Source organism: Thunnus albacares, chromosome 2 (genome assembly GCF_914725855.1).
Source record: "Thunnus albacares chromosome 2, fThuAlb1.1, whole genome shotgun sequence".
Taxonomy (NCBI): Eukaryota; Metazoa; Chordata; class Actinopteri; order Scombriformes; family Scombridae; genus Thunnus; species Thunnus albacares.
In genome coordinates, this window is record NC_058107.1 from 3,541,642 (window position 1) to 3,666,341 (window position 124,700).

Genomic DNA, 124,700 nt, shown 5'->3' on the forward strand with positions numbered 1-124,700 from the left:
ATTCTCTCCTCTTTTCTATTTCCTTCCCTGCTTCTCACAATACCAAAATGTCTGTAAATGTCTTCCTCTTGTCTCCCGATTCCAGTGCTGCTTCCACTCTTTATTCATTTATTTCCATACAATACCCTTTCCTTCTTATTTTGACAAAGATTTGTGTCTAGTTTTCTTTTTAACAGCTTTTTTGGCTAGTTTGTCCACTCTTTCATTCCCTAAAATGCCTGTATGCGCAGGAACCCAAATGACCATGACCTCACCTCCTTGTTTCCTTATTCTTGTGTATTTTAACATTATTTCATAAAGTGAGAATGTACAGGGCAGAGACTGAATCACTACATACTAGGACTTTTTTTTTCAACCCATTGTAAAGCCATCAAGATGGTGTATAATTCAACAGTATATATATTTAGGCAATTTAAGGTCCGTCTGCATATCTCACCTTTATTACAAGGAACTATAAGTGCAGCACCTCTGTTTCCTGTTATTGGATCCTTTGATCCATGCGTAAAAAGCTGCACATAGTCTTTATAGTTTAGTTAGTCCGTATAGTTTCAGGTTATTACCTTCCCTGAGTTTCTTTCTTGTGTAGATCATAACTTTTGTCTTTTCCGCTGAAACTTTAAACCCTCATTTCATCCCCCCACATTTCAACCTGATGAAGCCCTTCTTGAATTTTCTTAATATATCATTTATCATCAGTGAAAATAAAGTGGGACTTACAACACTCCCCTGAGGTGTTCCATTCTCTACAAAATGTTTGCTTGATAGTTCTGACCCTATTTTCACCTGGATGGATCGTTCAGAAAGTTTGAAACTCTCCCTCTGACTCCCAAAACATGTAATTTGATCGACAGCCCCTCTCTCCATAACATGTCATATGCTTTTTTCATGTCAAAAAACACTGCCGCCACTGCCTCTTTATTTACTTGAGCTTTTCTTACTTCATCCTCCAACACTGGATCCGTAGTGCCCCTTCCTCCCCTAAATCCATTTGGTATGTAGCCACCATATCTCTTTTCTCCAGGAAATACATTAACCTCTCATTGATCATCTGCTTCATCAATTTACAGACATGCAATGTCAAGACAATAGGCCTGTAGTTTGTTGGCATCCTTCCCAGGTTTCCTTATCAGAATAATTATCACCTCCTTCCAGCTCTCTGGGACTCTTCCTACTTCCCACACTTTATTAAATAACATTAACAACTTTTTCAGTGTTGAAGAATGTTTAAATGTTTCAACATGGTGTAGCATATTTCATCTTTCCCTGGTGCAATCTTCCCAATTTTAGCCAGTGCCCTACTTAATTCTCCCATGATAAATAGTACATTTCGTTCATCCTCAGTATTTTCCTTCTCCTTAGTGTCCCCAAATTTTCAGATTTGGTTTTCTTTCTGCCTCTCCTTCCCTCCAGTTTTAGATTTAATCTCAGCTGTTGCATTTATCACTCCTGCAATTTCTTCTTCTCTATGCATGCATTCTTCTCATCTTGTTCTTTTGCTGCCACTTGTGCTTTGCTGCATTGTCTCTACCCACTCTCTTTTTTCTGTCCTGCCATCTTGACTGCTGTAACACCTCCAACTCATCTCAATGCTTCACATCCCCAGTAAGCAACACTATGATTAACTCCGCATTTGCAGCACTTTGGTCCCACTCCCTCTCCCCATTTACCATACTCATGCTCCCCACCACACCTAGCGCATCTTCTCTTTCCTTCACACACTTTGGCCACATTTCTAAACTCTTGGCAATTGAAACTCTGGATAGGTTTAGGTATGTATTCTCTTACACTGTATTTTAAAAATCCAAAATATAGCTCCTTCAGAGGCACCTTTTCCTCAAACTCTACCAGGATTGTTTCAGTCTCCTTTTTCTCTACTCCCCTTGTCATTCTTCTTACTCTCTTAACCGAGCTGTTCCTCACTCTCAGGTTTTCCATTAATTCACTCATGTTAACACTGAGGGGAATTCAAAAAAATCACCCCCTTGCACCCACTGAACCTTCATTTTCCAACTCTATTAACCCTGGACACTTTAATGTTTCCAACATTTATCACTTTCTTAGTCTTCTCCACCTGCACTTCAGTACTACATCCTATTAGCAAACTTCCATCTTCTAACACCTTCACATGTTTCCTCAACTTGCCCTCTAATGATTTTCGTTAACTTAAGTGGATCAATTTTCTATACATCCCCTTCAGCCTTCAGGTCCCTCTCCTCACCTTCACTTCCTTCATTTTCCAATCTACCTAAGCTAGCTGCATCTTTTTTCTTTCTCTTACAACCACTTTTCCTCCCTGTGACCAGCTCTTCCTACTCTTTATCTCTCCTCTTATCACTGTAACTCCCTCGCTAAACTCCATGCTGTTGCTACCCTCATTTGTCTCATTCCTGGCCATCCTGCCAGAGTTTTTAAGGAACCCTGCAAGAATATTGTTCTGGACCTATACAGGCCATTGGTCGATAAACTTGCACAATATTCCTCTCAAGATTCAAACCTACAATAACCAAGTACAAGTGTCCGCAAATCCAAAGTCAAAAATGTAATGTAACAAGTCAAAACCCGATGTAAATTCTCACAACCGTCCCTGAATTCAAACCTCCCTCCACCTGCTGCTCCAATGCCACTCCACACCTCCACTACACGATCTGAGTGTCTACTGTGGATTTTATGCACATTTTTCAAAGCATATGAGTTATTACATAAAAAATTTTGGTTCATGCTCAAATTCTCTGGCATACTGCAAAACTGTACTCATTCAGTAATGTACCTGAATATGTTTGTCTGAGTTCTGTCTCTGTCTTTGGCCCTGAAAAAATATAAAAGTAGTGTTAACATTTGCTTATAAAACAGCTTCTGTATTCATTTGAAGGTTTTATAGAGAGGTACAGTGTTCCTGTCTCCCAAAGTGAGCACAGTACTGTAATTAATGCACTATCAACTGGCAATATATGTTTATCATGTTGCAGCTCAAATACATATGACATTGTTACTTTAGCCAGTTAAAACATTATTGTTGATGGCATTTCCATCGTTGACAAAAATTCAACAACACCTACATCAGAAACTCATTTATTCCAAGAGCAATAATGTCTGTTAAACATAAATGGACAGACTGAGCTCTTGATGGTAGAATATGGAACACTGTATTTACTCTCCCCTACAAATATATGTGTTGCCCAACAAAATCAAAGAACTTTTATTTAAAATCATACATAAATATTACCCTATAAATTCCATCATTTGTAAATATGTCCCTAATATAGAAGACAAATGTTCTTTTTGTAATTATGTGGTGGAAATGCTGGAACATCTGTTTATTCAGTGTGTGCATGTGACAATATTTTTGACTGATTTTCAGTTGGATCTTAAAATCTTTTGGTAGGGATATTTTACTTAAAGAACATGATTTCAACAATCCTAATTGTTGAATGAAGAATATACAATGAACAGTATGTCAGCAATGAGCAATATGTAATTAATTTGCTCATTATTTTAGCAAAATTTTACATTCATAAAATGAAATTCTTGAAGAAGTTACCATTGTATATTATATTTAAACAAAGAGATCTAAGCATATATCTTCAAAAACTGTGACATTTAAAAACCTGTAACAAAAAAAAAATTAACCAGAATGATTAATTTATGCAAACTCTTCAGTATTATGCGTGATCAGATAATTCTTTTGAATGTGTGTGTGTGTGTGTGTGTGTGTGTGTGTGTGTGTGTGCATATGTATGTTTTTTTCCTGTTTTTTTAAAAAAAAATTTTAATTTTTCTTCCTATTTTGCATCCAGCTCTTATAATACAGACCTGTACAACACACCCACTTTACTACACTGTTATAGTGTTGTAACTGTAACAGCATGCTCCAAGACACATCCCCCTGACTCCTAACCCTAACCCTAACCCTAACCCTAACCCTGCTCTTGCCTAAACCTAACCAAGTAGGTGTGTCGAGTACATATAATTTGAACTTTCTACACTGGAAAACTCTCACAAACTATTTGTCAACATTTCTTTTGATGTAAAAAACAATTTAAGTACAACAATTTAAATTTAAGTTAGGACTTTTGGAAAACATAAAAAGGCTTGTTCAATGCTAAGTCAATAGATGAATGGGGATGAATACATTTATAGTTATTGCTTGCAGAACTGTTTATTAGAATGTATTACATGTAAAGAGGGTTTAAGTTGGTTTATAACAGTGTTTATTATTAATACACATACTACTGACATGACTTTGGTATGAACATTTGCAGGTTGGTCTCTACATCAGTAAACTGTTAATAACAAACAGCTCTTTATGGATGAAATCATAATCATCAAAAAAAAAAAAAGAAAAAAACAACTTCACTTTTGTCTTTCTATTGCCTGTCAAATGTGTAAACAGAGGTGGACCAAACATAAAGGTAGCAATATAAAACATATAAATGTTTGGAGTTGGGGGTGTGCGGACCACAGAGACCTGCTCCTCGGTTTGCCTCAAAGTTTAATGATGATTTTCATGATCCTCAGAGGACAAACCTGTTTCATTCAATACTCAATGAACTGTCCTTTGGCACAACCCTCGTTCCAAAATGTCTACTTTGCAAACAATTCTTCCTCCGAAAGGAATAAACTATTTTGATTATAATGACCTCATTTCCTCTGGTGCAATATATATATTTTTTTACATCTTTAATAATGAATTTTAATAATTAATAGGAATTTAACAATAGCAAAAGTCCAAAAGTTATTTATTTTCTCCATACATGGTTTCATGAAAAAAACGGCAATACTTCATTTTTTGGCCACTTGGGGGCAGCAGGACAAGCAGGAAACACCTTCCACATCACACATAGCCATTCTCCCTATTGGTAATATCAAAATATTGATGAGTGCACCTTTATGTTTTACAATTACTTACAACCGTCATGCCAAATTCTCACCAAACAACAAGACAATTTTGTCTTTATATTATTATTATTACATTAGGGCACAATTATGGTCATGCCAAGTAAAGCAAATTTGAATTGAGAATTTGTGTGCTGTCTTCTCATCATTACTGAATGAGGTAACCAAGGGTCACAATTCCCGAAAGTCACTCTATTTCTGTCTTATTGCGTAATGCTGAGAATGTAGCAGCTTGTGCTTTAGTAAGGTATTTACAAGAGGTTTTTATCAAACTGATACGAGCTCTGCTGGCCTTTAAAAACATGGAGCAGAAGACGGAGAGATGACAAACAAGGCATCAAGACTAAAGGTAAGACTTGCACACTGGAGTTTTTCCATTTTAACCTTCTCATTGTTTAGGTCATTGCTGGTGTCAACGATCCCCCTTTAAGTTATCTGTCATCACTTATTCAGACAATATTTACCTACTGTTGCTACAATGTTACACATTGTTATGTGTATTGTTACAACTACTGCATTAATACTAATGCTGCCGCTCTATTACTACAACTAGAAGTACTTTGACTGCTGCTGCATCATTCATACTATTACTTTGGTTGATAAAGTGGTGTTAAAAATGTATTCCAGGCTGCAGTACAAGGTCTTAAAATTTTGAAAAGTATTATTAACTAATTGATATTTATCTGGGCAGTAAAAAGAGAGATTTAAGACTTCACATATTGATAAACAAATCCACTAATAAAAAGGTTCAGGCACTTGAAAGCAATTCTTGATAAAACTTGATATGTACACCTAATTTGAATGATATTTACATGTAACTGAACAATATATAAAGAGATTAGTAGGTGTTTTTTTTTTTTTTTTTTAGGTTTTTTTGTACCTCTCTTCAGTGTGTTGTGTTTCTTTTCTTTTCTTCTTTTTATTTTTATTTTTTTACTTTTTTGCTTTTTTGAGAGAAAAAGAAAGCAAACAATCACATTGCTAAAATAAAATGCTCTGGGAGGGCATCTCTGGTTGGGGACCAAGGACAAGGAGGTGGATGCTGGGGTGGATCGAGAGTGGTTCAGGTCAGGACAGCTGGGTCAGGGCAGAATGTGGGCAGAATTTTCTTTTAATTTTGTTTGCCTGTTTTGTCCCTTTTTTTAGATTCTTAATTTTTAGCTCTTTTCCCCTTCTCCCCTTCCTTGTTTTCTTTGCTCTCACCTGCTTCAGGCTATCACCAGGCCTGTAGGAGGTGGTTGGTCTGTTGGAGGTCAGATCCCCTTTAGAACAGCCCCCACTCCTATAGGAGGTGTCTGTTCAACTGGGTCCTGAGGAGCATCTTTCTATTTGGAGAGGGACTTAGCTGGGATCAGGTCCTCTGACTCCAAGCTGTCCCAGACCACTCCAGCTCCTCAAGCCCCCCAAACCAAACATACATACACTCTAAAGAGTGTATGTATGTTTGCAAGATTGTGTGTGCACATGATCCTATATGTAAATGTATATGGATGTTGTTTGTTTGAGGTCATTGTGGCATTGGCACACCGGCAACTCAAGAGATTTAAGAAGTTTTGAATACTTTTCACTGAATTGGTCAGATTGCTTTTGTTGTAGGGTAGAGTTTTGTTCCAGAGTTACCTGTTTTGTTAGAAGATTTAACCACTGTGAGATAAAAAACAGATTTCAAAATTACTAAATAAAACAATCAATGAATCTATTGCTTAAAATATGTTCATACCTCAACAAATAAACTAATGGGTAAGCTGTTTAAAAGTACAGTTTGTGCAGATTTTTGGGCCGATAATGGAGTTGTGATAGTGTTTGAATATAAAGTTAATGACTGTTGGAAAATCAAACTACACTTGAAAAAATATCCCCTTTTTACAGTAATGCACCATGTACTGCAAAATGTGTTTCTGAATTTAGCTATTTCTCTTAAGAAACTTTATAAGTGTATCAAATGTCTGTGAGATATCATAGGTTAAGTAGAACAGAACTGTGAAAGGAAAACAAATGCAGCTGTTATCAAGCTAAATTTTCACACTGGCCTTCAATGAGGGTGATGTAACATCTCCTCAAAGTCTCACTCAACAGATGGTGTGTGTAAAGATGACTGATATAAGGTCACTAAGGTCACTATGAAGGTTTGTGTTATCTTTAAGGAGACGAGCTGTTCATTTTTTTAAGTGACAGTGGGAGGTGCAACATTTACTTTCCACAGTAGCCCTCCTATTTGTAATGTTTTTCTAATTTAAACTTCATGGTTTCAATATCGGCACACCTGAAATTGCACAACCAATTCTGTTTCATAGGGTTTTAGTTACATGTTAAATACTGGCCTTTATTTAAATTTAGTAATTACATTTAGTATTGCACTTTCATAAAGTTGGGGGACACACAGGAGACAGATTAAAAATGAATGGTTAAAGCAGCAGGAAGCAGCAGAGGCTGATATATTCTGACTATTAGCGGTTAGTACGAGTAGTCAAGCTCCAATAACACTGGATCCTTCCCATAATGCACCTTGATCACAACTTTCATTAGATAGGTTTATAACAATTATTGGTATAAAAATGATCTTTTCCTTCTTTAACTGAAGCTAAACCTAAAAAAACCAGAGAATAATTATAATTTTAATTCCCCAGTAATAGTGAAGAAAAGAAAAGCAAGTCTCCATCAAAGTACATTAAAATATTATCAAATATAGCTTCCATCAGTTTATCACCACCCCTCAGTTTTTCCAATCTATGGCCAGTTGTCACTGGTTTATGCTATTAATATTTCCAATGTGCAATGATAAGGTTTAAATCATTTCATTTTTTGTTTGTGTTAAAAATAAATATTTTGTTAGTAGTAACATTTTTGTAAATCAACACTAAAACAACTTCACAAGCCTGGGTTTCACTGGGGAGTTTTATTGTTGCACAATGGTATAAATAGTGACCTCCATCTGTAAATTCACCAGCCAAACAGTATAGCAGTACAGCCTCAGAGATGGATCTTGGAGAAGTGTCAAATGTAATGAGATATAAGTGTAAAACATTATTCCTATAAAGATAGCAAGGTTAAAGGACAAAGGATGGTAAAACATGCTTTCCTGTGAAGAATAATATAACATTTTGAACATGACTTGATTCCCAATTAGATGGAAAAAGGAACTTTTTAGAGGTTTTATTTTTATTTCCTCTGCTACAGTGGTTTTAAATTCCATTGCCCACTAATCACAATACAACACTATCTATTAGTCTTTTTGTCTGAATGTATGTAATGGAATTGTTGTGTGTGTGTGTGTGTGTGTTTGTGTGTGTGTGTGTGTGTGTCTATTAATGTATCTATCTATGTTCTGAAGGTGCCTATAACGCATAATGCACTGTGGAAACAAATTTCCCCTATTGGGACAATAAATATATCCATCTCCCACATACACCGTCCTGCTGCCAGAAATACTCATTGAAGCACTAAATGTAGATTAATCCACCACTGAAAATAGTTTCCTTCTGTCTGAGTAATGTTTGTTAAAAACTACAGAGACCTGCTGTTTTAGGAAATTACTGAGACTTTTTTTTTAAACTATAACTATTTTAAACAACAAACAGGGGCTGACAGGACTGACTGACTGGGAGTGAGAGATGCTTTGCTAAAACGGTGCAAAACACAACGTTAAAGATCCTTTATGTTATTATGAGAAGTGTAAGTGAGGAAAAAGACATCACCTGCAATAGTCTTACGCTGCTGCTCACTAGCACTGACTGAGTACGAGCACGCACGTGAGCAACAGGATACTGACTGCTGCTCACTTTACGGCCACTGTTGTCACTAATTAGAAGGAATTTCTGATTCTTACATATAGAATCTTTAATGGGATTTGTTGACAGTAAGAAAATTAAGAACAACAGCAGCCTTATCCTTTAACAGTTTTACTGATATTAGCACTGTTCCTCATGGTGACCACTGGAGGGCAGTGCAAACACCGATGTCAACAGTCATCTAGCGTCAAGGCCGACACAATACTGACGTAAAACTTTCTATTAAATAATCTATTAAAATAATCAAAAGAGACAGTTGTGGATCTGTTTGGTAATATCGGACTGCTCCAGTTTGGTCACTTTATTTTGAAAGTAGGCACAGACAGTGAGAAGTGTAGAGTAACAGCAGGCTTATCCTTATGAAAACAATGTAAGTTTTCTCTTTCTTAAGATAGCGACAACATCTCTTTATAAAGATAAAGAGAAAGGAACAGAATTTTTGTCAGGATGACCAAGTGGTAGATTGGCTAAAAGGAATGATGCCCCTTCCCACTTGTGGTTTGTCTGCAAAATGTCTGTTAGATAAGGGTCAGGTAGTTTAAAAAACACTAGTAATTAGCACTAATGTGACATTAAATTTAAATCCGATCTGCCTACAATATAATGTATTGTTATTTGTTGTTTCCCCTCCATAGCCTGCTGTGAAACATGGCCTCCAGTCTTTCCCTCCTCCTGCTGGTCCTGTGTGGTTTAACTGTGGCTGAAGCTCAGCTGAAGGTGTTTAACCTGCGGGCCAGTGGTCTTCCCTCTGACATATTTGGAGTCACAGATGGCTACGTCAAGGTGTTTTGTGGCTCAGCCACTCTGGGCATGACATCCATCCGTCACAACACTGCCAACCCCTGGTGGGATGAAGAGTTTTCCAACTTCGAGGCCCAGCAGAATGACGTGCTCAGGCTCGAGGTTTATGACCACGACATGGTCTTTGATGACCTGCTGGGAGTCTGCCAGAGGCTGATCAAGCAGGGAACCCATGAGCACGATTGCGTCCTGAAGGAAGGCGGCACCCTCCATTATGCCTATACCCTTGCTTGAATACAGCCAATAAGCACTTATAGATGTATCTGACATTTGGCCTTTAACATGCAGCCTGAATCTCCCTCAGACTGGTTCTGAAGAATCTTGTATGATTTCTAAGAGACTATCTGTGAGTGTTTATTTTTTGTGTGTCCCCAATGATTCACCATTTAAGATTTGTGTACACAAATAATCACTCAAACTCACCAAGATCAAAACTGTCTGTTTTAATCAATGAACCTTATTCTGGTGCCTTTGTCCCATGGCTATTTGTCCCTGTTTCCAAAAGAAATAAACTGTGCTGCAGCAACCAAAATCTATATTGACTGCTATTGTTATTAACAATATATTAAATGATCACATTGTGGGAGTGAAACCCAGACGCTATTGTATTTGAGTTTACTACCTATCTGCTTGAGACAGCTTAATTCCTTATAAACATCTCACAAGCTTTTGCAAACAAATAGAAAAAATAAGAACAGGGTACAACAATGGGAGAATTCCAGTAAAATTAAATGTTTTGCCCTTTTGCCACACATTTCCCAATCCTTGAATGTTGGTTGTTTATACATGACATGCACACATCACTGTTAAAACTCTCAGGATAATTTTTCCCCATATAATTAAGTAAATATCAGAGAAGACTCTACACATTTTATGATTTATGCCCATATTGGACAATTCTGTACCTCATGAAGGAAGCAGTGTGCTGTTTATGTAGCAACACAGAACATATGACCCTGCAAAGGATAAGCAGGTATAGGTAATACATGGATGGATGAGTATAGAACATAAGAACTATTGTCATCAAATTGAGCACTTTGCAGAATTGTCAAATATCATTATTATGTCTGGCGACAGGTTTGGGTAAAGCTAACTGTGGACATGAGTTCTAGGTTTGCATCATTAAAGTGATACTTTCATATTTTTGACTCCATCCCAAAGCCCTGCTGCCAAAAACACTCACTAGAACACCAAATGTAGATTGAGTAATGTTTAATTTCCTAAAACAGCTGGTCATTATAGTTTTAAACAGAGTCTTATTTTTTAAAAAAAAAAAAAAAAAAGCAAATTAACATGCTGTATGCCGCTCTGTTCAGATGAACACTCGTCTACATGAGTCTACCACAGACACAGTCATCACTTTCCCCTGCTTATGTGGTCCTTACCACAGCTCCTGACAGTTTTCTGGACATTTGTCCTTGCTTCCTTGAGGGGTTGCCATATTGCTTTCTTGCTTAATGTAAGTCCTTCCCAGTAATGTGAAGCTCTTGAGAATGCACCAGTGATTAGGGGCTATACAAGTACCATCCTCAAATCAGATATTGGATCAGGTATATGGAACAAACACGGTCAAGCCAGAAGATCTCACCTTGTCACATTATGTAATGCTGAGAGTGTAGCAGGTTGTTTTGTCAGTGTGTTGTGGGAGGGTGTGATGAAGTTGATATGAGCTCTGCTGGCCTTTAAATACATATGGAACAGTGAGCAGCGTGATGAGAGACAAAGCATCACGACTACAGGTATGACTTTCATATCTTCTAATTTTGCTCAGTCTAGTTTTTGTGCTTTTATTTCTTCAAATTGACATATGTTCTTTGTCCCTGACAAAATGTATTCCCCCTTTGTAAAAAAAACAAAAACAAAAGGCTCCTCATGACCACTGATCAAGCAACTCTCTCCTTCATAAACTGCCATAATTTGCCTGCTTTGTTGCTGATATTTTGATGTTTTGTTACTGTATTGTGGTAGCAGCATGTTACACATGGTAGACACAATCATAACTTCATTAATTGCATGACAAAGACCTGTAATTATCCTTATGCAATGTTTTTTCCCCTTTTCCCTTTGAGAAGACTGTCTTGTTTTAGTTGAATTCAGAAGAAGTTGGACTGTGCACACAAACAGGCAGGGAAAAGTTTTTAATGCATTTGATCCTCATGGACATTCTATTAGAGTTATGTTAAAACGGCTTAACAAGGAACAGTGATGTAGCACAAAAATCTGACCCTTGTAGAGTTCACTTTCCCCTTTCAATACATCCACTGTCACACCTGTACACATAACCGAATCAACAAGTAAACACATGCATCTGGAGTGGTTATCGGGATAATCATTTACTATAAGAAAGTCTGCACAGTCCGAGCTCTCTGCATAAGTATTGCATGAATCTTTCATCGTAAAGTTTCACACATTTATAGAACATTTCTTTCAGTTCTTTAGGTCTTCATTTTAAGACTAACTGTCTGACTGCATTTCATCATTAAAAACTTCACTGGAATCATATTTTATTTGCAGAATTAAGATGAATTGTAGTACTCACCCAGTCTGTTGCAACATAGAAGCAGAATAATAAAACTTCAGAGATTTAGACGAGTGAAAGCGGGTTCTAGTCCTGTGTTTTTTACTGTAATACAGGAAGTTACCAAGCTTTTCTGATGCTGCCAGAGGTTTATCTGCATCAGTAATGTTGGTAAAAGATAATGTAAAACTGATCCAAACATTATAGTAAACTGATCATTTCAGAAGTTAAACATTGTACTATATTACAGTACAGTGCATTACATTACATCAACTTAAAATCCTGTCATATTGTATAGTACTAAGAACATACAATGAAACAGATTACTTCATGCTAGTGTTGCAAATCTCTTTTTAGTGCAAACTGCTGCAAATGACAGCTTGAAATGACTTTTGGCAACATGAGAGGATAGTGATGATGGACCTGTTTTTTTTAAACTGAGGCCTTTGCTGTTTAATTTATCAGCAAGATAATTGTCATATTAGCCAGTCACATGACATGCTTGTATTAATCCATTCTGAATCACTGTGTTCACAAGAATGTTGTCCACAGCTGATTTCCCTATGATTGTTTTCTTTCTTTTCTCTTTTGGCAGCCTGATGTGACTTTTTTTTAAATTACATGATATCTTCAAGTTCACCTGATGTTCTCAGCATCAGCATTACATGTTTGGAGACTAGTTTTATCCGCTCTACTGCAGGAGGGGCCCTCAGAGCCCTCAGAACAGTCTGCCGGAGTTATTGTTCAGCCAACAGTAATGGCTTAATTTTAAATTTCAAAATCTTCTTTGTCTTATTTCCTTAGTCTTTTTGTGGGCCCTCCCTGTGTTTGGGCACTGTCAAGGAAGGAATAAAAAGAATGAGAACGTTTAATAATAAATAATAAAGTATAAGTAATTCCATGTGAAGGGCACTTGAAAAAAAAAAATTATGAATAAAGATATTTTTGCCATAATTTTATCTTTCTTATGTTTGTATAGGTTTGAAAAATATTTATTGTTCTTATTCTAATCAAAACTTACAGCACTCAACATCTCCCAATAATGGAAGTAAATTTCAATTTCGATGTAAGAAAAGGTCATTAAGCAACACTTAATCTCTGTTTGTTTTACACTATTTTCCATTTCTGTCCTTAAAAATGTTATAACAAATCTCATCCTGACTGTAAATGTGCTGTATGTGTTTGTGCCTTTCATGTCCATTTTTCTCCTCAGCCTCAGTCACAGAAAAATTCAAAATTAAGGCTTTAAGAGTAATACCTATCATTGAGCATTGATGGGTAACACGTGGAAAATATTGGACATAGTAGCTTAATAAATGATATGACAGTGGACCGTGACACTCTAACAGTACTAGAAACAAATGAGTTAAAACTTAAAGGCAGTGTCCACACTGTAAACATGTCTTTGGAAAGATTCAAGATAACAACAAAGTGAACAAATACAGCTGTTATCAGGCTGAAGTTTCACACTCACTTCCACTGTGGATGATGCAACTTCTGAGAACTCAGTGAGTGTTAACATGTGTGTGAACACTGACAACAGTCCTATTTTTAATGTTTCTGTATTTGGTCTTGATAACTTTGTTCTACTGTTGTTGTTAGCATTTGTGATTTTAATATGCATCCAAATTTATACCGTCCCATGTGAGGGGTGCAATTAGATGTTGAACTGGACTATTTTTTTGTGCATTTCCTTAATTTAACATATTAAAATAATTTTATAGGACTAGTGACTCCCAGAGGTTTCCAACTATTGAATAGTAGTTGTGGATCAGTGTGTCATGTATTCAGTCAAGGAAAAACAATAAACCTCCATCTTAAACTGCATATTTCATAAACAGGCCTGTTTTAAAACATTCCTACAATAATGAGATAAAGGTCTCTTAACTTTCTCTGGGAATTTTTATAGTTCTCTTTGTTTATATCACAAACAAACAAAAAAGGTTAAGGACACAGGCTTTAGTGGTGGTTTTATCACAAGCCATCCAACCTTTCATATGATTGACCAGACCAGTATCCCTCCCAGTTGCTTAATGGATGATTCCACACCTTACAATTTCAACCAGCGTTTAGTGTGGATACAAAAGTAGTGTGTCCTTTATGTAGTAAGATAGAAAGTAATGGTTTGTCAGTCAGGACGTGCAGCACATCTGAAATGAGATTAGAGTTCACATCCCACTAAAACTGCAATTCATATTCTTTTTTATCACCTAACCATACTGCAGTTGCTATGTGCAGTTATTGTAGAAATGAAGAATTTTAAAAAACGTAATTCAGGGTTTTGCAGAACTGTCCAATATTGATTTTCAGTGGTTGCCCCAAAACAGTCTCAAAGTGTGTTTTAATCACACTGATGGTTTAGTTACAAAGGGAGACAATTGAGTGTCATGAAAATATAATTTTGAATGATTTGACCAAGAGGAAGCAAGTATCATGGAAGACTGATCCTTGAGAACCCCACAGGGGATACTGCCTAACTAGCTTGCTAGCTTAAGACACACAAACTGTCTAATTCATTGCTGGGTAATTTAAAAGTAAAACACAAAGTGTATGGATTTGTTGTCCTCTCTCATAGCCATGGCCTGCAGTCTTTCCTGCCTCCTGCTGGTGCTGTGCAGTCTGACAGTGGCTGAGGCTCAGCTGAAGCTGTTTAACCTGCGGGCCAGTGATCTTCCCTCTAACATCCTGGGAACCACTGATGGCTACGTCAAGGTGTTTTGTGGCTCAGCCAATCTAGGTGAGACGTCCGTCCGCAATGACGACTCAAACCCCTGGTGGGAGGAGGAGTTCGTCCACTTCAAGGCCAAGGAGAATGATGTGCTGAGGCTTGAGGTTCATGACAGCGACTTGCTCTTCGATGACTTGCTGGGAGTCTGCCAGAGACAGATAAAGGTGGGAACCCACAAGCACAGCTGCTTCCTGAAGGAAGGCGGCATCCTCCATTACGCCTACACACTTGGCGGGAAAAGTCATTAGGCTTATATAGATGTAGCTGACATCCTGCATTCAATACAGTATGACAGTGAAAAGACTAAATAAAAAACACTTGTTTGAAAAGACTAGTGTCTTGCTATTCATTATTCAGGTTTCTGATCAGACATCAAAGATTCAAACTGCTTTATTCAATAAACCATACGAACATTCATTTCAGTGTCTTATTATTGACTCTTCATCCTGCTGCTTTGTGTGTCAGGTAGAAATGAACAAAAATCAAATCCTCTTCTTTACAAATGTCACTTAATAGTATGATATACTTCATGTACTGTTGATTTTAAACCCATATACTCCCAGTTGAACCCTTTAGTATTCGTGGAAGAGACAGATCTTACTGAAACATAGCCTACTTCACATTAGTATCACTAGCATCTCAGTATTACAGTGAGAAATTATGAGCACATTTCAATTGCCATATGAAAAAAAAGACCTATGTTTGCATTCACATGTAAGTTTTTACATTCTCTCATCAAAGTTTTGTGTTTAACCACAAATCAGAGATCAATGTACCTCTTGGTCACTGGATCAAGGAATTTGTCTTAAACCAGTTTCCATACACTAATCAACAAGAGAAGAACACGGCATCTGTCTTACAGCACATGTTGATTGTAGGGATTCGTTTGGGAAAGGCCATGGAGTTAAATGCATTCTGCCAGCATCAATGAGGATGCTTCTCATATCTTCAGAGGACATTATTACCAATTATTACTTCATTTTGTGTCTCCACTGTTCATTTTGATGCTTTCAGATCAGTATAAGGAGTACATGCTGCTCTACATATTGAGTTCTCTCACAAAACCTCTATTCTAGCACTGTAATCAAACTAAGACTGTTACTAAAAAAAAAAGTTCACATTTTATGTAAGAATTTTACTGGACAACAGTAATATGTCGAGGTTGGCCGAATTTTTCTGCTATTCAAATAATAGTAATGAAGTGAAAAAGAAATGACAGTTCAATCTGATTATGGGGTGAGGTTAACATGCTGAATACAGAAACTCAATCATGTAAATAGTAACTGGATCCACTGGTTGAATAAAAAGTACAGTACTCTCTGGGGTGCTCTGTACCTTGAATAAAAGCACTTCACTACAGCATCTGGGTGAACTGCATTACTTCCTACCTTTGCATGTGATATAGCTCATACTAAGGTATATTTGGTCACATTCATCAAGCAGTCATAATACAGGTTTCTGTCAGCAAGGAGGGAAGAAAATGTTTTTTTTTTCACAAATCCACTTCTTTGATAGTTCATAGCTGCTGTTTGTCCATTTTCCTTGTTGATTACAGAACACGTCATAGTGATGGAAAAATGTATTTTGTGGCCAGCCTCATGCCCAGAACCTGCAGGACAAATATCACAGGGCTTATTTTCATTTTGAAATAATCAAGCGAATCTAAAAAACAACGCAAAAGTATTAAGATTAGTCAAAAACAGTATTGTCTTATGTCTCATGAGTGATCCATCCACCTATTTCCATGTCTTCATCCATTTCTCTGTCACTGCAGACAGACCAGTCTAGCAATGTCCAGCGCCATTCAGCTCACTGACAATTCCTGATAAAAAAAAAAACCATGTTACGTCCTGCCTGGACTTTGTCTGTTATTTTTGGACTCTGTGTATTTTGTTCTCTTGAGTTTACAGTGTTTATGCATTTATGTTGCCTGGTTTTGTTTTCTCCTTGTGTGTTCCTCCTGTGTTTATGTGCACCTCCTCTCACCTGCCCTGCATCACCCTGGTTAGCCCAGTCCTGCTCCTAGTGTCTCCCCCAGTTTATCTGCCCCCCTCTGCCAGTGTGTTGTGTCACCTGTTGTCTGTTTACTTTAGTTCCTGTTTTATTTTGAAATATTTTCTCCTTGTGTCTTGTCACCTTTACTTCCTGTGTTTGATTGCCTCACGTGTTTCACCTGTGTCTTGTTTCCCTCACCTGTGTCTAGTTTGCAATCCCACCCTGTGTATTTATAGTCCAGTTTTCAGTTTGGTCTTTGTCAAGTCGTCTGCTTTCGTACTGAGTTTATTCTGCATCGTTCTGTATTTGTTCCTGTGGTCATAGTCAGTGTTCCTGGTTCTTGTGTCTCTGAGTCTTTTGTGACTTTTGAAGTATTTCATTAAAAATTTCTGCATCTGAGCCTGCCTGCCTGCCGTCATCTGCATCTGCATTTCCACCTGCTCCACTCACCTTTACGACACTGCAGCTGGTTGTAATGTTTGCTCAGGGGTGTCATATCTTATTTGTTGCTGGTTATTGTCGTCACTCAGGGCTTCGTATTTTATTCATTCTTCTGTCAGATTGTGGTAAGTGGTCTGCAGCACCTGATTCTGTCAACAAGCAGGTATACAAAGAGGAAGTTTTATGGACAAGAACTGTCTGCAGCTCTTTCAGTCAGTGATGTTATTTAAAAGCTGTTAAAATACGAAGCAGGTATACCATCCACTGTTTCACCAACTATTTACCTGATGAAATAACATCATTTGAACCGTCATTCTGAAATGCCCCTTGTTATTCTGTCTAAAAAAAAATTCTTAAAAAAATTAATAAAAATCATGTAGATACATGTAACAAATATGTTTTATAAACATATAGTAGTCATGCTAATATGCTACAAAAGTAGGAAAATGCTCACATTTTAAATCTCATTATATCTTGATTGTTATGTAATTATAGCATCTATCAGATGATTCTGATGACATAAGTTTTTAGTTTGTTGATAAATGAGTGTCTGTTGCTTTAAGCTCCTTCATCTCAGTGTCAGTGGATCAGATGAAGATGAGCAGGAGGAAGAGCAGAGCACCGGCATGCCTTTCTGTCTGCCATGGTGCGATTTCTAATACTAACACAAGATGGCACCATCTTATGTTAATAAAGACAGGCTCAAGTTACATGACAGGTTAGTGAATATGACTTTATAGCTTTGGTGCATTTCAGAGAAAGTCGAGTCAACTGGATTAGAAAAAACAACCACTGACATGAAAAAGTAATGAAACATAATTATTAACAAACAGTAGAAATACAGTGAATACAGTGATGATCATATCTTAGACCAGATTGTGAAATTACTAAATCTATGAAATAAAAGGAGTGTGTGGACAGAACATTATCCCACCTACAAGCAGAAGACACAGCAGTGCTAGACTCAGTGTAGCAGTCCTGAAGGGCCTTCTTTAGATGGCTGCAAGATGCATTTAAGTCTGAGGTCTTAAAGACATAAAGCACACATACAGCACATTTCATCAAGCATCAATGCAATTTGATGCATTTAGTTGAGACAGAATAACAGCACCTGACGATGACAACGCTGATCTCTATTTGACCCTTTAAAATGAGAAAACATGTTGGCTGTTCAGGAAAGATTGTCAGATTTCTGAGATCAGTTTCTGAATAACTATATATGATAGGCTGCATTTCATATTCATATCACCCAGTTTAAAGGTTGTTGATGAGTTGATTCATCTATTGAGCTCATCTCTACACAGGACATATTCACATGTAGGAAAAGCACTGGTATTAATAATGAATTTAGACCAGGTTAAACCTAGTATATGTCTGGACCATGTATGAAACACTAAAGGGCTTTTAATTTAAAACGACATGTGGCAACCAAACCTCCAGGAAGTGCACTGGGCTGTGACTGAAGCTGATTATAGGGCCTTTCACAGTACCATGTATGCCAGGTTCAGACTTGTGTCCTTGCTAGTTCGGACCATGAATGTATTATAACAGATTTCATCTGTTAGATCACAGATCACAGATCTGATCATTTGATCATCACTTTAATATTTCCGCCATTGCTGCTGGTTGGTGTGAAATGTATTCTGGGATACTGTCCCAAGCTTCAGCCGACCAATGGTGTAACTTCCTCACTTAGTCACTCAGTCAGTCAGTCCTGGACATGCATGTTTATAGGGTTGGCCCCGCTGTTGCAGTCCAGCCAAAAAAAGGCCAAGTATTTATCTGTGTACATTTTCAAAGTATTTATCCCTCAAGATTTCATTTGAAGAAAAGAATCACTATCTCCATTCTCCTCTTGGCCTCCTCTGTTATTTTAATCAGCATTATTATCATAAAACATAAAACATTCTCAAATTTCCATGTTTTTCTATCTTCAATTGAAGGATTACATAGTTGAATTACTGGATTCATGAAAAAATGGTTTTGCTGTGAGGCTGGTGGTAAAACTTCTTAGTTCCTGAGAAGGTGGCATGAATGGCCACTGTAAAGAAGCACACAGACACACAAACAGGACAGAGCAGCTATTTTCACATTTCCAACACAGAAGATGTTTTGTTAAGGACTTCACAGTTGCTTTCTCGCACTGACAATGAAGTTGACATGCGAGCAATAAAACCTTACCTTTACAATCATTAGTTTCAAGTTGCACTTAGTTTGACAGTAACTGCTGAGTATGTAAAACTGTCATAATCTGAAGTAATGTATGTTGTATTCAAACTGCAGCTGAAAGTGTCCAGTTCAATCTTTGTATATTTGGATGAAACAAATATTCGTATAAACCCCACTATTTGTGCTTTGTATTCGGGCACACCTCTCACCATTTCTGTTTCTGCTGTATGTGCTCCTGTGTCAGTTAATGTGCCATGCAGCTACTCTCACACTACGCTGATGAACACCATCTCTACAACTTATTCCCGAGCAGAGGTACGGGGTGGGGTGGGGGTGGGGGGGGCAGCTGAGCTAATTGTCCTGTCCATTATAAAGGCAGACTGAGGTTGGTTTCTCTGTGGCTGCAGGCAACGTCTCCACAGGGGTCACTTGCCCTGCCTTCCTGAATTACAAGACAATAGGACCCGAAGATGTCAGTGGCCCCTGCTGGCCTCAGCCTTGGTCCAAGCCAGGATAGCCTTCAGTGTCCCTGCAGTGTTTTCCCATGGTGTCACCCGGAGAATGTGCTGCTGGCATTATCTGCTGTGAAGGCTGCACAAAGGAATGCATTCCTCAGGCTGAAGGATAGGCTGCAGACAGCTGCTGATTCTCCTCCAGTCTCATTTATGACTTGTGCTTAATAATGTAATAACCATCTGAATATTAGAATAGGAATGTCACATTACCATGCAGTGGTGTTTGAAGTATTGAGATCATTTAAGTGAAAGTTGTAATATCACACTATAATAATACTCCATTACAAGTATTCAGAATTATACTGATGTGAGAGTACAGAAATAAATACAACACAATGTACTTAAAGTATCAAAATCAAAAGTGCTCATTATCTCATTATGGCCATTATCAGTGTTATATTATCGTAGTCTTTACTATAGATGGCACTCAAATGTTGTAGCTGGTTGAGATGGAACTCATTTGAACTGATTCATGTAGTGTTGGGCAGTCAAATGATCACATTTCATAAACTGTTCTTATGATTTCTATGTAAAATCTTTAATTGTAAAGTAATAACTACAACTGATATCAGATAACTGTAGTAAAGTAAAAGTAAAAATGGAAATAAACAAGCACAACAACTTCAAAATTGTATTTGTAAATCCACCACTGGTACCATGGCTTTATCAGTTACTTTGAGAATGTATGTAGAGTACATAGAGTACACATGTAGAGCATATATTATCTCCAACACTATCAGTGATTCTGTAATCCATTGATTAATCCTGGTTTGGAGTCTTTTACAGTTGGGATTTGCCTTGAATTCCTGCTGCCGATGCTGCAGTGTGTGGCTGGTACGTGAGCATCTTTTGCTCCTGTTTTTACACTAGTCTGGAGGAGACGACAGGTTTGTTTGTGAAATCTACTGTTTCTCTGCATGTGGTCACAATTCAATACCACTGACAGTGAAGAATGGACTGTATCATCGCTGGCCTTGAACTCAAAGCTACTGATGACATGACTGCATGTAATGATGGATAGGCTATTTCATGCCAGTGCATCTGTATCATAAAGACCTTTAAATTTGAGGCAGTGTTGGCGTTTTTAATGTGTCTCATTGCACAATTTTCACAACTGCGAAAGACTGACTGATTCATTTACATTTTAGGGACTAATTATTATTTATTTATGCATGGTTTATGTGATAGGGACATATACAGTGTACATACAAACTGAGAACAGCCATCCTATGCAAGTATCATAGTGTTTATAGCAGATGCTAATTTGCAACACCTGTCCCTAGAAGGGCTTTTGTGAAAATAGGAAATTAAAACAGTGAGGTAAAAAGAAGTTAAAGTGAGTACAACAAGATACAATAAAACACACATTTAGTAGTAACATAGATACAGAAAACTACACATAATAGTGACCCAGTCTAACCCCAACTTCACAGTGTGTGTATTCAGGTCTATCTCTGTCTTAAAGACATTAACTTTCATTTGCTTTGCCAAATAGATTTTGTAGGAAACATACTTGCTGCCTGGATTATGATCAGTGGTGACGTTTTCTCCAGTCAAGAAAGTGCTGCATTTATGTACCACATGCATGTTGTAAGGAGGAGGTTGAGGTGTATGATAGGTGTACAAGAGGCAGCACTGTGACACTTGAGTCCCAGTGTTTGCATTCTTATACATAGTTTATTCACAGTTAAAGGACGGGTTCACAGTTTTTTGAGTAGAAGATTCCTGATAATGCACTTACAATGGAAGTGATGGGAGACAAAATCCACAGTCCTCCTTCTGTGCAAAAATGTATTTAAAAGTTAAAAGAAAGTTAAAATTAAGCAGAAATCTTTCAACGTTACAGTCTTTTTAGTGCCAAAGTTCCTATTTTTGTTACTATACTTCCACCGCAGCTCAACAGGGAAACACTGTCCAAAGAAACACAACTGTAAATGTGGCAGATATCCACTTGACAAAATCCAAAACTTGAATTGTTGACTTTTTGAGTGTGGTGGTGTTGGACATTGTGGTCCCACATGGCAACACAAAACAGAAAAGGAAGAACAGCTGGAAAACAGTGAAATAACTAGACAGCAGTGCTGTGAGAGCTCTGAAACCCTTTGGAAAACACTTGTACTTCCTATTTATGAACATTTCGAATTTTCATCATTTGTTATGTTTTCTTGATATGTTTATTTGATATTATCTCATGTACAAAATAGTAATTTACTGTACATCAACTTATATACGGAATACCAAAACAGTCATGTTATTAGTACATACTTTAAATTGTATTAGTATGTGGCTTGGAATTTGGACACAGTGTTATAAGACTAATATGAAACTGTTCAGCTTTGCGCTGGTGTATCATGGAGTTAAATCCATGACTGTCATGGGTAAATGTGTTATTTTAACCTACAACTTGCAAGCCCAAAGCAGTGTGGGCTTACAGGCGGGGTGTGGGGCATCTGGAGAGGGGACTCCCATGGAGGTACTAGTCTCCTTTTCAAACCTTTTAGTATGAGTGTGGGTCAGTGTGACCCCCACTCAGGGATCAGAATCCCCAAGGACCTCTAGCACTCTCTGGAATAGGAAGGTGCTGACCTTTGGTGCTGTGTGGGAATCAGGGGGGCACGGTCACTGCAGCACTTTACACAACTGAGAGATCACAAAGCACTAAGCTGCTGAGTGGCCGTGGGAGAAGAGGGAGAGGAGAGAGGAATTCTGTGGTCAGATGGTGTTAAGAAACATGTTCACACAGAAACTGCTCCCACATTTTCCTGCTCACAGACTGCACATTAGGTTGGACAAATGTCTCTGTGTTTACAGCAGTACTATTCATATTTATTACTATTTATACATTATTATCTCACAATCAGAAATTATATTCCTTTAAATTATAATATCCCTATGTCAGAAACTATATAACTATCATATATATTCTCAGAAACTATAAAGTATACTACATTTTTCTAAATCAGAATGGGTCTTTGAATCCTCACTTGGCATTGAAATGAAAAAACAAGACTTATTTTATTTCAAATCTCAGGCTCATGTATTCTAGTCTTATTGGCAGAGAATGACATATTATTCACAGACAATATTTGCAATGTGACTGTTTGAGGTCGAGGTGTGCTACAGGCTGATAAGATGTGGTGACAGCAGAGAGAAGCAGAGGTTCCCTCTGGGCTGACCACTGGCCCTGTGACTAGATGATAAACTGCATCTCTCCTGCCATGACGTGATAATCTGGAACACAACACAATCAGACTGCATGGATTTTGTACAAACTGGTGCATGTCTAGTTCATAATTTGTTGCACCTTAAAGCGTCTACAATCAATATTTTTATAATAACAATGTGTCAAATGACAGTGTGTAATGTATTGGTGGTGGCTCGTAGTGATGAACCTACAGAGAATTAATCAGTGACTCTGCAGCATTACGGAGCGTTATAGTGAGTTTCAGCACATTTATCTTTATCACGTTTATCTGTCCGGCTGCAACTTTACTGTTTTGGTTGACTCTCAGCGCTCTCATAGCGTTGTTTTGGGTCACTGCAGGCAGCTGTTTCAGAAAAAAAGCTCTAAAAAGTCACTGTACACTACCTGCTCAGCACCAAACGGCAAACAGACACAGTTAGCTGTAGACTAGCTGGTGAACATAGTGGAGCATTTAGCAGCTAAAGAGCCAGATATTTCCCTCAGGAGTTGGTAGAGAGCAAAAACAGAGCTAAAAGAGAGTGAATATTGGACTTACATTCAGCAGGTGGACAGACACACGACTCCACATGAATGATAATGTTGCTCCGTGACTGCTGGATGTGAAATAAGCAACACGTTTAACCTATTAACTTAAAAGGTGATGATATGTCAGGGTTGGGTTCATAACTTGTTTCCACCGTCGTCTAGGTTTAAGGATTTGTTTCATAGTACACACTCTGATGAAGCAATTTCTCTCTTTTTACCTTACTTGAGCTTAAGAGCCTAGTGAAAGAAGTAAAGAAGCATTTATGACATGTGATATTGATATTTCACCTCCAATTCCATCCATGCATAAGTCATTTCACACAGTGCTTTTGTATGATGCTCCTGCAACAAAGGTTCTTCCTGGAATCAAACCAGGGACGTTGCATTTATATGTTATACTCCTAAACCACTAAGCCAACAGCATTATGCTAAACTCTGTTAAACCTTTACAAGCAAGAATGCCAGTATAAATCAACTAAATGTCGAATATCACATCAAGTAAGTCTGTGGCTAACTTATTTTAAGGGATTGTTTGGTGATCTTAAACTCCCTTTAAACCAATGTCATCTCACTATTAAATTCTTTTTGGAGCAAGGAAATTCATCTTGACCTGAGGAACAGTAATAACAGAAAGGCAAGAACGGATTCTCAAGGGTCCATTTATGAGCTTTTGCTGTAGCTTTCAGCTGCATCTTGCTCTATCAGTGAATGGATGGATCAGGTGTCATCGTGTTGACCAGGAGTCAGTGGACAGCCAGGGGTTACCAAATACAGCCACCTGTTACTCGATGACACCTGAGCCATCCATTTGCTTATGAAGACAGTGAGGCATGGCTGAAAGCTCTGGAAAATGCTAGTTGGTGGACCTTGAGTTAAGATTATTCTACAGTGGAGCTTAATATGTCTGCCTGAAATTTGGGTGTCATGACTGATGACCAACTAACCTTTAAGGTTCATGTGCCGTCAATCGCTCGGTCATGTCAATCTGCCCAGTACAACATCAGGAAGATCAGACCCTATCTGTCTGAGCTTGCAGCACAACTCCTGGTACAGCCTCTCGTAATATCACAAATTGACTCCTGCAACTCCTTACTGGCACGCCTCCCTGCAGGAACTTTTGCAGAAGATCTAGAATGCGGCGGCACGGCTGGTCTTCAACAGCCCAAAACAGCACGTCACACTACTGTTCATATCCCTCCACTGGCTCCAAGTTGCTTCCCACATCAAATTCAAAACCCTGACACTCACTTACAAAACAGCAACTGAAATGGCTCCCACCTACCTGAACTCTGCTCTGCCAATGAAAGGCGCCTGGTACCACCACCACAACAGGGCCTGTAGTTCTGTAGTTCCCTGGTGGTGGAGTCCCTCTCAATCTTTAAGAAAAGACTAAAGACCCAGCTCTTTCACAAACACCTCTGCACTTGATGGACTGAAGGAAGAAAAAAAAACTTGATTAGGGATCTACTGCACCTGCCAAGAGCCATTCAAGCTGTGATAAGGACTCGGTCCTCCCGGTGTAGATTGTTTTGTAATTTTGTATATTTGTAGAAAACAAAACAAAATTTCTCTTTCTTTCTCAGACATTCACTCATTTCTATTTTGCAGGATTCTTCTGTCTACAAACTTCTACAACAGAACATGACCCGTCATTACAATGCACACAGTCATGAGGATGACTTACATGTATGTGAAAAAACAAATAAAACAAAACTGAATAGACTGAACATATTTTTTCATGCTAACACACATTTCTCAGTACTGAGTTCACACAGTCAGCAGTAGATCACTTTTCTTTGCTTTGACACAAAATGCATTCAATGACCTCATCCTTCAAAGTTCATCAACTGTTTTCTACTCTAACTTAACCACCAAACCTCTTTATATGTATACTGCATTTTGCACATGCTTACATATTATTGTAAAAACTGTAAAAAAAAATCATTCAAAACCTAAAGTAACACAACATTACCTTAAAAGAGACATTTATTACATTCTGCTACATCTACATCTAAAAAGAAATAAAAAGAATAATGCATAACTGCCTCATTGTGTCGGAATCCAGGACATTGTGTCATTGTGTGAGACAATGTGGCACAGAGTGGTTTACAGCCCGTCACTCTCCATTCCTCAACCCCACAAAAGAACTCTTCTTTCTCCTCATGGAGGTGGAGAGTTTATGACCACCAGCCACATGATCAGATGTCCCTCTTGGATTTAATGGATGCTGAATGTGTGGACATCTCTGCAAAAAGATTCATTCCCAGGTGTGATATCAATGAGAACTTGTGGCCAAATACAGAAGTCTAGCACAATTGACAAGCACTATTTTATTTCTATATTGGTAGCTGTCCTATACATATATAGTATGGGATACACACATATGCATAGTGAATATGTAAAGTTTTGTACTGTATTACTGGAATGACTGTTTCATTCTGTGCACTTAGAATTACTCAATGCAAAAATGGCAAAACAAAGAAAGAAAGAAGCCTTATTTAAGCATTTCTGATTGATTTCTGACATCAGGTAGCACACAATAAAAAGAGTCATTATTTTTGTTGTAATGAAATCTTGGTTCATGCGGAATAAATTCACTTCAAAGACAACTGTGATGCATATTGTAATGCTAACTGTTGTGTTTTTACAGGTCAGTGTGTAATGAGTGACAGTTTCCTTGTGGTGAGACAGATGTGAGTTATGGATGAAGTGTTTTAGTTGCATTAGTGCATTTTGGATGTGAGATGAACTGTTGTGCTGAGCTGCACTTTAGTAAAGAGAACAGTTGTGAAAACATGAACTCAGTATGGAGGAATGTGTGTTAACAGTTGTAAATTAAATTTATAATTTGAGTTTTACTTTCTCTGTACCAGCATCATGGAGGAGCCTCTGTCATATGACATGCTGATCATGAGGATGATATTTTAGAAAAGGTTGACACTGGCAAATCAAATAATGCAGGATTAGGAAGGTTGTAGGTCTTTAGTAGCTTCTATCTATTCTTAGCTTCAAGTAAAAAGTTCCAGATAGCTGTGGATTCTCAGACATCAAAACATCAAAGCTTTCAACTCACAGTTTTATGCTGATTACAGCTGTTTTTGTCATTTGATAAGTATGAGAGCATGTTGTTCCTGTTGCTCTAGTCAGACAGCCAATGACATTAACAACACAGGAAAGCATGGGATGAGTGTTTAAATTTCATGAAAATGTAGTTTCAATTTAAAGTATAAATAAAAAAAACTCAGATAAGTTGCTTACAGGGGACATATTGGATTATAAAGCAGGTCTAGGTGATATATAAATACTGTGAAACCATCAGTCCATGGAGAAATGCTCACAGCCTGTATTCAGGTGGGTAAGAAGTTGACTTGAGTGAGTAAGTGAATGAATGGATGAATGAATGATGTCAGGTTTTGGACAAGAGAAAAACTCTTTAATAGCATCAAATTTCACATTGTGAAAACAACACTCACTGTACAGAATAATGACTTCCAGCAGACATAGACCACACAACATGACATGTCATTATTCCTGCTCAGTAGTTGACATAATGAGTAACCTGAGTGGGATATTTGACCAGACTGTCAAGCTCAGACCATCTAGCCTGCTCTGCTTCTGTGGTGTTAAAAGTTCCTTTATTGTGAAGTAAAATCCACATTTACAGTGCGATAGAGAAGATGAAAACATAACATACATTTACTTCATGACTTCACAAAGACATTCAGAAAGATGTCTGTCCTGTAGACATCAGCACCATCACTAAAACAACATCCTTCCATTTGAGAAAAGATTGCCAAAGTTCAGCCCTTCTTGACCTGGAATAATGCAGAAAAAAATATTCTCACCTTCATTTCAAGCGGACTTGACTACTGTAGTGAATTATTTTACACTCCACTGACAGGCCTCAGCTGCCTCAGAACTCCATAATTATCTTTATATTCATTTAAACTTTGAGCTGCATTCAGTGCATGAATGGTGCTTTATGAATAAAATGATGGTTATGATTACTATCATTATTATTCGATCCATTACACAGACATTAGAATTAATGTTTGTTTTGTTTTTGCTCTTAATAATTCCTGGCTGACAAACACCACCTCACAGCATGGTTGTAGTTCACATTAATTCTTAAAATAGTGATTTTTCATAGTGGTCAATTATTAAATAAACTACTATTTTGTAGTTTTTTTCAATAGATGTGTCAAACAATTAACAACACCATGTATCTGTGTATCCCAACCATGGCAAGAAAACTAAGCACAAAATGAGTATCTTAAAATCCAAAGTCTCAATGTCAAAATCTCAGATATTCCTTCTTGTAAACTGTGTGGGCCTTTTAGTCTGATAGAAGCCCATAGGTTAGCTTGGTGTCTTCTTCAAGAAGCCTCATGTCTCCACAGTTTCAGCCTTTGGAGAAAGAAGAGGAGTTGGAGTGTTAGCATTTTCATACAACACAAGCAAGGATCTATTTACTAGAGAACAATGCGAGTAAGTGTCATAAAGCTAAGTTCAGGTCTGATAGGATGTAGATGCTAACAGGCAGTGCACAGAGGCATTGCATAGAGTGTATAGAAGTAGACAATAGTTTTTTAATTTATAAGTCCATCAGGTGCAGAAGTGTTCATGACAGAGCTGGGTTTAGCTTTTTCTTAAAGATCGCGAGGGACTCTGTGGATGAAATGAAGTTTGGTAACTCGTTCCACCACCAGGGAACTACAGTAGACAAGAGTCTGGCTAGCCACCCAGGGCCCTGTTGTGATGACAATGCAACTAGATTGCATCTTTCATTAGACCCTTCCTTTTAAACATTATTCACAGGATTTTTCTCCACACCCAGTGTGTAACACAGGCTTTTTGTTAAGAATCTGAAGCTGAAATTGAAATCAAGCTTATTTTCTCAGACTTGTAAAATTTTCTCCAGAGCTGCAGAAGACACTATACAGCTGTTTCCATAGGCTGAGTAGAACTTCTACTACTAATGGGTAAACTGAACTTTATGTGTAAAATCAGTCTATTAGTATCTGAATGTACTATGGCAGGATGAACTAGCATGGTTCAGATAACAGGGGATAAAGAGCAGCTGCCTATAAGAGAGCTTAGAAACCACAGAGGAGAAAGTGGAGGACTGAGCTTTGTTCAAAGAAGGACACATGTGTGAAGACGTAGGAGGAGGACTGCACAGCTCTCTTGGTTGGTTGAGTAGAAATAAAAGTGATCACGGGGACCCTCAGGCCCTTTGAGACCCTTTATCAACCTTCTTAGTGGGCCAGCATTCAAAGACTGATGAGTCTACCAAGGTGGGCTACATTCCTGAGTCCAACAGAGTTGCTATGGAGACTCCGCTCATACCTGCAGGACTTCCCACACTCTCCAAAAAGACAGTGAAGTGACACAGGCATAGTAAACCATGAAACAATGTCTGGTAGGAGAATCACTATTAGATAGCTTGTTTTAGTTCCACTTTTTCAAATTAGTTTAATTTTCTATACTCATTCAATGTTTCATTTCATTTAGACTTGTCAGCCATTAACATCAGTATTCACTTTATGTTTTTCTTAGATCTTTTTTGGTTCAGTTTAGCAGCATTTTATGATTACTTTGACTCAGTTTCAATGTGCAAAATGTGTTAAAATAACTTTTACTTTATGCATCAAGTTTTTCAGAGCAGCACAATATTGTCCATGTACATGTTGCATTATAAAATAAAAAGGTCATTAAAAAAACATGCTGTCAAACACTAACTTATTCTCAGGTAAAAAATTTCAAGTTGTCTGGTGTAGACTAACAAGTTGACCAACAGGCTGCTGGAGATCCTCAAGCTGGTTGGACATGAACAGCAGTGTCCAAGCACAGACACTTCTCAGCTCAGCTCTCCACAGCTCTGACCACTTCATCTCACACTCCCACTGAGCCCCTGTGGGACTGTGGCCACCCAGGCCTTTCAAGAACAACCTCCGGACTCTGCTTCAATAGACAAAAGGGAAGGCACCTTCAATCTCCTCTTTCTTCTACCTTTGGGAACTGTGCACATGAGGCAGCCAGCATTCATCACTGTCATACTCTACATCACCCACTTCCAGGCCTGCAGCATGTCTGTTTGCTCTGATAACACAGTCTGTCAAGTCACCAGTAGTCGTCCTCCATTACATCATGATAACACCTGAACTTTCCTTATAATATGCAACATTTATCAGCCAGAAACAAGCAATCCTATTGGCCTAAATAACACCCCCAGCTATGAGAAACCATACATTCATCCTCAAAATATCAACATTATTTTCACATTAGGTGTTGAACTGAAACATAACAGTGAATTCTGAATTCTGTGTCCTAAACAGGACAGCTGTGAGGACAACTCTGTCCAAGAAAAACTGGACTTTGAAGTGTTGGTATAAAACATTACACCTTGAATTTAATTGACAACAAGTGCATTATGAGGGTTGTTAAATTATGCAATGTCACAGTATTTGAAGGAATCAAATTAACCACTGAAATGTAGAGAACATATCTAACAAAGCTTTAAAGGATCAGGGCTGGCACTTATTTAAAATCTGAATGTCAAAACTACCTGAAATTTGATCTGTTACAGTCTGTTCCAATCCAAAACTCTGGGTGTATAAGCGCAACAGGCTGTGTCATGCCTGACTTAAACGCAATGGAGAAATCAAGCAAATAAATATGGCCCCAAAACAACAGAGAAGTAATGTGAGGAAGTTTGTTGGATTTGACACCATAGATGGAAAAAATGGTTGGTAAGGCTGTTTGCTGACTTACAGTGATGTGAGCCTGTTACTCGAGTGAAGTGGTGGAGGCACAATGTGAATGCTACATGCAGTGTACTATTAGTTTAGGCAGAGCATTGAGGTCATGCTCTGCATTGTCTGATTGACATCAGCTGTTTCATTCACCATCTTGGTGGCTACCAGCCTACTTGTATTCATATTCATGCAGAGCACCGTGCAGCCAGCATAACCTGACACTTCTCACTTCTATCCTGTTCATAACACTGTGATGTTCTGTGCTATTTTTGCAGTATGTTGCCTGTTCAAGATGTTAGTGCTTATATAGGCCTAGTTTAATACTGAACCTGTTTATGAGGTTATCTCAGCAGCCACCTACTTGTAACAGTGTTACTACATTGTTATTATTTATGTGACTTTTGCGATGTTTGACAAAGCTTTTAACTGGCAGTAACGCTCTGTGTATTGTGACTACCTCCATCTCCTACTTATATGCTTTATTTCTGATATTCTTGAACTACAGTAAATATTATTTAATGTGTTTGTCTGTATTTATTAAGGGGAATTAGTTAACTATTTCCTATATATTCCTTGAGTGCCTCTGACTGAACATAGGTTAGGTTACAGGGTTGCATTCCAATTAAGTCACACAAATTACGTGTTGAATTCACGGTTCATGGTTCAAATTCATTCATTCAAATTTATTTTTAAGTGATTTTTAAGAGTAACTCTACAATTGGGTTTTCTTATTTTTGTAGTTTGGCCACTGTTTCTACTTATCAATAACATCATACTCAACAAAGTAGTTGCTGAGATCACACCAACATCACTATAATAAAGTCTGACAGGGCAAGACACATGAGCAGTTTCATTAGTATTGATAGAAATAATGGCCAAAGCTACGAAAAGAAGACCCCACTTGTAATAAACCAGAATCATCCTGCAAGTGTCAGTATTCTGCTCACCCTGACTGTGAATCCTCAGGCAGGAAGATGTTTCCAGGTGCTGACGAAGGCTGTGGGGATGAGAGAGTAAGGCACAGTGGTGATGCTGCTCCATGCATCCAATGTTGGGTCATAGCAGTCCAGAGTCTTACACTTCTGAGTGCCAAAGTAGCCTCCCACAACATACAGTTTGTTCCCAGAGGCTACAGCCTGGCAGCTCATGCGCTTGGCTGTCACATCCCCCACTTTAGTCCACTGGTAGCTATCAGTGCTGAATTTATAGGCTGTACATGCAGAAAACTCTGTGTCTCCACCCATGACAAAAATGTGGTTACTGAGAACAGCAGCAGCACTGTAGCGCCAAGGTTGTGGACATGAGGCTGGCACTGTCCACTGGTTCTCCTGAGGGTCATAGCACTGCACTTTAGGCAGTTTATCATGAGTGACACTGGTGCCACCAAATGCAAAGAGTTTGAGTTTGACACTAACCACTGCTGCGTTGCTAACCCCTTCCCTCAAAGGAGACACCATGCTCCATTTGTTGGTGAGTGGATCGTACTTTTCAACTTGTTTCAGTGACACAGTGGGGGAGGCAGGGAGGCAGCCGCTAACAGCTGTGTGTCCACCTACAACATAAAGACACTGCTTGAGCTCGGATGAGCCGTGGCCAAATCTGGCGATGAGCATAGGTGCTGCCTTAGACCACTTCTCATGAGAGGTATCATAGACCCAGACATCTTTGGAGACTCCATTCTCTGACCCTCTTCCACCTGTTATGTACACCTTACATCCAACGGCACAGGCACTGAACTCTTTCCTTGGACTTGGGATGTCAGTTTTGGGGATGATCTCCTTCGCCTTCTGGTCTATCAGGTAGAGTTTGTCGCACATGAAAGTCTGGCCACCTAGAAGAAACAAGGCGTGACTCGTCTTTCTGGGTTTAGCCAGCTGGCTGTTGACCACGCCGTCGTTCTGGAGGATCTTTAACTTGCAGCGTATAGCTTCATCCACAAGTGCTTTACTTTTGGTCTGTGTGTTGATTAACTCCTCCATGGAGACGTTCTCCATTAGGAAGGCGGCTGGTAGAAGGGCCAGACGAACTGCACCCAGCAGCTCTGGCAGGAAGCAATGCCTCTTCTCCAGCTCACAGTTAACCCAGTTCAGCACAGCTTCATACACCAGCCTTTCATCCTCTGTCTCCAGCTCGTCATGAGAAAGCAACTGCACTGCTATGTCTTTTGGTAATTGCAAAAAGTCCTCCGTTTTGCAGATGGCAGGAAAATTTCGGAGGCACATATTCCAGGAGAGCGTGTGAAGCCTGGTGCACTGATGAGCATCTGAGAGCAGGAGCATCCTAAGACAGTTAGAAGAATGGAGGTTTTTCTCTAAAAACTCTGCACAGGCATCGCGAATGTCCTGGAACTCCAACATGTCCCCGACCTCTAACAAAGACTCCGCATTCTCCTCATTGATGATCACACGGGATGAGTAAGCATAGTCCAGTAGAAATTCAAGCACCTCCGGATGGACACTATCTTTAAAGTCCACCTCCCTGGCTTGGCTTTCTCTCATGCCTCCACTGAACATGGCCTCAAAGTAGCGACTACAAGCAGCAAGGACAGCTCGGTGGCAGGGAAAGGAGCGATCTCCAGCATGGAGGAGGACGTCAGTAAATAGCCTCTGCTGCCGGAGGACGTTGAGGTGCATGAGGACACCGTCAGCGTAGGAAGATTTGTGAAACAGGTAGATGTTCATGTGGGCAGAGATGCCCCGGGACTTCCGCTTCTCGTGTTTGCAAAAAGACATTTTCATTTGTTCCTGTAAGGGAAAACTGCATATATATCATACTGAAATACATCATGAACTCATTTTAATCATTGTTGTGATTTCTTTTAGACAGTTGGCTGGAAATGCATCACATCAGGTTTATCTATGGGGTTGTCTGTACATCATATCTTGACTGTCTTTCTGTCCAGTTTATATGCTACCAGATCTTTTTTTTGCTACATTATAGCCTCTGTGTAGGTCTCTGAGCAATGCTTTCCATTTAAATCCATTCCATCTTTTCTACTTTGCTGGTTACTTTTTTATAATGCGAATTCCATGGTACATCCTCTATGTTAGTTTTATTGTCTGTTATTCTCATGTCACTACGTTTCAATCATAAACAGAAAATAGCAAATTAAGGAAGGACACATAATATGTAATAATATACAGTATGTGTTGTATTATCTGTTGATCCAGTACTGAAATCAGCCTAAATTGGAGTTTTGAGAAGGTCAAAGTGAAGTACAGAAACAAATCACTGGCATCAATACATATAGCCTGCTATCTCTACAGATACTATTTTCATACTAGTTTGTTCCATTGTGATATAAAGCATCTCCATGTTATAACAGTGTGGAACATGTTACTTTCCTTTGATGCTTTGTGTCACTATAAATCTCATTCCTTGTCATTTCAGATCAGTTATTGTTCATCACAGGAACGACGCAGTAATGCAGTTTATTTTGAAGTGGCCTGTTATGCAATTATGCCAATCAACTTTTTTAACCTTAATTTCGTCTTTTTAAAGACAAAAGTTATTAGAAGTAAAAATCTACAAGACGCACCAGTGAACAGCCAGTCTGAGACAAAAGAAAAAGAAAAAGTCACCAGAATTCCAAAAATACACAAATAATAGAAATTAGACCGGAATAAAGATTTGTTTATGACATGACATGAAGACAGATGTCATGACGTACAACATATGAAATTACCCTGTGTGCATCTCTCATTATAATAGATGATCACACTAACAGTAGCCTACATGCCTACCACGTGTGTGTGTGTGTGTATTACCTGTCGGAGTCTCGGTATGTGTGTGTGTCATAGGAGCGGCTGAAGCAGAGTGGAGGCTGACTGTGGGTTAGACTGTAGAGAAACGCTGTGCTGCAGACAGACAGCTGCTCAGCAAAGCATACAGCCCGAGCCTACGGAAGCCGAGAGGCGAGTACGCAGGAGATTGCGAGAACGTCTCTCGCTGCATATAACCTTTCCATTATTACTACAATCACAATATATCAGTTCTAGTTAAATGGAGTTACTATGACTTTATGTATTTATATATTTATTTATTTGTAATATTATATTTGTAATATTTTTAAAACCTTTTTAGGCAAACATTAGGTTGCATTGTCTCATTTTGGTTACCTTTACTTAAAAAGGATGAGATGACAATTTAAATTTTAACATATTAACACATGACCATTGATTTGATATATTTTCTTAATAATTTGTTGATTCACCCACCGGTTGAGGAATTTAACTTCATCACATCAAATGTTGTAGTCTGAGAGTCAGACAACACTGCCCCTGCTGCTCACACTGCATCACTACACTTTTGGGTAAAGCAAATTCTTTAAGGACAGGTTCACAATGATTCAAGTGTGTCACAAAACAACAGTCAGGTGTCCATATGAAAGAGTGTGAGTGAAAGAGAGTGAATCATCCCTCCTGTTCATACTGGATATTAAAAGATCTCCTTCAAATGTGCTTTCAGTGTAAGTGATGGAGGCCAAAATCCACAGTGTGTCTATCCAGTCATTTAAAAGTTGATGTGAAGCTTATATGAGGCTTCAGCAGTCTGAGTTAGTCACATCAAGTGGATATCTGACACATTTACAGTCTTTTTAGCATCAAATTCCCTCTTTGTGTTTCCTCAGACAGTGTTTCCCTGTTGAACTGCAGTGGATGTATAGTAACAAAAAGAAGGACTTTGGCACTAAAAAGACTGTAACGCTGAAAGATATCTACTTGACTTGGTTCATTTGGACAACTGAAGCTTCATATTAGCTTCAGATAAACTTTTAAATACATTTTTATACAGAAGGAGGACTTGTACATACATTGTAAGTGTATTATGAAGGGATCTTCTAATGGTCAGTATGAACAAGTGGAATGATTACAGCGAGAAAAACAGGTTTCAGTGTTGATTTAAACTCCTCCTGAACTTTCTTGAAGGGAATATTTTTAGAAACAATTGGTTACTTATCCTTATTGCTTGGATAAATTCTTTCTTCTTTACTGCTGATTTGGTAATTTTCAAACATAAAACCATGCATGCACCAACCTCCTTCTAATGTTCCTTCAACTACATTAATAAATTACATCTTAATATGAACTATGAATAGTGAAGAAATAATTGTCATGCATACACCAAAGTAGGTGTTTTGTGGCTTTGTTATCCAGACAGTTTACTGGAGAGGTTTGGTTTCATCAGCTGAAGTAGAAGAGAGACAATTAAACAGCAGAAACACCATCTTCAGAAAACTTTATTTGCCACACAAAAATAACAATTTCAGTTCATGGAAAAATAACTTTACATAGAAAGGTTAGTCCACATAAAACATTATTAAAAGAGAATAAATGTTGTTAACGAGCTTGACTGCCTGCTGATGTCCTCTGACATTCCTGGCAACTGCTTAAGCCAAAACAAAATGTGAAAGATCACAGTTTTACATCACACAGCTAGAGTAATGTCAGGTTCTAATGTTAAATGCTGACTAAATTATATCACATTATTAAAAAAACAACATAAAAAGGAGTGAGGACATCGGCTACATAATGGCTTGAGAAATCGCCCTTTCTACAGGGTACGATGCTGAAGTTCACGAGTTAAAAGTGTAATACATATGAGGTGTATACATGTTACACGCACATTAAATCCCACAAGCCTCTATGTCAAAAATCTCTACTTGTAAAATGTAGGCTAGAAGAGAACATCTCAATATTAAGACCTGAGTTCTGCTGATAATTGCAAAGCAAGAACATGTTTTGGTAATTCATGAGTCATTTCATCAACATACACACATTCTAACAAAAAAATAACCTATACAAATTTACTGGTCCTCTAAAAATCTATTTGTGTTTTACACATTTAAAAGAGACCGATTCATTTTATTTAGCATAGTTTTAACTGGGTCCTGTTTGCATTTTGCAGAGTGAACAAATGATCAAAACCCTTAGATGGGAGATCTGTTGCCAGAATATGATATCAAACAAAAGGGGCTGAAAACATGATCTTCAGCCACTACATTACAAAATGCTAACAAGACAGTCACAATTTTTAAAAAATGAAATATAAGAAAAATATTTACAATACAAAAATATCAGTTCACCGCTGGTAATAATTCCTATTAAAATGCTAATTATGGCTTTGTAAGAAACAGTCAAAAGAAATCCAAGCTGGTCCCATTCTATTTTGTTTTGTGTGTGTATTTGTGTGAGGACTTCAATGTCAATATTAAAAAGCAACAAACTGATGTCAGTCAATCTCTGATCAAACTTAGGCTTGGTGTTTAAAATCAAATTACAATTGATGTTCACAGACACACAGGGAAAAGGCAAAAACACTTGTTAAAAGTATCGACTTGCACAAACAAAAAGACCTTAAATGTGGAGCCTTCAAATATTTTCAGGTTCAGTTGATTGTATGGATCTGTGGCGCGCTGCTGCCCTCCACAGCTCAAAAACATAACTAATAGCTTCACCTCTGTAGCCTTGAGTGAAGCGTGCAGAGGAAGTCAAGGGGTCTTTCACAGTTTGCATTTGTGTCTGCCAATACTGTTAATGTTTAAGTACAGTTTTAAAGAAGGTGAGTATTTTGGGGGCTATTTGGGTGCACAGTGTGTTAAAGGAGAAACTGACGAAGCTCTTATGAGATACTGTATCATACTGGACCATTAAATGGTGGGAAAACTGTGAGATTTAGCTTCTGTGTATCATATACCTGATGAGATGTCTGCTCCCTATCTCAGCTCTTTTAAAGCCACAATGGGTGACTTTGACATGATTATAGAATCTTTCAAATGATCATAATGGCAGAGATTTGTGTTTGTAGTCTTCAGGTCAGATCCTTGATGAAGAAGATGATATATGTTTTATAGCGAGACTCTAACTTTCACTCAACGGCAACTGTGCCTCAAGTAATGATTATGGGATAGGTACTGGGAAATGAAATGGAGTGTAACAGTAGCACACGAAGAGAGGAGTCATTACGTCATTTAACTGACTGAGTAATGTAGGTTACACAGCGATATCTATCTAAAATTGCATTAGCCAATGTTAGCCACCATAAGCTACTGATCATACCAGACCAGGTAAGGCTGTAGCAGCAAATCCCCCTGAGTGTACTGATCTAAGAAAGGGTGTGTTTTAGTCTATTAATTCAAAAGTTATTCTCGCTTTAGGTCAGGATGAAAGATCTAGCTTGTTAGGTTAGATTGTGAGCCTGCACACCACAGAAGGCCTGCTTGCATTAAAACATTAAGTATGCAAACATATTTTTGCATTTTCCCAGTTTTGTGATCACAGACGACTTCATGTATTTTGGTGTCAGTGTGAATCAAAAATATCGATATAACATCCTAGACTCTGCTGTGACGCTTAGATTTGCGAGCTGGAGTTACTTCAGAAGCTTTCCTCTTGCGGAGACTTCTCTGAGCTGACTGAGGGCTCTTTTCAGACTCTTCATCAGAAAAAGACTCTGCTCTTTGAACTTTAGCACTGCTGTGCTTGGAGTTAGAGCGAGGTGTGATTGTAACTGAAGGAACTGACCTCCCTCTTAAAACTCTCTTTCCAATCACTATTGGTTCCGCCTCTGTCTCTGACATATTCTGCTCATCTTCCTCATCCTCCTGACTCATACCTGCTGTCTCTACCTCTTCATCTGTATCTAATACTAAATTTAGGACATCCCCCTTTTCACTGGTACTCTCATTAGCTCCCATGTTGTTCTCTTCTTGATTGTTCTCCTTCCCTATCTGTTCATCAGCGGGACATTCAGCTTCCTTGATGTCTTTGGGCTCATTGGATTCCACCTTGTCCTCTTCCTCCTCGTTGATGGCTACTTTCATATCATCTTCCTCTTCCTCCTCGTTTTCCCTGTAATCCACCCTTGGTCTTTTTCGTATGGATCTTCGTTTGGGGGGTTGGATTTCTTCTGCTCTGTCATCCTCTTTGTCTCCAACAGTTCTTGCTCCGCTTCTGAGACTTCTGCTTGCTGAGGAGTCCATAGTTTTATTTTCCTTACTTTCTGATAGCTCTTCCTCAGGTGATTCCATTTCCTCTGTCACTGGTTCTTCATCAATTGGCTCTATGACTCTGTCATCTACCAAATCAGCTGTTTCCTCGGCCTTGTCCTCTGCAGCATCTCCAGCTGGAAGCTCTGCCTCCTTTCCAGTAGGTGATGTTTCCTCAGTTTCTGCTTGTTCCTCAGCATTTGGCTCCTCTCCATTTTCAAGTGACTCATCGGTCAATTGAATCACTTCTTGTATTTCCTCTTCCTCAGGGTTTTCCTCTTCCTGCTGCTGAATCTCAGCTACTGCTTGGTCTTTGTGTCTTCCAGATCTTCTCAATGCATGTGAAGTTTTTGTTCTGCTCCTGAGTGTTCTTGTAGTTACAGCTGGAGCTTCTTGCTCTACCTCCACGGGGGCATCTTCAACTAGTGCCTCTTCTCCAGCAATGGCGGTGTCAGACTCGTCTTCAAGAGTAGTAGCAGATTTCTCTGTGACTGGCGTTTCCTCTTCCTCAGCTGAGTTCATCTCTTCTACTTCAGGTGTAGGATTCTCAACAGTATCAGTCTCTTCCACAGCTTCCTTGTTGCTGTCCCACTTTTCCTGCTCTGCCTCTGCTGCAGCAGATTCTTCACCTGTCACATTCTCAACTTCTTCCTCCTCCACATCTTTCTCCACCTCTGTTTCCATACTCTTTGCTTCTCCCTCATCCTTCTTCCCTTTCTCCCCATGTGATTCCTGCCCTGCCTCTTCTTCATCCCCTTCAGTCTCCACAGCTGGCTCAGACTCTTCTCCCTCTTCCTCTGTCTGAAGTTGTGTGCGGGCTCTTTTAGATTTACGTCTAGGTGTAGCAGGAGCAGACTTCCTTCCCCTCCTCAGAACTCTTGCTTCTACTGTTGGTTCGTCTTCTTCTGTGCTTTCCTCTCCAGCTGCCTCCTCATCTTGTACTTTTGTGGTTTGCCGTCTTGTTGTGGCTGTCACTGTCTTTCCACCACTTCTCAGAACTCTTGATTCAACAACTGGCGTTTCTTCCTCGTTGGTAACCATTCTCTCATCTGTAGGTGGTGTCTCTTCAGCACTTTCACCAACAACAGTCTCTCCCTGCTCATCTGCAGATGTCTCTGCAACAGCAGACTGTTCCTCTTCCACAGTCTCTTGCTCTGTGAGGGATACCTCTGCCACAGGTTCGACTTTTTCCATCTCAACTTCTGGCTCCGTATTTTCTTCTTTCTGCTCCTCGTCCTTTTCTTCTATCATCAGATCTTGGTTGTCTTCTTTTTCCTCTGCTTTGGTTTCCTCTGCTTGTATCTCTTCAGCCGGAGCAGTTTCTTGTTCTCCCTCTTCCTCTGTCTGAAGTTGTGTGCGGGCTCTTTTAGATTTACGTCTAGGTGTGGCAGGAGCAGACTTCCGTCCCCTCCTCAGAACTCTTGCTTCTACTGTTGGTTCGTCTTCTTCTGTGCTTTTCTCTCCAGCTGCCTCCTCATCTTGTATTCTTGCTGTGGCTGTCACTGTCTTTCCACCACTTCTCAGAACTCTTGCTGGAACAACTGGTGCTTCTTCCTCCTCAGAAACACTTTTTGTCTCATCGTCCTTTGCTGTCAACAGTGTCTCTTGTGCACTTTCTCCAGCTGCAGTGTCATCCACTTCAGATGTGGAGGTTGACTGTTCTGCCTCCACTGTATCTTGTGTCATGATTGCTTCCTCTGCAACATCATCTAAGGTCTCTCCCTCATCAGCACTTTCTCCAGCTGGAGCCTCTGCCTCCTCGTTGATCTCAGTGCTGCTGGCCTGTCCGTCCTCTGGAACATCTTGTTGTGTGACTGCTTCCTCTGCCACAGTGTCCTCTTTCTCCACACTCATTTCTGGTTCAATATTTTCTACTTGTGGAGTCGTATCCTCCTCCTCTAGTCCTTCTCCCTTCTCCTGCTCAATGATTTGCTGCTGTTCCTCAGCTTGTTCCTCTTGTTCCTTCGCTTCTCTCTCCTCAACTGCTGTAGATTCCTCTCCTTCCTCTTCCTCCTGGAGTTTCTTGTGGCTTCTTTTTGTTGCACGTCTTTGTGTGACAGGGAAAGACTTCCTCCCCCCCCGCAGAACTCGAACTGCTGCTTTCTCCTCACTATTTTCTGAGGCTACCTCCTCCACCTCTTGTTGAACATCGTCCTTTCTATTTCTTGCTGACTTGCGTCTTGGTGTGGCTTTGACTGCCTCTTTGCCACTTCTTTGTTTTCTGGCTTTGGTGCCTGCAGGTTCCTCCTCTTCATCAACACTTTTATTCTCATCTACTTCAGCTGTCTCCTTAGCACTCGCCTCCTCTGTATTGTGTACTGTGACTGTATCTTCCACATTCTCCCCCAACCCTTCCTCTTGCACTACCGCCTCCTCCTGCTCAGTTTGTCCTGCTCCCACAGGGGAACCAGGAACATGCTCCTCTGCCGTTGTTTCCTCCTCCATCAGCTTCCTCTGCTCAACTTCTTCCATGGCAGCAGTCTCTTCTTGAGGGCCCTCCTCAGCGGTTACTGTTTCATCCTGGACTTCTTGGTAGGTTTTTTTCAGGTCCACTAAAACCACAGTCACTCTTTGGAGATCAGAAAGCTGGGATTCTTCACTCTGTTGCTCCTCTTCTGAAGGTGCTTCCTCTTCACAGGGTGTGAGTATAGCTGAGTCAGCTGCAGGCTCGGCTAGTGGTGGGTCAGTTTCTCCTTCTTCATCTGCAGCAGCTGCCTCTCCAGCTGTGTTCTCCTCCTCTTCAGTCGTTGTCATTGTTCCTTCTTCTGACACTCCTTTTTCTACCTCCACAGCTACAGATTCCTCCTCCTCCACCTCTGCTTTACTCTCCTCTGTGGCTTCGCCCTCAACACCTTCTGTCGATGGCTTTTCAGCTGATCCCAGCCCTGCCTCCTCATCTTGTATTTTTGTGATTTGCCGTCTTGTTGTGGTTGTCACTGTCTTTCCACCACTTCTCAGAACTCTTGTTTCAACCACTGGTGCTTCTTCCTCCTCTTCAGTCTCCACAGCTGGCTCAGACTCTTCTCCCTCATCCTCTGTCTGAAGCTGTGTGCGGGCTCTTTTGGATTTGCGTCTAGGTGTGGCAGGTGCAGACTTCCTTCCCCTCCTCAGAACTCCTGTTTCTGCTGCTGGCTTGTCTGTATCAGCACTCTTTTCTACAGATGTCCTCTCTTGTTCATTTTCTTCCTGTTGGTCTTTTGTGGTTTTGGATTTTGGTGTGGCTGTCTTTCCACCACTTCTCAGAACTCTTGATTCAACAACTGGTGTTTCTTCCTCGTTGGTAACCATTCTCTCATCTGTAGGTGGTGTCTCTTCAGCACTTTCACCAACAACAGTCTCTCCCTGCTCATCTGCAGATGTCTCTGCAACAGCAGACTGTTCCTCTTCCACAGTCTCTTGCTCTGTGAGGGATACCTCTGCCACAGGTTCGACTTTTTCCATCTCAACTTCTGGCTCCGTATTTTCTTCTTTCTGCTCCTCGTCCTTTTCTTCTATCCTCAGATCTTGGTTGTCTTCTTTTTCCTCTGCTTTGGTTTCCTCTGCTTGTGTCTCTTCAGACGGAGCAGTTTCTTGTTCTCCCTCTTCCTCTGTCTGAAGTTGCGTGCGGGCTCTTTTAGATTTACGTCTAGGTGTGGCAGGAGCAGACTTCCGTCCCCTCCTCAGAACTCTTGCTTCTACTGTTGGTTCGTCTTCTTCTGTGCTTTTTTCTCCAGCTGCCTCCTCATCTTGTATTTTTGTGGTTTTTCTTCTTGCTGTGGCTGTCACTGTCTTTCCACCACTTCTCAGAACTCTTGCTGGAACAACTGGTGCTTCTTCCTCCTCAGAAACACTTTTTGTCTCATCGTCCTTTGCTGTCAACAGTGTCTCTTGTGCACTTTCTCCAGCTGCAGTGTCATCCACTTCCGATGTGGAGGTTGACTGTTCTGCCTCCACTGTATCTTGTGTCATGATTGCTTCCTCTGCAACACCATCTAAGGTCTCTCCCTCATCAGCACTTTCTCCAGCTGGAGCCTCTGCCTCCTCGTTGATCTCAGTGCTGCTGGCCTGTCCGTCCTCTGGAACATCTTGTTGTGTGACTGCTTCCTCTGCCACAGTGTCCTCTTTCTCCACACTCATTTCTGGTTCAATATTTTCTACTTGTGGAGTCGTATCCTCCTCCTCTAGTCCTTCTCCCTTCTCCTGCTCAATGATTTGCTGCTGTTCCTCAGCTTGTTCCTCTTGTTCCTTCGCTTCTCTCTCCTCAACTGCTGTAGATTCCTCTCCTTCCTCTTCCTCCTGGAGTTTCTTGTGGCTTCTTTTTGTTGTACGTCTTTGTGTGACAGGGAAAGACTTCCTCCCCCTCCGCAGAACTCGAACTGCTGCTTTCTCCTCACTATTTTCTGAGGCTACCTCCTCCACCTCTTGTTGAACATCGTCCTTTCTATTTCTTGCTGACTTGCGTCTTGGTGTGGCTTTGACTGCCTCTTTGCCACTTCTTTGTTTTCTGGCTTTGGTGCCTGCAGGTTCCTCCTCTTCATCAACACTTTTATTCTCATCTACTTCAGCTGTCTCCTTAGCACTCGCCTCCTCTGTATTGTGTACTGTGACTGCATCTTCCACGTTCTCCCCCAACCCTTCCTCTTGCACTACCGCCTCCTCCTGCTCAGTTTGTCCTGCTCCCACAGGGGAACCAGGAACATGCTCCTCTGCCATTGTTTCCTCCTCCATCAGCTTCCTCTGCTCAACTTCTTCCATGGCAGCAGTCTCTTCTTGAGGGCCCTCCTCAGCGGTTACTGTTTCATCCTGGACTTCTTGGTAGGTTTTTTTCAGGTCCACTAAAACCACAGTCACTCTTTGGAGATCAGAAAGCTGGGATTCTTCACTCTGTTGCTCCTCTTCTGAAGGTGCTTCCTCTTCACAGGGTGTGAGTATAGCTGCAGGCTCGGCTAGTGGTGGGTCAGTTTCTCCTTCTTCATCTGCAGCAGCTGCCTCTCCAGCTGTGTTCTCCTCCTCTTCAGTCGTTGTCATTGTTCCTTCTTCTGACACTCCTTTTTCTACCTCTACAGCTACAGATTCCTCCTCCTCCACCTCTACCTTACTCTCCTCTGTAGCTTCGTCCTCGTCGCCTTCTGTCGATGGTTTTTCAGCTGATCCCAGCCCTGCCTCTACTTCTCCCTCTACCTCTGCCTCCTCAGCTGTCAGTTCCTTTGGTGCCTCATCCTCTTTCCGCAGCTGTTTTCTGCTTCTACTAACAGATTTCCTCCCCCTTCTCAGGATCTTTGTTTCTACTGGCGGTTCATCTTCATCCATTCTCTTTTCGACAGATGCCCCTGTCTCCTCTTCTTCATCATCTTGCTGTTTGCTTCTTTTGGATCTGGTTGTTTGTGGTGCTTTGATCGTCTTCCCTCCACTTCTCAGAGCTCTAGTTTCAGCAACTGGTGGTGGTTGAACTTCCTCACCCTCCTCAACTGGCTTCCCTTCATCATTGCGTTCTTCAACCTGTACCTCCTCATCTGCCAATGTCTCAGACATGACTTCTGATTGCTCCTCCACTTCATCTTGTTCTGAGACAGTTTCCTCTGCCACAGCTTTCCCTTCCTCCACCTCCTTCTCTGCTTCTGGCTCTAAACTTTCTTCTTTTTCAGACACAGCATTCTCCTTAATTTCTTCTCCTATCTCATCCTCACTTTTTTCCTCCATTTCTTGATCTGTTTTTTCTATAGCTGCCTGCGGACATGCCTCTTCATCCTCTGCTTCCTGGATTTGTTTACGGGTTCTTCTGGGTTTACTTTTAGGTGTGGCAAAAGCAGACATCCTCCCCCGTCTCAGTGATCTTGTTGTCACTGCTGGTTCCTCTTTTTCACTGTTTTCTGCAAGTGCCTCATCTTGCTCCTCCTCTTGCTTTCTGCTTCTTGCAGTCTTGCTACTTGGTGTAGATGTGACTGTCTTTGTTCCACTTCTCAAAGCTCTGGTTTCAACAACTGATGCTTCTTCCTCATCTAAAGTCACTGCCTCATCCACCTCAGCAGGCTGGAGATTCTGTTCAGCATCATCTCCTACTGGAATGTCTACCTCTGTATCTGCATCTGTCTCTGAAGTAGCAGGTGGTTTCTCCTCCACAGCCTCCATCTCTCCTTCCACCTCAACAATGACTGTTTCTCTTTCGACTGCTTCCTCACCAGCTTTGCCTTCTTCCTGCTGCTGTTTGCTTCTGCTTGTTGACCTGTGGCTTGCTTCAACAGTCTTGCTCCTGTTCCTGAGAACTCTTGTTTCAATAACCAGTGCTTCCTCTTCTTCGGTTTCTGTATCATCCACATTGGGAATTTCTTCCTTTTCTTTTTCAGAACTGTCTTCTTTAAGCTCTTCAGTGTCTGCTTCTGGAGTTGTATTAAACGATTTTCCTGTAATGTTGTCCTGTGTCCCTCTTTCCTTCTCTTCCACTGCCAGCTTTTCTGGCTCAGGTGTTTGTTTCTCTGCAACAGAAGTGGAAACATCCCCCTCTGCTGTTTTAAGCTCCATCTGTTCATTTTCTGGAGCAGCACACTCTTCAGCAGTTAGTGTTTCTTCCGCCTCCTTCACACTAAAATGATGGCCGCTTGTTTTCAGGTCCACTAAGATGACAGTAGCTTTCTGGAGCATGGGAATCTCAGAGCCAGTGTTGTTTTCTTGAAGCTCTTCTGCAACAGTCTCATCTTGACCTTCGTCGGGCGTTACTGTTCCTGAAGCAACAGTAACTATGTCAGGCTCTTGTATCACATTGAGTGCCTCTTCCTCCTTATCTTCTTCAACCAAAGTTACAGTCTCTGCCCCTCCCTCTGTCTTTTCCTCTTCCTGTACCACCTTCCTCTCCAGGTTCACCTCAGCTGAAGACACGTCTTCCTCTTCCCCTGCTCTTAGAGCTCCACCTTCTCTTACAGCAGTCAGTTCCTCAGCTGGTATCTCGTCTTCAGGTTTGTCAATCATCTTGTCTTGTTCCACCTGCACCTGTTCATCTGCTTCTTCTTCTCGAGCAGAACCTCCTGCTCCCAGGTCAGCTTCATTTGTGTGCTTTTCCTCTTGTTGCTGTTGCCTTTTACTTTGTTTTGTGGGTTTAGGTTTAGGAGTGGCTTTACGTCTGCCTCTCAAAGCTCTCCTCTGCACAACGGGGGGCTCCTCTATCTCATCATCAGAGTTCTCCGCTTTATCCCCAATCATTGACGTCTCTGCCTCTGTTACTTTTTCATTCAGAGCATTCTCTTCTGTCTCTTGTCTATCTGGAAGCTCTGTGGCACTGTCTTTCACTACAGTGTCCTCCACTCCAGGCTGCGTATGTTTTTCTGTCTCCTCTTCATTTGTCAACTGTTGCAGCTTTTCTTCTTCTGCTATTTCTTCCACAGCAACAACATTCTTCTCTCGGGTAGCAATTTCTTCTGCTTCTTGTCCCTCAGTCACAGTTGACTCCTCCACTACTTCAGTTGTAGGAGGCTCCTTCTCTGCCACTTCATTAATCTCCTTATCCAATTCTTCACATACTTTCTGGCTGTGTCGGTGATACTTGCGTGTAAGCGCGGGGCTGTTCACAACAGTTCTTCCTCTCAAAACTTTCCTACCATCCTGGGCTGTAGTTTCCTCCTTGACCCCCTCCTCTAGCTTGCTGAGCCGCTGGGATCTCCGTCTGGGGGTTTCCCTCTGTACAGTTTTTATGGTCTTTCCAATAGTTCTCCCTGTTTTTCCAGCATCACCACCCTCTGATGCGGCATGTGTTGATAGACTTAACTCATGTTGTGCTGGTTCTTCTGAGTTTTCATCAGAGATCTTACCTTGAGTTACCTCTTCCACTTTATCCAGGGCTTCTTCTTCCTTGTGCACCTCTAAAACATCATCAGAGACTACCAGCACTGCAGTGTCTTCTTCTTGAGACTCTTCATCTGCTCCCTCAAGTTCTGGTGCCACATTTTCAACTGTTATCTGTGAGTCACAGGAGGTGTCGTTCAGATCCTGTGTGCCATCATCTTCTACTGGAGACTCTTCAGCAGTGGGTGCTGATGTAACCTCAGCTTCTTCAAGGTCTTGTGAGGTTAGGACAGTGGCTGGTACATCTGTCACTCTAGGTGCTGATTCTTCAGCTGCATCATCAACTTCATCCTCTGCTTTTTCTTCAGTAGCCACACTGAGCACACTCTGAAAGTAAACACAGAAAATTGAATCATGAACGAGTTGCTGTAATAGTCACATAGACAAAAATGCAAATAAGAATTGGCGTACACGTACCTCAGTCTGCATCATTTCAGAGACATTATGAACTTCGTTTTTCTGTTGCTCAGAAACATGCTCCTCTGTGGGGGTTTCTGCTTCAATATCCTCGATTCTAAAAGACAATGACAGCACTTGTTAATTTCAAAGCATTATACAGTGTAATGATTTAACCATGGATAAACATAGAGCATGTTGTTTATGAGATTCTGGCAAAAATCAAGCTCTCAAAATTTTATTCCTGATCAAAGAGTCAGACTTCTACAGGCCACTTTGTGTTAGTTTCCCTTTTAGGACTTAACTTTGTATGGAATCATTTTAAGTACGAGGACACATTGTTCTGTGTGATGATGTCTACTTTCATCTAGCTGCATCGCTGCGTTTTCCCTGTCTGCAGTCTGTTGTCATGCACATGCATACTTGTAAAAGACTGATTATAAACCCGATTACACATATACATGGCAGTGAAATCGGTATTCTCCAGGAGAAATCTACTCTAATCCCTTCTCTAATCCCCTACCCTGATTACAGAAACCATCTTTCTCGTTTACATGACAGTTAAGAAATCACCTTACTGGAGATAGCAGACTATAACCCGGTTACTTAAGTGCATGTAAACACACTGATAAAGTTGTTATTACAAGGCTACAAGTGTGAAACTTTGCTAACATGATAACAGGTGGTTGTATATACGGGGAGCTAAAGTCTGAAAAAGCTAGTAAATGGACCTTGTGTTAAGATTTTGTCAAAATACTGTTTCCAAGGTCAAGAAAGAACTTACATGCATAACAGATTTGCTCCACTTAGCAAGAATACATAAATATATTCTCACACACCAAGGAACGTTGTATTGACATGTGAAGCTTTTGGTAGATGTCTTCTCAACTGTGCATTGCTCATGCTGGGGACCACGGAAGGAGGACTACTGTGTTCCTTTAAAGGGGCGGGAAATGCATTCAGCATGTTTGTTAGGCCTCAGACCATTACAGTGCTGTGACAAAGAGAACCATCTTCTCATGTGGCTGCTCATTTCCCTGTCTTAATAACCATCTTCTCAGGACGTTTAACTACAGACCATGTTTGTTTTTTTTTACAGTGGAAGAAACTGAAATGACAAACTTAAACAGTGAGAATGTTTCTGAATTCAACTTGGACACACTGAACTCAAATGGTCTGAATGGAGTTGAATGATGTTAGCAAACCGTAACTCTAGATCTCCTAATAGCACCTTCACATATACTTGTTGATGTTGTGAAAAGTAAATGTGACTTATCAAACCTGGGTCTGCTTTGATTGCAAAGATAGTACTACTACTTATTTTTTCTTCAAATAAATAAATATAATACACCACAATAGATCATCCAAACCACCCGTCAGATTGAATTTTCTGTGTAAAAATCACAGCAGCAATCACCTTTAATGATAAAATAGTCATGGACCCTGATGGCACACAGTCTACATTTAACCTTCAGTCCAGATAGTAGATAGCAGATTTAATTCCTAGCGATTTGAAGAGAGGTCATATTCTTTGGTGTTGCTTATCAGTGATATGGTTTAATGCTGTCACCTGATCATTTTTTCTGGCTTGTCCTCTGTGATCTTTCCTCCAGTCTTCCTTCGTTTTGAGCCACTGCTCCTACTCCGAGCTGCAACAGGCACGTCATCGGCCTCTGAAATGGTTCAAATTGTTACAATACATGTTATTACATGAAATAAAATATATGCTAATAAACAATCTAAGGGAAAGTTTATAAAAAAATAAATGCCTACCTTTGGTGGCTCTCAGTACTGTCACTTCCTCCTACAAATCAAAATGACAGCGATTATATATATATAGAGAGAGATATATTTACTTATAGAAATAGTTTGTATTTCATATACTGTATGTGGAGAAAAAAATGAAAAAATGTTATAAATATACCACAATTTCAACTGTGCACTCCATAGATCCAGCTTCTTTTATCTGTGTGGTAATTGCCTCCATGACCACATCCTTTTCAGTCACCTCAGTGATCACAAGTGATTCCTCCATGAATGACAGATTCCTGGATACAGCTGAGACATACTTACATATTAAACTATTTGAAATATAATTAGATTGAACATTTGCCAATTCAAATATGAAATAGAGTCTTTATGGTGTCTAATATAAAGTAGGGTCCAAAACTTTGTTGACAAGCCTTATAGGTGCAACAGCAGCTACAGTTGTGTATAATGGTCATGCATGAAGATGGTAAACATGGCTGCTCTGGCCTTGCTGGAGGACCTAGCCAATGTGGCCCAAACAAAGGTATTTATATGTAAAAGGTTGAGGAAGTCTATGTCTTATGGCTAACTGTAGGGTGGGAAATCATTGACATTTATAAAAAAAGAATCAGGTGTATGTGTAGATGCAGATTTCTGCCTTTGAGAGTACATACAGTAGGGTTTTAGTTGTGAGCCTGCACAGGGTTTTATGCATCTGGTTAAAACCATTCTCCTTTAAAATGAAGCATATTACTATCAGTCTGTAAAATGGCCCAATGAAGCCTGTGTGTAGCTGTTGGTTTTTCTTACCACTCAGATCCATGGTCTGGATCTTGCTGGCTATGTTGGTCCTCTGGCTTGGCCCACCAACACTCTCCACCTCCCACAGCAGGTCTGTGCCTCCTGGATACTGGCGGAGGTACTTTTCACACACTGGAAACAAAGAGGAGTGGATAAAATGTACAGTCCTGCACGGTTTTAATCTATAAAAATACCTGCACAAAGACAAGTAACTGAGAAAGTAGATCGTTTCATACATGCCAGGTGTATAAGCTGCATGGTGGACTTGCATACCTTTGTACATTGCTTTTGTGAGGGGGTACCTCAACCCCAGATACTCTTCTTTGAAACTGAGCACAAAGTCCTCCAGCATCTGGAGGCCAAAGCCTTTACCACGGTGAAATTTCCTGACAAATATGGAGTCCATCACAGGAAGCTGATAGCTTCTGGTTGAAAAAGAATTACATAAGCTGCCTACAAGGGAAACAAAGAGAGGCATACTCATGAAGACATGTATCGATAAGTAAGCACAGTAATGAAAACATTACAGTAGCATCCAGGATCTAGTATCCAATACCACACATAAGTGATCTTCTCCCTCAGCAGTGAGAAGGCCATTTGGAATATCAACACAAAAACTTATGAGCATTTTCTCAAACTTGTCTTTCTGCATTAGGCAACATAAATTACCTGAGGGTTTGACTGAGTAGAAGCCAACAGCCTCTCCATTATTCCAGTGGATTTTTGCATAATCTTTTTCTCCATGGCAGAGGAAAGGCACCTCCCCCTCAGAGCTGCTCATCTCCTTGGCTCTGTAGATTACCCGATTAAGAATGTATAAAACTATTCTCTCTCCAAGCGTCTCCACCTGAGGGACACACACAGCATACGTAGCATCACATTAGATACATGTTTGAATTTATTGTATTAGAAAGCAAATCTTATACCCCGCAGAAGTAATCCCTTTAATCAACACCAGATGTTTAAGAGATCCTTCTTGTGGGTGATATTCATTATGGAAATTAAAGGATAGGATTGGAAGTCTATCTTACAAGCCATACGTGCCACATGTGCATTATATAAGAATTACTGGTTGCTGTAATCATTCCTGGTCCATACTGGCTGTGAAGAGATCATTTCCTAACTTGACTACACTTTAAGGTTGGGGGCAAAGATTGCCACATCTCAGTAAGAACGACACAACAAGGACATATCCTGCTCAAAAAACTTACGAAACAACAGAATACACTAGTGCCACAGGTCAAACTTGCATTGGTGGAGTATAAGTCAACAGCTGACCCTCTGAACCTGAGTCAAATGACGCTTTGGTGAACTCAGTTCCACCAGGGATGGAAATTAATTGAATGATATTGACTTTCTAACATCCTTTGAGAGAGAAAATGAGAGATATAGAAATAGAATGAGGACTATGGATCTTGTCCTCCATGTCTAACAGTGTAGTGGCATTATGAAGTGATTGTATATTTATTCTTTGAGCCCTGCACACTTAAATAAAAGTTACCCAGGTCAGTAGCATGATGATATTTTCACACAACGATAAACTCCTTGAATTCAGAGAAGAGCTGTTCCTGTAATAGTGAAGGCTCAAGAGAATCCCTCTAACATTTTAATTGCACACCAATGACTCAATGAAAAAAAAACAGAACAGAATGGCTCAATATGGTTCCCAGTGTGGTTCATTACAGTTTAGCAAAGCTAGTAAATGTAAAAGTGGGGCAGAAATGCTCAAAAATAAAAATAGAAGCATCCAAATGCTTCAAATAGTTCTGTGTTTAGCAGCAGTACCTCTCAGGAGCACAGCCCACAGGGAAAACACCAACGTTTTACAGCTGAAGCAGGACGCAGACGTTGACAGGACACTCTGGGTTTATTTAGCAGGGTAGTTATTCATGAGAAATTCTAATATGCTAACTAACCAAAGTACTCAAAGTATTTTCTGTGTGATTAGCTTAGACCGGAGGTTCTCTACTGGTCTCACCCTGGGACCCTCATTTTCCCACGATCATTGAGTCACGACCCACTTTTATAGAATTCAAACCAAGCAAATTTATTTTTCAACAATATCCTTTTTTTTAACATAAATACATATATTTACATGTACAAAGTGCATTTCAGAGCACATTATTAAGAAACTGAGGAGGACCATGACAACCGCATGTACACTAAAATAAATATCAAAACTGCAGAAAATGAAATCAGATATTTTCACTTATATACTTATATCACTCCATCAAAGCTAAAACAGCCAGAATGTGTAATAGCTTCTTTCCACAAGCCATAAGACTCATGAACAGCCAAACACCTTAAACCTGTACATAAAAAAAAAAAAAAAAAAAATCTACCTTTTAAATGGGGTTTCTGCCCCTTTTTATCCTCAATGTGCGCAAATCCACATTTTAAATACTGTGGGTCATCTTTGTGCTTCATCATCTTGCCTCCGAACATCAACACAAACTTAATGTGAACGTCAATCAAATGATGGTTACCATGGCTACGGTGTGAAACTGCTGCACATCTCTGACACATGCCTGTCAATTTTTTTTTTTCAAAATTAAAGTCCAACATCAGCTACGCATGAAATATTTTTTATTTATTTTTGACCAGCTGTCCGTGAACGGGTCCGCGACCCACCAGTTGAGAATCACTGGCTTAGACCTTACATAAGTGTGACACGGGCTGAATGTGAGTTTTGTTCATAACTTCAGATTTGGAGCACACATACTCTCTCACCTATAGAATAACATCCTCTTCCTGCTCATCATCATTGGTATTGCATGTAATGTCACATGTAATTCAGCTTACAGGGTGTGGGACAGATGGCTTTCATTTGATGTGACATCATGATGTTGCATCATTTCTGTGGATTCAGCAACCACCTAAAGTCAACAATCTCTGCCCAAGACAGGATCACCAAAAACTCTCCCCAGTGCAACGGTACTGCACGAGCAATGATCACTGTTAGAAACCTGTTTTCATACCAGTCAATGCAGACTGAAAGGTTTGTGTGCAGCTGATGTCTCAGATCAGAATGAATGACAGGGTGGATCTCCCAGCTGTCAAAACATCTGCTCATACCTCTACAACTCCATCACGAGCAGGGTCTGCTGTCTTGAGAATGTCCTCCACTGTCCACCACCGGTCCAGCAGGTACAGAGCCACAGTAGAGAACAGGTCAGTGGGAGAGAAGAGGGCCAGGATTGTCTTGTCATCATTGTGTCCGTACAGAGGAACCAAGCCTACTCTGGAGATATTTATGGTGACCTGAGGACAGACGTACAGGTTAGTACAGACAATCAATGGTGAAGTGAAGGTTTACAGTGGAGATGACTGCTAGATGTGTGATTACTGAGCCTTTGTTCAACCTTCTTCATATCGTCCTCACTCTGAACAATCAGAAAGCTCACTAATCACAACTGTTCTTTTTGAGAGTTGATTCAAAATGTTTTTAGTTGGTCTTTTAATCTGTCGCACTGCACTACAGAGTATTTAATGGTGTCTCCTGACAGAATAACAATATATTCTTCCAGAGCTTTTAAATAGCTTTGCTTAAACTACACTGACTGAACTCTTGCTAAGAGAAAGACAGACATATTATTACTTTACACACAGAAAGTTTCATTAATGAGAAAACCTGCACTAAAAACACAACCACACATATTTTATTTGCTTATAAAAAAATCTAAATTGCTGTCCATAAAATAGGTCTTATAACATAGTTCTGAGGCTACATTTTTATAGGTTTAAACAATTATAAAATACAGGCCTCACAATAATGTACATTTGTTTCTAGTATACTTCCACTGTGTTTGTAATAAGCAGCCACTACACAGGTACAAGCCATAATAGCCTATTGACTGATCATGAATAAATCTATATTTACCATCCAACATGTGAATTCTTCTTATTCCACTATATAATTATAGCAACAAATACAATGTAAGCAGATTTCTTCTCTGGTGAATCCAAGCAGTAACTTGATATACTTGATAAAAACGGGTCCTGGCCCCTAAATTTTGAGATACTATTTTAAGATACTAAATGGTGTTTTTGCTGACTTTTATGGACCTTAATGACCTGACACATATTGTTAAAAACACCACACTGGCTCAAACAGGGGTGAGCTAATGCAAACGTCCAGCATGTGTTGTGTTTTACCGTGGTGGAGTCAGACAGGGTCAGGTGCTCAGGAGAGTCGGGGTTGCTGTATAGGAGGTTGTTCATGTAGTTGCGGGCTGACTGTTCCAGCTCTGCTTGGCTAACATCAGCCAGCAGATCCACAGGGAACTTCATCCTTAAACAACACAAAACAAACAGCCGTCAGCAATTACTGTCACCATCCACCTGTAGAGTAATGAGCTACTGTTTGGGCTTAAAGAAGCTCATGATTATTGGATACAGTGATGGCAAATTAAAGCCACTATGTGTAGTGTGCATTGTTGTCTATAACAGTGCTGTTGTTTCTTTTTTTTTACCACTAGGAGGCGCCAAAGTTACACATTTTCAAAGTCAAAGTGACAACACTTAGAAACTAGAACAGTAAAATTCTTCCAAAATATGATTTTAAATTGTAGGAAACTCAAACAAATCTTTGTTTAAAATCTGGTCAACAGTTGATTGTGGTTGTTACTCAGCTGTAGCTCCACATCTGGTTGTTTTTGCTTTGTTTTGTGTCCCTGCTCTAAAAATATAATGAACGTGTTATTATAAAATACCACCACCTTAACTGCCCTAACAAGCAGTTCTTGTATGCCATGTTTGGATCTGGCTTCAGAGTGCAACTTGGCAGCATTGACATGGTCTGACTATTGGAACTTGAAAATGCCTGCTAGGTGAGTGTGCTCACATTTATCTTGTAACTAGTGTCTAAGCATCTCTGAGTAGGTGAGTGAGTTAGAAAAGCTGTTTTCTTTTAGTACTATATTGTATAAACTAATAGCATTTTACAGTTTGATTTTTAGTATAAATGGAGGAAAGCGTATACATATTTTTCATTAATAACTGAAAAATTGGGATGCCGACAGGGTCTGTATCAGGGCTAATTAAGGAATTTTGAATCACTGATCATAAAGCCCAATCTGTCGGATGTAAAATACTCCAGAGCTCTAGGATTCTAGTTCTACGTACAGCCGTCTGAGTGAAGTGAACTTCTTGGCCACATTGGGAAGGAGTCATTGAGATGAGACCCTATATTTCATATTCAGCCTACAAATGTGGACTTCAGAGGATCCAGCTCCTCTGCCCAGCTGGGACACACATAATGTGTTTGTGGCAGCTACAGAGAAATGACCAGTAGAGTTATGGGAAAGTATGATAGATACAGATAAGACTGAAAAGATGTAGTAGCACTTTAGCCCACCGCTGCGTGTTGTTTAGTGGAGTTAATAGCCATGTTAGCATGCCAGTGTGGCTTTGGTTCATAAAAAAGCAATGGTTGTGGAAATAATGCTATTGTTAATGTGCAGGCAGTTAGAATACAGATGTGTTCTCTGACCTAATGGCTTTATTAATAAATGATTTACTCCTTTACTATTTGATAGATCAGTTATAAGCCATTAATAAGAATAAATATTGAGTTTCCAGGTTAAAATCCTTCATAATGGGTGCCTTATTAGAAACTGGTACCAATAAGGGTTTGCATACTTTAACACTCTTTCTATTCCATGACATGTACTTTTATCCAATAAGAAGAACTGTTAGGCACTCCCTGGGGGCCTAATGGGGGCAACATCCAGCATGCCATACCCCTCTCTCTCTCTCTCCATGTTTCCTGACTCTCTGCACTGACTCTCAAATAAAGGCCAAAAAATAATCTTTTTTAAAAAAGAAATCCTGTGTTTGATTGCAGCACTTAGAAAGAGTTGATGAACTGACATCCTAAATCCAGCACGCCTCTCAACCCAACAGTGGTCTATTCCATGAATAGCTACTATGTAGGATAAACTTGAACTAAACTGTGGCAGTGGCAATCTGATCCAATTCACCTGCCACAACAAATCCCAGTGAATCCTCAGTGATCTCTCGTGAGACTAATAAACTGTGAAAGTTAGCGTATGAAGTAAGCTTCAGCTGGGATAAGAAAGCCTGTACTTTTTTAAATCTTTTAAATGACACTTTGAACTATGTGATATTGTAGTAAATTGTACAGACACGAGGAGAATCAATACATGACAGTAAATGACTACATGATACTAATGTGGCTAACATGTCAAACCACATGTCAAGCCTCCGGCTTCATGTCGACTGACCTTCTAACTCTGACCTTTACAAGCAACTCAAACCTGCAAGAGACTCCCAGCAGGATCACATGCTGAGACGTCTTTTTTACTAATTAACTGCACACAATGTTGATTCAGTGGGATTATATACAGGCAAACTGATAAAGAAAGCTAAGAGCCAGCTCTACATCATACAGTTTAGAAATGAACAGCATGACTAAATAACAAGTTGTCTTTATCAAATGAGCAGAGGAATGAATGAACATACAAACTAACAGTGACGCTCACATTGTCCTGACGTGAGGCCTGTCATCTCCAATCAGTTAATCTGCACAGATCCACGGTGACTTACAGCAGACCAACACAGTTACAGCTGTGTTTGTATCATGAAACTACAGAGAAGGGCGTGTTGATGCCATTATATCACCACCCCTTATTGTTTGAATATGTGTCTAATTACAAACTAGTACACAGGGTTTTTGGGGGGGGTGCTGGGCTGAGCCGCTGCCAGACAGACAAAGACTTGAAATTTATTTGCATCAACACTCATTTTAAGTCTTTTTAAAACAACACTTACATACCCATATGCACATTGAAAGAATGACTGCTTGTTGTTATCATTCCTCCTGTCTATTCCTGCCATGAAGAGATTCAAGGTAAGTGATGGAGCAGCAACAGGGATGGGTACCAAGGACTGGTCTTTCATTGGTACTGGTTTCTGATTGGTTTGGTCCGTGCAGCTATCAGTATTTGAACATCATTCACTTATTCATCCAGTAATGATTCTAATAATGATGACTGATTCCTCATTTACATTCTGTGGACTGTAAAGCAGACCGGCTGATGTGTTTAACAGACGTAACACTGGTGACCTTATTGAACAATATGCCATATCTTCATGTTGTTGTGGATTTTCTGACCAAAGCCACTGATGTCCCACCAGTACTGCAGTCAGTCTACCCCCCCCCCCCCCGCCTCGAGTTGCCGAGCAGCTCTGATGTACTGAACAGTGTGCCTAAAATCAGAGTGCTAACACTAATCAGACAAAACAACTGCATGTTTACCCCGACACTACGATAAACTTTAGCGTGGATGGCTGCGGTGCTCTGATTGGTCTTCCTGCTGTCTTAAACGTATGCCATGCCACATTTAACATGCTACCTGTTGTGCGATTATGCTGAATCACTGGAGAAGGTGAACAACAATTAATAGTATGTCATGATCTGAAGCCTCACATTAGCTTCAGATGAACTTAAGAAGCATTTTCACACAGGACAAGTTGCTCTACACTGCCGCTACACAGAGGAGAAGGATTACACTGACTCTTTTGAGTATGTGAGTATTATTTTATCCTTTCATAGTTTTGTTAAAGTCAACACTCATAATAGAGACAAATCATGGACTGTGGCATGTTTGTGTGCTGTGAAGGTATCTATATCCAAAACTTCAGTGTTGTCTGTAGTACCTCTTTATATTCAGAAGCTACAGTATGTTTTAAAAATATCACCTGGGCCCTGTTTTGCATTTGCAGATATCTAAATTAACTTGATTTGATAGTTGATCATTTTACATTGGTCTGAATACTTCTGCTTTGTATTCTTTGCTTGAGTAGATGAATTGGTCATTAAATGCAACATCGTATATATCAGATCATCAACTTTTGATTTTGGGGTCAGCCTTTGTCATTCCCTCTAACACCTCCTGAATAGAGTCCACACCTCCCACAATAAACAAATGGTAAACCAGCCCGACCCCCCACACAACCTTTGCATCCCATTACTGCAGAGTAGTGAGACATGATGTAAAACCAGCTGACTGAGTCGATTACAGGAGGTTGTAGTCAGAAGCAAACAGGATTAACGACTGTCACCGTAGCTTCGGGGGCTGCAGGGTCAAAGACACATGCGAACACACCCCCCCTCCAGTACACACATGCTCATTCACAAGCCTTCAACAGCTGTCTGCGCACACAAGCCTGACTGTAATTTATACATTAACACTTCTTCAAACCTTCCTGTTCAGACACTTGTAGCCCTCTCAGTCCAAAACTTACCTCCTTTACATTGTAGAGATCATTAAAAATGATCATCGGTTGTAAGTTGTTGCAACTTCTCATAATGTAACTGAAGACAGAAAACTAAACTGTCCTTGTCACTACACTGGTGTGGGTGAGTGGGATCTGAGGAGGGTATCATGGGCCACTGGATGCATTACGCTCTGACTGTCAGACTGGATAGACATAAAGCTGGGTACAAAACCTGCACTGAAATGTGTCATGGTTCCAAATTTAGAGAAAAAGGGAAAAATGCAGAACTATCAAGTAAAACCGTTTGTCCACACTAGCTAACAAGCTGAATCTCCAAGGTTGATGTATGGAACCACAGCTGCAGACTCGTCATGTGTGGACAACAGCGACCAGCCTGTGTCAGTAGTCTGGTGTCAGTATGTTGGATATGTGTTCATTATTGTGTGTCAAACATTGTGTTTGGATGCTGATATATGACGGGAATTTCCATTCAATTTTAATTCAGGCTGAAACATAAACCTCTAGCTTTGTGCAACTTTGAACAAAAACGACCCAGCCAAACCGACACCACAGCTCACAAACACACACACACACACACACACACACACACACACACACACACACACACACACACTCCTGCTGATAAACACAGTCATAAAGATTCTAGATTCTGTCTTGATGATTTAGTGTGTGCTGTACTTGCAGGACCAGTTTCTTCAGCACATAAAAAAAAAAAAAACAACCCAGAGGGGATGTCGGTGCCTATGCATGTATGCCAATAACATCAAAACAACCTACAGGCGTATCTTCATCAAAAACCATTCAGAGGGTGTGCTCCTCTTGCACCTAATTACTTATTGTTCCCTGTGACTCTTCAGCCTTTGCCGTGTCAAATGTCGTTTCCCTGTATGAATAAATGAAACCAGTTAGTACAGAAACACAGTACAGGCTTTATATCACTGGCTTTGCAAGGATAAAAGAGGGGCCCTGCACTACATGGTTATATGAGGAGGTTGGTCCCCACCAACAGTCCACAACCCAAAGATATTCAGGTTACTGTCATAGAGGACTAAAGAAACCAGATAAGAAGCTGGGACCAGAGAATTTTGGCATTTTTTTCTGAAAAGATATCTCAAAACAATGATCAAAACAGCTGCTGAATAATTTTCTGTCGATCAACTGATTTAATACACTAATCGTTGCTCTACGCACACACACACACACACACACACACACACACACACACACACACACACTGTCAGGAGCATCATCAGCCAAGCATAAAGTCCAGTTTGTGTGTATGAGAGAGGGAGAGCTAACCACTCCCTCAGGGTGTGAATACCACAGATCCATCCATAAACGGGTCACACACTGCACTCCTCTATAAATACAGTTAGTGTGGACCAATTGGTACACATTTAAATGCACAACAAAATAAAAATGTATTGTGATGACGGCGCAATCTCATGTGAGTATAACTGACTTTGAACTCATCCTTACAAGTATTGTGTGTGTATCCGAAGCCTGATATATCTTATTCCTCTGTTGTTGTCCAGAAACAATTAAAAACACGTCAATGAGACATGTTCCTTCATCATGAAGAGTTTGGTTACATTAGTTTATTTTAAAAATGGCCCCAAAGAGTAATAACAGTGATAAGATAAAAAAGTTGTATCAAGTCTTTTATGTCTCCAGAGAGGAGCTGTATGAAATTAAATTGGGGTGTAAGACTACAAGCCCCACCACAAGTGTGAAAATTTAAAGAAATGTGGGGGTGTGGAGTTAGAAAGACCTCTGTGGGCCACTCCTCATCTCTGCTGGAGCCTAACAGCTCCAGGCTACGTTAGCTGCTAGCAGCATAACACACCCCAGTCTGCCACAGAACTGTCAGCAGCTGAGTTGCATTGTGGGTGATGCAGGCACCGGGTTTTGACAAGTAAGAAGAATACATGGAATGAATCAGATGATATCTCTGATTCTGCTGGATTGATTGTGATCATGTTATCGAAGTGTCCGCGGTGAAGCTTTTTTATGTAGTTAAATCTGTATCAGGCTCATTATTAAAGCCTCGCATTGGGAGACTTGATCAGGATTTGCTCATTTCCAATCAATATCCAATCACGTGCAGATCCTCAGGGGTCATTTTTTTGTAGCTGTGGTCCCCTCATCACTACAGACGAGCTTTCTTTACACAAGCCCCACGTACTGCCCCACATCCATTATGCATGCTTTCGTACTGTCCCCTACCCCAACACACACACACTGTCAGTGAGCATCAGCAGCCGAGCAGAAAGTCCAGTCTGTCTTTTGTGAGAGAGAGACAGAGACACACAGAGAAAGAGAGAAAACAAACCTGGCAGCTGACTGTGTGTTTGTGTGTAGATGCATGCATGGCTCTAGTGAAAACAGGCCCAGAGCTCCCTTGGGGCAGGGAGTAGTGAATACCACACATCCATCCATAAAGCAGCCAGACACTTCACTCCTGCTTTCTCCTCAACAGCTCTAGAGAGGGCAACGTGCTTGACACCCTCACAGCCTGTTATGGAAAGTTGTTCAAAACAAGCTCGTGCAAGATTTCAGTGATAACTAGAAGTTACTGTGTTGATTCATTTGATAACAAAGCGTTTATGTTGCGTTCACATCATCAATGCAGACAGTACAAGCAGCTGAGTACTGCTAGGTGTACATTCAATGAGTTTTGTCTGTTTTTCCCATTCTGCCGACAGGATGTGAATGCATCATCGGCCTAGCCAAACACAAAAATCCAAATTTTACTTTCTGCATCCACCTGGCTGCGAAGATCTGCTTGTTATGAATTATGTCAACTGTCCATATCAGCGAGGGTGTGTACAGACTGCACAGAGACGGACCGCTGTAGTCCAAAAACAACCAGCTTCTGTTTATATGTCGCCATATGTTTGTGGGCGTGTACGGTCCATCGTAGCTACTGCAGACCCTCGCTGACGTGCAGATAATTTACATCACAGACCATACGCACAGTTTTTGCAATGATCCCTAAAATGTCAAACACTAGTAACAAAGACATTAAACTTAATTGTCCAAAATGACATCAGTGCACTGAAACAGTAAACTTCACTGGGAATGTAATAATTATAAATATAATAACTATAAAATTAAAAAAAAAAAACACACACACACAAATAGAATGATTTCTAAATTACCCCAAACATATTTTTCTGCAGTATCTCTGTAAAAAAGTTTTCATATCAACACAACGTCAATACCGATATATCTGTCATAGTCCAGACTGCACAGAGCATCTCTGTGTCCTCACAGCGAGGACGCCAGATATCAACACTGTCCTGACTCAGAATAATAATAAACACCATACAACCTCAGATTGCTTTTTACTTTGACTAGACTAGTATTTTGCAGAGATGCTTCCAGTCTTTGTGTGCCAAACTAGGCTGAATATGTCCACCCACATACACAAAGCAACCAACGACTGGATCCCCTCTAAATCTGGGCCCTCAGATTCACAGGCCCCTGCACTGCTGCTTGCAAACTGCCTTTAACCTTGATAAAAGCTGTGAGAGCAAAGTTAAACAGGTTAAGAGTAAACTGCGAAGCTAAATCATGACGGGGAAAATAATGAGAGTCATGATTTTCCCAGTGGTGTCAAACCAGTTTGTGCCTCCAGCCAGATATAATGGAAGTGAACGGAACAGCAGTGAAATGAATCCACAAAGCTTAAGAAGAAAGTAGTTCCATAAATGTTTATCCTGAGGACCTAGATTATTGTTTGTGGAAAGACATGTTTTGTTTTTCTTTTTTTTTTACCAATGTCATTTTAAAATTTCCGTTCACCTCCCTTGTATAGAGTTACAGACAGATATCTCAGAACCAAAACCATTGAATCTGCACCGTCACATATTACTACAGGTATGAAGGTTTTTTATTTTGTTTTTTTTGTGATTTGTGTCAACGGACCTTTTAACAGCAGGGGTTAAAGGGGTTAAAACTTTAAAGGTTAGAACTCATTAGTGCACACTGACCCGCCCAGTTTACTTGTTACTCAACTCTCAGCTGTATCACTAAATGAAAGTTCACACACACACACACACACACACAAACATCACTCAACACTTTGAGAGAAGTCTCACAAGATGAATGATGATGAGATTTAACTCGTGACTGAATTTACAGTGGATGGTGTGTTTGATTGAGGGTTTCAACTCAATGATTTCACACACTTTGAGTTCATATCAGGGGGTGTGTGCATACTGTAGTCTGCATCCTGGCTGCTGCTGAGAACTTACACACAACTGTTATTAGAAAAGACATGTGTTTTTGTTGTTATTTGTGTTAGGTTGAATTTTCTTTATCAGTCATAAAGAGGAATAGTGCAGTTTTACACCAAAGTTTAATGAGTAATTTAAGAAGAGAAGGGGACAGTCGGGCTGGTGTCCTTTAGGTACATGATGTTCTGATAACAAGAGCAGCATAGAAACATGTGAGCAGGCTGCACTATAAAGCTGCTTCTTCTTTCATTCAATATGCATACCGTAAACACTCAAAGCTGATCATCGCAGGCGGTTAAAAACGCCCATTTAACAGCGTGAAAAAGAGGCTCGTTGGAAATGAACACAAACGGCGGAGCGCGGCAAGTAGCGCTGCCGCACTAAACGCTGACTGCGCACTTTTTTTATTTCACTGACGCACAAACCGAAGAAGCGTCTGAACAGAAACAAGTTTTTATGAAACATTGGAGGGAAAAAATACGGTCCCACTGTCAGAAACCGCGCAAAGTAAAAAGGAACAAAGAGTCCCGAAGTGTCGGATGGTACGGGAGTGGGAGGGGTGTGTGTGTGTGTGTGTGTGTGTGTGTGTGTGTGTGTGTGTGTGTGTGTGTGTGTGTGTGTGCGCTCTCTCCAGCAGCCACGCTGCAAGTGATGAAGACTCCAACCGTGTCCCAAGAGAAAAAGCAACTTTCTAAAAGAATTGTGAATTGCAAACTCAACACTGAACACTTATCACTTCAACTCTGTTCCCGTTTCCTACAACGTTATGAAAGTGAAAAAATAATTACACTATAATTTCAACAAGTCTGTGTTATGTGTGACAGTGGGCCTATTCTTAACCACACAATAAGTAACGTTACGCAACAAAATGTAACGTAACGGACATAAACTTACGACAAATAAATAACCGCTCATGTTAGCTCGTAACTCTATAAAGCCTGTAGGCGCTATTGTGTTAGTTAAATTGGAAACATGCATTAAAGCAGCAGCTTCATGTTCGGTTAGACTGTTTCAATTCAGAACATTTTGTTCCCGATAAAAACTCCATAATTGCGTTTAGCGCATCGCATCCAGCTAGCTCGATGTAGCAGCAGTGACTTCCAGTGTTCACAGAGAGGCTGACAGTGATAGTCTACATTTAATGCCTGCCTAGTTTCCACTCCAGCAGATGCCTCCTAATTCCTTAAGTGCACATAGAAAATACCCAGTGACCAGCACACACACTCACGCACACAAATTCACATACACACACATAAACACACGCACACACACACACAGCTCTGCTAACAGTGTCACACAAACACACAAACTCACCCTCAGTCTTCGCAGGGAGTCTTTCCGTTCGTTAAAAACTCTCACTCTTCAATTTAAATTCTGTAAACACACTTACGGTTTATTATGTTGTTAGGTGCGACGTTGTGCGCATGCTCGGCTCAGGCCACCAATCCTGTGCAGCTGCCTTATATAACTAAACTATAATCCTATCTAACCCTCTACAGCTCCGCACATCTCTAGTCTGACTGTTGTGACAGTGACTGACTTCACATCATCATCATCATCATCCTCATCGTCTTAATTGTTTTATTCACAACTTTTGGGGGTGTTGTTGATTATTATATGATATCGACCATGTTTACAAACTCAAACAATTCATAAATGCACAAAACTTCATTTTAAATGTTTTGCTACATGTTCCATATTAGCAAAGATACCACATATATCTAAAATGATGCACATTTAGAGTGTTTCCACTCTGATTCTGTTTCCATTTATGATGCAGCCACAAACAAACATAGTGTCTGAATATTTAATTCAGTGTAAGTATCTCACAGACTCAGTACAGAATGAATATATAATATTGTCATACAGTTTGGGTTTCTTGTTTTGTTAAAATAATAATGAATAAACTTAAGGGGAACTTTAAAGGAAAATCAGGAGATTGAAGAGATCTCAAAGATCACAAAGTAGCATTTAAATTATTTATTTTTAAATTATTTTCAAAGCTAAACATTTTCATGTGTGGTTGTGCGTAAAAAAATCGTAATCAAAAATGTAAGACTTTGTCTTAGTCACCTTTAAGTGCTATTTAAGGAGTTAAGGAGAAATAACACAACTGTTGATAGTAAGAAAAGTGTCAAAAATTGTTCCAAACTCAACCACTCAGTATTTTTTACCTGAAGCAATTACTGACATCAGGTTTCCTCTCTTCATCGGGCTGAAACATCATTTTCCCAAGTGACCCAAGACTTTTGCATTGTACTTTATTATAATGATTCTAAAAAAAATAATTCTTAAAAAAAATAAATGCAAATGCAAACAGCTCAGATGAAAGATGGATGAGGCTCAATGAGAGACACTGCCCTCCCCTTTCATCATGTCCTTAATCTTAATCTCATCTAATCAAGTTTTCTGGGACTAAGCTATTTGATCTGACATCTTCACTCTCTTTGTCAATAAAACTGAAAAAACTGAAACTGTCCTTACAGATACTACATTTTACATTTTCATGTCAAGTGCTTACAGCTGTTTGGTTGATCTGTGTTAGAATAATCCAGATTCTTCACATTATTAAGAGTAGTGATAAATCCTTCATTCAGTAGAGAGAAGAACAAATATAAGAATATTTCATTGTAAATTTCACAGCAGAGTGTAACTTGATATACTGTTGCTTAGCTAAACTATATATTATTTCATTGAATGTGAAGTATTATGATGTGCAACAGATTAATGTATCCCACAAATTACAATATTTCCCTTTGAAATGTTGCAGTGAGGAGGACATAATATTATAGATACATTTCAATTTAATGAAATCCAATAGTTTCAAGTTTATTTCATTCCAATCATATCCACATAAAAATACACTTACAGCAGAATGAGATGTTAATCTTCACAGGGCTAGGTAATAACATAAATAAAAAGAAAAAGTTTGTAGTGCATAAATAAATAGAAGTGCAGTAAAAGAAACCCAAATTCATTCAAATAAGGTAGAAATGTCAGCGTAAAAACAGAGTTAACAATATAACAACATACATACAGTATATATGCATACTTAAGCCACACTGTGTATACGTATGCATATCAGTGTCTAGCTGAGGTTCAGATGAATGAATGCTGGGTGGTTGCATGGTGTTTACTGCCTGGGAGAAGAAGCTGTTACACGTCCTGGCTTCTATGATATCTCCTGCCAAAATGAGGTCAGGGAGTCAAACAGTCTGTGTCATGTCATTTAACACGTTGGCTTTGTGAAGGCAAAGGTCTGTAAGGTGTTGCAGTCTGGTGTTACAGTTCCCACACCAGGTGATGATATACGTGGTGTGGGAACTGTTTACAGTGCCCCAGTAGAAGGTGGTGAGGATAGGAGGAGGAGGCTTGCTTGCTTCATTCTTCTGAGGAATGGCATCCTCTGCTTCTTCTTCTTCTTCTTGATCAGATTTGTGGTATTCAAGGACCAAGAGAAAATAAATTCAGTACTACCCCTCACTATGATCTCCACCATGACCATAGAGTTGACTGAGCACCTCTGACAGTGTCAGTGGCAAAAGCTGAACAAAAGAGGATTCAGAAAAAATTGCCGTTTTGTCTGATGGTCTTTTTGGTTAGACTGTACAAGTGTGAGTAATAATTTGGTACCTCAAAGTACAGATCCTGTACTGTCAATTTGGTCCACCAGAGGACCTCAGTGACATGCACAGTTGACACCTGTACCCATGCCTCTGTGAGTGATTCCGTGTTCTGCAAACCTAAGTCTAAACCCCAGTCTTAAGTCTAAACAAAAACAAATGGATAAAAAATTAATAATTATGTCTCACTTCCCTGGGAAGAAAGGCAAATGGGTAGTGGAGCCTTTAGAAGAGGAAATGAGGGCCGAAGCTGCAGGGCAAGGGGCCCCTCACTCTAGACAAAGCCACACTGCACCCCTCCCAAATAAAGGCCTCAATCCAATAAAATCAGTTCCGGGGTTTTATTGCAGCAAGCCATTTCAGAGGACAAAACCTGCATCCTGTATCCTTCCAAAGGCTGTTGCCTGAAAAGCTGACAGGGGACTGAGCTCCTTTCTTCAGAAATATTTAAAAACAACTATGATCTGGAAGGAATGAAAACACACCAATCAAACCTAACATCTGTGCTGTATTTAATCTGAATAAATTACAGTCTGTTGTCTGCTGAAACAGAATTCAGGTGCAGCTTCAGCATCGACATATCTCACTCATAAACCCAAACTGCAACAACCATGTGAGCAAGCAGTGAACTGCGTCTGGATTGAAACAACATTTGATCTTCTCACACAGTGTAGCTGTTAAGTAAAATACTGTGGATATGACCTGCAGTGAATACACTGACTTCTAGGTAAGGTCAGTCTACTTCCCAATGTTTTTTATATTTGTCTCTTTCTATCTCCGCTCAGATAGCTACACAAGTTCTAAATATGTCTCTCCCTTCATTTTTCCCCCTATTTGTCATTTTTGCCTTTATTACAGTTACAGTATATTACATTTGACAGTAGAGAGTGACCTGAAACATATGGTATAGAGGGAAGGAGGATTTTGTTGTTGTTTTTTTATTTAGTAGGTTATTTTATTGTCTTTCATTTAGTTTTATCCATTTTATTTTATTTCTTGTCTTCTCTTTTCTTGATGGGGGTTATTTTACTTGTTACAGTCCAGACAGTAAGTATTTATTAGTTATTAGTTACACAAGTTTTGTCCTTCAGGCTCTGTGCTTCAGCACACTCAATTTGAAATAAAGTAATGAATAATACATTAAAGTGCCAAATCTCCACTTTAATTTGAGTATGTTCACATCAATATACAAAGAACTGTGTGGGAGATATATCCCTTTTAACACATAGTACCCAAACTCAAAAGTAATTGAACAGATACACATGAAGTAAAAAAAAAATCATGATATTTAATATTTAATGTTAAATCCTTTGCAATCAATGACTGGCTGAAGCCTTTGGACTCATAGACATCACCTCCCTGGTGATGCTCTCCCAGGCCTTCACTGCAGACACCGTCAGCTCTTGATTGTTGTGGGGTCTCTGCCTTTAGTCTGCTCTTCAGCAGGTGGAATGCAGCTCAGTGGGATGGAGATCAGGTGACTGACTTGGCCAGCTGAGGATATTCCACCTCTTGACCCTGAAAAGCTCTTTGGTTGCTTTGATGGTTGTCCTGCTGAATCATGAAATGGGGTCCAATGAGTCTTGATGCATTTGGCTGAATGTGAGCACACTGAAGGCTCCTGTATACCTCTGCATTCATCCTGTTGCTTCTGTAAGGAATGAAATCATCAATAAATGCTAGTGTGCCAGTTTCATTGGCAACCATACTTGCCAACTTTGATATCTGATAGATTTGTGCTTTTTGTCAGCCTCATTATTATCGTCTTCACTTGCATGGTCACCTCTTCACTCTTCATATTGACAGACAACTCCACCTCAATCTAAATGACAACTCTCAATCAACTCTGAGCCATATATGAGCTCTTTTGTGCTGAACTAACATTGAAACAACACACAACTGCCCAACAAACATTTAATAACCAAGTGTCCAATTAATGTTAAACCCCTTTGGGTACATGGGCTTGTGTTAAAAGGGCTATATCTCCCACACAGTCCTTTCAATACTGATATAAACCTACTCAAATTAAATCTGAGACATGGCACTTTAATATAGCATCCATTACTTTATTTCACAACTGTCTGGAGTGAGTGTTTCAAGACAGTCTGGACGTTTCATTTTCGGGGGTTATTCCCCTTCTTTTGGACAGAAGACTCTAAACCACTCAATCACCTAATAACTCCTATTTGTTTTTGTCTTAAACTGCAATGATTTAAATGAGATCCTTCTTTAGAATGAGATTTGTACTCATCTGTTAAGATCACAGGTTCTTCAGTACCAGTAGGTGGCACTGTCCACTCAAACTCAGATTAACTTGGCTTGTGGCAGTGCTGTAATAATGGAGCAGATGTCAGAAAAGAAATTTCGAAGAAAAATGAACATGAATGGTGTAGTTGAGCTCAAGCATGTGGGTATGGACCATAAACCAGCTGTAATCCAACTCTGGGTATTATACAGATTATTTACGGTATATCTGCAATCTAAAACTTCCACCTGCAGAAGTTTTCAGATGACTCCACAGTTGTTGGATATATCAGGGAGAGACCAGGTGGATTTGAACCACCTAGACCTGAATGTGGAACAAGGAGATGGTGGTGGATATTTAGGAGAACCAGGACTATAACAAATCCCTTCTTCATTCTTGGGGAGGAGGTGGAAGTGGTGGAGGGATGTAAATATCAGGAGTCCATCACGACAACAGACTGGACTGGAAGAGGCTGCCAGCAGGTGCTATTAAAAATCAATATATTCAATGTACTTTAGACTATTACTGTACTTAAGAACAATTTTGAGGTACTTGTAGTTTAGTACTTCCATTTCAAGCATCTTTATACTTCTGCTCCACTACAATGTAGAGGTAAATATTGTACTTTTTAATTGTCTGTCTGGCCTAGCACTGGCCATACAAACTGCCATGAAAGCTGCTGTGGATACTCCTGGCCTCCACACGTTGATGCTTTGTGATGTTATTGACCATCTGACCTTTCCTCCTGTGTCACCAGACCAAAATCTACCCTAACACGAGAAATGTCAATGTGCTAATGTGCAGTTTGCCATTGAATTGGTTAAACGAGACAGGCCACTTTTCTTGAGATCAAATTTGGGGCCAAAAGGAAAACATTACAAACACAATTTCTCCCCTGATTTCATTTAGGGTGAATTGTAAAGTGGCTTTCTATCAAAACTTAAGTTGTGTTATTATCAGCTTCAGCCCTCGCCTTGTCAGCAAGAGTTTACTGTGAAAAGTGTAACTTTGCTATCTGTTCTTTGAAATAATAACAAGCACAGGGGGTACAAACTATTCAGTCTTTACTCGATTCAATTACCTTTTATATTTTTCATGTTGTAAATCTTACTGTGTTTTTATGTTTCCTGTATTCCATTTGGAGCCAATCTCAGCTGACATTGGGCGAGAGGCAGGGTACACACTCACACTCCACACCTACGGGCAATTTAGAGTCACCAATTAACCTAACCTGTATGTTTTTGGTCTGTTGGAGCAAGCTGGAGAGACACATGGAGAACATACAAACTCTACACAGAAGAACCCAAGCAGAACCCTCTTACTGTAAGGCCACAGTACTAACCACTGCACCACCGTGTCACCCATATAATTTATGATATTATGTTAAATTATATTACATTACATTATATTATATATTGAGTCAAGTTTTAGCTAGTTTTAACTACCTTATACAGTATACTGTACTTTGCATCATATTGGACAAGATGATCATATGTTTTGCATTGAAATCTGATCTTCAACCTTATAGATGTCAAGTAAATGTAATGTAGTGGTTTAAAAAGTACAATATTTCTGACCCTCCTGAAAGAGTAAAAGTGATGGAAATACTAAAGTAAAGTAGCTCAGAATAGTCCCGTCACAGGTGATGTGGTATATACAGGAACTTTGAACCAACATACATCTACTGAGATAAAGTCAGTATTATTACTCTGCATTTAAAGATCTACTAATCAATTTGACAAACAATGGGCTCTGATACTGTGTCACTGAGTCAAGCAATCACCTGTGAGGGCTGTGTTCAGTGGTTACAGGTGGAGTTGCAGTGATATCTAACTGCTCTCACTTTATCTGGGGTTAAATAATGATTAACACGAGTAAGCAAATACTGCTGCCCATTTTATACACATTTGGGTGAGGCATTTAATTGAAGTGTAACTTTGAATGGTTAGGAAAGTATTCTGTCACTACCACTTAGTTCAGTTCACTTTCCTCAACAATCCAGGAATTCAAACCTCATGTTGTAAATATAGCTTGCATGTAAACATGTTTACAGCCTCTGTCTCACTCACTGCTGTGTTCCCACATGGTGAGAATCAAATATTCTATTGTGTCTCTCTTTCCCACAAACACTCACTGTGCTTCATGATTTATATGGTCGCATTGAGATTAAATTTAGTTCACCCAGAATAAAAATAACATTGTGTAACATCAGTCTGACATCAAATCAATTCAATGCTGAAGACACTTATATTTCACCTGTTTTGGATGTTATCATCCCATTAAATGGCCATTATCAGTTGTTATCACTACCATTACGATAGTAGAAATGACTGAATGTCTTCTAGAAGTTGTACATTTAAGAGTTCTTGACTGTCCAGATGTAACACAAATTTGAATCCAATTGCCAGAAAAAACAAAAAATCAAATTAATGCGTGTTTCCATCCACCATCCACTGTCACCAAAAGCTGTCGGTGCTAATTTTTCGGTCAGATGCCATCAAAGCATCGCAGGGGAAAAGGCTGCAACAAAATGAAATAAAAAAAGTTCCAGTCAAACCTCAAACTGTGAAAAACCATATAGTAAATATGCTAATTGAAAATGCGAAAGGAAAAAAAAACAGGTGGATTGAAGCAAACGTGCTGACCTTGATCTTGATCCATCAGTCTCTTCAAACTAAGTGCTTCTTGGATTGTCCATCAGCACCTGAACACAGAAACTGACAATTCAACAAGCACACACAGTTCACACAGCAGTTGGTTTGAACATTTCTCTCAAGCCTTCTGTTTCTTTCTTCACACAGCTACTTCTGTTTTACGTGTACAAATGAGTGCAACAGGGGAGACTGTCTGAAAGTGTCTGAAAGTGAGCACCATTATCACAATTCAAGCATTTATCCTCTACGATGGAAGACTTTTGTGGTCTTCAGGGACATCTTTGCATTCACACATGTTCAAATGACACTGTGCCAGCCTTCACTCATTTAACCAAAGCTGAGGGGTCAACAGCTTCATCCTCTGGGGACCATGAATATCTACAGCAAGCAGCAGCAGGGGCGCTGGATTCATTTCAGTAGTTCGGGGGGCCAAAAAGTGTGTGTGTGTGTGTGTGTTAGTGTGTATGTGTCGAGGTAGATACACCAGAGACTCTCCTTTAACTTTTGCGGACTAACTATAGCTTGCTTGCACCACAGGATGGTGGTATAATTCCAAACAACAAAGCAGCTAACTTGTGTTTATGGGATTAGATACAAGCGTTTTTTATTCAATTACCCAAAACTTTACAGGACAGTAACACTTCTGTGGCTGAGTAACAACAAGCAGGCAATAGGAATGTTAACGTTGTCCTTGTGTTGTAAGCAGCCATGCCCTAAATCCGTTTTTAACGATAAATCAGGAAAAAAAACATTTCTTTCCTACTGCTTCACCTTTGCAAAAACAAGAACATGCCATGCTGTTGTGAAAATGATATTCATAGCCTAAATAAACTTTGGGAGCACCTCATTTGCCTTTACTCAAAAGGAAATGTCTTTTTACCGTAAGTGTTACAATATAGGAGCATTTGTGGGGATACAGTGATTAGCGGCGGGGGGGGGGGGGGGGGGGGTGTCAATGACCAACCAGCTGACTGGCATTTAAATGTTGAAGATAAACCTGTGATTGACTTTGATATAATCCGTGAAGCTACATAACCTTGACACTGAGTTAGTTTTTTCTTAGTGTTTGGTATAAATATATTTTTACATTTCTTAAAAAGGTATCTAACCTCATCATTAAATCAATGTTTTTTGCAAAAGCATTTCATTTTATATTGTATAAATTTCTAAGTGCCCAGCAGCAAAGCGAGGAGTGTGTGAGAAAAGTTATCACATACAGTGCTCTCTGTTATTCCAGGCAATTACCTCATGTAGTGAGGTGTTGGTTGGAACCAGTGGCTGTCTGCACAGACAAGGCCTCCATTATGCTTAGAGAACTGTGCTCCATGGGCAGTTTTTTCACTAGCCATCAGTTATAAAGCTGGCTTTTCAAGCTAATGAAAACATGAGGTCCATATCTGTTAGGACGATTCAGCAACAAGTGACTGGCTTGCAGTGGGTGAAAGAAAGGGTTAGGCCACCGCATAGTCCTGCAGTCCAGGCAGTGAAATTAGATATTTGTGTGAAATTAAAGACATTTTCTCAATGTCAGCACACAGGCTGAATGTATCTGTAGCAAGCTATTATCCAAATAAATTCAAATGAATGCGGCAGATGTGAAGGATAAGGTGTTTTAAAACTGAACAGTTATCTGAACACTCCTGATGTCTCAGGCTTGCAAAAGCATGCTTATTTGTTTGCTCAGGTTGTGTGCTCAGGCAGATATTTGCATTGAGGTGAGAGTGGCACGGCAACAGAGACTTAAGGGGAGAAGTGTGAGGGAGCCAGAGGCAGAAATAGAGAGAAAGAGATCAAGAAAATGAAATTACTGGGAACAAGCTGCTTCACTGGAATGCTGCAACTAATTTTGTTCACTTCTGTATAATGTTGAAAGTATTTTCCTGAGGCAAATGCAGCCAAAGTGCAGGATAGAACACAGATTCCAGGTCTTGCCACACACCAAATCTCTGAACACTATTCCTTATTTTCACATAACAAACAGTTATACAGCCAATGATACATTTTGCTATTATTTCCTTCAGGTTTGCAGGTTTGAGGCGTGCCTTATCTCAGATAAACACTGCTCACCTCTCACCATACATTCACAAAAAGAAAGGGCAGACTTATTTACCTCCTCCCCATCCCCCACACAATCTCTGGATTCTTAAACCTGCAGTTAGATCCTGGTTTACCCCACAGAAACAAAGACAGGCTGTTCACTCAGAAGTCCATCAACACATGAGGAGTCATCACCACAGGAAGTAGGCAGGGCTGATGACAGCAGGCAGAGTCTGTACTTGGATATGTGCTAAGAGGCCCTTGACTGAGCCCGACCTCTGTGAGGGTTGAGCCATGTGCACTCCAAGAACACACAGATCAAGGCTGGAGGCTTATACTGTAGCTTCCCTTAATGATTCATACATAGAACCAGCTCATATATGTTGACACCTGAGTACAAATTGAAATGAATAAAATGGATCACTGCCATAAGCTGGGTGTGTAGTGTGTAATTTTAAAGTGGATGGATAATGGTGGATAGGAGGGAAAGTTGACTTGGATTCACATCAATTTTCACCTCAGAAAAAAGATAGTTTAAGGCTAATTCCACTGCTTTAGTGTCAATCCTTAAATAGTGCAGTAAAATATGAAGGAGTGAATCTTTTCTACAGATTCTTTTGAGTTTGGCACATGTCCTTCTGCACTAACTGCACTGACTCCAGAAAATATGACGGCCTGGCAAGTCTGAGTCAGACATTGACAAAAGCTCTTACCTCCTCCCATATACTCAACTTCCATTTCGATTGCAGCTAACTGCCAGAAATTGAAATAGCATCATTGTAACCTTAAACAGTGTTAAAAATTCACAAATACTGTTGCTAAGTGTAGTTGAAACAGTGCAGGTGATGATGGACATGAAGTCCTCTTGGGGCTTACTGTACCTGTACAAACTGTAATCTGCTCACTGCTGAGATCATTGAGTATGACTGCAAAGCTAAATATTTCACTGGTCTAATGCTGGTAATATCCCTTATATACTCGATGTCCTTGACACCCCGTTGACATACCACACTGCTACCCAAAAGTTGAAGAATAACAATTACTTATGCAAAGCTATTCTTTGTTACTCTTCAACAATTTTATTGTTTAATTTGGAGGACTTATTGGACATTTGATACAATGTCCAATGAAGAGCAGATTGCTGTAGTGGTTTGAGAAGGGTTTTTTTAGATGTTCTTTAGATCTTTGACATTAAAACTGTCAACTGTTAAAAACAAGGTAAATGTCAGATTGGACAGTCTGTGAAGGAACATAGATACAATATCCTGTCTGATATCTGTTTGATCATACCGTCGACAGCAATCAGCTTGCCAACTGGCTTGAGAAAGTCCACCAGGCGTTCAGCCAATGATTTCATCTTTGCATAACAAACAATCTTGGTAACAGTGAGCCATAATGTAATTGCTTCAAGTGGGGGAAGGCCCTTCTTGATGCATTTTTTAAGCCAAAAACCTCTAGAAAACAAATTAAAGACTATGAACAACCAGGTGGGGATAAAGATCTAGACAAAATTTTTGCTGAAATGGAATCATAAATTTACTAGACTTGGAAGATGACACAGCACTTCTTTTGAGAAAGAGGTCTTAATGAGCCGGGGAAAAGAAAAAACCCAAACAGCTCAACTTGGACCCTACCCAAAATACCAGACCACGGAGAAAGAATGATGCTTATTGTTCATTGTATACCTGCAGATAGAGAGGAGGGGGCAGGGGTTTCGTATTCAAATTTCACCTGTCCTCCATAACCCCTCTGCACTGTAGAGCAGCCCATGAATTGAGTTTATTGTGAGGAGCAGGCAAATATAGAAGAGTCGGACCGACAGTGAGGCCACTGGTGACTAGCCTCCTTGTGCACTCCAATGATTCCTAATGTGAAAAAAGAACATTTGACCCACCCATGAGCCCTGTACTGCTTACAACTATCATGGACCCTTCAGTGATAATCAAGCATTTTGTTTGACTTGGCTCATCCAGAGGTACAAAGGACATTTTACAAATGTTTTAACAGGGTGAGTAGTAGTAATGACTAGAAAACTGATCTTTGGGGGTAAAAATTGGTGGAGAACCCCTAACATGAAACTTGAAGACACTGTGTACTCACACCACATCAAGGCACATTGTCAATCAATGGTTTGCCCAATATTCTATCTTGGTTAAATAAATATTAATTATATGTACCTAGGACTCCCTAGAAAACAGTAGCCGACAGATCTGTGGATTGTCCTGGTGAAGTAAATTAAACTGAATTGATGTTCCTTAAATGTATAATCTGTCTATCTCTTCCTCATTTAAAGCTGCACCAATTATGAACAATGGGTCAAATGACTGAATGTGTAATGTGAAAGGTAAAAAGTCCACAACTTTACAGTTCAGGTCTCACAGCTCTCATCAATCTAGTTTCCAGCAGCAGCTGTTTTTTTTTTTTTTGGATAAACCCACTGTGCTCTTCATGCCCAGCACCAAACAGCAGACACACAAAGTTAGAGAGAAGCTAAAGAGCCAGGTCAAGTGGACAAAAACACAACTGAACGATAACATTGCTCTGTGCCTGCTGGATGTCTAAATAGCCAACTCTTAGCTAACATGATCGCTATATAAACTAAAAAATCTATTATTATATTAAATTTATTATTATAATACTGCTTTACATTGGTAGATAGACCTAAAACCTCTATCATTGCAGACAGTCTCTCCTGGAAGGCAGTCATAGTGTTGCACTCACACAAAAAGTCACAGGAATAGTTGTGTTGTGAATGAAAAAGGAGAGCTAGGGAGAGAAGTTCAAACCCTGGCTTCTTCCTCACCTTCACACAGCTGACTAATCACTGCATGGAGTGGGTGTGAATGTCAGCTCATCGGTGTCAGAAAGTTACAGAAATGGCCCTGTACAGACCACCCTAATCTGCCAGCACCTAAGCCCACAGCAGTACTGTGGCTGCAGTTGCTCAGAATAAACACAGAAGGAGGTCCGGAGCTGTTGCTGTGCAACAAATCAACAAGCCCGTCATTTGAACCTTACTGACCCCTTTTGCTGCAGTTTAGAACAGGTTCAGCTAAACTCGATTCAAACAAGTCGGCATAAGATCTGCCTCAGAAAAAGCATTACAATGCCCCACGCCTAAATGAACGGGTGCTCCTTCTTCAAGTGTCTGAAGATCTCCTAGTAGGATTGAGAAGCAGTTCCCAGGCTGAAACCTTGCAGAAGATAAAGCAGGAATAAGTGCTAGGCTTCAGAGTGGAAGGACCAGTGAAGGATCATGTCATTGTCTGTCTCCAGGAAACCAGAGGACACACTTAAACAAAATGGCTACATATCACATTGCAAACAGACCAGAATTGGTGGTGATGATCCTCCTTGTACTGTATGTAGCCCCAAGCAGGGGGAAAGCTAGGGCAGAACATCATACATCTGGTGCTAAAATAATTTTTGTGGTGGCCCAGAATAGTATAGAAAAAGTTTTGTTGTTTTTTTGTTCTATAACCAATAGTTCAATTTTCAGTTTGTGTAAAATATGTTGATGTAGCACGCTGAACACACCAGAATATTCTTGTATTACTATCAACCACCTACTTTTAAATCAATCAACTTAATCATCCCAAAGGAGCAAAACACTTGACATTTTTAAAACCAATTCAACTTTATCTGATGACAAAGTATCATTTTGATTGAGATCTCTGAGATTTTTTTTACTTACCTGGGAATTTAAGCTGCTCAGGTTATACAGTTTTGGTTTTCTTTTGTGTTTTCTTTTGGTTTTTTTTTTTATTAGATACAGAAGAAGAACTAAATAGCAAGGTCAAAGGACTCTGATTATAAATGCTATTTTAATACTATTTAATACTATTTTCGTCTTTTTCAAGTGCACAAAATTTAGTTCGCTGAGGAGCCATTTGATGCCATCATGCTATTTAAAGAAATCCTGACACCTGATTAGATGCTGTAGTGTGTAGCAGCCAGTCAAGCTGACAGAAATATGAGCTGCTGCTATGCAACCACCACCTGCTACTGGTGCTGTACTACAGCATCTCATCCTTTGTGTTGTATTACCTTTGTATAAACAATGGCCTGATCCCATTTCAGCCTGTCTGAGAACAGTCTCATCAACAGACTGACTTGTATGCAGTAGATAAAAGGGCTCCAGAAAATATTAACGGTCCAAAAAAATTGGGATAACAGGAACTTGGAAAATCCTGAGGGAGCCATTCACCTGGCTGAGAATTTGAAAACAGAAGCCTTGATCTGCCTCTACAATCATGTTCTCCATCTCTGTAATTGCATTGAAGAGTAACAAAAGGCCACTGTCCTCCTGCTTCTCCAACTGTTGCGCTTGAATTTCTTCAGACCTCTACAAGCTTGTTAATACAGAAGTCTGGCCACATGACGTACAGGAGCTTTTAAAGGCCAGCATTCTTCTTCTCTGGTATATTCTGGCAGTCTGAGGAATAGAGTTATGGTGGCTTGCAAGCTCCCACGTCCCCACACTGATTTGATATACTGTACTTTATATCAGTCCTGTTAAATCATCAGTATTTGGAGCCAAGTCTGGAGCCAGCCAGAGAGCGAATTAAAACTCTCTACAGTAAGATGTAAACTGGATGCAGTCGGGAACATGGGTCTGTATATAAAAACAGCTTGACTTACCTCTACAGTACACAGCTAAACAGCCCAATAAAACTAATGCCATTAATTTGAATACTAAGTTAAAGTTTTCATTGTAATTGCATTATGTGTGTCCTTAAACCTTCACATTTCCTACCTCATAAAACATTTGCAAAGCCTTTTTTTCATGTTTAGAAAGCTGCACTCTAGTGGTGCAGGTTGTGATATGTATCAAATCTTCTATAAATGGGAACGGATATGACAATGATAATATAGTATTTTTTTCTGGAAGTCCAACTGAAACTGTTCAGATTAAATAACCTGAATGTGTGTTTCATATGAAAATACTAGTTTGCTTCAGACAAAATGAAAAGCACTAGATTCTAATGGTGGAATCTTGTGGGCTGTCAGTTTCTGTAACTCTCTGAAACAGATAATCTGACAAGCACAACCTTTATCCAACTATGTGCAGAGATGGGAAAGCAGGCTGGGTTTGAACTTCTATCTCGAGAGCTCTCTTTTTTTCATTCTTCATCCTTACATTACCGTCCAAAAGTGTGCACTGATATCCTCATTTGTACATGTCACTATGTCTGTCCCTAGGTAGGTTCTCTAAAGCATACTGTTAGCTTACTGTAATTTACAACATTCTCCACAATGACCTACTGCAGTGACACTGAAGGAACAGCTATCGCAGCAGTAACAAGCTAGCATAATCAACTGAGAGATCTTTGTCTCCAGATATATCTTTTATGAACACAGTACTGACACACACTGTCAACGCTAACCCTGCATCAATGACCCCTATGCTTCTGGCAATCATCTCAGTTGTTATGCATGCACTGTTAGAACATACAAATATTACAGGGATCCTGTCATTCAATCACTGCTCTGCAGAACTACTGGTGGTCAACTCCATGAGGTACATTTAACTGAACAAGCAAGCTAAGTCATCTATTATTCTTTAACATACCAGGGCTTGTTCAGAGATGTGACTGACTACAACTGATTGTTGCTAACATGGTCACACCTGAGACCACAACTACAGGCCAAGCAACCAATAAGAAATGTAATCCTTTTATTCAGAAATAAATAAATCATCAGAGATCACAATCTTTCATATTAATCTTTTTTTTTTTCAAATAAATTGCTATCTTCATGACAAAAAAGCAGTTGATTTGCAGAACACATGGAACATATGTCTTTGGTATATCTAGTCCTGATAGCATCTGGAATCATATTCAAGAACAACATGGACACTGTATTTGGATGTGATATCAAGCGGCACTTGTTTTTACAATGGCATTTCCTGAAATAACCCATTATCCTTTTAGAAATAGGCACTTTTTCGTGTCCTCCTGTTACTGATTAAATGCCTTGGGTGGTCAGTGAAAGGTACAGACTAATTAGAAAACACTAATTAGAATGAATGGAATAATGTGAAAAGACCATTTTCTGCTGAACAGGTGCAGTATCCTGCTGCAGCAGGATAGCAACAAGTATTCAAATCACAATAGCACATTGTAAAAATCATTCATTAAAAGTAAAAGTTCAGTAATCAATATTTTTGAAATATTAGTAAAATATACCTTGTTATCAAAGGTAAAAGAACAAATTTGAAGAATTCCCAGTTAAATTACTGATGGATTACTGATGCACTGTTTTAATGCTGCAGGTGGTCCAGATGATGCTTCTCCATACAGTGTTAGGTAATCTAAATTACATGACCTTATCATATTGACGCTCCCCTCTTTCCATCAGTATCATGTTTGCACATACTGACGTTTCTCCATCAGCTTCTCCTCCAAACACTTAATCAGGATTGGGTCCACTTTCGGGTCAAATTTGTTAGCAAACCAGTGGCCATAGTTGAGGAGCCAGCGAAGTTCAGCAGCTCCGTAAATGCAAACACTCCGCATGTGTGTACCTGTGCAGGGAGGATACAGATTTCCTTCTAAATAGTTCCATTTGACAAGTCGTGTCTTACTCTTCAGATCTGTGATGTCCGGTTCTGACCTGGGAATGTGTCCTGGCACCCCAGGGACCCTGACAAGGGTGGCCCAGAAGTGTTCATCTGGTGAGTATGTGTCGGCGGACCATGCCAGAAAGTCCTTCACCACCTGGCTGCTGCTCATGTAATTCACAAAATCCCTTGACAGGACAAAATATGCGCTACCGATGAACATTTCAATACCATGTGGAGGAACATCTTTGGCCACTGTGGTTTTGACAGGAATACGGCGGTACTCATAAGGCACATTTTTCAGCTCATGCTGGAAGCTGAAGCGCTGTTTCTTGAGTTCACTGGGGCGACTGGACTCCAGCATGTTACTGCCATTCAGCCGCTTCAACTCCATCACCAGTTCATAGTTTGACTTGAGAGGAAAATCCTGGCCACACAGGTTGATGACATACTTCCACTTGACCTGTGACCTTAGCAGGTCAGAGATGCAATTGAGGTCGGCATTAAGCCTGCTGATGTGGGCGTACTCCACAGACTCCAATTTTGAGGCAATGAACACATTAGGAGTACACTGAGCCAGGTTCTTTATGGCCTTTATAAAGACTGGTGAGGACTTCTGGTCATAATGAATGCAGTAGATGTTGTGAGGTGCATAGATGGCATGAAGGATACGCTCCACCATGGGTGCATTCTTATGTACCACCAGGGAGTAAGCCAATGGGAAGCTATGCTCTGCATTTGACACTGGAACATCTTTGTAACCTCTTGTTTTGATAAAGGTTTGACAGTCTGAGGTTAAACTGACAGTGCTATCATCATCCACGTCAACAATGACTTTCCGTTTTATCTCAAGGGCTTTGCCTATCTCCACAGGGTCGAGCTCGTAGATGGCGGTGCAGTTGATATTATACCTGTGGTTGTGGATTCTGGATAAACTGACAGTGATTCCATAGGGCTCAATGTAGACGCTGTCTCTCACTGTCACTTTAATGTAGACCAGCTTGAGCAGACACACCACCAGCAGACACAGAGAAAACAGGAAGCACCTGTGTCTCAATCTATGAAGGTAGTGGGCACATCTTATTTTCATTCTAGAAATAAATGGATTAAAAAAAACATGAAAATGAACATTCTGACTATAGTATGTAGTTAACTAGTTGTGAGAAGAGCAATTAGAAAATTAAATATTTAAGTGATTTAAAATAAGAGACAGAATAACTTGAATTATCATTATTGCATTATGACTGTAATACACTTTTAGATATCTATATTGTTGGTAAGGTGCATGAAATTCCTTTACAAAAAAGAAAATAATTTAAATTCAAAGTCTTGGGACACAGCAATGCAACTTTCTTAAATTTATGTAATTTACTTCATGAACAACTTTAAAGATTTTAAATGAATATTTACAATAGTTTGTCCAATTACTGTTTAGGAAGCAAATTAAATAAATCAAATGAAATTCATATTTAGTAGAATCAGTTTCTAGTTTAACTTACCTTGCTCTCTAAAGTGGTCTTTGAGCGGCCCTCGTGCCATGCAAACCTTCTCCACACTTCCAAAGAGCCTTGATATAATGACACATGTGTCTTGGATAAGTGTAGGGGAAAAGACAAAGAGAAATGAAAATAAAGAGTATTGTAGCAAAGCAACATCAAACTGATTTAACAAATTCAATACAACTGAGAAACCTTAAGCCTTCTTTATGAGGAGCAGTTTTCTCGGAAATCAAACTTCTCGGTGCGTAATGCTTTCCTGCATTATGCATCAGCCACAGTTCAGCGTCTCAAAATTTTCCTTTGGCCCCAAAAAGAATCACATGATGAGGCACGGTGCCGTTCAACCACACTCAATCCTGCAATAACTTCATCAAAACCGGTAGCGTGTGACGGCACATACGGAGACGAGAACAGAAAACTTACCACATAACATGCGTAAAGAAAGTGCGCTTTGATAGAGCCGAGCGGTCATGAGTCCTGTCTGCTATGTCCCGAGCTCCATCTCGGACTGAAGCGACCGTTCAGAGGAGTGGCAGGGGGAGAGTCCTGATCGCTGTCCGCCCCCTGCCCAGCCACATCCAGCACATCACCACCACTCGCTATATTTACCACCCACTCTCTAATGATTAACCCTCCTCAGCACAAGCAGGGGAGATCCAAGCAAAGCTACTCATATCTGTAACACTACTATCCGACCATCTGTCTGTCCAGTCTACAGTATACCAGTGTAGAGCTGCAGCTATTATTTCATACAACCATAAAGCCATAGCTGACAGTTGCCACCCTGCTGCTGCTGCTTTTGATCACACATCAAACCAGACACAGCTATTATTACCTGCATTATTTTTTTTTTATTGTTTTGGTTTAATGCTGGTAACAGTTAGAAAATACTACATTTAAAAATGAATGTTGTAAGAACCTGAACAATGCTCAGATGGAAGTAAAAGAGAAATTCACACTATAACATAAAGTTTAATATATAGTATGAAATGACAACCCTACCTTTACATTACCAAGCAGAGAGTGCTCTTTTAGGCTGATATAAATAGTTAAAACATGAACCTAAAGCACAAATACATGAAAATGGCAAACTTGTGTAATATAACAGAAATAAGAAGATAAATGAATGAAAATCTTAAGTTCCATTCAGTTTGAGAGGATCACTCAGTAGAGGTCTCATTTTACCCCCGCTCATTTTGAGTAAACTGATCATAAAATAAGTTCAAAAGTAAAGTGTGGCGAGAGTTCATTATAATTCAATTCCCCAGTCTTCAAACTCTGAATAGTCTTTCTGCAAGAGCTTCTCCCAGTAGCAGTCCATTATGGCATTTGGCAGCAGCTCGTCATCATCCACCAAATGAATTCTCTTGATTTTCATCAGGCGATTCAGGCTGGCTGCCGCTGTAAAAACAGAAAAGGCATTCAAATATTCAAAGACAAATTAAACAAACGTATAATTTGTTTTAATGAGGCTGTTTGCAACAGAGAACTCCAGGTGGGACTCATGAGGCAGGTGATTAATTATTGACATAGAAAAAGCCACACTTCAGTGACTTCAGCCTGCCCTCTTTATTTGTTTGAGTCACTCTGGAGGAAATATCAAAGGCAGGATGTATGTGGAGCTGAGGAAGAGGTTAAGCATGTCAGCAGATGGGAACAACAGACCTGTGGTCAGTGTCTCCTGAGTAGATCTATCGCTGCAGAGTTGAACATCCTCCTCAGGACACATCTGGGGTGCGTTTCCTTCAGACTCCGTGTTCAATAAGTAATGAGACAAAGGTTTGTCTCTGAAAGTCACCTGGTGAAACAGTAAAAGGAATTCATCAGAAATAACTTTTTACACCATTGAGATGTCTGCTTATAAATGATGACTTATTCATGAGAGTGTGTCTGTAACTCTATGCTGGGTGGGATATGTGAAACCTGAGGGCCTATCAAATGTCTCTCAGCAACACTCTGGACCGTGCAACCATTAAACAGATCTCTGTAGCATTCTGCTATTTTTCATTTTCTCAATGAGATGGAAGAAACGGAGGAGGAGGAGGAGGAGTGTGTTTGCTCGTGCACAGCTCCAGAGTGAACACTCAATAATTTACAGCCTACTGCTGTGTCTTGCCCTGTCTCCACAGACCCCTACTGGCAGGCAGGAAACAGCAGATGCCTTGTTCCACTTTAACAGATAAAGAAGGAAAACAGTCTGCAGGAGCTGATTCTTCACAATCTACTAAACAGTCCTGCATTAACAGCTAATAGAAATGAACCTAAAAACACCCTCTTATCTATCTGTAACGAAGGCAGCGTTTATCATCACCACTGTATGCATTGTACTGTCTGACAGTTCATTTTATTCATGATTCCCATTTTCTTAGTTTATCCAATTGTTGTATTCTTACCTTGGTTTTGATAAGCGCTAGATAAATAAACTTTATTAAACTAAATAAACTTTATGATTGAGTAATGTGAACAAGAACTTTTATTTATTTACTTACTTATAAAAGGTCAAAATCATTATAAATATGCATACATTTAAAGTCTTGCAATTTTTCAAGTCTGTCTTAAAATAACAGACAGGCGCCCATATAAACAAACAGCCGTTATCATTCCTCCAGTTCATACAGGCCATTGAAAGATTCTTTTCCCTTCATCATACGCTTTTAATGTAAGTGATGGGAGACAAAATCCACAGCCGTCTTTCCAAGCAATTACGTATTTTAATGTTAACATGAATTAGACAAATCAAGGGGATATCTTACAAAGTTACAACCTTTTTAGTACAAAATTTCCTCTTTTTAGCACCTTTGTTCCACTGCAGCTCAACAGGGAAACACTGACAAAAGATTTTTATATTAAAAACAGTTAAAGGCATATTAAATATGAAGCAGGCATGATAGTAACAATTTACAAAATAGAAATAACATCAACAAAAACAACAAAATAAGAAACATCAGTTTAAAAAAGTGGGGGAATATGCAGTACATTAGTGAGTTTTTTTTTAAAGTTTCAGTTGAACTGCATAATTAAACAATAAGAGGTAAACTACTCCAAAGATTAGGGTCAAAGACAGCAACTGCTTGGTCTCCTCTTATCTTAAAGGATAGTTCTGGTTGCTGGAGAAGTAGACGAGATAAATGGTTTATGCCTGCAAAATTCCAAACTGAAGGAATAAAATGACGAGATACAAACTGCAGGTTTCATGGACTACTGCTGGATGATAGAGAATTACATACTGTCATCCCTCACATAGCGTTTTACATGTTAGAATCACATTTTTCTTACCATCCATTTGATTCTGTGGAGGAGAAACAGTCTCTAGGACGACAATGTTAATAAGAGCTCAAAATGTATTTGTTGTGATTACACAGCTGGGATCACTCACATCTGTGGACGTTCCTAGATTTTCTGAGTGTAGCATGAGCAGGTCTCACTCTGCAGCAAAAGCTTTCCTCCTCACTTGTCAGTTTCTGTGAGGTAAATGTTCTTCATGTTCTTCCATTCTTCATCTTTCTTCTTCCATTTGTTTTAGCTCCTCTTGGTGTACTCCAGTTCGAATAAATGCAGCTGGCCATCAAAGTGAACTTGCCATTGTCCTCATGTTAGTCCATGGGGTAATCAGTAATTATACTTTGTTTTCTTGAGTTTCTTTGGAACACAGTGTAACCGCGGTGAAAGCCTGCCTCACACATGTTAACAAACCAGTGCACATGGATGAATATGCAGCGCTGTTAGGTTAGCCAGCGAGCCTTTCCAGATGTAGTTCCCTATGCAGTTAGCCATAAAGCCGCTACACCAACAGCTAGTTTCTGTATTCACTTTTGTTCAGACTCAGAAACAAATGTTTGAAATGATTAATATAAAATCATGTTTGTTTGGAGAGCTGTAGGAGATTCGTGCAGCTTGATCCCATATACGTTGTTTTGAGCAAGTACTTGTTTCCCCAAATCTCTATTATGGAGCTGGAGAGAGCAATGTTAGCATGACCCATAAAGCCACAATGGCAACATTTATGGGAAATGTGCCATGTTAAAATAAACCGGAATAGTCCTTTAAGTTCAGTTCTGGGAACCTTCAGTCGGTCTGGTTATCTAAGAGACACTTGAAACTTTCAATGTTTACTGCACCCCACAATAAGGAAAGGAAAGGTCACAGTCACCAAAACATTAGGAATCATCTTCTGGAGAAGATAATGATCTACAACAAAGTTCATGGTATCAGTCTGTATTTGTCGATGTAATGCATCTTGCTCTGAACCAACATTTTGCTCAAATGGACAAACTGACTACTGTGTCAAAAAATGCTGGGCATTGTGGTGGCCGAGTGGTTAAAACACACATGAAATACTATGACTGCAATGTCTCAATGTCCCAGGCTTGATTTCAGCCACGTACCTTGTTGTATGTTGTATGTGTGGGTGTGTTGTTCAGATACTGGCGAAATAATGTCATACAGTTCAGGAAGTCCAGTCAGAGAAATAGATCCATGAGTTTGAAGGCTTATAAGATGCTAAAACACTACCTTAGTGGAAAGTAGTCTCATGGAATGAACAAACACAGTGCTTTTGTCTGAACGTGGCCTCAGGCAAAACCACCAGTTTGTGTAAGTTACAACAGAGGGCCAACAGATACAGTGTTTCCTGTTTCTCCAGCCATTCTTATGTTTTGAGTGTTGTGATAAGATTAAAGCCTTGTGTCTAACCTTGTCCCAGGCGTACGTTGAGCTTACAGGGATGTAGTTACCAAAGATAGACTCCAGCCAGCGCTCTGGAGCCGAGTGCAACTTTCCTTTACTGTCCTTTATCGACCCATCCCCCCGCACATTAGCAAGGTGCCAATGACCCTAAAGGATGCAAGACAGACAGGTTGTTTTATTCATTTAAGACATGACATTTTCTTTCCAGGACAGCAGTACTGGCAAAAATAGCCTAACAAAGAGCAGAAGACAGGTTTATCAGCCAATGTCCAGGGCCCCATTCATACATAAACTGTAGAATGGCAGTCAGCAGCTGGCACTCGCTGCAGTATCAGACAGTATCCGGCATCCAGTGATACCATAATTAAATGTGAAAGCTCCACATCAAATGTGCCAATGGAAAAATCATTTTCATGGAGTTTGAGGATTTTTTTTTTTGTTTGTGTTGTGTGATGTCTATATACATGGACCACATGCTATTTTTACCTTTGGTTTTTTACCTTTTTACCTTTAGGAAAACAGGTTTAATTATGTACAGGTTTTAAGCAATTAAGTGTGTTTGGTGACAAAAGAACAAGATGAAGACAAGAATTCAAAAAGTTTAATGAGGAGGAGATCTTTGCCTCACCTTCAAAAACAGCTGTAGAACACTTCCAGATGGCATTTTCCCTTCCTGTATGAGCTTAGAGAGGTGTCTGCTTTTGTCTTCAGCTCTTGTCTGTATCAGTGCATTCTTTCCTTTCATCTGAAAGTTTATGTGTTGCAAAGTGTTTCCTGGTTGTGGAGGTCTTCTCTGACCACTGTTGACCTTTGTCCCCTGGGTTGGTGAGGGAGCAGGAGGTCTTTGCACGGTAACATCTTTGGCATTGCTTGAAGGTGCTGATCTCAACAGGCTGGCCTGTGTAACTGGCTCATGGCTTTCCTTTCTTTGTCTGTCTTGATTACAGTTGTTTGGAAAGCACATGTGCACCTCCCTACCTTTAGAAGAGGCAGCTCTGGAAGCTGGAGTTGAGAAGTGATCTGGCTGCTGTCTCACTACTGGACTGCCTTGATATATGGGAGACCGAGTGGAGAGTTTGGCCTTCATGGTTACATACACCTCTACCAAATGCATTTGCTTCTGGAGGATCACCACTAAGTTCCTCTGACATGAAGCGAGGGAGATCAGTTGACTTTTCAACACACGTTGCCGAAGGGATTCAGACACACTCCTGGACCAAGAGTCAAACAACACAGTTATTATTTGGGGAACTGGTGTGCTGGTGCAATGATAACAGAAACCTTGAGTGGGACTGTGATGCTAGTAGCTAGTAATGGATAGCAACCACTGTGCTTTTTAAAGCATGAAACTAACTTTTAGCTTTTAACTTTGTTTTACCTTTACTAGACAGATGGCAGTGAATAGAAACAGGTAATTTCAGCCATTCTTGATGTAAATTTCCATCCTCTAGAAGGCTGTTAAGACTTTTAGCTGCTGAACAACAAGCAACACTTCAAGTATTCTCAGAAGTTATGGCAGGGGTGGCTCATGCTAAAGCTTCCTGCATATTTGATTTGACTTTCTGGTGTGACCTAATAACAGGTACCACCTCAACATTCAAATAACTCAAAAAGACCAAGGAGACAGAATTGAGTCACTTTAAAGCACAGGAGGGCCCACCATCACCCTTATCACCCCAAAACTCATTTTTCTTGTATTCCAGCCCTTTAAAGTCATCATGGCTACCTCCAGTCATCTCAAGCTAGTTCCATCAACATGACAATGAGTTCAGTGGCCTCCAAGGTCACCAGATCTCAGTCCAATAGAGCACCATTAGTTGCTACGTTCTTCACACCCTGTGCACTGTTATGTGCACTGTGCTGGGGGCTACACACCCACTGCCCAAAGGTTGATGCCCAGAAATGCCCCGAACACAGCAAAAATAATAAGAAAATACAGGCTGAAGGCAGCGTCTCTGCAGATACGGACACTGTCAAACACTTCTAGTGGCTCATAAGTGATGATTGAGAGGGATTATTTTTGTATGAGTCTATACACTGTTTTTTTTTTTTAGGAAAATCCTACTCATTCTGCCTTTAAGTAAATAGTTGACTTTCATTTATGTAATTTTGCAACGTTCTGAACACACAGTAACTTTTACTGCTGACTCACAAAGCCTCTTTTCAGTAAAGGATGAGAGAAGTTCGTGAACTGACCAGTACTTGTGGGCAAGATTATCCTTCTCCAAGTGCTGCTTGGCGAGTATGTCAATCAGCACACACTGGATCTGTTTTAGAGCTGTATGATATTTGTCTGAAAAACAACAGAAAGACTACTGTGAATTATACACATTCAATATTCTATATTTCTGGTTTTCCTCTCTTTGAAACCTTTGGTCTATAGTAGCTATATCTCATACTCTAAACAAAGCTACTTTTACATATAATTTCATTTGCATTACCAGCTTGAAATGCTTTGATCCTGTTGACCAGTTATGGTGTGTAATTCTCTCTGAGTGCACTTCAAACATTAAAATATAAATATAAATGTAACTGCTGCTTCAGTATAGCAGGCTGGACTGTTTGTTGCTGCTCTACCTGCATCCGCTGGTTCTGTTAGAGGCCAAGTCAACATTTCTGTTTGCTTCTTCCCCACCTCCTCCAAAACCTCTCTTATGGCCTCTGAATGAATCAGCTATAAAAAAAAAAACAGTTACAGTTAATGAACGAACAGGAAAGTTGTAGAAGCAGTAAAGCTTTTCAAAACTCCTAAAGAGAAGGATGGCTTCTGATGATTGGACCTGTGCCACAAATGGTTAAAAAGACCCTTTCTGTCTGTGTACATTTAATCCAGCCTCAGGTCTAAAGGTATCTTTAAAGAGCTCTCACATTATCAGTGATGGTGTCTTTCTTTCTCAGCTGAATGTCACTGGGCTCTCTGGCTCCATCTCTGTCACCTGAGTCTCTGGACTGTACATTTGACGTGTCACTGCGGCTGGGACCGAAGCTGTTCTGGCAGGAGAGCTGCTTGTGGCCCTGAACCTCTGAAGATGTGTCACCTGAAAGAATCCTGCTCTCAGACCTTACCTGCAATCACTCTAGGACATCCAAAGTCTTGAAATAAGTAATAGATCCAACACAATTTATACATAGATTTTGACACAAATCGAAGTCTAGTTAAGTTATCTAAATTTTACTGTTTCAACTTGAGAATCTGTGCAGTGAAGACCCACTGCATTGACCAAACTAAAACATCACATTCAGGGATTACAATCCTGTGGAGCCCCCAAAATCCTGGTGGGAATTATTTTGTGAACTACTTTTGTGTTTTCTTACAATATGTTTTGCGTTCCCTCTGATCCTTAGAGGAAGGATGAGCAGTATTATGATATAATATTAGATGTTATGTATCAGTTACAGCCTCTGGTTGTGAACACAGAGTGAGCGTGTACACCCTCAGCTGTAGCTTACTCAGTCGCTAGTCTGTATCATTGCAGCCTAACAGAGACTAGTTCAACTAGTTCTCTACTCCGTATTATACCAGTCTGCTGTTGTGGCCATCATTCCCACAGGCTATAGCTGTGATTATGACAATAGGCTGTTTTTGTTGCTCTATATGGATACTTTTTCATTTAATGTTAATGAGCAGTATGGGTAGCCACAGTACATAAACTATAGCCATATTCATAGCATCATAACAACAACCACACAGTTAGTAACAGTCACTGCCTCAACCATGGTCCCAGCCAGTGGCATCTGCAGTGTGTTACCCTAAACTGGCAATGTATTCTAACTCTCTCAAGGACACACTAACTGTTCTGGATCAGGGGGAACGTGATAAGTATTGCAAGGGAATGCATGAGTAGTGGGGCCTCTGTACAATCCCGCTTCCATGTCTTGTGAGTTAAAAGAATATATGTTATTAGTCTTTTAGCACGTCTAACATTACCTTTCCTTCAACAAAACAAGCAAAATGTACTTAATTTAGACATCTTACATTATATGTCTTACTATTGGGGAACCTGTTTTTTTTATCTTTTACTGTTTTTCTTGACATGATAGTTTAAAAGCCAGGACAGGGTAGCACCCCAGTAGCCAAATAGTTACTGTGCATGCCACATAACCACAATGTCATGTCATGTCATGTCATGTCATGTCATGTCATGTCATGTCATGTTCTCTCTCTCTCAAGTACGTCAAATTCAAGTACGTATAAAAAAGTAGGAGGAAAAACAAGAACCACAAAAGTAATCATGTAATCAAGTGATCATAAATAATATAAATCAGTAATGTCAAATAAAAATATTGTTATTTTCAGTGTGCAAATAATAATATAAAATTTGCATTAATGTTACACTGTCTGCCAAAATATGACTAAATACATAGCTTCTGTTTATCACTAGCTCAGTATTTGTTGTTTACAACCAATGTAAGCAAGCAGAGCTGAAACTGAGTCACCAGTGGAATCTCTGAGGCCCTTCATTCCTTATTCATGAATGTACTGTTTTTATTTTGTCTGTAAGACAGTGTAAGTGTGTGTATACAATGGTATATATGCTTGCCCTAATGTGTGACTGGCAAGAATGTGACACTATGGCTATTTTCTATGCATTACAATTTCTGTGTCTCAAAATAAAATGCACAGATCACATTTGCCCTACGATGAAAATGAGAACAGACACATTTCTTCAGTGCAGTTTGGAATGTGTAAGGTAGCTTACCAGGTTGTCTGTATTGTGCAGAGGCTTCACCAGTCTGCTCATGTACCACAGAAGATGCTTGCAAAGTTAAGAGCAGTTCTTTAACATTCTCCTCCTCTGCCATGTCCAATGCACTGAGGCCACCAACATTCCTGTCTCTGGGGTTTGAGCCATGTTGGAGGAGAAGCTTCACTACCTACAGCACACATATACACATTTCACAACATCTTGTGAGTAACCAAATCTTTCAAGAGCTTGTGTTTTTTCATATTATACAAAGGAACTACTATGAATCCCAGAGATTCTGCTCTGCATCCAGTTTTGATGCTACTGTGTTCACTGGAGACACACAACATTGGCAGCCAATAAGGCCACTGGCAGCTCATTTTGAGATGCTATTCTGTGACAACATTAAAGTTTGATGTGACTGGTTCTGGTCCCCCCCCCCACCCCCATTCCAACTGATACTAATACACTGATCTGCCTATTGTATACCACACACTGCACTCATGTGATGCATCACTTGTTGATATGCATACTTTCAGTGAAAGTGGGGTTGTACCTAATACCTGTCCACTCAAGAGTACATACCAGCATAATGCAGTATATCACACAGATATCATGCACTGTAAGAATTAATTAACACTGTACTCATTAATATATATCATATTCTCTGTCTGTCTGAGTCCCTCACTATGTTAGGATATGTGTGTTTGGGTTGTGAACTGTTGGTTGGGACAAAAGAGGACAGTTGAGGATGTCACCTTGGGCTTTGGGAAACACTGACTGAAATTTTTCACCATTTTCTGAGATTTTATAGACCAAACAACTTAATCGATTAGTCAAGATAATAATCATGATGTCTATAACAACTTATAACCTGTCATGAAAAGTAATTAGAGCAATCATTATGGAGAACAAATGATCTAAATGTTGATAGTGGGCCCCAACATGTCAACTGACTCCATCACCATGTTAATGGGGCTTTTATCTGGAAAAAAAGGCAGAAACAAATTGCATACTCTCTAATAACTGAGGTCACCACTGAGAAAGCCTATTGTATATGGCTTATGGTCATATTCATAATGTTCTAATCATACATTATAACAGATTACAAAAGTTTATATCATCAATATATAATGTATTACAAATATAGAGAGCCTAAATGAAACTCTAACTTTTGGGTTCTGAAGAAAACTGTATTTAAAAGCACACTGACATGTTGTAACACAAATGACTAAACATCCAGCCCTAAAACATAATGCTGCTCAACAGTATTTCAGGTCATGGACAGAGTAGAGAAATGGATCGTAAACCTAAGGAACATGTTTCAGTTTTTCAGAAATTCCAGAAATTCATGGAGGGATCACACAAACAGTTAACAAAATTTACAAAAACCTGTGAAAACGTGGCTATCTTGAAAGTGACGCCACAACTTTTGCTCTCTTTGGATGTATGGAAAGTTGTTACAGAAAAGAATTTCTCCATCACCTGATAGTGTCCAGAGAAAGCAGCATCATGTAGGGGTGTGACACCATCAAAGCTTCTAGCATTAACATTAGCTCCAGCCTTCAACAGTTCCTCAACCGCTGCCTCGTGACCCACGGCAGATGCCTCATGGAGAGCTGTCCAGCCTGACAATTCAAGTCAACATTTCTTGACAGAAACAGTTTGGAACAGTTTGTGTATTAAAGTGATGAATGGCAAATAAGTGATGCAACAAACCTGCATAATCTTCCATGTTGACACTGATCCCAGCCTGAATGAGCGCTTTGACTCGGGTCAGATCTTTTCTCTTGCATGCTTTGTGAAGGAGAGTCTCTCCCTTTCCGTCTCTCTTGCGAAGTCGTATCTTTCCGGGTTTTTTTACATTTGCTACTTTGAAGAATAAAATCAAGATATAACATTAGACGGAATAATACTTTCAATGTCATATACATGATGTTTCAGGAGTCTCTGGCTTAATTACCTGATTGAGATGCAGAATCAGCATGGCCTGCTGCAGACTGGCTACAGCAGGATATCCTTGGATCTGCCCCTGGATGGGCTGCTTTCAGTTGATTAATCTCCATCTCCACTTTGTTTTTCTGCTCCTTGTTTCCATCTTGTGAAGCTAAATCACTTATCTCCATGTCCTCAGCTGCCCCTCTGCTTTGGCACGCGTAAGGATCATGCAACAGGCTTATAGAGTCATCGTCTGAAGATGATGCATCGCTGTTCTTCTCATATTCCTGATAACAGCTGTCAGTCATTCTAAAATGTCTCTTGAAGAAAAATACACATTCAGAAAAGCAACAGTTTTGAAAGTATTTCCAAATTCCTCATACACTATTCTGCCTGTTGTGCACATTCATACTTTTCTTGTTTTGCTATATCATCATGAGGATGAATTAAAGAAACACAATAGTCACAATAGGGAAAGCACTGTTTGATGTCAACTGATAAACTTGTAGAAGACATCAACCCCATTCATTAAACCTGCAATATCTGATTTTTGGTTCATCTGGGAGAAGCTAAGACAAGTTATGAACATAGCATTGACGTATCATCAGCTTTTAAGTTGGCAAACTTGTTAGCGAATAGTTGCTTATTTACAGATCTCGCAGTTACAGAGCAACATTATCATTCATTTGGAAATCTCTTTCTGCTCTCTACCAACTGCTGAGGGAAATATCTAGTTCTTTTAGCTGCTAAATGCTCCACTATGTTCACCAGCTAGTCTACAGCTCACTGTGTCTGTTTGCTGTTTGCTGCTGAGCAGGTAGTGAACAGTGTGTTTTCAGAGCTTTTTCTCTGAAAACAGCTGCCTGCTGGAGCCATAAGCAACATTATATGAGAGCACTGAGAGTGAACCAAAATGTTGGGTAGCCACAGTCCAATGATAAAAAACTCACTACTGTATAAAGATCCGTAATGCTGAAGGGAGCTGCAGAGTGGCTGATGGTTCTCACACTACACAGTGTCACCTGATAAACTGTAAAACACATAGATTATAGCAGCTTATAGGACTAGTGTGTAAGATTTAGTGACATCTGCTGGCGAGGTTGAAGATTGCAACCAAATGAAGACACCTTTATGGGTGCTGGTGTCCAGGTTGTGTGTCGAAGCTGCACAATGACGAAAGGCATGAAGTCACTTAGGAGGGTCCAAGGGCATAAAATAAAACATTTTAGCTTTAAAAAGTATGCTATTAGTGATGAAGGAGTCCTATTTCTCTCCTTACTGAACAAAAACCTTATAGGCCTACTTATTTTAACTATCCAACTATATTTTAGAATAAAAACAACACAAATATCTACACTTATTATCTTCATTAACTTTAAAGGCAACCAGAATCTACATCAGTCAGTAAAAGAAAAATGCTCAAATTCTTTCATATTAACATATGTGACTTCACACTAACATCACTACTCCTATCATACTCTTTATCGTTAATAAATAATTGCTTTTTAAAAAATATATTATTTTTAAAAAAGAATAAATTCAGAACAGGATTAGAATTTATTTATATTTTAAATATAACCTAATGATTCTTAGAGCAGCAATAGTAATGTTTACAACAACAAAGGCACTAAATAAACTCAATATCTCACTGTAAACACATCTAAAATGTCAATAAAATAAATAATATTCCTGACATCAAAATACTGAGTGAAGTTTAGAAAGACAGAAGAACACAGACATCAGTCAGTATCAGTCGGTCATCCTGTCCTCGGACCGGTTTGTCTCAGCCACCGTGTAACTGTCATCAACTCAAGTAATCTTCACCTCACCTGTGTTCTGCTGTTCGCTGACTTCGCTCCGTGTGTGTGTGTGTGTGTGTGTGTCTTTGTGTGGAGGAGCTCAGCCCAGACATAGAGAGCAGAGGAGAGGCTGCAGTGTGATAATAAATTACACCAAAACATTAAAAAGTACCGATAACAGAATCAGTAACATCAGAGCTTATCAATACTATGGTCTTTAATAAGTTAGCCCCGGGTTCAGTATCCATCCCTAGAGATAAAAGTGCACATTAAACAAAACTGCCATACCTTTGATTATTTTGGAGAAAATAAGACATATAAATCGGTGCATATATAATCGCAGGAAGCTGGAACAAGCATTGATATCTGGAACAACGAGCGTCTCTTTCCCTTGCTGTTTAATCGTATACAAAATGGAAAGCAAAAATATGGTGGCAGATAAAAATCTTTTTTCTGCTAGTGGTAAAAATAAACAGACTATGACGGAACAAATACATCACTTTTGAAGGAAATCCATCTGTAGACGGAGCTCTTGCACCCATGCTCCTCCCCTCGGCCTCCCCTTCCAAGCGTGTAGGAGAACCTCCAGTGGCTGCGAAAAATGCGTAAGGGCCTCTCTAGAGCCAGTTTGGTTTGTCTGTTCTGGGCTACTGTAAAAACATGGCGGTGCAACATGGCGGGCCTCTGTGGTAGGGCACCCGTTCCCTATATAGATATAAAGGGCCATGGTCCAATGGGCCCAGTCCATTCCACTAAAAGCCAGTAAATCTTACACACTGTTCCTTTAAGGTAGATGTTATCTGTTGTTCAGGTACTGGGAGGCCATCCTCTGTTTCAGAGCTACAATAAGTTGGTAGATTGAATTGCAGGTGTCTTAAAAAGCATATTTCTGGCTCTGCAAAAAATCTGTTTATCTAAGGATTTACTCTCTGGACTGAATTATTCACCTTGTGAGGACTTGCATGTGTTGTCAGTGTGGGTCTTGTGAGGGTTTGATTCTGTCGCCCCTCTGATAAGACAAATAGACTAAACAGAGTCAGCTGGACTTAGCTGGACTTGTGTAATATAAGCAGTGAGAGCCCCATCGAAGTCCAATGATTCACCCTGTTAGAGCAGGTCAATTCCTTCCTCTGTCCTGCTGTTGCATATTATAACTTGAGAATGGATGTTTTTCTCAACCTTGTCTAATTAGACCTTTTCATAGATGACAATGCAAACTCTGTGCCATCCTTCACTGCTGATACATTATATCCACTGTATTATTGTTCACAATTGGTTGTCAAGGATTAACTTGAGTAGAAGTGCACTGATGCCATTTTTAGAACATGAGCATTTAGTATATTAACAATACAGTGCTTCAGATGGTATCTGTGTACTTGTTATCTAGACTCAAATTTCCACCACTGAAAAAAGATCCATGCAGCATGAAAACTGAACATTTTGTGCATTGGCACTATTATCATTGTCTCTGGACCCACAGCAGCTTTTGAATCATCAGACCCACCTGGTGGTCAAAAACTGAATGAGGACTGAGATAGACATGTACTAGATGAACTTATCCTTCCCTCGCTGAGGATCAGACCTTTAAGAGGCTCAGCCACTAATGAGAATGTGACACACATACAGTGCCTTGCCAGAAAAACCCTGCTAAATCACTAATTTCACTGGAAAACAATGAATACATTAATATTTTTCTATATATTATAGAAAGCAAAGACTCGATCATAATGACCAGAACTTTCAAAAGTAAAAGATCAAGTTATAGCAAAGCAGATATCAGGAGAAATGTACAAAACGTCTCTGAACCACATGGGGACAGTCCACTATATCAAGCAACGAAAGAAGCATCATACAATACAGATATTGTCAGATCAGGCCGTCCCTCCAATCTGTACATCTGGGCAGGGCCAGAGGAAAACTGATAACTGATACCAGTTAACAGTCTGAGACCCGAAACAACTTTGAAAAAGTTCAGTGGCTGCAATAACAGAAAGAGCGCACGAGACACATTTTCTGTTCCAATGCTTCAGTTCACTGTCCATACCATAAGGCCCCATTCTATCAGAATAAGAAACATTGTGACCACCTTTAACTGAAATAATAAAGTGCATCAGTTAGCTTGTTAGGTGGCAAGTGTGCAAGCAGACTTACTAGCTAGTGAATAACGTCAGGTAATGTTCCTTGACACTATTCACACCATGGAACGATAACCACACACTCTCTAAGTCTTAGACTTTGCTATAACTCAGTGACCCAAACAAACAACGTTAACTAACTTTAACAGTATCCATATAAATTGCGTTCACACATTGCCATGTTTAAAATCTGAAATTAACAAATTTACAAGCAAGCTAATTTAGCTGAGAGATTATCGAACGTTAGCCGTTAGCTAGCTAGCTCGTGAGCTCGCTAATAAACGTGACATCTGAAACTATCGGTAATTAACATTATGGCTCGTTCTGAAAGGTGTCTGATAACTTCTCCACCCCTGAGCCTAAAGTCAAAATCATATTGATACATCATATCAACTGCACTGTAATAACGACCAATTTCACTCAACGTTCTCTGTCAACACATTCAGCAATTTTATTTACTAACGTTTCAACTTACTTACTTTTCTGCGCCGTGACGTCTTACATTCACACTTTAGCTATCTCGCGCGCTCAGGTTGAAATTAGAGGTGGCAGGAAGAACGTTGCTGATTTTCAATTTAAAAGCATTTAAGCCCCCAGACGAGTCCGCTAAATAGAGGGCTCAAAATGATTTCAGAAAATAATAAAAGTTATCTTTTTTTTTAAGGAGTGCTGAGATGAAATTTAGGTGAGCACCCCTAAAAAGAGGCTAAAATCGCCAAGGCATCCAAACCTGAAAAACAGATATATATATTTCATGATATACATGCAGGAATTATAAGTATTAAAAGTATTAAAGTATTATCGAAACCAGGAATCTTTAAGGACTTTCATAAAGCTTTGAATTATTTTTCCTGTATAGATTAAATCACCACACTTAAAATGTCACAAAACAGCACAGTCCAAAAATACTTTAATATTTTTTTTCACAGTGAGTGGTAATTTAATTTCAAACCAACTGAGTTTATATACTACAATAATTTCGTACATCAAAATTCATAACAATAACAACTGTTTGAATTACTTGAAAATTTGAACTATTGAGTAAAGTGAAGAGTTTCAGTAGTATACTATTGAACATCAAACAATCAATCAGTCCTACAGAAAACCAAAAGTACCAAATGCCAACATATACAATGAATATTAAAAACAGCACAGATCTTAAATGCCTTCAACTTCAAAGTATTACATTGCTTCTCAAACAGTTTTCATCCCTGGCTATACTTGGCACACAATTACTGCAAGGCTGACTGGCTAATGAATCTGTGAACAAAAAATTCTACTACAATCATTCATTTGGACACAATGGTGTTTTATACCATTTCAGTGGGAAAGGTATACATATAGGTATCTTCAACATGTGCTTCCAAGCTACCTGAGGAAAGGTTAAAGTTCTGTGTGGCTTTAACAGCCCAGTCCACTGACTCATCTGAACTACCATCAAGGTAATCCACAGTTTGGTCGCTTTCATTGTCTTCCTCTTCTGTACCACCCTCAAACAAGCTGGCATACACTGGTGTTGAACACAACGGAGTTTTTGGAGGAGCAGGAATACAACAGGGGGTGCTGCGTTGTAGAGGTGATGACGTCAGAGGGAGGGGAGGGGGAGGAGAGCTGGCCTTCACTGAGGAATGGATGGAGACAGGTGAGAACAAATTGTGCCCTTCCACTGTTTCACTTACTACTTTGCATCCACCCGTTTAATTACATCGGAATTGTGAATACCATTAGGTGATGTACTTGATTTCTTCTGGTTCTCTTGCATATCCACAGCAGCTGTCTGTGATCGGGCGCTGGTCTGACCCATGTCAGTGTCATCTGATTGAAGTTCTGTGTTCAACTTACACTCTGTGGCCTTCTGTGGGTTTAAGAAGACGTCTTCTCCCTGACAATGAAAAGTGAGATTCACATATCTGTGTATTGCTCTCTGATTCATGGGAGTTGGTTTGGTAGGTTTTATGGTGTTGGTTTTGAACATCCTTTTAAATTAAAACACAATCGCTAAGAAAAATAGATTTCTTATACAACATGACAGCAAATCTTTTTAAATTCTTATAAATTGTTTTCAATCTCATATCATTATTTATAACCACTCACTGTGTCAAGCTGTGCGTCATCATGAGTTTTCTCTTGGTACGTCAGAGCTGTAGAAAATGAAGTGGAAAGTTTGCTGTGTTTCCGACATGATGGTGTATCTCAGGAAAACGTGAACACTGCTACAAGACTAAATGTAAATGAGACCTGGGAGATCCTTTCTTTTGTTTTGGGTCATGTTTTCTTCCACTAGTCTCTGTGGGAAGGGCTCTGCAGCAGTTGTCAAGGCCATCTGTCCTCCCTTACCGGTTAGCTTTGGGTTTGCACCGTGTCTGAGCAGCGCGCTGACAATCTGGATAGACAAAAAGTTTAAATTAGTTTGGACACACCTTCCCATTCATTTGAATGAGAAAGTGTGTCCAAACTTTTGACTGGTACTGTTTATACTTCATGTATTTTCTATATATTCTGTTATTGATGTACAATTTGATTGTGCTGATGCCAACCTTCATGTGGCCATTTGCAATGGCATCATGTAGTGGTGTGTCTCCGTTACATGCTGTAGCATTGACCTGAGCTCCAGCCTTTATCAGGTCCAAAATGACATCATAGTGACCACAAAGTGCTGCTTCATGAAGAGGGGTCCATCCTGAGACAATAAAAAAACATTTCACTATACAGATTTCCCAAAAGATTTTAATAACTCACAAGACTATGTATAAATAGCTAAAAAAAAACCCAACAACCTGCATTGTCTGCCATGTTGACATCAGCCCCCAGCTCCAGAAACTGGCGCACTGTTTGAATGTTTCCCTCTTTGGCAGCCTTGTGCAGCAAAGTCTCTCCAAAACAATTTTTCCTGTGGACATTTTTCACAGGTACAACTCTTTCTTTGTATGTCACTGTACAACTGTTTGAGTCTTCCCTCCTCCCTGCTTGATACTTGTCCCTCTTTGCAGTGCTGCCCAGGCTTTGGGATGAACCGGCCTGTGATCGTCTAGCGTTGTACGCAAGCTGTGTTCCTGATACTACAACAGATAATGTACAAGCGATATGAGTTTGTCTCCTGCTGGACAGAAGATAAAAGGATACATCTGGTGATATTCTATTTGTTTCTCATAGTCAACAAATCTCATGAAAAGACCCAAACCAATGAATCTACTAACGAGTGTTGCGTGTCATCAAAGTCTGAGCCTCTGTCACAAGTCTGTGTCATAGACCTCGACTGTTGTCCAAAAACTATTAAAAACACACCAGTGAGCTGCAGTGTTGCACCAGGTGACATGTTCCTTCATCGCCACACACTGTCGGTTATTTTGACTCAATCCCACACACACCGTCCTGCTGCCAGAAATACTCACTACAACACCAAATGTGGATTAACCCGCTGCTGAAAATAGTCCTCAACAAATGCACTATTTCCTCCTGTTTGAGTAACATCTGCTAAAAACTACACTGACCAACTGTTTAAGGAAATTACTGAGACTTCTTTTTAAAGATTTATGTCTTCAGTAGAAACCAAAAGGCTTGGGGCTGAGAGCAACAGACATAGTAGGAAAGACAAAAAAGTACTGAGAGATAGACTGACACATTGTTTTGGTATTTTCATGGAATTTGTTTACAATAAGAAAGACATGGATTAATACCAGCCTTAGTTTCTATTTTGGACACTGAACAAACAATATTACAAAAATGCAGTTTCTGATTTCAGACCTGATAGTTCTTCTCTTCTGTTTCCAGATGCAGCAGAGGGGCTGTCTTTAGGAATGTTTTTCTCCATTAGTACTCGTAGAGAAGGCTCTGTATTAATGCCAAATGCTGTTTCTCCATCGTCGGCTTTCAGCAGTGGGTTTGCACCATGTTTCAGGAGTAGCTCAGCAATCTGGGAGTCACACGAAATCAGCTCATGTATGTTGTTAGAAACAACGTCAGAAATAAAATCCGAATCGAGACACGCATGATCGATTAAGCAAAAATTCTTTTGTCACACCTGAAAATGAAACTGTAATTCATTTAGACGACTAACTTGAAGTTACAGACCCTTTTATGGCCATCTCTGATGGCATCATGTAGAGGTGTGACTCCATTATGTGCTGCAACATTGATCAGAGCTCCAGCGTTAATCAAATACAAAGTGGCCTCATACTGATCACGGAGTACGGCTTCATGAAGGGCCGTCCATCCTGAGAGGAAGATACATAAAACCATGGCCTGATGCACTTTATGGTAAATAAACCATGATGGAACTTTCAACACAGGAATCAGTTTAAAAATAGCTGACCACCTTCTGTGTCTTACCTGCATTATCAGTCATGTTGACATCTGGCCCCAGTTTCAGGATGTCTTTTAGCATCTGGATATCTCCCTGTAGCACAGCCTTATGTAGTAAATTCTCTCCGAAGTGATTCCTCTGGTTAACAACTTGCAGAGAAAGAGTCTTGCCAGTGTAGGTCACTACTGATTTGGGCCATGTAACTTTCTTGCCTTAATCCATTCATCACGTCAGACGGTCAAGGTGGTGGAAGAAAGAGAAAGAAAACAGCAAAGCCACCATCAACTTAAAGGGAGTAATGGGTAATGATGTTTTATCTTCCAAAACCTATTAACATAGCATTGGGATCAAGGGGGTGTATTCAAAACACCCCCGTTGTTTGACGCAACGAAAACCCCCGCCAGGCCAAAAGAATATATTTTTTAATATTTGATATCAGAATGAATATCCATTCATTCGGAAATCGATGGTCGATAGAGTCTCTGTGCAGCGCTGCTCCGGTACGTGAGTCAACCTCTGTCGTTGCCTAGGAAACCACTGGTCGCGTGGCTCCGTTAAGGAGCATGTTTACGTAGCGAGTAGGAGGGAGCGAGGGGCAGATAAGTGACGGTGGACGCGAGCGGGGCAGAGGAAAAGGTCAGTAGTAAGTTGTCAGTCTGGCAGTAAATGTACAGTACAGACTACAGTGTGTCAGTTAATAAATGCTAAATGCTGGAAAAGTAAAGGGATTTAGCTCCAAAGTTAGCAACAATGGGCTAGCATAACCCGAAGGCACAAAACAGGGAAATACAGAACAGAGAAATGTGTGACTGCTGAGTTTACTGTGCCCCCCCACGACGATGCAAATTGCTGCCGTATATGGGAACAGTTTGCTTTTTTTTATGCTAACAAATGAATTTCTGTTCTGTTTCTAATAGTAAGGACTAATAGATAATAATTTATTGTACGAATAGTTAACCCCAGGAGGACATTTAACTTATTCAGAGAAAAACTGGTGAAAGACGCCCTCAATGACAAGTGGCATTAAGTCAAGTAGCAGGAAGTAACATCAGGAGAAGGGCGAAATCTTCAGTCAGACTTTGGTAGGACCAAGGTGATATGGCTGGGGGTGGAGCGGGGGTTAGGCACTTCTATATAATATATATACTCATATACACATAGCTGGATAAATAATGTAGACTAATAGAATTACTTTGTGTAGATTACCATGTGGTGTGAATGTCAACAATTAGTCATCATATTAACCTAACTAACAAAGTTTTAAAGAGCCACAGTACTGAAATGGAGACAACAATCAAAGAAAAAGAAATCTCCAAACCTGGACGAATAACACAAAAAGATAGAGCACCTACTATAAAGTAAGACAGGTAAGAGATAAAAAAAAAGGGTTGAACTGACCCTTTAAGAAGTTTACCTCCTTGAAGAACCGACCATCAAGTCACAGCCTCTTTCTCAGTTTGGAGACACTCTTATTGTTTCAGCTGCTGTGTGATGCTGCATAACTTTACCGATCTTATAATACATCCATGACCTGTACGCGTCCCCCTCCCTCCGACGCTTCAAGTAAAGTTCCGTGTGTTACATTAAAATACCAGTTTTTGAGAACTAAAAATATTCGGAGCTAGGCTCAAAATATTTGAGGTTGAAGCCCCGAATGATCGACCACCCGTCCCCTGCGATGATTACATAGCTGTATCAGAAAAACAACCAACCAGGCTAACCTGTCAGAGAATTCTTATATGCTGGTAGAATGTTCCTCTTACCACTGCAGCAAGGCCTCACATCCTGTTTGCTCCTGTAACAAAAAATGATAATTTCATTGATAAAACCTTTCTTCAAATATAAGCTGTAAAGTAAACAATATTTTGACATACTAGTGTACCACATATTCCTCGACTTAGATCTGTTAATTGTTAAATCTCCAGAGACATACTATGATATGGTACCATCCTCTCACTGCATATACATTTGTCCACCCACCATTGCAGAATAAGCCAGCTGTCCACCCCCAGTGCACAGGTGGCACAGCTATTACAAGCACTTACATTGCCTTTGTAGCCATTTTGCATATGAATGATCTGCTATGTTTGTACTGGTTTGGCTTCCGTACAAATCATGGTATCCTCCCCTGCATCAGGATGAGATGGACCTGGTGGTTAGAGGATTTCAACCTGTAAATACTGGGGCATTTCCAACAATTTTTTTTTTTCACCTATGCAAACAAAGTGTCACTAGATGGCAGCATCATACTAAAATACATCTCTGCTAACAAAACTGACATTGAGTGTACACATGAAATGAAAAAAAAAAAAAACTTGAACATACCATCATCTTCTAGTAGGAAGTTTCCTCCAGGAAGCCAGTGTGGTTTGCATGGGACTAGGAAAAAGCATCCTCAGTAAAACCTCTCCTTGTCCTGTATCCTGGGAACAAAAACATATCAGTTTATTCCTTAAAGCACAATCTAATAATAGGAAACATCATTATAAAAGAAGGAAGTGCACTGTAAAGAAGTTACCTTCTCCAGTCTAAACACATCTCTGAAAAAAGAGCATTTGCTTACGTTGTAGGGAAAAAGGATCCTTCTTTATAAGTTCATAAATAAATGATCAAAATATGACACCACCACACAGACCGTGACTGGAGTTTCTGTGGTTCTCTTATTGTCTTTGCTGAGTCATGGGAGTCATTTCAGATCTTAGAGTATGATTTCATTATATCAGATAGTCTATCTGACAAAACAAAAATGAAATTAAATCCCTCTACAATGTTACAACTAAACATTTTTTTCCCCCCAAATTATATATACATACTGTTTGCAGCTGTGACTCCTGTAGATTTGCTATCATGAATGGTTACATATTCATATTGCTTTTTATTTCTAAGGTTAATACTGTTCTGATTCAAATAACCTGAAAAGGGCTGCAACTACCAATTATTCCTTCTTTAACTGATTCATCATTTGGTATATAAATGTCAGAAAATGTTTTTTTTTAAAAATGCCCATCACAATTTCCTAAATCCCAAGGTGACAATCCAAAATCTAACAATATAATTTGCTATCACGTAAGACAAATACAGGCAGCAAATGTTAAAAATTGGAACCAGATAATGTATTTAAAAGATTAATCAATTATTGAAATAGTTGCCAATCAACTAATTGACTTATCATTTCAACTATTCTCCTTAATACTGCTTGCAATGTCCCGAACATTTATAGCTTAATCTTGAATATAGTCCTTGTGAAATAATACAAAATGTTTAAATTTGGATCCAGAAAATATACTTGGGCAGATTTAGATTGTGTGTCCAAATATTAATAACCAAACCTACCTAGCACAAGCCGAGAGTCCCCTAAACCTGAGTTTTATATGACTGTTATTAACATTTTTCGGTGCAAGTTAATATGGATGTCCCCATCATCAACCTTTATACTGATACCAATCCAAGTCCTTCAATATCAAAATATGAGCTATTGGCCGATGGCTGCCAGTTTCTGCTATCTGCTTTATGACACTATGATCCTTATCTAAATATGGTGAGATCATTATGATCAGGAATTCAAATTTATAAACCTGTCTATAAAATAAGCATTTTTAACAGCTAGCTGTCAAAACGTGCCCCCTACCTGAACTAATAAAAGAGCCATTTTTGTCAAGTTATCAAAACACATTATTAGCCTATGTGACAAAAACTATCAAGCTAAAATCGTTAATATTTCACTCAGTTATGATTGATAACGCACAAGTTGTCACCTCAATTTACACAACATGACTTTGACAGTGGTTTAACCAGTGGTCATATTTGGCAGCACATTATCACGCTAGCTTATGTTAGCTGTAACGTTAGCGTTAGTTAGGTGAATAAACAACAAAGGTTAGTTGTTTGTTGGTAAACTAGCTTAATGGTAAAGAAAACGTGTAACGTAAGATTAACCTGGGGCAAAAAGTCGAGCAAAAGTAACGTTAAACTGCCTTTATGACCGGGAGCTTATCAGCTAACGTTACTATTACCTGTCTATACAAGCCTCCTTCATCCGGTTTATCCTCTTCAGAATAATCAGAAAAGACGGACTCGGTTAGTAAGAGGAAGTGTCACAAAGTAGAAATAATGGCGATAATTATTGTAATGCAAATTAACGGTACAACTGTGGCGCGAAAACACAGTAGACTACAGCGACATGCGTACTGTCAACGGGTGAAGACAAGGCCGTCAGCCCACTGTAGACCTACTGTAGGTCAGTGCTTCCCAACCTTTTTGGCCTGTGACCCCTTAAAATAAAGCATGTCTACGTGGGACACCTCGTCACAGTTAACTTATCGTTTTGTCCACAAAATGTTAGGCAATAGAATAAAATATCAAATTCCCCACAGTCCAAGGTTACATCTTCAAATGTCTGGTTTTGTGTAATTTAACAGTCCAGAACCTTAAGATATTCAGTTCATCATCATGTTTAATAAAGAAAAGCAATAAATCATCACATTTGAGAAGCTGAAACTGAAGCAGAACTGAGAAGCTTTTTTTTCTATTTGGCTTAAAAAATGACTCAAACGATTAGCTATTCAATTATCAAAATAGTTGCTGATTAACTTTTTGTCAATCATTTAATCGACTAACGTGCAGCTCTACACAGAGGACTTACTTTGTTTTATCTGAATAACATTTGGAGGTTTGAGGAAGTAAAGCAAAGTATTCAACAAGAAATAAAGCAAAAGTTAGAGGAAAGCTTGACAAAAAAAAAGACAACTTTTTTGTGTCCAAAATATGTGTTTTTTTCTGTATCCTGTCCTGTCCTATCATCTTGCGCCCTCTTTCATTATTTTAATCCAGTGGTTGTCCAGACCTACAGTGTAGGTGAGTCCAAGGGCATCGTCTACCAAACTTCATGCCATTAAACAGGTGAATCTGTGAACATTGTGGGAGAAATGACAACACAAATCACACTTGACTTGAATGAATCAAGTGTCAGTTTAAAAGGTCTGGTAGACGACAAGTGGTAGAAGAACTATTTAAATATTTTACTTCACTAAAACTACATATTTATATATATAGAAGGCTAGTGAGAAAGTTGCCACAGGTCTTCTATGGATTTAGGCGTCTCAGCTGCTTCTGTCTTCTTGTAATCCCTCATTGGTGGATCGCTCAGTTCACCACTTTGGTCTTGATTGAAATATTTTAACAACTATTAGATGAATTACCATAACATTTGGTACAGAGCTCCGTCATGCCCAGACAATGTATTCTGATGATGATCCCCCTTTGGTGATCCCCAGGCTTTTTCTCTAGTGTCCAGCCTCAGTCTCAGCTGGACCAGAGAGATGGACAGACAGTAAGCGCCATCCTTAGGCTCCACTGCTGGCAGGTAAAAAGCAAAAGAATAAAAAGTAACATTACTTCCTTTTGTAGAAAAATAGCAGGAACCTCACCGATATAAGTAACTCAAAGTTTGAACTGTCTAAATATGATATGAACGATAATGTTATCATTGTATTTATTTGTATTTTTTTAATAAGGGTCAATAGAGGTGTTATTATATCTGAAACTGACTATTACAGTGAATATTCCTTAATTCACTGTCACTAGTGTGTTGATGTGAGTGTAGCCTTTCCCAGAATGCACTGGGCTACTCAACACACACTTGTAATTTACATTTTTGATGACTTCACTGCAAGATTCAGTTTGTGTTAAATATTGATAGTGGATGTATAGTCTTGGCCACAGACACCTAAAAACATTTAGTCTGTGGATTTCAGACACTAATGGTGAGTAATCCATCTGAAAAGTGAACTGGACATTATGGAGAAAATCAGCTAGATCTATTTCTTACATGTCAGTATTGTTCATGGTCTTTAGGATTTTTTTAATATAAAAAACATATGAATGAAAATATTTATGTTCTACATAAGTTGGATCTCCTATACATTATCAGTTGTTCTTAAAATGTGGTATCCAATGTGGTAGGCTACAATTATATGCAGTGATGTGTGGGCTACAGACTTGGAAAAGAATAGGAGCATATCTGTGAGGTGCAATATTCCGTTGGTTGGTAGGTCAGCTAGTTACTGAACAATTGGTTCAGCCTTGAACTTAACCTTGAATCATCCTCTGACTCAGATTCTCTCAGCTATGTGAGAAATGCCCTAAAAGCAATATTTGAAGGGGTAATATCCCAGAAACAGCGGGAAAGCCCCATTCCCATTTTAAAATCGACTTAAAGCTTATTTCTGTAGGACTTTGTACAGCAGAATGTATATATATGATGACTGCCAGTCATGAAAGTGCAATGTAGTTTACCTAGCCTATGTTTTGCCAAAATATGTAATCCACTAAAACCATAGAAAATGGGCACATGTAACATGAATGGGAAAAAAACTTTGAATCCTAAAATAGTATACAGTAGTATATCAAGATAAGAAAGCGCACACAAAGGTCTTCAAAGGTTTGTGGTAAAATAGTGATCAGTTTATTGTAAAGTTCTCATCGCTGACATTAAACTGATTCAAACAGTAGAAGCTTGACATGGCGGAACAGTAGTGGAATAAAGTAGAAAAAAAATGTTTAGTTGACTATCACAAAGCCACTGTAAGAGCGTGAGACAGTGTTAAACTACAGTACAGATACTCTCCAACACTTACAGAAACGAGCCCACTCCCTGACAGGCCAGCCTCTGCTATACAACCCAGTGTCACACCGACTGTTTGCATGACGGTGTGTCAGTGCAGTGGTGAGATTAGGCGTCCCCCTCTGGCCACGCCCCATTACCGCTGTCGCCTAGGAAACGGGGCGTGGATAAAGCGTTCGTGAAGCAGGTGACCGACGTGATTGGCTGAAGTGTCGGATGATGTAGTAGCGTGCCATCGTTCGTTCCATCGGGCCTCAGTGAGCTGCAGAAGCCGCTCAGTGTGTCGGTGCAGCTGGCTTTCCGCAGGTCCGCTCAGACCCGTCTGCTTTCCGCTTCACCATCTGTCCTCAGTCTCACTTTTCACTCTCTTCACCTCTCAAGGTAAGTTAGTCTTATATCTATTTAATGAAATAGTGTTTTTAACTCTGTCGTGAATACGTTAGTTACGGTCTACACATGCGAGCCGGTTCGGCAAAAATAAACGCAGCAGGGACAAAAGCCGCGACACAGCAAACGCTTCGCAAACGCGTCCAGCGGATATCGGTACATTGAATAGAAAGGCAGCGACCGACATCAACCAGCCGCAGCAGCCGCAAGTCAAGAAGAGATAAACTGAAAGCACTGACAGCATGAACACAGAGCAGCTTTTATTAATGTTTCTCTTCCTATTTAAAACTATTTAATGTATGAAGAGTATATGTCAGCCAAAAAAGGTGGTAAACTATTTAGCAAAAATAAGTATACAGTATTTATATAAACATAAGTGGGCCAGACTTTTCAGTGGTCAGTTGCAATCTGTTATTTAATTGGCGCATTTAAAAAGTGTATAAAGTGGCTAATTGACTTAATATAGATTAAATGATACAGTAAAAAATATTGATCAGATAGTTATATGTGCCAATTAAGATTTCTATTTCATTCTTCTGACTTAAATTAATGATTAAAATAATAACTTTTCTAAATAGTGTAAAAAATATTTTTTTCTAAGAGTTTTTAATTCAGCCTCTTATTTTTCCATAGCTTTTCTTACCTTATTCATGTTGGAAATAGAGCTGGAAAAATGTACAGCTTTGGCTGCATGTCTGTCTAGGCCTTACTACTTTTGGCTTTATGACATTCTGGCCTGCACGTGTCTCTGATAATGACGAGGTATGTCACAGCATTGTTTCTCAGAGTTGTACCACACAGCAATATTACATGTGTTTGACATTAGTGACATTAGTGACAGAGGGCAATATTTAAATCCGGATTGCCATTACGTTTCCGGCTAATCACAAGCTTAAATCAACTCTAAGATCATTTGTATCCGTGCCTTAAAATGACAAGTACAAAGACTAACACCTTCAACAATGATGATAGAGAATTAAATGACTGAATATGAAAATAAAAAAGGCAGAGTTTAACTTCTGAATAAATTCATTTAAGAAGAACAAATAAAACAAAAGAAATTTTAATCAGCAAAGTAGTTAGAATAGCTGACAGATTTATCAATTCCAGCTTCTCCCAGTGTACATGTACACTGGGAAGGCCCTAACATAACAAGGATGTCATTAAAGAAGTGCAGATGATGTGGGAAACTGGTGTTCAAATTTGAACAGGTCAAGTCAGTCAGATAAATGAAATGAAATTATAAGTGCATTTCCCTTTGAACTGTAGTGGAGTAAGTAAAAATATAGGCTTTACATAGTGCCCTTTGAAAAGAAGATCCAGAGAGTATCAATGGTTGATTTATTTTTTTTCCCTCTTGATTACTGACTTTTATTGTTTCCCACATCATCTGCACTTCTTTTAATGACATCCTTTATATGTAAATGTGTATATTTGCTTCCAGCTCCTCCCGGTGTACATTTATTCTCTTTCTTTTATTCAAGAGCTCTGTCGCACCATGCTGACCCGTCTGTTCCGTATGCATGGCCTCCTGGTGGCCTCCCACCCCTGGGAGGTGATCGTTGGCACTGTCACCCTCACCATCTGTATGATGTCCATGAACATGTTCACTGGCAATGACCAGATCTGTGGATGGAACTTTGACTGCCCTAAAACAGAGGAGGTGAGTGAATGAGATTACGTAAGTAATCTGTAGTAGCGTATTCACCACCAAACAATGTACAGCAGGTCAGTGCTCTCTTATATAGTATGTCACACTTATGAGCACTTACCTACTCATACCATGGCCACAGATAATGCTTGGTTGGCTGGAGAGTGTGCATTTTCTAACAAAATGTCACTGATCACTGTAAATCCATGCTTCTAGGGATGGCAGTATACAATAAGTCAGTTAGTCAGTCTGACCACCACTTTGGTCCAGACTGAAATATCTTAACAGCTATTGGATGGACCCTTTGTACAAGAATTCATGGTCCCCAAAGGATGTCTTTTAATGACTTTGATGATCCCTGGTTCGGAGGGAAATGTCACCACAACCATTGAAAGGATTGCCATTCAATATGATATAGACATTCATACCCCCCTTAGGATGAATTGTAATAAGCTAGCAAATGTTAGCCTGCTAACATACTAAAGTAAGATGGTGAATACAATGGAAAACATGAACTGCTTATCATTAGCATGTTAGCATTGTTATTGTGAGCATGTAAACAAGCTGACGTTAGCATTATTATTATATTGTTACTTCCTCCACTTGTTGGATTGTTCAAGTATCATCAAATCCAAGGTTTACAAAGAGTTTGGCATCGCAGAGTTTGTATTAAGAGGTTACTCACCACAAAGCATGAACAGATAATAATTATGTTTTAGTCTTGGACATGTGATTCACTGCTAGCTGTGTGGTTATCACAAAATAGGAAGCATTGTTTTTCATTACGGATTATTACTTTAACATCAGGCTTTTTATTTTTTTTACTTGCTGATCATATTTTCTTCACATTTTACAGCAAATTCTTAGCAGTGATATCATCATCCTGACCATCACACGTTGCATCGCCATCGTCTATATTTACTTCCAGTTCCAGAATCTGAGACAACTTGGATCCAAATATATTCTAGGTATTTTTTAATGAACACATAAGATATATGGCTGTTGAGAGAGCTTTTGTTGGTATTACACAACCTAAGCATAACTAAAATGTACCTCATCCCCTCTCTTGCAGGCATAGCTGGCCTTTTCACCATATTCTCCAGCTTCGTATTCAGCACAGTGGTAATTCACTTCCTTGATAAAGAGCTCACTGGTCTCAAGTAAGTACATATTAAATGCTTCCTTCTATCAGTTCCTCTGTTAGAACGTCCAGTGGTTCATTGTTCTGTTCTGTCTTACAGTGAGGCTCTTCCCTTCTTTCTGCTTCTCATCGACCTCTCCAAAGCATGTGCTCTCGCTAAGTTCGCCTTAAGCTCCAGTTCTCAGGTACAAAGAAATCTGAATTTGTTTCAACAGTGGAACGCTGATGTGAAACATCTCACATGAAATTCCACATTAGACCTGACTGTTAACTTTTGTTTACTGTAACTTTTTCAGGATGAAGTGAGGGACAACATTGCTCGTGGCATGGCAGTACTTGGACCCACCTTCACTTTAGACGCCCTGGTGGAGTGTTTAGTGATCGGAGTGGGAACCATGTCAGGTACCTACCCGCATTTTGAGCTACAACTGCACAGTTTTCTTCATGTTCAGTAAGATCAAAGAATGGTGAAGACATTTAAATTTAAATTGAAAAAGCTCAAGGGAACATGATAAATGTGGTGGTTGGAAAAAAGCATGTAAGCAAAAATTACGTAAGTTAATTGGTGAGATCTGGGAACGCTGAGACATCAGTAAAAAGAAGTCAGACTGGCCAAGAAACACAAGCAGTCACATAATCAGACAGTTGGAAACAAAACCCCAGATTAGACAAACTTATATGGACGAGAAAAACATCCATCACAATTTACAGACCCACTTCCTGCTTCAGCTTTTTACGTCACCATCACTTTTAACTCGTTAGGATTGCTACAATTTTGGTGCTGGAAATATTTCAGTTACTACACTTATATTGTGTGTTCAGCTATATCAAACCAAAACGGAATGATCATAAGGAGACAGAACAGAGCTTTAAGGTGTCAGTATACTTCAAACAAAATACTTGTCGGATTTTTGAACTGTGCCTGAAAGCCATACCCTAAACCGTTTGATTGAGCAACTTCTCTCTCAAGCTCCTTTTTCATTTTTCACACACCTATTTCTGTGTGAACAGTCGAGCGAAACACCATGAATGCTTTTGGGAAGCTGTTATATATGAGTCATTGCCTCTCACCCCACTCAATGGCAGCAGGCTTGTCACCCCGCCTTCTAGCATGTGTATTCAGAACATGCCTTTACATGTGGTCGGATTACACTTGTATGAAGCAGTTTGTTTCAATCATACCTTTACCCTGCTGGTAAATGGAGCTGATAATGGAACCAATTTGCTGCTTAGCAACATTATGGCCTCTGCTTATGTGACTTGTTTATTGTGAGTCAGTGTTCTGACAGATCTCTTGTATCTTCCAGGTGTTCGGCAGTTGGAAATCATGTGCTGCTTTGGCTGCATGTCTGTCTTGGCCAACTACTTTGTGTTCATGACATTCTTCCCTGCGTGTGTCTCACTGGTGCTGGAGGTAAGAGTTCAGTGTAGTGTGTGTGTGTGTGTGTGTGTGTTAATGGCATTATGATTGATGGTGATGTGTCTGTTCTTGTAGCTGTCCCGTGAGAGTCAAGAGGGCCATCCTATCTGGCAGCTGAGCCACTTCTCCAGAGTAATGGAGGAAGAGGAGGACAACAAACCCAACCCTGTAACCCAGAGAGTCAAAATGATTATGGTAACACCTCTCACGCTTTCTTTATTTGTTCCCTTTTCTTTTGTCTTGTGTTCCAATTGAATGTGAGTGTGAGTTGTCCTCTCTGCCCTGTGTGCAGTCTCTGGGCCTGGTGATGGTTCATGCCCACAGCCGGTGGATTGCTGAGCCCTCGTCCATCAACACCACAGTGGGCATCCCACAGGTTGGCATGGAGCTGGACCACCTGTCCCCCAGGAGGATCGAGCCAGAGAAACCCCTCTGGCACTTCTACCTGACTAGGTTAGCAGACTCCTCTCTTGGGATTGTTTCCATTTAAGCTATAAGTACTATGCATTGAACATTAGAGGTTTAGATGTGTTTGTTAGACTTTTTAGTACTTTGATGTGGCAGTGTTATCCTAGACATTATAGTGGAGGATTTCTGAAGGTCACTTGAGATATAAAAATCAATTACCTGGTTGTGAAAATGTAACTGGGGAGAATGGACACCTACCAACCAGCTCAAAGACCTACAATGGAAATGCTTTATAACAGCTCCGTGATTGGTCAAGCAGATATGTTGTCACATCTTAAATATAAGAAACACTGGATGAGGACAAAAAAAATAACAAAGCTTCTGTCTGTTCTCCTGCAGGATGATAACAATGGACATAGAGCAGGTGATCTGTCTGGCCTTGGCCCTGTTGCTGGCCATCAAGTACATCTTCTTTGAGCAGGTTGAGATGGAGTCTACGCTGTCACTGAAGAACCCAATCACTATGTCTGCCCCCACCCTGGCACCACGACGACCCACTGAGACCTGCTGCAGGAAGGAGCCGCCTGCTCCCCGACCCCTCGCCCCTGTCCAGAGCATGGCTGATCACACCCCAGCCAACAAGGAAGAGAGGGGTATGTCTGAGCTCAGTATTGAGGCTGTAGCATGTGCTTTTAATAGCACTATACAAATACAAAGCAGTATTTATATGCTTCACCTTGTTTCCCTAGATGAGGTTATCCGTCCCCTGCCTGCTCCAGCCACCGATCCCCAGCCAAAGAGTGTCTTTGTCGTAGGGGAGGAAGAGGAAGAGCTCAAGTCCGACACCACTCAACCGAACCCCCCGCCAAAGCCCAGAGGCCTGGACGAATGTGTGGCAATCCTCAACAACCCTGAGGTAAGATACACACACAGAAACCCATTTAAAACGTATCTTTCATCGCCGACGACTCAGCTAACATCCTCTCGGGTGGCTGAATGGTTACGTCACCTCAGCCTACTTCCCAGCTCCCGAAGGTCGTGGTGTCGTATCCCACCAATAAGGCTGTAGGGTTTAAGGCAGTTGTGTGATTTAACTGGGCCATAATGAGCTTAGTCACTCCACTCTCTCTTTGAGGCTGAACCAATTAGAGCATGACGCCAGTAGAAAAGACACTGATTCCACCGGCTCCCCATGGCCTCACATCCACTCAGGTCTACAGCCAGACACATGAACTGTCCCACACAAGAGACATTTGTATGCATCAGTGTCGAGTCAAACAGCAGGTTGAATCAGATTTCATTGTAAGCTGGATACAATCCTTCCACACTGCAGTCTAATGTTTCTTAAGGTCAGAAATGGGAGATAGACATATTACAAATGATAATAAGGTGTGGCCAGAGATGAATTGTTTACATTACCAGAGGCCAATGACTTTTAAATGAAATGCTAACACTAGACCATATAGTAGCAAAATGTGGACGGTTGCTGAAAACCTCTTGATCGGACAATACAGAGAATAATAACTGTTGTCACTTCATGATTGTGTGTCCTGCAGCTGGGGCCTCGTTTCCTAAGTGATGCTGAGGTGATGCTACTGGTCAATTCCAAACACATCCCTGCCTACAAACTAGAGGCCATGATGGAGAGACCAGAGAGAGGAGTGGCCATACGCAGACAGATGATATCAGCAAAGCTTCCCTCTCCATCTGCACTCTCCTCCCTACCGTACACCGACTACGACTACTCCAAGGTGAAGACTCACTCGCTCACACACACACAAACACACACACACACACGACACAAACTGAAGTCTCACCAACACTGCACTGCTTGTTTTACATAATTGTCAATATTCCTGTTCTTCAGGTTATGGGCACCTGCTGTGAGAATGTGATTGGCTACATGCCTGTACCAGTGGGTGTGGCTGGACCGCTGCATTTGGATGGGAAGCAGTTTCAGGTTCCCATGGCAACCACCGAGGGCTGTTTAGTTGCCAGCACCAACCGTGGTTGTCGAGCAATCGCTGTGAGTGTCAGTTATGTTGTGTTCCTAAGATTCTGATAGGGTCTTATAGGACAAGTACCAGGGTGGACAAAATAACTGAATCACCCATCACCTTACCTTTCAGATCAGCACATCAAAGTCTCTCATTTCATGTTGTCTTACTGCATTCTCTTCTCTTTGTTGATGCAGTTTGTTGTTGTTGTTGTTGTTTTTTAAGAATTGTCATGAGTTTGTAGGCTAAAATATTGAATCATACAATGACTCATGCTTTAGTGGCATTAAGTCAAAGTCTAAGTGGTCTCTGTTTTTTGTTAATTGCAATGAATCTGTCACTGATTGTGGGAGCTGTTTTAGAGCTAGCATTCATTGCTAATTGGCAGTGAGCTGGAAACTGCTGTTTGTTTTTCGCGTCCTATCAACATGTGAGGCTGGTTTCTTTTCATCATTTCCTCATCTTTCTCCAACTAACACGTTCTTTGTGCATAAATCTATCAATAGGGTGGAGAAGTGAAAGTTTTAAAGTGGTGTCTTCACTATCTGGCCCTTTTCTATTGGTTCAGTTTCTTCACTTTTGCTGTGTACACTTGTTATCATGACACCATGTTGGTAACATGTAATGTAACATGTAATGTATCTGACTTGTGGCACTGTCTCCTACATGTTGTAGCTGGGAGGTGGAGCCAGCAGTCGTATCCTGGCTGACAGCATGACTCGAGGACCCGTAGTGAGGCTGCCCTCTGCCTGCCAGGCTGCTGAGGTCAAGGCCTGGCTGGAGAGCACAGATGGTTTCCAGGATATCAAAGAGGCCTTTGACAACACCAGCAGGTAGAACATAAAACCTGACACGGACACAAGTAGAATTCAGAGTCTCATGTCTGGTCTGCACATTGTTTCTGTGTGGAAGAGTCAAGCGTGTGGCTGCTGTTGACAGGTTTGCTCGGCTCCAGAAGCTGCTGGTTGGTCTTGCTGGGAAAAATCTCTACATACGCTTCCATTCCAAGACAGGAGATGCCATGGGGATGAACATGATCTCTAAGGTAATTGTTTTATAATGTGTGTGTATGTGTCATTGACTGTATATAAATATGGACGTCATGACAGCTCCCGAAAAGCCCCCTAGTGGCTGGCTGCAGTATGGGTCATAAATCCTGCCCCCTCCATGTTAGCGGATGGGACACGATGCGTCGTCCATATTTATATACAGTCAATGGTGTGTATGGGTGTGTGAGTGTGTGTGTGTGTGTGTGTGCGTGTACTTTGATACCTTCAGGGCATTAATCCTAACATCCACAAGGGACTTATTAAAAGGATCTTTTTATCAATATCTCAGTATTTCAAAGCCTATATGGGACTATATTAAAATGATAATGTAAACTTGAAAATGAAAATGTAATTCCACAGTAGCATTACAATTTTCCACGTGTATGTTATTTGAGTGAAAATTCAAATCAAAATGCAATAATCCAATTTGCATTTCCATTTTCACATACTTGTATTGGGGTTCTATGAACAATTAATATATATGTATAAACAATGTAACCCGTCACAATTTAAGTCAAAAAGTAATTCAAACATTTGTGAGTGCATTTTAGATCTCATATCTAGGATTAATTATAGAGCAGTTTCACAAGTGTATCAAATGTGTATAAAAGTAACATAATACACATATGCGACGACAGTTGTTGGACAGAATGATGCACATCATCACTTTATAGAACATGTACTGCCAGTGTGTCTCACGTATGATGATTAACACAACGTCTCCCTGCAGGGCACAGAGCAGGCTTTGAGCAGACTGCAGCAGCACTTCCCAGAGCTGCAGCTGGTGGCTGTCAGCGGGAACTACTGCACTGACAAAAAACCAGCCGCCATCAACTGGATCGAAGGCAGGGGCAAGTCTGCGGTCTGTGAGGCCACCATCCCTGCTAAAGTTGTCAGAGAGGTAGGAAGAGCCGGGACAGACAGTGCAGCCTATTATTGTTGAGGCTTTTTTCAGACTTTGTAAGGTTTTTTGCTGACATTAACCAGTTGTTGTATCATTTAAATTAGTGATCTTGTGTCTATCAACAGAAATCTGTAGTATAAGAAACTTGAAAGTTGTAAATGGAGACTCTTGGATTAGCCAATGATGGTGCTGGTGTGCATTTCTGCATATTTTTTTTTAGAATAAGGTATTAGGAAAGGATACAATAGAAATACAAAGTAATATAATTTCCAGTGAATGTGAACTCTTTTAGGAATTCATTCCCCTTTTTTGTGGATGTTAAATATTTAGAATGTATGACTGATAAAATGTCCGAAAACATATTCCATGCTTTTCATGGTTTAGAATTGGAAATAGTGTTACATGTAGCAGCCAATATTCCACACCAGTCCAGCTAGTCCTCCCAGCTCACTTTTGATTTTTGAAAATCTTAACCGTTCACAGTGGAGTGACATTTCTAACATAACATCGCTCCATTTTTATTTTGTAAGCAACTTAATGAAGAAGAATGAATGCTTAGTTGTCCTTTGTTTTTGTGATATTATTTCCATGTCTACGGTAGAATCAAAGATTCACAGAGAGGAAATAATAAACTGTAACTAAAGATTCAGTTTTGTGAACTGCCAAATTCTGCATTTTCTATGAGTTTCTTAGGCTTTGGGACAAGTTGTAATAATCCCCTACATTCATGAGCAAACACATTTACAGTCCTTGTCCCTGTCCTGCAGGTTTTGAAGACCACAACAGAAGCTCTGGTGGACGTGAACATCAATAAAAACCTGGTTGGCTCAGCCATGGCCGGCAGCATTGGCGGGTTTAACGCTCACGCAGCTAACTTGGTAGCAGCCATCTATATCGCCTGTGGACAGGTACTTCAATGGTAGTTCTCAGGAAATATAGTGAATCACTTGGTTCACTTCAATTCCATCTTCTGTTTCCCATGTTAATGTGTGTGTGCTGTGTGTGTGTGTCCTCCAGGATCCAGCACAGTCAGTGGGCAGCAGTAACTGCATCACCCTGATGGAGGCATCAGGACCAACAGGGGAGGACCTGTACATCAGCTGCACCATGCCCTCTATAGAGCTGGGCACTGTAGGAGGGGGCACCAACCTGCCCCCCCAACAAGCCTGCCTCCAGGTACACACGCAAACACACATACAGACACGTTTAAGGCACCCACCACAGTCTTTAAAATGTTGAATATAGACAGAAACATATTTTGCTTTGAATAAGCTAATAGTTGGTGATACTGAATGTGAAACCATTTATTCTCACATTAAAGTTTTTTTCTTCCTTTTGTGTGCAGATGCTGGGCGTGCAGGGAGCCAGTCAGGAATGTCCAGGGGAGAACGCTCGGCAGCTGGCCAGGGTGGTGTGTGCCACTGTGCTGGCTGGAGAGCTCTCACTGATGGCTGCTCTGGCAGCTGGTCACCTGGTCAAGAGTCACATGACACACAACAGGTAAGAGTTAGGAGCTTTCATATATGCTCTGCTTGCCCCGTGATGGAGACAGCTTCCTTACTGACTCCCACAGGCAAGGCCAGAGTATCAGGTTTATTAGAAGCACCAGATGCTGTCACATTCAAACACATTTAACTGAATAAATGCTTTTTTGCTGATTGCCATGGGTAGGTAGAAACTGCACATCACTGGTTATATTTGTAGGACAAAGACACATATCACGGAGGAACAATGATCTTCCTCTCCACACACAAGAAATGATGTATTCATGACATCACAAGTCTTCTATCAGCTGGTGCCTTTTGTTACACTTATTTTCATTAAATATTTCAGTAATAACATACGTTATTAATTCAAAAAGTCAACACCAATCTTTGCAAATATTGCAAAATATGATACTTATCATAGCATAAACTCTGAGCTAATTTGCAGGATGCCTTTTAAGTTTTCAGACAACAGTACGTAAACTAAGAGACACTATAATCCTCGTGAATGGAGTGTAAATTGATTTACAGATTCAGGTTCAGTAGTCCTCTTGGTCTGTGCCTGATCTGGAAGCTGGTAGTGTTTACTGCAGGAAAGCATCTTGAGCCTGCACATCATACAAACAAATGTGGGTTAAACTGTTTAAGCCTTATTCAGCAATGCTCTTGGCTTCCTGAATGCCCCGGGTCACTGAGCATTCCTTCTAGTTTATGTTTATTTTTACGGGGATGTATTCGTATAAATCTGATCACAGTATTTAAAATCTAAGCTATTGTCCCTGAAAGGCTTTTTACAAAAAAAAACTATTCTGTCTGCAGATCCAAGGTGAACCTACAGGAGACTCCAGGAACGTGCACCAAGAAAGCCTCCTGAGAGTCTGAGAGCAGCTCGGTTTCTCTCAGTGAGCCCAGGTCACTGGCCGGACCAGCACACCCAGGAAAATATGGACTATCTGAAAGGGACTAATCATTCATCAATGGAAGCAGACTTCAGACTTCTGCCAAGTGCTTTCAAAGAGACACAGGATCATCATTGACCAATCACTATGCTGTAAATGAAAATGATCCATACAAGCCAATCAGACTATTCTGTGGGAGTACATTCATTTTCTGTATCTCTTTGTATTTTATGGAGCTCGCTTTAAGCAGTTAATTACCGAATTTCTTTCATTTCCACAGTTAACAATGCTGTGAGCTCTTTGGGTTCAAATTCCTGCTTTCATGTTGCCAAATGGAGCATGCTTAACATAGAAACAATTCTACCTAAAAGCTAAATGTTTCTGATTGTTGAATGTGTGTAGCTATACATGGGAGCTTAAGAACAGTGCTATTTATAAGTAATTCTGCAAAAAATGATCAAGCAGGTTGTGAAGCTAAAAAGGACACATAGTGTCACAGATGTGAAGCAATCCACAATAGCTGAGCAGACTGGAGTCCTGGTTCAACCACAAGAGGACAGACAAAGACAAGCATGACTGACTCAAGGAATTAATAAATGCATTTATCAATGAATTATTGTTTAGATCCAAAAGGCACTTTAATACTAAGACTGCAAGTCTTACTAAAAGGCTGATTTATCTCCTGTAGGTACAGAACAGAACAAGTGGGGACATACTCAATGCTTGTGTCCTTGAAAAAGGGAGAGAGGATGAATAAAGTATTGGCTTCAGGTGTCTGCACTGCTGAAGGGACTATGCAACAAGTCATTAACTCATTAATTTTGAGATTATTTTGTATAATTACCATAAAGAAACTACACCAATGTCTCAACCGATCTCTGCACTGCACTTCCAGAACCAAAGGAAATTACTTTGAAGGACAATACCAGTTTTTTGCATGTTTTAGCCCATTCACTACAAATGTGTATGTTATGTATGGAAACAGGCCTGCAGAGACTTACAGTTTGCTTGAGCCAGATACTGTAATCTATTACAGTGACCATCATGTCTTCCTCTATCCAGAGTCATGTTGACACTGTGCTGATGCGGGGACAGACTTTTCTAATCAGTCTGCATTTTAGACTGCATTGTCATGCAATGGTATGTGCAGCTTAACTCATCTCATATACTGCTAATGTAAAGTACTGCAGATGTGGTGTGGGTGAGGGTAAAATGAATTCAATTATAATGAGTCCTCCTGCTATACCAGGGACAAATATTTTGGATATGTTTTGTAATAAACACAAAGGTACTTTATAATGACAGATTGTACTGTTTTGATTCGTGCTTTGTCATGAATGGTATTTGAGCTGGAATATGGAATTTAAAAAATGTGCAAAAACTTAGAAATGGTTAGTGCCCCTCCACTGAAAAAAGGCTGATTTTTACCGTGATGTTTGAGCTTTTTGGTGGTAAAACCATTTCATACACCAATTATTATTCCAAGCACAGTATTTATATAGGATCTTTTAAAAAGTAAATCAGTGTTTTTTTTCCAACTCATTATGAATTAAAGGGCAGGTTCACAATGTTTCAAGTCTGTCTTAAAACAACAGTCAGGTGTCCAAATCAACATTGTAAGTGATGGGGTCCTCAGTCAACACTGTCTGAGGAAACACAAAGAGGGAATTTGATGCTAAAAAGACTATAAATGTGTCAGATATCCACTTGATATGACTAACTCAGACTGCTGAAGCTGAATATAAGCTTCACAGAGACTTTTAAATGACCGTATAGACACACTGTGGATTTTGGCCTCCATCACTTACATTGAAAGCACATTTGAAGGGGATCTTTTAATATCCAGTATGAACAGGAGGAATAATTACAGCATGGAAAACCTCTTTCACTGTTCATATGGATACCTGACTGTTGTTTTGTGACACACTTGAAACATTGTGAACCTGTCCTTTAAATAACACAATGTTATGCTAAGTGTTCAAAATATAACTTCATTTTTTTATTTTACTGTTTGTATTCCCTGGGATACGCTGCCCTTTTAGTCTAGTGATTTGAGAAAGTGAGTGAAGTGTTGCATAATTACATATTTTCGTGTTGTGTTAATATTTTTTGAACATAAGACTGGTTTCAAACGTTCATTTCAACATTTATTTAAAAAGTAGAAAAGTTAAAAACCATTAGAGTGAAACAGTTTGTGAGGTCATATATAAAATATGAATAGTGAAAATACGCCACTTCTCTGCATACAGATACTATTCAGTTCAACCACCTAATATCATTTATCCTCAGATGAACAATTTGCATTTCGGTCATGCTAACTGCCTAAAGTTCAACCGACCTACACCTACAACTATACTTATACGTCCTGTTTTGCTATGCTTGCGTGGCCGGGCGGGGAATTTCGATCCTTTGCCATGAAAATTGAAACGGCCATAACTCCGGCATACATTATCCTAAGAGACCCAAACCTTTTGTGCCTGATAAGTGTCCCGCCCTGAACACATCCATGTGTCAATATTGGATCTAAGTTATAGCGCCACCTACTGGCAACAGGAAGTAACATGTTTTACGCTTTTACGCTCTGTGGGTAGCACGGTGATTGGATCCACCTAAAATTTACTCAATTATAGCCTCAAGACCTTGGAGTTCGTATTGTCTGAAGTTGGTGATTTTTTGTTGATATTGTTGCCATGACGACGCGGCGAATTTCGATGTCTCGCCATGAAATTTCAAAGCCTTATAACTTAACTCCACGTGGTCTGATCTTTTTCAAATTTCATATGCTTGTTATAAGAGTCCCGGTCTGGACACATGTAAAGGCTCATATTTAGTGACAGTCATAGCGCCACCTAGTGGAAGTTTTAAGCGCCACTCTTTTGCTAACTACTCCTAGCAGGTTGGTCAGAAACACATGAAATTTGGTCAGCCACGGTGAAAGGCCTTGATGATGATAACTCCTGAAGTTTTTGAGTTTTCATCAAAAGCCGTTGCCATGGCAACACATTGTTGGCCACAAAGTACAAAGCTGTTTTTAAGGGGCTTGACATGCTTGAAAAGTCACAAAACATTGCACAGACATTACAGGTCTTAATGTCTGTAATATTGTATATGTGGTTGGCATGAGTGTGGCCGAATGGCTCTACAATATTTCAACCTACAATATTTCAACGAAGCAGCCCCCACACCACGTTAAACTGACATGTACAAAAATCGGTACACACATGTATCATGGCAGGACGCACAAAAAAGTCCCATAGCTTAAACCTAATGAGATGTCGGCCATTTTGAAATTAGTGCTAAATTTTAGCGATTTCGCATACGCTGTATTTTAACGAACTCCTACAGAATTCATCATAACGAATTCAAAATCAGTGTGTGTCATCTAGACTAGTTTGTGATGAAAAGTTATTAAAAGATTTAGATAACATTGAAACGTGTGGCCGTGGCGTGGCGTTGAGTTTTGATGTTTCGCCATTACAGAGGAAATTGCTCCAACTTTAGTGTACATGGTCGGATCTGCCTGAAACTTCACATTTGATAACAGTCCAGGCCTGAACACGTCTACATGACAATATTCAGTCAGTGATGCAAACTGACTGCATAGCAACCCCTACAAAATTTCAAGGAAGCAGCCCCAGCAGCAGGCAAAATAGTGGACAAAGGAAGTGGCGTTTATCTCTTTCTTACACTGTCTGAAAACAGCCTGGGTCTGAAGACATCTACATGCCCGTGACAGAAGCCCTTCGACCGCGCCGTGCCCCGACGTGTGCAAGGGTGCGAGGGCCCGATCATCGCTGCTTGCACCTTTAATTCCTCATTTGGATCCAATGAGCCATTGGGAGGCAAAACTACTGTAACTGTGTCTTCCTTCTACCATAGGAATTGTTGACACAAATTTCCAGTAAAGGTTCAGGCATTTACTGATTAATCATATATGATGTAAAGTGATTTACAATTTTGATAAATCTTAACCTTGAATTGAATGTATCATTAATGAGTAAAAATATACATATAATAACATTTCAATCTCAGCTTCTACTCATTTTATGGCTTAAATAATAATACTGAGAAAACTTTTTAAACCCTTATGTGAGAGAGTATCCTGTGGGAACTCTATAAATCTAATTCAGAATTTTTATATCAACATAAACTATTAGTCTTAAAAAAAACACCTCAAAATATAATCTCTCCTAAACATAGTAAACCTACATAAATATCAACACTTAACTTCAGAATATGTGACTTTTTACCACAAGAGGACATTTTGAAATAAAAAACTTTAAATACAGTTCTTCAAACAACCAATTAATGTTTTCCATAGAAACACCTGGATTTGGGTCACCCTACAACCTTTCAAATGTCTGTATTTCTCAGGAACATCTTTAGGATAAGTAAACACACTGTTGGCCTTGACACTTAAGAACGAGGGTTCATGTCAGTCAGCAGTTGATCCTGAGTATATCTGACCTGTGAAGCCTCCACGTATCATCTGTAACATGCACCTGATGTGACAGTTCCATGTGGCATGGCTTTGTTTCAGTGTTCATAGATTATTGATTACATTAATACAGGCATCAATGATGCCGTATTATAAGCTTTGTTGAACACGATCAGATCTCTAACAGTTGCTCAACAGCACAGCTGGAATACCAACTGAGTCCCACACACTGAGCCCAGCGAAAACCACTTCAAGTTATAATATGCTAATGAACCTTTACCCAAAGAAAAGCTATTCAAATGAATTACAGTAGGCTTATGTTTGGTGCTTTATTCATAGCTGTATGGTTCAGTTTGAATTCTAATCTTACTGATAATTACTGTAGAAAGTGGCATGTGAAAAATACAAATACCTGAACAGTGTATAACTAAGCAGATGGAACTCCTCATGGAACTGTTTATGATATTTCGGTGTGGTTGTGCTGTCGTGGACTTCACAACTTCACAAACTGCAGTTATAAAATCACAGTAGAATCTGATCTGGCACAGTGCAAATAACAATTATAACATTACACAGTAATGTTATAATCACTTCAGCTGACATTTGATGACCATATAAGGCATCTGTGTAAAACCTCTTTCTGCAGCCTTCTCTATCCCTGTCAGATGCAGAGAAACTCATCCATGCCTTTATCTCCTCTAGACTGGACTACTGCATTGTGCTCTTCACAGTGATCCCTGGCAGGAGCATCCAGAAGCTCCAGTACACTCAGAGCAGCGCTGTCAGGATCCTGATGAGAGTGTGAAAACACAAACACCAATTGTATTTTCATTGCACTGGCTCCCTGTCTCCTTCAGGGTTCACTACAAGGCCCTGCTACTCACACACAAATCCATCAATGGTCATGTGCCTCCCTACCTACAGGAACGGATCACACCACAAACCTCCACCAGCACCCTCAGAAAGGCTTTTTCATCTTACCTCTTATTACTATTTTCTTTATGTTGTGCGTTCTATGTTATTAAGAGCATAGCACTTTAAGTTTCACTATGAATGAGAAATGCAGTACAAATTAAATGAATTATTATTATTATAGTATTATAATAATATATATTATTATTTATACAACACTGCACAGGTGTTTCTATTTCATGTATTGTTAAAATGCAACATTTAAAAAATGCAGTCTCTGTTTACTTGTTAATCCTGGTCAGTTGTGACATTGGGCTGTTTCGGTTTGTCAGTTTTTATTTTATTTATTTTATTATTATTTTATTTTTATTCCCAACCTGCTCCTAAGCTACACTACTATACTAGTGTACACTACTATATTATACGCTACTCTATTTTTTATATTAACAGTAGATCACATGACTATATGTAATGTTGCAGTGCTTGTAGTGAGAGACTCATGGAAAACTATCACTGACAGCAGTTCCCCTCAGCTCTACAGTGTTGGTTTTACAGCCCACAACTTTACTGTTCTGGTTCAGTCTCAGTGCTCTCATCACTCTGCTCTCTGGCAGCAGCAAGAGAAAGCTCTGATAAACCCAGTGTTCATTACCTGCTCAGCACCAAACAACATATATTTGTCATGAACTGTTTTAGAAGTGAATAACTTGACAATGTTGTGTTTGCAGCTTGTTGTGCGACCCCCAAGTGACCCAAAAACTGAAATCAATATGGTTGAAAGGACTTTATTATTTGAGTCCATACTGTGCTTGTATTGTGTGTATTCCTAAACTTATTAGTAACTAAGACATCCACAATACACAGAGAGAGGGACTCATGCAGGACTTGCACCAGGGACCCATGACAGGTTAATCCAGTCCTGCTCTGGTTCTTCTTCTTGTTTCTATTTATAGTTGAACACATTTCAATAACTAAAGTATGTTCATTTTAAAAGGACTACAACAATAATTCTGCATGTTTAACCAGTTTACCACCAGTGACATATTCCTTACATATATATTAAGATTTTTCAGGTTTATATTATCAGTGTGTGGTAATGACATGCAGACTTTTAAAATCATTTTGCACTTACTGAAAGGACTGGAATGAATGAAAATCAAAGGCTGTCTGGAAGTGGAGGTGATTAAAAATATACAGAAATTCCAAAACACTAACACTTGAATATAAACCTGTTTGTAATAAATGAGATACACATTAAGATACAGAATATTAAGGTCTTCTGAAATAAAGTTGATAGAATCCTGCAGGAATCCTGCTGTGGGATATCATCTCACCCTGTGAACCAAGGATCAGCGCTTAAGCACAGATCAATCTAATCAATGAATGACAGTTGCAGGTTGGTGAAAGTTTCACTTCAAATGAGATTACACAGCTTTCACTCTCCCTCCTCTTCTCCACATCTTGTCCAATGGATTTCCTCAGCAGAGGTCTTAGTCAGAAATCCTCCACTGATCTCTCAGTGCAAGGCCCTCACCAGAGAAGCTGCCAGCCAATCAGATGCTGGTTCAACACATCTCACCAGTTGAGAGTCGACTGATTGGCTAAACCCTGGTAGGACGGCTGTAGAGCAGATTCATG

General features: G+C 39.8%; 8 protein-coding genes and 3 long non-coding RNA genes across 25 annotated transcripts; 4 read left to right on the forward strand and 7 right to left on the reverse strand.

Annotated features, from left to right (window-relative positions):
- The first annotated feature begins 5,180 nt into the window (after nucleotides 1-5,180).
- Nucleotides 5,181-10,014, forward strand: LOC122971184 (perforin-1-like). 3 transcript variants are annotated; one of them, XM_044337717.1, is made up of 2 exons: nucleotides 5,181-5,242; nucleotides 9,317-10,014. In XM_044337717.1, the coding sequence occupies exon 2, from the start codon at nucleotides 9,330-9,332 to the stop codon at nucleotides 9,714-9,716; it is 387 nt and encodes a 128-aa protein (XP_044193652.1). In that variant the 5' UTR covers nucleotides 5,181-5,242; nucleotides 9,317-9,329; the 3' UTR covers nucleotides 9,717-10,014. The 3 variants fall into 3 exon arrangements, with proteins under 3 accessions (XP_044193652.1, XP_044193660.1, XP_044193669.1); XM_044337725.1 differs by lacking the exon at nucleotides 5,181-5,242 and adding an exon at nucleotides 8,982-9,051; XM_044337734.1 differs by lacking the exon at nucleotides 5,181-5,242 and adding an exon at nucleotides 9,125-9,209.
- A 1,121-nt stretch (nucleotides 10,015-11,135) lies between these two features.
- On the forward strand, nucleotides 11,136-15,145 carry LOC122970450 (perforin-1-like). The gene is made up of 2 exons (XM_044336600.1): nucleotides 11,136-11,221; nucleotides 14,576-15,145. The coding sequence occupies exon 2, from the start codon at nucleotides 14,578-14,580 to the stop codon at nucleotides 14,974-14,976; it is 399 nt and encodes a 132-aa protein (XP_044192535.1). The 5' UTR covers nucleotides 11,136-11,221; nucleotides 14,576-14,577; the 3' UTR covers nucleotides 14,977-15,145.
- Nucleotides 15,146-15,841: 696 nt separating this feature from the next.
- On the reverse strand, nucleotides 15,842-16,564 carry LOC122970459. Its single transcript, XR_006399208.1, has 2 exons — nucleotides 16,430-16,564; nucleotides 15,842-16,337 (listed from the first exon to the last, which is right to left on the reverse strand). It is a non-coding gene; the product is annotated as an uncharacterized LOC122970459 (long non-coding RNA).
- Nucleotides 16,565-17,194: 630 nt separating this feature from the next.
- On the forward strand, nucleotides 17,195-20,847 carry LOC122971380. Of its 2 annotated transcripts, XR_006399458.1 has the most exons (4): nucleotides 17,195-17,289; nucleotides 17,728-17,882; nucleotides 19,578-19,648; nucleotides 19,741-20,847. It is a non-coding gene; the product is annotated as an uncharacterized LOC122971380 (long non-coding RNA). The 2 variants fall into 2 exon arrangements; XR_006399459.1 differs by lacking the exon at nucleotides 17,728-17,882.
- A 6,157-nt stretch (nucleotides 20,848-27,004) lies between these two features.
- LOC122990178 (ectoderm-neural cortex protein 1-like) lies at nucleotides 27,005-34,228 on the reverse strand. The gene is made up of 3 exons (XM_044363355.1): nucleotides 34,104-34,228; nucleotides 31,284-33,080; nucleotides 27,005-27,985 (listed from the first exon to the last, which is right to left on the reverse strand). Exon 2 carries the CDS (start codon nucleotides 33,072-33,074, stop codon nucleotides 31,299-31,301), a length of 1,776 nt encoding a protein of 591 aa, XP_044219290.1. The 5' UTR covers nucleotides 33,075-33,080; nucleotides 34,104-34,228; the 3' UTR covers nucleotides 27,005-27,985; nucleotides 31,284-31,298.
- Nucleotides 34,229-35,557: 1,329 nt separating this feature from the next.
- On the reverse strand, nucleotides 35,558-63,006 carry LOC122990166 (trichohyalin-like). 3 transcript variants are annotated; one of them, XM_044363329.1, is made up of 12 exons: nucleotides 62,899-63,006; nucleotides 53,237-53,372; nucleotides 52,157-52,342; nucleotides 49,751-49,928; nucleotides 49,355-49,534; nucleotides 49,091-49,213; nucleotides 48,456-48,589; nucleotides 48,305-48,335; nucleotides 48,102-48,204; nucleotides 46,553-46,649; nucleotides 41,557-46,462; nucleotides 35,558-41,271 (listed from the first exon to the last, which is right to left on the reverse strand). In XM_044363329.1, exons 2-12 carry the CDS (start codon nucleotides 53,369-53,371, stop codon nucleotides 37,670-37,672), a joined length of 9,675 nt encoding a protein of 3,224 aa, XP_044219264.1. In that variant the 5' UTR covers nucleotide 53,372; nucleotides 62,899-63,006; the 3' UTR covers nucleotides 35,558-37,669. The 3 variants fall into 3 exon arrangements, with proteins under 3 accessions (XP_044219264.1, XP_044219276.1, XP_044219256.1); XM_044363341.1 differs by having other exon boundaries at nucleotides 35,558-39,793; nucleotides 41,213-46,462; XM_044363321.1 differs by having other exon boundaries at nucleotides 35,558-46,462.
- A 6,329-nt stretch (nucleotides 63,007-69,335) lies between these two features.
- LOC122971227 lies at nucleotides 69,336-72,693 on the reverse strand. Its single transcript, XR_006399433.1, has 3 exons — nucleotides 72,217-72,693; nucleotides 70,098-70,156; nucleotides 69,336-69,972 (listed from the first exon to the last, which is right to left on the reverse strand). It is a non-coding gene; the product is annotated as an uncharacterized LOC122971227 (long non-coding RNA).
- Nucleotides 72,694-77,862: 5,169 nt separating this feature from the next.
- Nucleotides 77,863-80,995, reverse strand: LOC122990232 (beta-1,3-galactosyl-O-glycosyl-glycoprotein beta-1,6-N-acetylglucosaminyltransferase 4-like). The gene is made up of 3 exons (XM_044363481.1): nucleotides 80,628-80,995; nucleotides 80,205-80,294; nucleotides 77,863-79,796 (listed from the first exon to the last, which is right to left on the reverse strand). The coding sequence occupies exon 3, from the start codon at nucleotides 79,793-79,795 to the stop codon at nucleotides 78,506-78,508; it is 1,290 nt and encodes a 429-aa protein (XP_044219416.1). The 5' UTR covers nucleotide 79,796; nucleotides 80,205-80,294; nucleotides 80,628-80,995; the 3' UTR covers nucleotides 77,863-78,505.
- Nucleotides 80,996-81,082: 87 nt separating this feature from the next.
- Nucleotides 81,083-96,028, reverse strand: LOC122990195 (ankyrin repeat domain-containing protein 31-like). Of its 4 annotated transcripts, XM_044363403.1 has the most exons (12): nucleotides 95,923-96,028; nucleotides 91,539-91,833; nucleotides 91,295-91,447; nucleotides 91,061-91,203; nucleotides 89,591-89,765; nucleotides 87,759-87,928; nucleotides 87,468-87,564; nucleotides 87,087-87,183; nucleotides 85,519-86,101; nucleotides 84,897-85,037; nucleotides 81,870-82,002; nucleotides 81,083-81,605 (listed from the first exon to the last, which is right to left on the reverse strand). In XM_044363403.1, the coding sequence occupies exons 2-12, from the start codon at nucleotides 91,819-91,821 to the stop codon at nucleotides 81,454-81,456; spliced, it is 2,127 nt and encodes a 708-aa protein (XP_044219338.1). In that variant the 5' UTR covers nucleotides 91,822-91,833; nucleotides 95,923-96,028; the 3' UTR covers nucleotides 81,083-81,453. The 4 variants fall into 4 exon arrangements, with proteins under 4 accessions (XP_044219338.1, XP_044219347.1, XP_044219328.1 ...); XM_044363412.1 differs by lacking the exon at nucleotides 95,923-96,028 and having other exon boundaries at nucleotides 91,295-91,444; nucleotides 91,539-92,182; XM_044363393.1 differs by lacking the exon at nucleotides 95,923-96,028 and having other exon boundaries at nucleotides 91,539-92,182.
- Nucleotides 96,029-96,340: 312 nt separating this feature from the next.
- On the reverse strand, nucleotides 96,341-104,005 carry LOC122990212 (ankyrin repeat domain-containing protein 31-like). Of its 5 annotated transcripts, XM_044363449.1 has the most exons (15): nucleotides 103,939-103,988; nucleotides 103,764-103,798; nucleotides 102,269-102,290; nucleotides 102,076-102,173; nucleotides 101,796-101,899; nucleotides 101,472-101,545; nucleotides 99,777-99,962; nucleotides 99,519-99,661; nucleotides 99,192-99,360; nucleotides 98,225-98,506; nucleotides 97,985-98,127; nucleotides 97,686-97,830; nucleotides 97,542-97,588; nucleotides 97,170-97,329; nucleotides 96,341-97,068 (listed from the first exon to the last, which is right to left on the reverse strand). In XM_044363449.1, the coding sequence occupies exons 5-15, from the start codon at nucleotides 101,810-101,812 to the stop codon at nucleotides 96,758-96,760; spliced, it is 1,677 nt and encodes a 558-aa protein (XP_044219384.1). In that variant the 5' UTR covers nucleotides 101,813-101,899; nucleotides 102,076-102,173; nucleotides 102,269-102,290; nucleotides 103,764-103,798; nucleotides 103,939-103,988; the 3' UTR covers nucleotides 96,341-96,757. The 5 variants fall into 5 exon arrangements, with proteins under 5 accessions (XP_044219384.1, XP_044219378.1, XP_044219392.1 ...); XM_044363443.1 differs by lacking the exon at nucleotides 102,269-102,290 and having other exon boundaries at nucleotides 103,939-104,005; XM_044363457.1 differs by lacking the exon at nucleotides 102,269-102,290 and having other exon boundaries at nucleotides 101,514-101,545; nucleotides 103,764-103,976.
- LOC122990184 (3-hydroxy-3-methylglutaryl-coenzyme A reductase-like) lies at nucleotides 100,260-119,014 on the forward strand. 3 transcript variants are annotated; one of them, XM_044363372.1, is made up of 21 exons: nucleotides 100,260-100,386; nucleotides 105,024-105,112; nucleotides 108,244-108,422; nucleotides 109,267-109,378; nucleotides 109,483-109,570; nucleotides 109,652-109,736; nucleotides 109,848-109,953; nucleotides 110,859-110,965; nucleotides 111,047-111,166; nucleotides 111,264-111,424; nucleotides 111,779-112,032; nucleotides 112,129-112,295; nucleotides 112,936-113,130; nucleotides 113,247-113,405; nucleotides 114,052-114,209; nucleotides 114,316-114,421; nucleotides 115,156-115,326; nucleotides 116,097-116,237; nucleotides 116,347-116,505; nucleotides 116,675-116,829; nucleotides 117,633-119,014. In XM_044363372.1, exons 3-21 carry the CDS (start codon nucleotides 108,258-108,260, stop codon nucleotides 117,685-117,687), a joined length of 2,664 nt encoding a protein of 887 aa, XP_044219307.1. In that variant the 5' UTR covers nucleotides 100,260-100,386; nucleotides 105,024-105,112; nucleotides 108,244-108,257; the 3' UTR covers nucleotides 117,688-119,014. The 3 variants fall into 3 exon arrangements, with proteins under 3 accessions (XP_044219307.1, XP_044219317.1, XP_044219297.1); XM_044363382.1 differs by lacking the exon at nucleotides 105,024-105,112; XM_044363362.1 differs by lacking the exons at nucleotides 100,260-100,386; nucleotides 105,024-105,112 and adding an exon at nucleotides 105,317-106,753.
- Nucleotides 119,015-124,700: the final 5,686 nt, after the last annotated feature.

What these genes read in the sequence shown, in the direction of transcription:
- LOC122990178 (XM_044363355.1), bottom strand. Translation starts at nt 33,074, where the DNA reads ATGAAAATGTCTTTTTGCAAACACGAGAAGCGGAAGTCCCGGGGCATC.
- LOC122990166 (XM_044363321.1), bottom strand. Translation starts at nt 53,371, where the DNA reads ATGAAGTTCCCTGTGGATCTGCTGGCTGATGTTAGCCAAGCAGAGCTG. An exon ending in CTACTCAGTCAAACCCTCAG is followed by an intron (nt 49,535 to 49,750) that starts GTAATTTATGTT and finishes TTTCCCTTGTAG; the next exon opens with GCAGCTTATGTAATTCTTTT. An exon ending in AGTACTGAGAGCCACCAAAG is followed by an intron (nt 48,205 to 48,304) that starts GTAGGCATTTAT and finishes GAACCATTTCAG; the next exon opens with AGGCCGATGACGTGCCTGTT.
- LOC122990184 (XM_044363372.1), top strand. Translation starts at nt 108,258, where the DNA reads ATGCTGACCCGTCTGTTCCGTATGCATGGCCTCCTGGTGGCCTCCCAC. An exon ending in GGATGAACATGATCTCTAAG is followed by an intron (nt 114,422 to 115,155) that starts GTAATTGTTTTA and finishes GTCTCCCTGCAG; the next exon opens with GGCACAGAGCAGGCTTTGAG. An exon ending in CCCAACAAGCCTGCCTCCAG is followed by an intron (nt 116,506 to 116,674) that starts GTACACACGCAA and finishes TTTTGTGTGCAG; the next exon opens with ATGCTGGGCGTGCAGGGAGC.
- LOC122970450 (XM_044336600.1), top strand. Translation starts at nt 14,578, where the DNA reads ATGGCCTGCAGTCTTTCCTGCCTCCTGCTGGTGCTGTGCAGTCTGACA.
- LOC122990195 (XM_044363403.1), bottom strand. Translation starts at nt 91,821, where the DNA reads ATGACTGACAGCTGTTATCAGGAATATGAGAAGAACAGCGATGCATCA. An exon ending in AATCTTGCCCACAAGTACTG is followed by an intron (nt 86,102 to 87,086) that starts GTCAGTTCACGA and finishes CTCTTGGTCCAG; the next exon opens with GAGTGTGTCTGAATCCCTTC. An exon ending in TTCTACAGCTGTTTTTGAAG is followed by an intron (nt 85,038 to 85,518) that starts GTGAGGCAAAGA and finishes TGCATCCTTTAG; the next exon opens with GGTCATTGGCACCTTGCTAA.
- LOC122990212 (XM_044363443.1), bottom strand. An exon ending in ATATAAGAATTCTCTGACAG is followed by an intron (nt 99,963 to 101,471) that starts GTTAGCCTGGTT and finishes GAATGGATTAAG; the next exon opens with GCAAGAAAGTTACATGGCCC. An exon ending in TCAGAGATGGCCATAAAAGG is followed by an intron (nt 99,361 to 99,518) that starts GTCTGTAACTTC and finishes TGTGACTCCCAG; the next exon opens with ATTGCTGAGCTACTCCTGAA.
- LOC122990232 (XM_044363481.1), bottom strand. Translation starts at nt 79,795, where the DNA reads ATGAAAATAAGATGTGCCCACTACCTTCATAGATTGAGACACAGGTGC.
- LOC122971184 (XM_044337717.1), top strand. Translation starts at nt 9,330, where the DNA reads ATGGCCTCCAGTCTTTCCCTCCTCCTGCTGGTCCTGTGTGGTTTAACT.